The 143,412-nt window shown below is 51.7% G+C and overlaps 1 protein-coding gene across 1 annotated transcript; it reads right to left on the minus strand.

Moving 5' to 3' along the window:
• Positions 1 to 8,703: 8,703 nt before the first annotated feature.
• GLIS1 (GLIS family zinc finger 1) lies at positions 8,704 to 92,519 on the minus strand. The gene is made up of 8 exons (XM_032594304.1): positions 91,645 to 92,519; positions 30,300 to 30,461; positions 25,641 to 25,751; positions 21,771 to 21,897; positions 17,019 to 17,175; positions 11,976 to 12,154; positions 11,189 to 11,356; positions 8,704 to 8,904 (listed from the first exon to the last, which is right to left on the minus strand). Exons 1-8 carry the CDS (start codon positions 92,437 to 92,439, stop codon positions 8,747 to 8,749), a joined length of 1,857 nt encoding a protein of 618 aa, XP_032450195.1. The 5' UTR covers positions 92,440 to 92,519; the 3' UTR covers positions 8,704 to 8,746.
• Between the last annotated feature and the right edge of the window lie 50,893 nt (positions 92,520 to 143,412).

Here is a 143,412-nt window from a genome sequence, read left to right on the forward strand (position 1 = left end):
ACCTGTTGGCATCTACGCCGTGTGACATACTGAGTGCTGTGTTGTGTGGATGGGAGACTTGGGTAACTTGACCTACAGCAACTCCCTGTCATTGGGAGATAAGATACCTCAAAAAAAAGTTAGGGAAAGGCTGACCAGCTGGGTGGGGCCGTGGGAGTCCTGGGGCCCTGGCTAGGCGTCTGGAGACCTGTGAATCCAGCCTCTACCCCTCTTCCACTTGCTGAGTGGCCTGGGCAGACCCCACTCCTCCCTGCCTCTCCTGGTCCCGAGCCTGTGACTCTATGAGCTCATCCTGAGACCTTGCACACCATCCAAGTGGATTGCTGAGCACTGACTATGCTCTGGTGGTCGTAGCTGCAGAACTGAACGAAATAATGAAGGTCAGTTTGGAGGAAGTAGGATTCAGAGAGGCAGCTTGTCCTGGTAAAAAGAAGAGGGGTCTCACGGTCCAGTGGGCCTGTCTGTCAGGCGCTCTGAGCCTGGATTTCCTCTTTCTTTCTCTCTAGGTTGTTTGAAGAGAGAATGAGTTAACATAGGTAGGTGGCTGGAACACAGAGGTACTTAATAAACGGTTCTAACGAGCAAGTCTTAGAAGTTATCGAGACCGAGGCAGGCACTTTCTTGGCCAATGGGAGGGAGTAGGTGGCACGGACTGTAGAAGACGTCTTGACCTTGGAGCGACGGCTTTGCTTTTAGACAGCCCCGGCCTGTCAGTGGGCAGGGTCACATTCTATCTGTTCCTGCAATGGCATGGTTTTTCCCTCCCCAATTATCAGCCTATGCAGGGAGATGCTAAAAGCAGTGCCCATTTCTGGGCATATGTCCAAATGGCCATCAAGAGGGCTCCATGGAGGAAAGTCTATTTCAAGAGCACATTAAATGCACAGAGAGAAATTGAGAGAGAAGGCAGACATTCGCAAGCTACGAGAAGGCAGGTCGTGTTGGGGGCACTTCTGGGTGCTGGGCCCTGAAACACGTTTAGAGAAGCCTACCTGGTTGGACAGGTAGATGAATTCTTGAAGGAGCCTCAAATTCTTCTTTAGAACAAAGTGAGGGAGAATGAATTACTCACTTGCTGAATTGATAAATGAAGGCCACCTCCCTTCCCCCAATACTGTGGTTCTTCATGGTCACCAGATGCTGCCACATCTGGTTTCTTATCTCGTCCTCAGTACAGCCCTGTGTGTGACCATGGTTTTCCATTTCTCAGGTGAGGGCACGGAGGCCCAGAGAGAACATGTGACTTGCGTAAGGCTGCAGAGTCAGGATTTGAATCAAGGTTGCAGGACCTGACTAGACAGGCTGGGGTGTTCTGACCCTCGAGGCCTTTGCCCAAGATAGCATGGGATGTTGTGAGCACTGCCCTGGGAATCCTGAGATCAGATCCATTGCCAAATCGCCACATGTCCCCAGCCAAGCAGACCATCTTCCTGGGCCTCAGTTTCCCTACTTGCAACATGAAGCTTGGTTTAGAATTATGGGGAAAATACTTGGGGCGTTTGTCTTAATGGGCAGTCCTAAAATGGAAGCAACATGGTTATATTTCTCGTGCACCTACTATGTGACAGTATTGTCCCATTTAATCTGCCTCCTGAGGGAGGGCCATTGTCTCATCTTACAGAGCAGAACCACACACTCAGCGAGGGGACCTGTCTACAATTCTGAGCAATTCTGGAGACATCGGAATCCCTGCTGGCAGCACTCTGGGCCTCACCATCTTTTGAGAGCTACAAGCTTCCTGAGCCTCAGTTTCTCCATCAATAAAAATCGAGAGGCGTCTGCCTGTCACATTCCAGAACTCTCTGAGGCAGGGAACCACCTAGTAAAGCCGATCTCCATGGAGATGGCTGCACAACACCCAGCGTCTTGCTTGGCCTGGCAGACACCTGGTGCAGGACTTAGTGACTTCACCCCCTTTGCTTCCTAGCAGAAGACCTGATCCCCCCCCTGCCCTTCTTTTCTGGGTGATCAGACTCCACTCCCCCTCCAGGTGTGGCCTCAAGGTGCTCACTGTCTGGCGGTGGCATGACCGACACGGAGGAAACCTCAGGTGAGGGCGAAGTGCCAAACTTGGGTGAAAACACCAGCTCGCCTGGGCACAGCCCTGCACGGCCCACAAGGCCGTGGCTCCCGTTCCACTAGAGCTCTTGATCCCCCAGGTCGTAACTGGGAACTTGTCGCCCGATTCTGGGAACTTGTCACCACTTGGCATCCCAGTGCACTGTCGGGAGTCTAGGGACAGCAAAGTGCTGGGGCTCAGAGGTTGGCCAAGGGCAGGGTTTTGCAGTCGGGAGGACAGGAGTCCAAAGCCTGGCTGGGCAGTGTGTGAGGCTGGCCACCTCTCTGGCCGTCAGTTTTCTCATCTGTAAAATGGGGATGGTAACAAGACCCTCCCTGCAGGGCTGTGTGAGGGTTAAATGATTAGCACGGGTAGAGCACTGACATTGCCTGGCCCGTAGCAGGTGGAGCCTTTGAACCAGTCAATGCTCCCAGCCCTCCCTGGGCACCTGCTGGGGAGTCCTGCCCTCCCTCAGAGAGCGGATTCCATTGCTCAGAGGCAGGATCTGCGTGTGGAGGTGTGGAAACTCCCAGATGATTCTAATGTGTAGTCACCGGCAGTAAGAAGATGGTTCTGCTTTAGCTACTCATCCTGCAGATGGGTAAGCTAAGTTGTCTGGGGCACAGCCTTTCCTTCTCTGCGACTTAATTTCTTCTCTTGTAAATAACCACCGTCCCTCGCTGCCCCCACCCTTTGGGGCCAGTCTGACCTCTTGGGCCTCGGTTTCCCCATCTGTGAGGAGAAATGCCGGTGAGATGCTGTCCCACCTGTGGGCTGGCCACCTTCCAGACTCCAAAGACCGACAGAAGCTCACGTGCTCCAGCCTGCAGCCCTACATCAACACCGCTCTTCCCCTGCAGTCTCCAGACAAGGTTTAGTTTCCTAACGCATGGGCTCTTTGTTGGGGAAACATGAGAACAGAGGCTCCCATCATGGCTGCCCCTTCCTGCTGTCCTGAGCTGCCTGGGTGTGAGGTCTGCCAGCCCTGAACCTCTGAGAAAATATTTAGGCAGTAACCCAAGCCTTGGCCACCTGCTTTCCCTGCAAATGCGCAATTAATCACCTGGACACGCTCTGCCCTATGTCCAGTCTCAGGAACGATGCCGGCATGGCGGGCCCCACGGCTGCCTGTGTGGGCATGAGACAGCTGCTGTCTCAGCTTGGGCCTGAGAAGCCTTTGGAGGTTGTGCAGCCCAGCCCTTGACCCGGGGACAGGACTGCTTCATAGCATCCTGCCCACTCTTGCTTGCACACCCCCAGGGATGGGGAACTCGCTTCATCCCAAAGTAGTCCATTGCCTTTCAGAAATCTGAGATTTGCCCCTCAGCCCCACTCTCTGGGGTCCCAGCCTGCTTGGGGGGTCTCCCAGTACTGTCAGCACCCTCTCTTCAGGGCATTCTGCTGAGCTCTGGGGTTGTGTTCAAGGTCCCCCACCCCCACCCCGCCCCCGAGTCTCCCGTACTCTGCAGCCACCTTCAGGTGTGAGGTGAGCAGACTTCTCCCTGTCCTGGCCCTTGTTCTGCACAGACTTTCATTTGTCACTGGCAAATTAACCCAAAGAACCAACTGCGTTCCAGGCCCTGTGCTGGGCCCTGGGGACATAAGGCCTCCAACATAGGTCCTGCTGTGACAAGACAGTCCTATGGCAAAGGTGAACTTGGGCCCCAGACCGTCCTCCAGGGCGCTAGCCTGAACTTGCCTCCTGTACCCATCTAGGCTGCCAGACAAGCAAGAAAACCCCGGCCTGGCCACACTGGGGCTGGGTCAGCTTTTTTTCTGGAAGATTTCAAACATACTTGGAAGTACAGAGGATATAATACAACGAGCCACAGAAAATAGTATAATGGGCCCGTCCTCCAGCTTTAGCATTGTCAACTCGAGGCAAAGCCTGTTTCCATCCCCTCCATGCACTCTCTTCCAAATCATGCTGAAGCCTGGTTGCCCCAGTTCTTTGCTCTGCCCTAAAACCACCCACTGGACCAAATCCACCACCGTGTCCCCCGCTCCCTGGCCCTGTGGGAGCTCAGGCAGCTCCCTCCCTCCTGCAGAGACTGGGACACATCTCCTGGGTGGTAAAGCCTGGCACGTGGCTTCCTGGAGGCCTGATTCCTCACCAGCCCCTTGACAGGCCTTCTGCTCGGCCTGCTGCACCACAGGCCTGGGGCCCCTGGGAATAAATCGAGTTTTGGCTCCACAGCCGCAGGGCTGATGAGAGCGGGCCTTTCCTTCCTGGTTCACGTTCCGATTGCGTTTCCCTTCAGAGACACGATCACTGAGAAACCTATAAATCCCTGGCAGGGCTGACGGCCCAGGCGAGTATATAAATCAGGACTTGTAAAAGCCTAATGATTCCCCCCGGACGGTGGAGAAGGGAGTGCGCCAAAACTCCTCAGGCTGCTCCCCTGGACCCCAGTCAGCAGGGGAGGGTGGGCCGGGTGCTGGTGCCACAGACCTGGTCTGGAATCCCAGTTCTGCCCTCACTCTCTTGGTGGCCTCAGTTCTTTCCTCCGCAAAATGGGCTTAATCGCACGTACCTTGTGGAGTGTCATGATGATGTCATGTAGGTTCTCTCGGAGCCTTAAAGCACGGGATGCTGTCATTTTTCAGGCCGGCTGACAGGAGGTGGTGGACACAGTGTAGGCTGGGGACCAGGGAGCTTGGGTTGTCCCCTGTGGGTCACTGACCTGCTCTGTAACTTTGGTTGTGTCACACTCTCGGGGCTTGTCTTCTCGCTTGGAAAACAAGGGGTTGGACGGGGTGGGGAGTTCAAAAATGATTGTTGTGGCCCTAATCTGCACGAGGTTCTGTGCAGATGGGCCCTGGTTCCCTTGCTCCCGGCTCTCACGCTCCACTGATGTATTCAACAAACAAGTACGGAGCACCTACTATGTGCTGCGGGGGCTGGGCAGTCAGCGGTGAGGAGGGCAGAGCAGGATCCACCTCCCGGGGCCCATGGTCCAGGGGGAGCTCCCTCTGCCCGCTCCCTTCACAGCAGCAGGCGGAGGGCGTCCTGAGGGATAAAGCGGGCATAGCAACCCCAACTCCCCCCTTGCTTGGTGTCCCATTCTCCATGTCCCCTGGGTTTCTCCATCCGTGGAGAGGGGGCGGTGCCGGTGGCCTCAGTGGGCTTCTTAGTTCTGATGGTCTGGGTCATGGGGGACCCCAACGGCCAGCAGCAACAGAGACTGTGGAGGCAGAGGGAGTCCAGGCAGATCCAGGAATGGGGAATCCCTGTGCCCAGCATCAAGGGACCCTGGGCCTGGTCATGAAGGGCAGAAGGGGAGGTCTTGAGACCCACTCTCCCCAGAGACCCCTGGCAGGTGGCTGAGGAGGGGGTCAAGTGACCACAGACCCCTGCCCCAAAGGCCTGTCTCACCAGCACTCTTCCCCTTTTTGGCCTCCCCTCCTTGTAACCACTAGGGCTCTGTGTTGCCTTAGGCCCCAGACAATGAGGCAAGAGTCAGTGAGGAGGGGGACAAGGCAAAGAGAATAGGGGCACAGAAGACAGACCTGCAGTTTAAAGAGGGAAAGGGAAAGACAGAAGAAAAAAGAGACACAGGGAGTGAACTCGGAGGGGCAGAGGAAGGGGGGAAGGAGAGAACTGGGAGGGGGACAAAAGGGCACAGCAGAGATGGGGAGACAGAGGGAGGGCTGGAGGGGCAGAGAGCTGCTAGGGGACCAGGGGTAGCAGTGAGGGGGAAGCAGAGAGGAACAGGGAGGAATGGAAGACAGAGGTACAGGGAATAGAAGATAGAGGGACAGGGGGACAGAAGACAGAGGGACAGGGGACGCAAGACAGGACAGGGGGAGATGGAAGACAGAGGGCCTCTGATGGAGATGGGGACAGGGCAGGTGGGGGGCAGGCCAATAATAGCCTGGACTGGACGGAGGGCAGGGCTGCAGGGGCCGCCTGGAGTGGCCGGGCTGGAAGGGCAGTGTGGTCCCCTGGCAGGGCTGGGCACCGTGCCGGTACCCTGGGTCCCCCTTTAGGGGCTCTCGGGCAGACTTAGCTCCACTGCCCTACAGACCCTGCAGGGCCCAAAGCCTTGGCCCATCCCCCGGGGCCTCTCCAGGTAAGAAGTGCCACCTGACCCAACGCCCCCTGTGTGAGGGTTGGCAGTAATCACCCCGCCCTGTGACGGCACCGCACTCCTGGCTGCAGTCCCTGGCACTCGGGCAGAGCTCAGGAGGGGCCTCGGTGCTCAGTGCTTTCTAAACAAGGGACGAAGCAAGCATGGCTGGGAAGGGAGCTCGGATCCAGTCTCTCGGCGGGTCCTGCCCCAGGGGCCCACCGGCTGCTGTGCCCACTCGACCAGGATGCAGACCTGCAGGCATCTGGGAGGAAGGCCTCCTGGCGCCAAGAGGAGGAGCGGAGGCTCAGAGGAGACCCCAGCGGGGGGAGGGAACAGTCACATTTACAGCTCAGGGGCACGATAAAAGCTGCTATTACTGAATCCCTACTGTGTGCCGAGCCTTTGTCTCCAGCTCACTTGTCTGTCTTTTTCTCTTTTGTTTGTCTTTGCCTTTGTCCCCCTTTCTCCCTCTCTCTGTCTCTCAGAAACTAAATGGGATCCAACTGCTGGCTCCCTGTGTGTTCTCCTGCTCACGGCTCAGCCCTTTCATTATTAATAGAAATATGTCCTCATTGTACAGCTTAATTCTGCTTATCTGGAGTGGATTAAGTGCTTACAATGACATGCAGTATTGATTCCTGAGCATCCCTGTTAAAGGAATTTTGCCACGACCTAATTAGTTCCATAAAACCAGTGGAGGATGGGACGAGGGGGCCAGGGGAGCCTGGGAGTCGGGAGTCCTGGGTCCTCATCCCTGATGACATTAGGGATGCTGTGTGACACGAGATCAGAATCTCCCCACTGCGGACCTGGACTTGGCCTGCTCTGGGAGCCAGAGGTGGGAGCCAGGTGCCCAGAGTCCTCCAGGGTAGGAAGTGCGGTGGGTGAGAGCATGTGCTCCGGAGCCCGATCCCCAGGTGTGAATCCCTGCTCTCCCACCCGCTGGCTGTGCGGCACGGACACGTTACTTCCCTTCACGGTCCCTCAGTCTCTGCATCTGTAAAGTGGGGTAACCGTCAGGCCCTGGCAGGAAACAGATGGCCCTCTGAGTGGGGCGGTTGAGGAGGGTTTAAGGAGAGGACTCCGTACAACGGTGGGGGCTGGTGGCAGGCAAATGAGGGACAGTGCGGGGTCTGACTTTCCTAAGAGTGGGAGCAGCTCCAGCCCCAGCCCATGCCTGAAGAGGGAGGACAGGGGGCCGCTGCTGTGACCTGCAGTGTGGAGAGGGCCACCTGACTGGAGCCGGGACCTTGAGTGAGAATGGGGCCTGCCCAGGGACTCTTGCTCTCTGCCCGCACCCCAAGCTGGGCTCCTCATAGGCTGGAGCCAGCTGGGAGCCAGAGGGAAGGGCTGTAGACACGGAGTAGCACTGGCGGCCTCCCTCGGTCGCGGGGAGAGAGCAGGCACGCACACAGGGTGCAGTCTTGGTTCTGTCACCACTTGACTGGGTGGCTTCTCTGTACCCCAGTTTCCCACTATGTAAAGAGGGATTGGCTAGATCTTTCCATCTGGTTTGCCTACCTAACCCAGCCACACGGAACACAGAGGTGTTCCTTTGACCTGGCTCTGAATCCTGACTGCTCGCCCGCAGCTAAAGGGGGCTAGGAAGATCCTCGTGGAGCTGCTGGAGGAGGAGGGCCCGGCACGCAGTAGGCATGCAGTACACGTGACTTCCCTTGTTTCATTTCACTTCGGCGGCGACGGGGCAGAAATTTTCCTGGAGGACTTTTCTTTTACCAGGTGACCTTCAGGGGGACACGGTGAGATGCAGGACAGCGTCCAGGCCACCTGCACAGGCCTGGATGATGGGGAGGGAGACGGGCAGGGGGTGAGCCCTGGTGCCCTCAGAAGTGGTTTCCTCTCCCCCCTCCCAGACCTCTCGGTGCGGGGTGGATCTCTGTGTACCTGGGATGCTGTCTGCAGCCTGGCCCAACCGCGGGCCAGAATTTAAGTGCGTTCTTCTGCCAGCTGAGAAGTCAGTGCAGAGAACAAAGGTCTAGTCAGGTGATCCGGGCTCCAATTTTAGCCCTAGCCTTGGTCGGCTCACCTGCCTTGCGGCGCGGTCCTGGGACTAGCACATGGTGGGGGCCGCATGAGGTGGGCGCCCATCCCCGCTGACGGAATCCAGGGCCTGGGCTGGTTTCCGAGCCTCGCACACTGGCTCTGTTACACACCCCTCCGCCCCGCCGCTGGTCTCGGCCTCTACTCTGCTGGCTCACAGGCAAAACTAGGCCCCCATGACTCGTTTCCAGTTTTTAATGTTTTTCTTGTAAAACCCAAAATATAAAACTGGAAGGGGAATGGAAAACAAGTTCTGTACATTTATATACACGAGGTCTGTGATTTCAAAACCATTGGGGAGGAAAAAAAGGAAGGCACAGTCAAGGGAATGTCGGGGGCCACGGATCCTGACGGGTACCTCTGAGCACCCAGCTCGGGCTCAGGTGATTGTCCCTGGCCAGCGCAGGGCAGCCGCCGCAGACCCAGCACCCTGAGTTTGTGGGGAGCCTTGGCCTGGCGGCTCAGGCTGGGTGCACAGAGGGTGGGGACAGATGGCGAGTGGGCAAGGTAGTGTCTGCGATGGAGGGAGGACAGGTGCAGGCTGGGCCTTCCTTCAGGTGTCTGCGTAGATGGACGGGATGTGACTCAGGCAGTGGTCAAAGGCCCCATTGGGGAAGAAGCCGCAGTCCTCGGGGCCACTGGACACAATGTCTTCAGATGGCTGTGGTGGCAGTGCTGTGGGGCATGGGGCTTCGGCCAGGGCCTCGTAGCCTGTGGGTGTGGGAGGGAACAGGGTCCGGGCTGGAGGATGCAAGGGCTATGCTTTGTCATCTTCTCCCAGCCCCCTGACCCCACCTTCCTGTCCAGGGTCCCTTCACATGGTATCCCTTCAGTGGGGCCTGCTCGGAGCCTCTGCTCTTCCGGACAGGGGAGCTGCTGGGTGGGAGGAGGTGCTCCAGGCCTTGCACTGCCAAGGGACCCGGGGAAGCTGGACAGACAGCCGGCTGGCTTGGAGCAGTCCGTCACCCAGCGCTGGACTGTAGGGCCGAATGTGGGGGAGGGTGGGATGGGCTATCACAGCTCTTGTCCTCGGGGGCTGGGCCCCTCCTGGCAGAGCAGCACAGCCCAACCCCACCCTTTCAGGTTCCTTCACCCCACCAGACACGAGAAGCCCAAAGAAGGGACCAGCACTGACTGGGCTCTTACCAAGGTTTCACTGAAGTCTTATCTCCCTTCAGTCACAACAATCCTGCGAGGTAGGAGTCATTATTCTATATTATAACCGAAAAGATGGGCTGAGAGAGGCCAAGACACTTGCCTGAGGTCATATTGCCAGTAAGTGGGGGAACTGGGATTTGAACCCAGATCCATTTGGCCCTGAGACACCTGGTTCTTCCATTGGACATGCTCCGCTGCTCAGAGGCCCTTACCCTGGAGGGGCCTGGAGAGGTTGTCTTATCCAGTCCCTGCCCTAAGAGCTCTGTCCCTGAGTTGCTGTCACAAATCCGCGTAGCCCATGACAGGCAGGCCTCAGTCTTCCCATCTGTGCAGTGGGATCACGACGAACTACTACCCCGAGGCCCCACAGCCCCACCCTATCAGTCTGGATCAATCCAGCTTGTCTATTCTCAGCTTGGCAGAGGACATACAGGCAGATGCACGGGGCCTGGGACGGGCACTGAACGCCGGGCTGCCACCCAGATAGCAGGGGAGACGGGAGGCCGGAAGAATCCACCACCCTGGTGTGGGGGCATGGAAGCTGCCTCTTGCCCATCAGAGTTACCTATTTCTGCTGCTAAACCCCAAGAAAGCTCGCCGCAGGCTGGATGGAGCAGGGGGAGGATGAGGTGGTGAGCCAGCAGTGCCGGGAACAGCAGCCAGGGCCTCATCGCACACCAACCCACGCATGTGCACACGCAGAACACGCCCCACCCACCCGCACGCACCCTGTGATCGGCACACATCTGCCTATGGTGCATGTATGTGACCCGCGTCCACCTACAGACACACCTACACCACGGTTGAACACAGTCTGTGCACACAGGGGTCATGGGATGGATAACACACAATGTGTCCACACAGACGGGACCACAAACACGTGACAAAAGAAGACGTACGTGGACGTGAGAACCTGTGTGTGAACAGGAACACATGGGCCCTCACGCAGATGGACCCACAGGTTTCTGCATGCTTGTCTGTGGCCTCATTACTGTCCCTATGTCCTTAATCCTCGATCCCCGGCTGCACACACCCAGAGCTGCCCAAGGGGCCTCTGGCACAGGGTCTCAGGCTCCCCTTTGTCTGGGGCCCCCAGCCTGCCCAGAACTTATAACTTCCAGCTGGACCCAGGCCTGGAGGCTAACTCGGGGTGGAGCTGGGCTTGGGGAACTCAGGGAGGGTCTGCCCCCCCCCCCCCCAATCCGATGCCCCTGCTCTGATCAGCACTGGCCCCGCTGGTCTGAGCCTGATTCCACCCTGGGCTGTGCACAGCCCTCCCTCTCACTGGGTTTCTCCACCCCAGCCAGGGGCATTACTTGGGCAAGGCCCAGGGCCCTGTAGGGGACACAGATGCAGCACAAGGAACAAGCACAACCTCTAGGTCCTGTCTTTCCCGGTAGGGTGGCCTCTCTGGCCTCATTTTCTTTATTTGTTAAAGAGAGATCAGTATTTGTCTCTTTCCCTGCTGTCTCCCTAGGGTCCACAACTGTGTACATACTCTGTGCTCACTAAATATTTAAAGGGAAACCTCAACTAGCCTGCAAGCGTCCAGTTTGAGTCTTCTGTCTTCAGAAACCTGCCAGAGTCCAGACACGTATCACACACCTGCTGTGCGACAGTGTGGAAGAAACACGGACGTCGGAGGTAGACAGGGTGCAAATCCCAACTCTGTGGGGTCCTGGGACCTGTGTGAGCCTTTATTTCCCTTTCTGTAAAATGGAGAGGACTCTGCCCCTCTGGGCTGTCCCAAGGCTTCAGGACAATGTGCACAAGTACCCAGCACAGGGCTGGGCCTTGGTAGGTGGCCAGGGAAGAGAGGCGTGCAAGTGGGGCTCACCTGTGGCAGGTAAAGGTGCGCTGAGGCTGTGGTAGCCATTAGGCCGCAGGGGGTTGAAGCCGTGGGCTTCCCCGGCCAGACTGTCCCCGCTGGCTGCTGGCTCGGCCGTCCGGTAGCAGTCACCATAGGGGAAGCAACTTTGGATGGAGTGGAAGCTGCCCTGGTACCCTGCAAAGGGAGGCGGCAGGGGATGCGTTAACAAAGGAAAACCGCCCAGGGCAGAGAGGGCACCATCCCGCTGCACTGTCCAGCCTCCCGCATTGTCCTGTCCAGGCACGGTGGGTGCAAAGCAGAGAAGAGGGCCCCAGGGTGGAGAAGGTGCCAGGGGTCCTGGGCCCCTTTCCCAGCTCTGTCTGGCACCGGAGGGGGTAGGGCGAGGCGGCCTCACGTGGCTGTGCTGGACTTTGTGGCTGACATAGTGCTCTGAGGGAGGGGACTGTTGGCCCTCCATCCCCACCTCCTGAGATGCCCGCTCACTCACCTCCTCCAAGCAGCAGGCTGTACCCACCCCCCTGCCAGTGTAGATGCTGTTCCCTCCGCTGGGAGAGCCCTGCGATGCCTTGTCAATGGGACAAACGCTTCCTCACCCCTCAGGTGGAATTTCCTCCAGGAAGTGCCCCGGACGAGGTATGTCGGGTCACCTGACTCCTGGTTTCTCTCACGGTGGCCCTCAGTGCCCTCCGTCATTCCGAGTCCCCGCCTCCCTGCCCTAGGTCAGTGCCTTGTTCCTCCTGGACACTGGAGGAGTCAGTGGAGGTATATGGAGAGGCCCTCAGCCAGAGCTTACCTTGCGGACTGGGCAGAGGCGGGGGTGGAGGGCTCTGGAAAGGCGGGTAGGGTGGCTTGCTGGGGAGTGTGGGGAAGGGCTGGCCCCCCGGAGAATGGCTCTGGGAGGATGGTGGCAACGGTGGTGGCCCAAGCCCCTTCAGTGGGCTGACCATAGGTGAGAGGAGGCCGGGTCCCAACCTGGAGAGAACAGAGATGGCCATCAGCAGGAGAGGCTCTGGGGGCAGTGTGTGGGGTGGGGAGTGGGGGCCAGAGGCATGGCTGCTGCTGCTTGCTTCCCTCTAGCAACGCTGAGCTCACTACCTGCTCCGCTCTGACTTAAGACAGTGCAGTTAGAAGAGGAAGCTTTTACTTCTGAGTATGTTCAAACTGGAATTAAATGTTAAAGTCCTCTGAGCTTCAGAATCCAAAGGAATCAGTAAAGAACTTCTATCTGGCATTTAGGACTAGAAATCAGCAAGGAACACTGGTTATAAACATGGGCCTTGGAGTCGACAAAACTGTTTTCTACCCATCTGCTCTCACTGGCCACGTGACTTTGGGCAAGTTGCTTAATGTCTCTTAAAGCCTTGGTTTCCTCACAGTGTGGCGGTGTCTCCCCCTGGTGCACTTACTATTATCACCCAGGGCTAACCACCAGCCTCCCCCACCAGATCCTGACACTCTCCCTCGGTGCTTGCCGCTCCGGCCGCCTCTGCAGGACAAGCCCAGGAGCAGGTGCACTGAAAGCTCTCGTGCTTCCTTAGCAGGAGAACATTCCATGGCACTTCCAGTCCCCACTTATTGAGCGTCTGTCTCGCCTCAGGCCCCATGAGAGAAGTTCTTGTGTCCACCTCACAGATCAAAAAACCAAGGTTCAGAGAGGCTGCTCACCAACTCCCGGCCGCACAGCACTGACCTCACAGGTTATGACAAGGGTAAAACTAAATAAATCAAAATAGACAAAGCACCCAAGATGACATCAGAGGTATTCTCAGCGACTCCACGAATCGTCATCGTTATTCTAAAGATGTGGGAAAGAAAACAAGAAGATAGGTCTGATGTCCAAGTTGGGCTTTATTCCCCTGCACAGTGTGCCTTCAGGGGCCTTCTGTCTCCATCCCTGGACATCTCCCCTCCACTTGCATACATCCTGTGATGGGGGGCTCACCACCTCCATTCATACAGAGCCTGAGGTGGTACAGGCCCAAGTCTGGGCTCTCTGGAAGCTCATGTTCTGAAATGCGGCTGTAGTAGTGTAGAGCTGTTCAGTTACCTTGAACCCAGCTGAGCCCATGTGGGTCATCTAACTGGACTGCATATCACTGTGAACTAGGTTCCTTCCTCACGCTGCCACCTAAGCCTCTGGAGTCTGTTCACAGGAACCAACTTCGCCCTGAGGTCGGATGGACTTAGGGGCTCTTGGGACCAGGCTGAAGGCTCCTAGCCTACAAAGCACTTATGTGCATTGCAGAAAGGGTGGGGGGTAGCTCAAAGAGTCCATCTTCTTGTTGGCATTTGGGATTTTGGACCATCCACATTAAAATATAGTATAAATTCAATGTCACAGCTGTAGGTGACCTTTTCAGGCCAGGAATATTACCCTTGCCTACCCTCTAAAACATGATGGGTTAAAGGGACAGATCAGTGCCTTTCTCTGAAACAGAGAAAGATTTGGGGAGAGGCCAGTGGGCTCCACGTCTGTAACTCTGCTGGGTCCCCATCTGCTCCCTCCAGCCTGGGCATCCTACCGTTTCTGCTCCTTGGCTGCACTGCCATCATTCATATGTCTGGAACCCCACCACTGTGAGCGTGCTGAAGACAGAGGGAGGGCCTTAGGCCTGGGTCCCTAGTCCCCAGCCCAACATCTAACACACTCTAGGTACCCCTCAACATCAAGTTAATGAACTGAATCCTCATCGAAGCTCCATAAATTCTCATTATCGTCATCATTAACATTTTTAGGCCTCTCTCACAGGGCCGTCAAGCGGGACAGGGTCTACCACTGCAGTCTGTAAACTGTAGAGGGCTGTGCACGAGCTGTGTGTCCTCACAACAAGTTCTCTGGCTGAGGCCAGAGAGGCTGGGCCGTGGCGTGGCCAGGGGGGTGGGTCCTCCTTCAAGCCCTCTTCATGGGGTCCACTGGCCTTACGCCCACCCCATCCTGGCACCCATACACAGCTCTTCCCTGACTTCCTGATCGTCCCCTCCCCTGGGAGCTCGTGGGGAGGGCCAGGTCTCTGCCTCTGAGGCACTCTGTGCTTAGCACTGGGCCTGACACACAGCAAACAGCTGATAAATACTAACAAATGGGTTTCTTAATCACTCGGCTACAAAACCCAGAGATTAACAGCATTGCAGAATTAAGGAGAACCAGATCTGAAGGGGGAAAAAAACCACGCATTCTCAAAGTTTGTTTTTCCTGTCTCAAACCTGCCATAAATTCACATTTGCCACCTTCACAGCCAGTGAAATTAAACAGAACACAACTCTCCACGGCAGACGTGAAGGCTGAGGTTACGCTGCTCTACCTGAACTCTTTAAAAGGAAAAAAAGATCATCTGGAGCTCCTCTTCTGAGTCATGCAAATGATTCCTAAATCAAATATTTTTGCTTCAATTGGAACCTATAAAAATTAATATAAAACCTCACTGGCTTGGCAGACTGAGGGCTTCATACCTCGTATGGGGCTGGGGAAAAAAAAAAAAAACTGCCCTATTCGGCGTCTACTCTGAGCCAGGGTAAATAAATTTGGTCATGAAGTCAGGCCCTCTTAGCATATTTTTGAGTGAATCAGATAATTCTGTCAAGCTATTTAAACGTCCCAGCAAACCGCCGGGGAGCCGCGAGTGGCCTTCCCTGTTGACTTTGGCAGGAAGGGGAGGCTGAAGGCCTTTTCCCCGCCTTGCCTCTCTTCTCAGGGGCTGAAAAAAGAAACCCATTCAAGCCGGGCCCGGGCCTGGGCCTGGTGTCGGGCTTGAGGGCCCTCCTCTCCTGAAGCCCAGCCCAAGGAGCCGAGGCGCCTGGCTGTTGGGATGACCCGAGCCCTCGCTCCCACTCCCGTAGGCAAGGGCAGGCGGATGGCGGGCCCGGCTGTCCTGGTCTTGTCATCACTCTGCCTCTCGCTGCAGGAATTCTTGACCGGCACTTATGCAGGCGGCAGGCGGGTGATGAATGAGGCGGAGCAGAGAGCACGGGCCTGAGCAGGGAAAGGCCTCTGTGGTTTATTTTTCTTTGGTTGGAGATGTTTTGGGGCCGGCTGGTGGGTGAGCAGGTGGCCTGAGCTGGTGGGTGGGGAGGTGGGTAGTGTCCGTGGAACCTGTCCCAGATGACACATACAATGCCAGGCATGTGTATTTCAGGCATGGCTGATCCTCACCACCTTCTTAGAGGAGGGTATTTTAATACCTATTTTACAGAGGAAGAAACTGAGGCTCAGGGAGGCCTGGTTCTCTGGGCCCCCCTTTGAGCCCCATCAGGCAGCCTCGTCGTGCCTCTCCCCCCACTCACAGTCTTCCCACTTTCCCTGCTCCGTGAACAGCACTTCTGCCTCCCCAGGGGCTCATCTCTGGTGGCTCCTCCCTCCTCCTCTCCCCGCCCAGCCCTGCTTATGCTCTGTCACTAATGCCTCCTGGTGTTCCTCCTCCCCACCCACCAGCCCTGGCCCAGGCTGCCATCCACCCACATTTGATGCCTGCCCTGGCAACCAGCCCCACACTGCAGGCTGCACTCTCCTCCCCGGACTGACCACATCCCTGCTCGGCACCCTTCGGATACACTCCTGCCGCAGACCTCGTGATCTGGCCCTAGCGACCTCCCTCCTGAGCCTGTCACCCCACACGAAGGTTCATGTTTCCCAGAACACGCCAAGCTCTCACCATGTCTACACTCTCGCTGCTAGTCCCTCCCAATCTCTCCACTCGGTCAACTCCTACTTAACCTCGGAGGCCCGGCTTAGCATCACCTCCAGGAAGCCTTCCCTGACATCGTCCAGCTCACTGGGTTCTCCTCTGGGCTTCCACAGCCCCTTCTGCTTCTTCCCTCAGAGCACTTGTCCCGCGTGGTCAATCCCTGCGGCTCTATCTCCCCTCCTCGTGGTGATGAGTTCCTCCAGGACTGGGCTCATCGGCGGCTCCAGCACCGGGCCCAGGGCCTGCCCACACCAAGGACGCAGGAACCGGACACCGAATGAATGGGTAAGTGAGTAGCAGAAGGAGCCCAGTTCGGAGCCCTGGGCCACAAACTTGGTGATGAAGCCGGGCTGGTCCCAGGCACAGGCAGGCCAATGCCAAGGCTAAGGCTGTGGCCTTAGGGAGGAAGGGCAGAGGAGGAGGCAGGTACTGAGGTCAGGCCTTGGGGGCCAAGTCTGATCAAGTCCTGCTAGCGATAAGTGAAAGTGGCAGGCAAGGCAGGAGGTGGGGCTATGTGACCTCCCTCTGACCATCTGCAAGGAAAACAGATTCTGGCAGCATTAGGGACCAGCAATTAGCACATTTACCATTTCCAGCCGATTAAGCGGCCACAATGGGAACCACATTGAATACAGAAAAGGCTACTCCTCTCTGCAGTGATCCTACAGCAAGGGCCCCGGGACAGCCCGGCAGGCTGAACCATGATCACGGCTGGAGCGGCCAGAAGTGGGGGTGAGGGCAGGATGAGCACCTCTGGTGTGGGCAGCGGGCAGTCTGCTCACCAAACGCATGGTCTGAGGCGAAGAGAAGCCAGGGTGAGACTCCCAAGGAGGCCTGGTACGGCAGTCCGGAATGCGGTGCGGGTGCACAGCGTCTTCCCACGGCTGCGCTCACAGGGGAGGCGCACACGAGGGGAGGCGGCACGAAGTTCAGATGCCAATACCATCTACCTGCCAGGGTCACCGTGAGGCGCCAATGAGACGGTGCCCGGCGAGCGTCTGGTACAGGGTGCGGTATACAGTATGTGCCGCATAAATGCTGGCTACTTTCATGGTCAGTAGCGACCACCTAGCACGCGGGACGCCTGCCCTCGCCCTCGTCCCGCGCAGGTGCCTGCTCGCTATGCCGGAGGAGGATTGGCTGGCTGTACATACCCATCCCTGGTGCTCTCGGCCGCGGGCAGGGGGGACAGATGGTGGTGGGAGCTGGTGGTGGCGTCCAGTGGGTGGTGCCTGGAAGGGACATCGTGCATGGGGGGCAGGATGCCTGATGCGAGCCCATTATGGGGGGTGATGGAGCCAGGATATACGCCTGCAGGAAAGCAAACAAATATCACTGGGCTTCGGCCACTCCCCAGAGGTGGCTGTGAATGACCCCGGAGCTGTGTGCCTGCTGACAGAAAGAGAAAGACACAAAAGGAAACCATCAAGGTTGTATTAACAGAAGGTTAGGGGCCCAAACGGGGAGACGATGGCTCCATGCTGCGGTTCATACCCTGGCTGAAGGGCTGCATGTGGGGCGGAGGCCTACCCTGAAAGCAGGGTAGGTGGTGGACTACCAGGGGCTGTCAGAGGCATTAGGTGGTCAGGCTGTGTGCGTGTGCACGTGTGCGCGTGTGTGTGCCCACACGTGTGTTTTGGGGGAGGAGGGTTGTATGGAGCAAGCTGCCTCAAGTCTCTGGGGCTGTTCTGAGAAAGAAGAGGTTTGCTCTGTGCAGCCCCAGAGGCAGACATGGATCCTGGAATGGAGAGAAGCTTGAGAGGCACTCAGGGCTTGGCCATGGCTTCTCACGGGCAGAGCCGCTGGAGGGTGATGGGCCGCCTTTGGAGGAAATGAACTACCCATCCCCAGAGATGTGCAAGCACAGCCTGGATGTCCACTGTGAAGGACCCCAAATAGAGGATGGCTGTGCTAGCTAGATGGCAGGCCGGCCTAGGAGACCTATGGTTGTACAACCAGAGATGGTTGCATAGGCTGTACACTGCACAAGGGTCCTGACTGAGGAGAGGAGTCGGCCATGCTCTAGCCTACGATTCTAAACCTCTAGAAGACACCTGCAGGGTGATACCACCTTTTGTCACCTCTTACTCCTAAGCGCCTTACCCTTGTTAAGAAGACAGGTGGGGGAAGAATCAAATGGGGGACATTAGGTCATAGTCAGATGTCGTTCCAGGGGCCTGACGGTCTGAGAGCAGTTACTGACGCCAGTGTTTCCCAAATGCCTTCACCAAGGAACCCCAATTAGAGGGGAGATCAGACCCCTACTCTGGGACTGGAGCCTGGGAGGGACTCAGCAAGGGTTCCATGTTTTTCTCCATTTTATCTGAAAAAAAAAATGGGGCCAATCTTATTCCCCTTTTTAAATCTGGCCACGTTTATTTACATTTTAATAGAAACTGACATCCTTTTCCTAGAAATCAACCCATCAAGTTGATGCCCTGGGAAGACTCTGCAGACCGGGGGGCCACACGCAGAGCCGTCCTGATGCGGTGTCCATGCTGATTAGTCAGAGTTCACCTGGGCCAGCTGTTACGTTTTGAATATTACTCTGGTCATCACGGGTCGAGACCCAAGGCTCCCTATCACGAGGACCATCTGAGCACAAACCACATAAAGAAGGAAGTTTCACCTTGTCAGATGGCTGCCATTCCAGGCTAGCCTGTCTCAGGCTGGCCCCTCTCACCCAGGCCTGCAATTCAGGGAGTTACGACCAGGGATTGAGGAGGCCAGGGCAGGGGCTGCAAGCTCAAATCTTCAACAGCAGCTAATCAGGCCTCCCAAGTGATACCAAAAGAAAGTCTGTTTAAAGTGAGGCCCAGGAAATGGCCTGGGGCTCCGGCTTAGGCTATGTCCTAGAAAGCCAGGTAGGGTCCTATGGTCCAGGCTTCACTGGGCTGTGAGACCCCAGTGCTCTAAATGGGCTCTTGGGGGCCTTCCTCCCTTCTGCAGTCCTTACCCCTCTGTCTCAGGGAACTCTGCCCACGGACAGCCCTGCCCATCCATCTATCCACCACCACCCTTTACCACCCATCCTCCCCCCCCCACCCCCCAGCTTTGTCAGGAAGGCACTGGAGAAGATTTTGTGGATGGAGCCTGGCTCGGTGCTTCTCACGGCTTGCTCTGCTCACCACTTTTCGGAGCACCTCCTCACCTGCCATCTTGAACCAATTTGGGGGCCTGACAGCTAGGAAGGCCTAGAATCCTGATAAATCCTGCTTTCTCTCCCTCAGCCATGCCGACCTCGTGCTTCTCACATCCTCGCTGCCCATCACGTTACCTGGGTCTGCTAAAGGAGCCTACCAGAAAAACTCCTGAGGGTTTCCTGTGAGGTGAGTTCGTCCTTCCTGATGAGAGACAGGTTTTGGGGAGTTTCCTACCATCAGACAACGAAAATTCGAGGTCATCCTTGCCAGCTCCTCCCTCGTCCTCAACTCTTCTGTTCTGGACTTCTCTGACCTAACACTCCTTGAATCTGTCCCGTTTCCCCCTGCCTTTTGCCCTGACTGTCCAGCCCCACGCAGACAGACACAGGGTGGGCCACTGAGTGTGTGAACGAGGCATGTCAAGCAGTGGACAGACAGTGGATGGCAATGAGGGAGTCATCATGAGGGGCAGCAGGAGGAGGACGCCATGGAGCCTGCTGGCCTCTCCCCCAAATGCACCATTTGAGGCTATAAATCAGCATCATCAATCATCAGCCATGAGCGCTTAACCTCTGGCCCTAACATCTGTTCCCAACTGTGCCTCAAGCATTTGCAGTGTTGCCTATGGAAGAAACTGGCACTGAAACCCAGAGGGATCCAGGACTTCTGGGTTCTCCTGGTTGGTCCCTGTCTCCCTGCTGTGTTGGAAGCAGCTTGAGGACAGGGACCGGCACAGAGCCTGGCACACAGCAGGTGCCCAGGATGGTGAGATCTAGCATCAACAGCAGGGAGGCAGCAGACTCTCTGATTAAGGGCAGGGCCTGTGGCCAGACGGCCCGGGTTCAAGCCTGGCCTCTGCCATTTACCGGCTGTGGGACGTCAGCAAAAAGTTACTTAACCTCTCGAGGCCTCAGTTTCCTCATCTGGAAAAGAAAGAGCATAGTAGCATGTACTTTATGAGGCTGACGTGAGGATTCTGTGAACATGTACTTGTACAACCCCTAGAATGGCTTCCTGGGGTGAAAAATATTCAATAAATGCTGGCTGTAAATTATTAGGAGATGGGTGAATAAATGGTTCCTCTTTTCATTCACGATAAGCAAGAATAATAATGATGACAAAAATTATCGGTCACAGTGGGTTTATATAAGTGATCGCATCACAATCACATCTGTTGTCACAGCAGGTCTGGGGAAGAAACTGAGGCTTGAGGCAAGGAGGACACCACTCGCTTGCTATTGGAGCAGGCCTGCATAGGCATATTACCCTAACGCCCCCACCATCCATGCTGCGGCCTCAGTGACTTTGTTTCTCATCTGCAGCATGGGCTCATGGGGACCGAATGAGACGATGTTTGTTTAGTAACCAGCCCATGCGGGCGCTCAAGAGGTGGCTGTTGCTGGCCTAGCCCTTCTCCCTGGGATAGGCCCTGGCCTGGTATCTGGGAGAACAGGCTTCTAGCCTGGATCTGCTGCTGACTTCTCCAGATGACCTTGGGTCAGTCCTCCTCCTGCCCAATCCTGAATCCTCCCAGGATCAAAATGATGGGGCTGCAGGACTTCTTCCCCAAGGAAGCCATTGCTCATCAGTCACAGCCCTCTTTTCTGCCGAGCCTCAGTATCCTCAACACATCCCTGTTATCCCTTGGGTCTCTTTGTCACCAGCTATTTTAGCAAATCTGACGCTGTGAGAAACAGCCACGGCAGAGGGGCCTCTAGCTGGAGGAAGGAGGGTGTGATCCCTTCTCCATAGATCCACCCTCCCGGGGTGTCCTTGCCCTTGTGGACCTATGTGAGGGTAGGGCAACCCAGAAAAAGTGTAAACACCTTCTCTCCCTGAGGCGGTTTGGTAAATGCTTCGACATAGTTTTAAATCTGTTGCTACCTCAACACTGAGGGGAAAGCATTAAAAATTAGAAAATAAGAAATGTCTAAAATGGTTAGAGTAATTCAAGAAATCCCAGAGGGTGGGAAGAGCTTTCTGCTCTGATACTGTGGTTTCTTTGTGGGATGGGGAGGGTAGAGCACGAGTCTTGTCAGCTGGAATCCGCCCGCGGGCCACATCGCAAGCCACGCAGTGAAGCGTTCCTGCCGGACCCGAGACCCGCCTCCCGGCCTGCGGCCTCCTGGGGAGGACAGACAGGCTATGTCGGCTGGACCAGTGGCTCTGAGTGTCCAGCTGGATGGCCCGGAAGGGTCCTGGGGGTTGAGGGGCTCCACCTCTAGGCCACAGAATTGAATAAGCTGGAAGTGATCTGGACCAATTTGCCCACCCTCTCCGAGCCTCGGTTTTCTCCTCTGCAGCCGGAAGCTGTGGTATGGAGTCCTGGTGGGGAGCACACGGGTCTTTAGGTTGAGGCCCAGGCCTGAACCCTGAGGTGGGGCCTGAAGAAAGCGCAGGAGCTGCCTCGGTGAAGGGCTGGGGTGAGGAGGCCGGCAGGGCGTATACGGTGGCTCAGAGGCAAGAGGGAGCACGGGATGTCCAAGGAACTATGTTTGACGTGCCAAGCAAGGCTGGTGTGGGAGGCCGCTAGGAGTGCCTCGGCCCCGTGAGGCCCCGAAGGCCAGGCTGAAAGGATCCTGGGCTTCCTCCCCTGGGCGCTGGCGCCACACGAGAGTGTGAAGGAAGGTATGTCAGAGGAGCGGGTGCCCCCCACCGGCCCCTGGGCACCCACAGAGCATCACTGTCTTCCTGCAGGGCCGGCTGGCTGTGAAAGAGCCCTCCTGGGCTGTGCACCTGGCCGCTGCCTCCCCACACGCATACCTGGGAGCAGCTCCGGGGCGCGGCCACCCTTCCTCTCGCCGGCCGCCAGCTGTGTGGACCCGTGGAGCTGCTGCAGGGCCAGACATTCGGTCAGAACGTCAGCCTCAGTATCAGGGCCTGTGTGCAGCTGAGGAACAAGCAGAGGGAGAGAGGGTGTTAGCGCGAGGCCATCTTCCCACCGGCAACCCTCGGTTTAGGGGACAGGGCAAGGATGGTGGCTCCAGAGCAAGACCCTTCACCTCACTGCACCTCAGTTTCCTCATCTGTAAAACGGAGCGAACTGTATACGCTGGGTTAGTTCAGGTCTGAGAAGCAAACACTAGGAGTGAACATGCAAGGATTTTAACAGGGGAAGTGCCTGCATGAGAGAAAACCAGGGAGCTGGGCAGTCTGGGAAAGGGAAGAGTGGGGAAGGAGTTTGGTGGAAGCTTCTAGACTAGGAGTCCTCAGGGAGCTGAAGTGTGCTGGAAGTCACGGGGTCCTGTGTCTCCCAGGCATCAGCATCTCTGCAGGGCCTGCCACACTCAGTCCTTGGTTGGGAGCAGCCTACAGGAGCCATGGCCTCACACATGTGCCCAGAAGGGTGTCAAAGTACAGCAGCTGGGGCCTCCCGCAGGTAGCCAGAGCTCCGTGTGGCCCGTTCTCGGGGCTGCCCCACAGTGAACTCATGTGGGCAGAGTAACATACAGTGGGCACCCAGGGAGTGTCTTTCCTTCTCTCCCCCTTGCCCCCATCCTCCTTTCTTCCTGGTATGAGGCATGATGGAAATAGTCCAGGGCAACCCGAGTTCAAACTCCACTCCCATCTCTTCTTCCTCCCTGTGTGACACTGGACAAATACCTTAACCTCTCTGGCTCTCCCCTGCCTGTAATAAGCAACGACAATCACCACCCCCCCCCCCCCCCCGCCCCGCAGGCTGCTAGGTGGAGTAAGGAGATGACAGGTATGGACAAGCTTGTGTGAAGGGCTGGCTGACCCCAGCTGGCCGTGTCCCACATGGTCATGTGACAGTAGGCATGCTGGATCCATATATGGACTTGAGGTCACTGGCTGAGAACAAGCCTGGGTGGGCAAATCCTTGGCCAACAACCCGTAGCCGTCTTTAAGGTAGACTCGAGCTCCATAGCCCAGAACGTCTTCGCCTTCCCAGAGAGGCCAGATGGGGACAGGGAGTGGCCAGTTGAGGCCCTTGGGACATCAGGCCATGAGGCAGGAGCTCATCTGGAAGGGAAGCGGCCCCTCTCCTAGGGAAGTCCCCAAGCCTGACTCTCAGGGCCCTGAAGATTTTGTCCAGATCCTCATTCCACCTGGGACAAAACAGACCCAGAGAAGGTGAGAGCCTTGTGCCACATCACACAGCAGCTGAGAGTCAGCCCCAAGGGTTTTTCCACCTTCCCAGGCCAGAAGGGCTAGCACCCAGGCCTGGGGAAGGCGTGCCCAGCCTCCCGATGGGCCCTCGGCTCCCTGACCCAGCAGCTGTTTTCCATGTAAATTAAGTTTCTGGCAAAAGAGGGCCAAGGCATGTTCTTGCAGACCGCAATGTCGATCGGATTAGGAGCAGCAGGAGAGGAGAATTAAGGAAGAAAAGCATTTCTAATTCTCTCTGAAACGCAGCAGGGCTGCCAAGGAGCTGTCATAATACAAGGGTCGCTTTACCCAGAAAGATACATCGTCCCCGATGGCTCCTAATGGATGCTTATGGTTGGGAAGTTTGCAGATCTGCGGCCCCAGGTCCCTGGGGCTCAGTGCGAGCCAAGCATGGGGCCTGGGAAAACCAGGGCAGGATTCTGGTCCTCGGGCACCAGTCTGCTCGGGATAGAGGCCTCCTTGGCATGGAGCCCGGGCCATTCCCTGTCCCTGCTCAGGCCCTTCAACCTGAGATCAGTAGAGAGAGCTCAGGCCCCGGGGACAGGCAGGTCTGGGGTGGGACCCTTGGCTCCGTCACTCCTGCGTTGCACAACCCTGCAGATTTGTTAACTCTCTGGGCCTCAGTTTCCACGTCTAAGATGGGGGATTAAAAACTGCCCACCCCCTAGATTCATAGAGAAGACTAAATGAGATACGGTGTGTGAAACACCAGGCTCAGCGCTGGGTTCAGGTTCAGGTTCAGGTTCAGGTTCGTCCCTCCCTCACCAGAGTGAATACAGATGTGGTGTTTTCACCAGCAAGCTCATGTGCATACTCTGACGGTGTCCCTCCTCTCCTCTTCTGCTTCCAGTGGCTCCCCATTGCCTGCAGGATGAAGACCAAAGCCTCAAGCCTGGCTGTGCCCCTGCAACGTCTTCCCAGCTGAGGCCTGCCTGTCCCAGACCCATCTCTGTACGCCCCCACCCCACAGGACTGAAGTAGTTTTCTTTCTCCAGCCTCTAGACTTTCTCTGCTTTATTTGCAGCTGTATCTCGGAAAACAGTACGTGCTCCATAAATCTTGCAGGGCAAATTAACAGGCTCTCCTTGCTCTGTTGTCCACTGTCATGCTGATGTCCCTGGATTGGCCCTGGTTTTCTCTTCACCGCCCCCCCCCCGCCCCCGTCCTCCCTTGCACTCAAGTACCCACCGCACATGGCCCTGGTGCTCTTCTGGAGATGCAGGATGAACCAAGAGGTGGGCTTTGCACCAAGTAGCTGTCCCATCCCCCTGCTGCACTGGGTCCCTCTGTGGCTCACACACTTGTTGTCCAAACAGAACTCAATGCTTTCTCCTGCAAGCCTGCTTCTTTCTTAGACCCTCTGTCCTGGTGAAGGGGGACACCACCATCCTGACCCCCAGAGTCTGTTTCTGCTACTCCTCTGCCAACCCCCTTCTCCCCCGCCCCCGCCTGCCGTCCCACTCTGCCCCAAGCCACCCCCACCACCTCTCCTGCTTCCCAGCAGTGGCCTCCCTGCCTCAGGCTTCCCAACCAGCCCCAACCAATTCTCCATATGGCCCCCAGAGCCATCTTTCAAGGTGACACGTCCCTTCTCTGCTTAAGACCCTTTGATGACACCCACTGTCCTCAGGATGGCCCAAACTCCTCGGCAGAGCTTTGGGCTGGTCACGTCTGCTCCCCGCAGGACGCCTCTCCTTGCGTAGCTGCCTGGCCTCGAGACAGGCAAGGTGCCTGCTGTTTCAAGCTTTAGTCACTCTTGGGAACGCTCTCCTTACTGTCTTGGCCTGCCCAGTGCTTAATGACAACATGCACCAACTTCTTCTCGGAGCTTTTACTTTGGGCTAAGTACTGTTCTACACCCTTACTGTAGATGTACTAGTTTAAGCCTCACGGCAACCCTCTACACAAGTCCTCTGTTGCCCCCATCTGACAGTTGAGGAATATGAAGAAGAAAGGCGCTAAGAGATGTGCCCAAGGCCACGGGCAGGCTGGCTCCAGAGCACACACAACTGCAGTCCACTGTCCCCCATGTCATTTCTTCCATGGACCCTCTTGCTCCCACCCTTCTCTGTGCCCCTGACTATTCTCTGCATCCTTCTATTGCCATCTTTATTATATTATATTGAATTATCTCTTTATGTCTATCTCTGCCTGCCAGGTCCCCATTGGAGGAGGACACCATGGTTTTCCATTTTTGTATCCTCAATGCCTACATGGGGCCCGACATCATGTATTTACTAAACGAGCCATGGCGAGTGGGCAGATGGATGACAGAGAAGCTGGTGGACGGTCTGTGGGCAGACAGATGTCTGGCTGGCTGGAGGTAAGGAAGTGAACTCTGGGGCCAGGTGGGAGGCAGATCCTGGATGATGGACAGGACCATCCTCGGTCGTGTGGGTGAATGCACGTAAGGAGTGCGGGCACCTGGCTTGATGCTGGACAGGTGTCTGGGAGGCCAGCGGGGCATCTGCAGAGGTGGGCCTGGAACGAAGACCGTCTTACCTTCTTACGCACCTGCTGCTCTTTAGCTGAATGGGCCTTCACGTGCTTTCGGAGGGAGCTGGGGTCCGTGTAGCGCTTGGAGCAGCCAGGGATCTGACAGGCGTACGGCTTCTGTAACATCAGAGGTGCAGAGGTGGGGTGAGTCGGGGCCATCTGCCAGGCCCCAAGGTCATACTGTGTGACCTGCAATTGGGAGGGGGCAGGCAGCAGGTTCACACCCTGTCCCTCCCTCTCTGTCCCCAGCCAGGAAGGATCCAACTCTGCCAGCCCTGCCCACAGCCTCGTAGTGAAGGAGGGGTTGTGTCTCCATTCTACTCTCGTGCCGGAACCTCAGATAAGTCGCCTCCCATCTCTGAGCCTCACTCTTCTCCCTTGCAAAATGGGGCCAACTGAGTTCTAAGGATTCTCCCAGCTCTGACAGCGGCTCTGAGAAGAGTACACCCTTTGAGCCCACGGCTGCAGAGAAGGTGCGAGTGGACAAGGAGTACAGTGAGGTGGCGGCCTTGGAGAGGAAGAGGAGGGGCAGGGGAAGAGAGGGGACAGCACAGGGCCAAGCTGGAGTACGGCAGGGCCCCAGGCTGGGAGTGACTAATCACACCTTGTAGTGGGTCCAGAGATGCCAGACTGCTCTCTGGACCATGAGAAAACCAGATCCTCATTCTGATGATCACGGGAAGCCGGGGGAAGGTGGATCTCAGACACAGGCCTGGGGAGGCTGGGGGTCTGTGCCTTTTGTGTACTTCCTCTTAGGGGCCCCCACTGCTCATGTAGAACCAATCCATACCCTTTACCACCTCCCCTGTTCCCCTGTTCCTGCCTGGGCCTCATGCTGCTCTCCCTGCCTCCAATCTCCCCTCCCACCACAGCCAGAGAGCCTTTCTCACAGACCTGGCCATGCTCTCACCTTTGAAAAATCCTTCCATGGCTCCCTCGTGCCCTCGGACACAGCCCATCTCCCGGTACTGAGGGCGCGCTGTGACTTGGGCCTACTGAAATTCTCACCTCTCCTCCTGCCCCTGTCCTTGTGTGCCCACCCACCCAGCCCTCCTGGAATCTTCTTTCTGTCTCTACCTCCTGATCTTCCCAAGGGCACCACTGTGCACCCAGCAATTCTGGGTTTGTTCAGTGTCCTTCTCTACCAGGTGGTGCATTTCCTCGGGGGATGATCCCTTCGGATTCATCTCAGGTCCCAGGGACTGACCAGGAAGTTGCTCCAACTGAATTCTGAGCTCTCCCTTAGGGGCTCCTGCTGAGGCTTGAAACAGTCCATCCCTAAGGCCTCCCTTTTTGCCTATACCTAGTGGTCCTGATTGCTCAGGGCCCTCCGGCCTCTAGCAACTAGCAGGGAGGGTGTCTGCAGGATGTGGTGCCTTTCACATTAAGTACCGGGGACCACTATGTCCCTGTCAGACATGCCCATGTGGAACTGCCCCCCTCCCCCACCCCAGACCTCAGGCAACTCTGTCCCTGCTGGCCTGAGGACAGGCCAGTCCAACTGCAGACCCAGGGACCTCATGGGGAGGGGCAAGCAGAAAGAGATGACCATACCTTGGTGCTGCCACGGACAGTTGCCAGGTTAAAGAAACGGAGGAGAGCAAAAAGAAAGAGACAGTGAAGTGAGAGGCTTGCCGCGCTGAAAGGAAGGTGTGGGGCAGGAGGGTGGAGGGCACACTCAAGACGTGCCCTCCCCAGCCGCGTGAGACAGACATGCTTGCACACACACACATGCGTGCACACACACGCACACACACATGCACACAACGCTATGGGCCTGCTCCCACCCCAACACATGCACGTACATACACAGAGACATTCTCTCTCGTGGGCCCTGCCCTGTCCTGCCCCAGGCCCCGTCCCCGGGGGATGCTGATACAAATCCACACGTTTTTGCCAAAAAGCAAACAAACAGAGCTCCGTGTGTGCAGGCGCGCTTGCCTGGAAAGGGCGCGAGGCCCATCTCTGTGTTTGTTTTTCCAGGGTCTGACGTGTGCAGAACATTCCTCCAGCCCCGCTCCTCCGTGAGCCCTCAGGAAACCCTGTGGCTGTCCCAAGCAGCAGCCAAGCCCCAGGCCTGGAGTCACTGCCCCAGCTCCGAAGCCTTGTTAGTAACAAGGACACTCGTGATGGTGTAGTAAGGACACAGTGCCACGGACGAAGCACAGATGAGGAAACAGAGGCTGAAGCTTTGTCCAAGATCTCGCAGTACGAGTGCGCCAGTGACACTCTGTTAGGAGGCCTCCTCTCCTCTGGGCAAAGGAGAGACCATCGCCCCCTGGGGCCGTGGCAGTCAGGACTGAAAGCCCACACTGAGTGCCTGGGGATGCGGCAGGGTTTGCTCAGCATTCAGTCAGCGAGTCAGAGGAGGGAAAGGAGGGACTCACATTTGCCGTGCAGACCGTGTGTCAAGCCTGTCTTTGCATCATTTCAGTTGATTCCCCTATGATGTAGGTGTTTGAGGAAATGGAGGCCTAGAGAGGCTAGGGGCATTTCTTCGAGCTCTGAGCCCAGGTGGAGGGCCAGAGTTAAAACCTGGCTGGCTCTCTCTAGTCTGTTCTTCCACTTTCCTGCCCGTGGGGAGAATCCTCCGGTCTCTGGCGCCAGAGGGGAGCTGGGAACATGACGGGGTCCCTTCTGGAAAACAAGGCCCAGCCTGCATGGGCCTGACCCACTGGCCTCTGGGCTGTGGGTGCAGGGCTTGGCGGCTGTACCTACAGGCTTCACCAGGACCTTTGGGGAGATGAAGGCCTGAGATAACCCCGTGGGCTCATTCTGGGCCTGACCTGACCTAGTCCTCAGAGCTCTTTTCACACACCAAGTGGGGGCCAGAGGCCTGTTGCTTTGGGGCTGGGTCCAGGAAATGCAGCAAGGAGGGAGGGAGGAAGGGAGTAAGTCAGAGTAGGTGACCCTGAGAGGCCTGGAGGGACATTGCTCAGGCTGGGGGTGGGGCATGCAGAGAGGCCTGGTGTTGTGGGTGCTGCCTTGTGGTCTCTGGGACATGTAACCAGGAGGCTTGGGCACAAACTGTGCCCCTCAGGACCTGGGTGGGGGCCATGGGCCCCAGGGGCTGGGCTTGTGAGATGGTAATGAAGGCAGGGGTTTGTTAGAATGCCTCCTCACTTGTGTCTCCAACAAAGCCTGTGATAATGCAGCCTGAGAGGGGAGGGGTGGAGAGAAGGGTCGGGTTCAGCCGGGGACAGGGCTCCTCCTTCCTACCCTGTCCCTTGTACTCCATTCCACCTCTCCAGGGTGGCGGATACACTGGCTTTTCCAGCAAGGGCCACTGGACTCTGCCATTTAGGAGCTGCGTGACAGTCTGTGACTTCACGTGAGTCTCAGTTTCCTTGCAAAATGAGGATAATGGCCCTTACCTTGTGGGTTGTTGCCAACATTAAACTCGAGGAGAGCGTACGTGATACTGATTGTGAAGAAAATGTATAGGACATTCTGCCCAGGGCCTGGCTGGGACCCAAAACACTGAGCTCCCTATGTTTTCTGCCACCCCCTTCCCCACCATCTTCTTTGGGTCTTGGCTTTCCCAGCTTATTCACAACCAAATAAAGGGTTTGGATCAGAGGGCCTCCAGCTCTGACCGCTGTTGTCTTGTGGCCTCCAACTTACCCTGGAGGGGTTAGTCGGCCTTGTGGGCCTCTGTTTCCTCATCTGTGTATCTGGTACTAGACAGGCTGGGCCGGATGGCCACTCGGGTCTCCCAGCCCCCGACCAGTAGAGCTCCCCAAACATCTGCCCAAAGAGCACAGGTACATGGACTCCGGCTGTGGAACTATCTCCTGCTGTACATGGGGGCTGGGCTCCTACCAGGCTGCACACACACCCTCACACAGGCCCTGTAAGAGGGGTGTGAGGCCCAGCTCAGGGCACTGAACCTCCTGGAGCCCTGCTTCCTCCATCTGTCAAATGGCATAGTGACTGACTGGCCTGGTCAGTATGAGATGGTGGACACGATGTTCTAGAAAGTGCTCTGTTAACCTCTGAGGTCTGTAGGCATGGGAGAAAACGGGGAGACTGACACTGATAGAGCTGCAGGTTGTCACAGTTTGGCCCAAACAAGGGAAAGGGGGTGGACATATAGGTATCTGGGGACCAGAATTAGAGTCTCAGGCCCTGCTCACTTCAACCCCTCACCCACCACGCTCAGGGGGTAAAGAACAGCTCTGGAGAGGCTCTGGACTGTCTGCACGGAGGGCGTGGGGTGGGCGGAGCGGGGAAGGCCTGCTCTGGGGCTGGCTGACAGGCCCGGGGAGAGGAAGAGGGTGGTGAGCCCACTCTCTCCGTGGGGACATGCCTGGCCATTGGTGCCTGGGCCAGTATCCACAGACTAAAGCAGTGGTTCTCAACTCGGGGAGAGTTTGCTTCCTCCTCCCCAGGATATCTGGCAATGTTGAGAGACATCTGCCACAACTGGGAGAGGGAAAATTGCTCCTGCCTGTCTAGTGGCTGGACGCCAGGGATACTGCTAACTGTCCTACAAGGATGAGACTTCCCTCTCCCTGCATGCCGTCATCCCGCCCAGAACGCCCAGCGCTCGGGACGAAGGCAGGGTTTCTGCGAGGACCCTGGGTGCTACCCTGCATCAGACGAGTGAGGGACTGTGCACGCCTCCCACACCCCTTCCCCCTCGGCCTCTGCCCTCGGGCCTACCGTGTCAAGGTGGGTGCGCTGGTGCTTGGCACGGTCGCTGGAGTTGCTGAAGGCCTTCTGGCAGCCTGGGTGCTGGCACAGGTATGGCTTCTCGCCCGTGTGGCTCCGCAGGTGAATCTTGAGGTTCTCCAGCCGTGAGAAGGCCTTGCTGCAGCCTTCGAACTGCAGGAGAGGCTGGTGAGGGGCGTTCCGCAGCCCCCGGAGGGCCCACTACTCAGCCTGGAAATGGCCCCCCGTCTCCTCTGCCCCCAGTCCTGCCCAAGGCCTCCAGGTGCCCTGTTTCAGCTCCCCGTGAAGTGATCAGGACCCAGACTATATCTGGGAAGCCCTGGTGGGTCCAGAAAAAGTACTCCCCTGACTTAGAGATGGCTCCCGGTGCTAGAAAAGAAAGCGGTCTTTCCAACTCTGGATCTGGAAGGATCCCAGTGGCATGTGGAAAGGACACACGGCTGTTGGCAACCCTGAACGGACAGACAGGACAGCAGGTGCAGACAACCCGCATTCGGAACCTAAGGCCTGGATTTGAGTGGGGCTCTGTCCCAGTGAGGCTTTGGGCAGTGCCTGTCCCTTGACCCACCCTGTCCCTTATTTCTTTGCCTACAAACTCGAGACCCTGTGGCCACCACCCAGGGCTGATATGAGGGCCTCAGGGTGGGGGGAAGATGACTGTCAAAGGGCTTTGTCCACCTGGAGTGTGGCATCGGTGCTGATTGCTGTCAGAGTAACAACCGTATGTGTAAACTCAGGGTCTTTGATTTATCATTTGGCTATTTGTCCAGTGCCCACCATGTACCAGGCCCCATGCCGGGCGGTGGGCATGCAGCGGGTACAGCACAGACCTAGCGATGCCCTTGGCCGGAGTGGGGGTGGACAGCAACAAATGCACCGCCTCCTCCCATGGCTCAGGCCGCCCCATCTCCGTCCCACAGCCTCTGTCCACCTCCCGCCTGCCACCCCAGAATCCTCTAACTGCTCACTCCTCCCCACGTGACCACCCGAGGTCTCTGAGGTAACAACAGGACCCCGCTGCTCCGCCTGAGGCCCTGGGATGCCTGAGTGGCTCAGTGAAGTGTCCGACTTCGGCTCAGGTCATGATCTCACAGTTTGTGGGTTTGAGCCCTGAGTCGGGCTCTGCGCTGACAGCTCAGAGCCTGGAGCCTGTTTCTGATTCTGTCTCTCTCTCTCTCAAAAATACATAAACGTTAAAAAAAAAAAAAAAATGTTAAGCCCTGCACCCTCCACACCTTCCTGCCCCTCCCGACTCCCACCCACACCCTCAACATGGCAGGAGCCCACCGGGCAATCTCAAGCCTGAGTTCACACAAGTTGCTCATCAAGGTACGTCCTCTTTCTCATAACCATCCATCCAATCTCCCCTCAGCCTTCAGAGTCCAGCTTGAATGCTGCCCCATGGCACATTCCCTGGTCCCCTCATGTGATCGGCCGCTCCTTCCTGCTTCTCCTCAGTGTCTGGGGGGCCCAGCCAGGCCGGTGTTCCTGTGGTGGGCACCACGGGGTGGGAAGAGGAACCGACACGCACCCGAACCTGCTCTGTCCACCCAGGCGTGATGTGAGATGTTGAACCACACCATCACTCTGAAGTGTGAGGCCTCAACACCTCAGGGACAGACGCTTCGTGTGGTGATCACAGGGCTGTGACATGGCAACGACAGGGTGCAGGCCACGACTGACGCCAAAGCCCAGGTGGCTCTGCTACGCCCACTCCCTGCAGGTGGGCAGGGGGAGGTGACCCTTGAGGAGGAAGAGGCCAGAGGAACCAGCTCCTTTGCCCAAATCATTAGTTTCATCCCCCAGCTCAGGACAGACGCGAGGACAGAGACTCGAGAGACCATGACTCTCTCTCGGGTGAGCTCCCTCCACGTCTGTCTCTCCCTTGAAGGCCTGGCCGCAACGGCAGGCCACGCTCTACTGGGTTCATCCGGGGCAGGCCGCCTGCAGCCAGGTTTCAGAGCCTGCCCCGCCCCCTTCGCCCAGATGGTGCGCCTTTTCCATGCATCAAAACCAGGAGGAAATCCTGTTTGGGGAATAAATAGGCCACAACTACTCCCTTGCTCTCCTGCAATGGCCCTGTGCCAAGTTCACCCCGAAATGAGGTGGAGGAGCCACGGCTGGAAAGCGGGCTGCCTCTTGGCACTCAGCCGGCCCCTCTGTTCCTCCTCTGGCCCATGCCAGAAGGGTGGACATCTAAGGCCGAGGGGCAGTGACTCCTAATGTGCTGTGTGCTTTTCCTGACTCTGGGGGCGTCCACCAGACCCTGGAGACCGGTGTTTCATCTTCTCCCCGCTGGCCAGCCTCCGTCTCGGCAGCGTTGCTTCGTTCAAGCTGTACCCCTCCTGGGTACCCCACCTTCCCTTCCAATTCGTTGATATTCTAATTCATACATTTTTCAAAAGCCCAGGATCTGCAAGCTTGGTGTTCATGGCCTTCCACCACAGCCCCGACGCCTCTCCTGGATGCACACCCACCGTGTGTCCTGCTATAGCTGCATGGGAGTGTGATTCTCAATGTGTCAGGAACTTTCATGCCCCTGGGCCTTTGCTTGAGCTCTTCCCTGGGCCTGGAATGCCTTTCCCTCCCTCACTCATCTTGCAGACGTCTACTAGAGGTGCTAAGCACTACCTCCTCTGAGAAACTTCCCCAACCTCCATGGCCCCTCCTTGGTCATACCCTGAGCTTAGGGGTTAGAAGATTTTTGCTGCACACTCACTTCTCACCATGCCTCTAGGCTGAGGGTTTGGGAGTTCCTTTGACGGCAGGGCTGGCATCTCATTCACGGGACAAAGGGTGGGTTAGAAACTTGAGCCAATGGGAGCACGAACAGAAATTCCCAGGCCTGGGGACGTACGTGCCCTTGTGAGTGCACCCCCTTCCCTCCAGTGTCCATCGAAGTACCCTGATACCTGTGCCCTATGTCTGTGTCACGCCCACGTACACTGGCCCAGCCCTGTCCTAACCCCACACCCGCGGAACCTCCCAGAGCTGAGTCCCAGGCTGGGGTGCGGCAAGCAGCTATCGGGGTAGAACCCCCGAGGTGGGACCAGAGGTAGTAGCAGTAGGTGGGGAGAGGTGGCTGCCCCATCAAGACTGTTCCAGGGTGAGGATGCTGCAAGTACCACGGCAGAATAACACCCCCATGAGGCCAGTACCCAGACATGCCAGGGACCTTGAGGCCATGGGGGCTCTGTCTGCAGCTGCCTAGGTCCACTCGGTCCTCCCCATTCAAGCACCGCACAGATGGCCCACAGAGGCAGAGAGAGGAGGATGGCACACTTGTGGGTTCACACCTATGTGCACCCTCTCTGTTGGGCCCAGGATTGTCACCAGGGTGCCCTCGTATCCCTCCACAGCCCTAGGGGCAAATATTCCTCTCCTCCTGCCAGGAGCTGAGGCTCAGGGGACCAGCACAGCAGTCATAGACACCGCTCTGCCGTGGGACAACCTGGGCTTGTGTCCTGGCTGCTCAACTCCCTGAGTGCTCCGGGAGGAGTCCCTCCAAGCCTTCGAGCCTCAGTTTCCTCATCTGTAAAACTAGGTGAGTCCTTCCAACTGTGGAAGGTGGCTGTGAGGGTGAAATGAAAGAGTGCCAGGTTAAGTGTTTAGCTCAGCACCAAGTCCCCACCTAGTGTTGTCACTGCTGCTCCCATTCAAGGTCACCAAGCAGGTAAGCAGCAGGTGGCATTCTGCTGGGGTGGCGTCTCCCGGGCCTGCCCCTCTGTAGAGTGGAAGGGTGTGTGTGTGTGTGTGTGTGTGTGGCATGGTGGGCTCCCACATCTCCCCATGTCCCGTTTCCACTTCTCACTCCTTCACCCCTTACCTTGCTCCCCATCCTCCTCCTCCGGCCTGGTAGCTTGGACTAACCATCCCATCACACCCTGTGCTTTCAAACCCCTTGGCTCAGGTGTAGGGGGCGGTTAGCCTGGGCTTGGGGCCTGGAGCAGCATGGGGACTGGGGAACAGGATGGGGGCTTGAGGGGCAGGTGTCCAGGGCTGTCCTGGTTCCACTTCTACAGGAGCATATGCATCCTGGACAGGTCTGTCTCCCCTTGTCTCTCTACCCTGGGGATCCAGGATCTGGAAGCCTAAAGCTGAAGCCTACCCATCTGAGTTTCCTATGAGCCCCTCCCTGCTGCCTTACAGCCAGCGGCCTCACCAGACACCCCTATGGCCCTTCCCGCTCTGTGAGTCTATTTCTACGCTGCACATTTAGGTGGGTCACCTCCACTCAAGACTCTCTAGGGCTCATCATGCCTTCTCACAGCCAGTCAATCCCCTTAGCATTGGAGGCCTTCTAGGGTCTGATGCCACACAGCCTGGGGTGAAGGGTCCAGACTTGGAAAGCACAAAGTCCAGGAAGTCAGCGCCCCCTCTGTGCCTCAGTGTCTTTCTCGGTAAAACGAAGACAGAAACCAGCTCACGGAGTTGGTTGTGGGGTGAGACGATGTGCATGTGTGCATGACACACAGGACATACTCTGTAAATGTCATCACTGTTATTGTGGTGGTGATTCTTTCTATCTTGCCCTCAGAAAAAAACACCAGCCTAGGCCAGGTTTTACCATGGCAACCCCATGTGGTGTCCTTTGGGTGCCAGCAACAGCCTCTAATGAGAGCAAGGCAGCCTTTTGGGGGTGGGAATGGCCCGATGGGGCCCCATCTACTGGCCGTGTGGGGGCTGGGAGGTCAGCATGGAGAGGTGCCCCACCACTGTTGTGTTGTGGGGGTGCAGATGCTGCTGGAATAGACACACGCGTCTTGTAGCAGAAGGGTCTTATAGCATGGGTCTTGGCTTTGTTTCTGGCTTTGAGCTTTGGTTTCCCTGAGTGGGGTGGAAGATGGATCCTAAGGCAATGCCACTGTGACCCAAGGACATAAGGATGCTTCCATGGGGTCTGTCCCCCAGGGGGTACACACAAGGGCCTTCCTGACATTCCTCCCATAACACTCCGGTCCCCTGGGGTTTGAAGGCAGACTTTGCCCTGGACAGACAGACCCCTTCCTCCCGGCTGTCAATGTTGAGGTATATAACCCTGCAGAGCAGACCTCCTGGGGCATCCCTCACCCTGTTGCAAGGGGGGCACAGGGAGAACTGTCCCTACCGTACCAGAAAGGCCAAGCCACAGTCAGAACTGCCCTCTCTCGCAGAAAGAAGGGACTCCTCAATCTTCAACCCGAGGTTAGCAGGTCGGACAGACCCCCTGACTCTGAAAGTTGTTCATGCACCCTATCCACCTGCCCCCGACCTCACTGCTGGTATCCCATCTGCACCTGCCCAGGCTTCCACCTATTCACTTCTGGAATTCACTCTCATCCTCTCATCTTTTTGCACATTGATTCATATCCTCTGCCTCATTCAGCTGCCCCTGTGTGCCCGGCGGCACGCTGGGAGCTGAGACTTCAGGGCAAAGAAGACCACAAAAGACCCGTAAGTCCAAATGAAAGACATGTATTCAGCCCCAAGGAGGGGCTAATCTCAGGGGGCTTCTAGCTGGGGAGGTCGGGGGTCACTAAAGCCTTCTTGGAGGAGCCGGGACTTGACGCCCAGGCAGGGTTTGGACAAACAGGGTGGGAAGCACAGGGAGACTGGGAGGGGTGCTGAATATTCTGGAGATTAAGGGGAGCAGGGAAGGAGAGGTGGAAGTAGAAATGGGAATTCGGGGGCTCCCTTCATTCCCACCCATGCAGTGGTGATCCATTCTAGAGCAGGTAAGTTTAGGGAGTTTTCGATCCCATTAAGACACCACAGAAACTGCCCTGTGCACTCACTGATGTGGCCCAGCAAATGGGGTGGCCCGAGGCTATTCACTGGGGGGACTCCGGTGCCACTGCCACTGGCTAGACTCCCCACTACCTGGACCTCCCACCTTCCACCTAGATGCCTGAGCCAGGAACCTGTTCCCTCCTCCCTGGTCGCTGTATCTGATCGGCCACCAGGTCAGGGAAATGCCACCTCTTAAACCATCTTTCACGTGCACCCTCTTCTCTTCTTCGCTGCCCCGCTGCCCCGGTCCACACCCCCAGCATTTCTCACCCAGGTGACTGAACTAGCCACCATCTTGCCTCCTGCCCCTCCTCTCTCAACTCATTCCCACAGGATATCTGGGATCTAGAACGAAAACTGAAGCCCACAGGTCTGTCCCAGTCCCTCCCTGCTCAAACCCTGCACGGTTCCCTAGTGCCTGGGGAGTACAAATCCTCACCACGGCATCCCAGCTGGTGTGATCTGGTCCCCGGTGACAGTTTGGTGGGGCCCACCCCCTCCAACTCCCACCTCCAAACCGGTGTGTTTCAGTATCAGAGCGGCCTGGATGCAAATCCACACTTCCCAGCTGGATGGCCTTGGGCAAGTTCACTTCATTCTGCCGGAGCCCAGATTTTTCATCCATAAGTGGGGGCATCACTTGGGCACACCTGGGCACACAGTAGGTGGGTGGTCTCCGTGAACCACAGGGTGCATGCAGCATTCTGTCTTATTTGGGGTGAATGTGAAACATACCAGCTCAAATAACCAAACACACAACACATTTATCTAGCCAGAAACAAAGGCTCACACGCCATGGGCAGCAGAGAGGGTAGCTGCTGTGGACAGGAGGTACAAAGAGAGGGGAGAAGAAACAGAAAGGACTTTTGTCTAAAAAATGCAAAGAAATGGGTGTTAGGGATTTCTTCTTTACTTTATGATGCATAAACGTAAACTATATCGTAAGACAAAACAGGTGAATTCAAAATGATGTAAGTGACTGGGAGACACCCTCTCGGACACCTACCAAGGGCCGGCTGCTGTGTATGTCTCACGGGCTGTGTCATTTAATCATGACAACATGCTCTGCTGATAAGCCTCCTTCTTAGCCCCCCTGTGCAGATGAGGAAACTGAGGCTCGGAATGATGACACCACTGGCTCAACTCACAGCTGGTAACCGGCGGAGCTGGGGTCTGATCTCGATGGCTGATGTGCCAGTCTGTCCCTATGTGTCCCTAAACACTCTGGCCATTGCCTCAGGAGTAAAGCACCAACCACGGGGTTGCACTCAGCAGCTATTACTAGGATTTCCAGCTGGGCCCACATCCTGGGTTCCAGTCCCAGGCAAAGGCCAGGCCCGGCCCAGGATGTAGAGCCGACGCTGGGAGAGGAGGACGCCCTCCAAGAGAGGAGATACCACCGCACAAAAAGGAAAAACAAGGCGGCAGAGCAGAGAAGAAAGAGCACAGAGCACAGAGTCTTGAAAGGCCCAGTTTCCACATGTGGGGCGTGTTACAAGAGAAGATTAAAATAACGGGGGAAAATACCCCGGGAACCGTGAAGCCCTAGACCATCTGGAGTTTTATAGTAACAGGCAGGGGAGAATCAGAACCTAATTGAAAAAAGTCCACTGCAATCCATTACCGCTGCGTGCAGCTCACAGAACCAAGGGCAGGAGATGAAAGACGGGGGAGCCATCCCAGGAGCCCGGGAGGCCGAGCCAAAGGGCCCTTTAAGTTCTGGCTGGGGGTGGGGGGAGGGCACTGGGTCAGTTGTCAGAATCTGCAGGCCTGGGCTCACCTCACTCAGCAATCTGCCCTCTCTGAGCCTCGCCCTCATCTGTCGAATGGCTAAGCAAGATCACTCGGGGAAGCCCCAGCACGGTGCCAGACACACCTCTGGTGCTGAGCACGACAGTTCTCTCCCTCTGGCCCCTGGGGAAGGAGGAAGAGTGCCGTTCCACATGTAGGGCAACGCGCCGCATGCCACAGACCCCAAGGTCGTGCAGACAGAGGCTTGTTCCCGGGGGCTCCACCACCGAGAGTCACCAACTTGGGCAAATCGTGTCCCATCCCTGCCCCCATTTCTCTCCTCTCTAAAACGGGGCTGCCACTAACTACTGTTGCAAGTGGCACACGGTAGGCGTCTAGTGAACGTCAAGTTTCCTCCCTGTCGCTGTTGTGGCCTGAAGAGGAGCGAGGGCCTGGTTTCTCATGCTCTGGCTAAGAATCTGGACGCAAAGGGCAAGGAGGGAGTTTTGGGGGAACAGGGCATGGGTGGGGGCAAGGGAGGAAATGCCTCCACTTTTGGCATTTGCCAGTGACTTGCTTCTAAACAAACACATTTCTGGTTTAAGGGTAAAATATATTGGGTTACAACAGTCTGGCAGGCCATTCGGGGATCAACTTCTCATTTTTGTGCAAACTTTTAACTTACTTTATAACAATGATTTGGATGTGCAGTGCCAGATTCTTCTCCAAGATGTCAAATAATTCTGTGTTTGGCCAGCTTGAAAGGCCAGCCAGCCGGGAGCTGAGGTCTACTCTTCACTCCCGCACCCCTGCAGGGGACTCTGGCCCCGAGGTTACTGTCCTATGAGGCCCTCTGGGGTTTCCATGGAAGTCTCTTCAGAGCCTGTGCTTCGCCAGTCCTCAGGGGGTCCAGGCAAGAAGGGGAGGAACAGATATGGAAGGATCCCTGGGAGGTGAGGCTGGAGGGCCAGCCTGGACTCTGTGTGCTGTGAGCCCACAAGGGTCTGGTCTAGCTTTGGGCACGCAGTGCCGTCTGAATAAATGAAGGAGTGGGCAGATGTGTGTACGAGGGAGACTATGACCCTAACAGCAGCTATCACATTTACTCTGTACCTGGGACTGGGCCAAACTCTTCCTAAATACGATCTCCTTTGTCCCATTAGGACAGTGTACCACCCCCCCCCCCCACCTCATTATACAGGCAGAAACAAAGGCCCAGAGAGTTTAGGGGTCAGATTCCCAGAGCTCATAAGGGAGGGAGCCTGGGTTTGCCTCCAGCGCCTGAGCTCTGTGCCCTGGGCCAGCCAGGACTGAGATTCGAGGCCGGGGTGGGGGTCTCTTCACAACTGCTCAGCTCTCTGCGTCTTGGTAATCATCCAGAGAGGCGGCAGGGCGGGTGGGGGTGGGGGGTGTGGCACACAAAAGGCAAAGGGAGACTGGGCCAGAGGCACCACGGCTCTCCAGGTTTCCAAGGGTCGGGATGAGGGCTGCAGACCCCTTGTCTTTCCTCACCAGGACTGCACTGGAGGCTCTTGGCTGAGAACTCTCCAGTAGAAGGTCTCTGGGCCAGAAGCAGGTTCTTATTCCCAGGCAGCAAGGGCCAAGAGGACTATGCCACCCCTCCAGGCTGGATAGGAGAAGCGAAGGGGGCTCAGAGTCTGCTTGCGTAGACAGGTGGGATCTGGGGAAGCTCCGGTGTCAAGAGGAGGCCAGACATCATTGGAGATGCGGAAAGAGGCCCTACTAGGGGCCAGGGGCCAGCAGAAGGAGACAGCACCGAATGGTTAACACACGCACACGCACCAAGCCCCCAGCCGCAGACCTGGAGACACACACACACACACACACACACACACACACACACACACATTCTGCCTGATACCTCCCCTTCCAACCAAGCTCCACATCAAAGACACAGAACCCAGGACACCAACACACAGCACCGATTTAAACACATGGCCACACAAACACGACTCACGTCACAGAGACGCAGAGGCCAGCACATACACGCTCACACGTGAACCAAGGACCGAGCTCCAGGCCCCACCACAGGCTCAAACGTACAACCCCCCCCCCCAGACCCCAGACATACTGACAGACAACCCACGCACAGCACAGCACATGCAGGAACCGGCCCATATCTCGGCACAGGACGGCCTCATGATGGTTTGTGCGCACAGGGAGAAGACACTCACCCAGAGACAACATCCAGAAAGTCTTCCAAGAGGTCAGTAGATAAAGACATGCCCTCATACCATCTTAACACCCAACCCAGCCAGTCCTGTGGACACTCCCACTCCCACACGCCTCTCTCCACGGCTCTCGGCAGCCCTCAGGGGCCCACCATATCTCCCAACTTTCCCATGGCAGCTGGATGGACTGGCTTGGCTTTGGGGAGGGCACACATGACCTTAAAGAACCCTAAGACAAGGCCAAGAACGCCCTCTGGCTGTGCTGACCTCTAGCCCAATGCTCCTTCCTCCTCCCCGTGCTCAGCCACAAGCCACACCTTCCTGCCTCCAGGCCTTTGGCAATGCAGTGTCCTCTTCACATGAGGTCCATCTACTTGCCTGTCTCGTCCTCCCTGTCTTCTAAGGCTTTGGCTCAAGGCTCACGCCTGCTCCTCTCCCCAGTCTTTCCCTAACCCTCCCTGTTTCCGCCCTTCTCTGAGCACCTGGGACTGAGTTCTGCCGGGCTGCCATCCTGGTGCCGAGGCCAGGACTGCCCGCCTCTCACTGCTCACCCTTGGTGCAGACACCACACATGCCCTGGGGCCTTGCCTGCTGCTGGGCCCGGTGTCTAGAAACTCGCCCCCCAGGAGGGGAGGCAGGCAGGCACAGGCCAGAGAGCCACATGCAGCCGACCCCATCTCCACGGCCAACCACCAAGCAGGAGTGCCTGGTCCCTTTTACTGAGGTGACACCTTTGCAGACGGCTGCAGTGTCCAACTGGAAGAGCTGCTTCGGGAGGAGGAGGGAGAGGGACCACGGTGAACAAAAGGATCCTTTCCAGCCATCAGCTCCAAACCCCACCGCCTTCCCCCAAATAAGCTCGAGCCCCGGTCTGGGCAGGATATCTCCCACCACCAGCACAGCTGGGGTTCAGGGCCGGTTCCCCTTCCTGTTGGCCCCTGTGAGGCTCAGTGTTCCCACTGCAAAATGGGGTGACGCTCCTGGCCTGAGATGCATGTGATGGACGTCAGAATGCCATGCCCTTGGTACTGAATACAGGACAGGTGCTCAGGAATGTTAGTCCCCTTTTTGGCTCCTCTCTCAAATTCCAAACAGCAACAGCAGGGATGGGTCCAGATGCAAAAACATCAGGGTCTGAAGACCCGAGGCCAACTATGTAACCTTAGACCAGTCACTTGCCTTCCCTGGGCTCACCCCAAGGCTGCCTGCCCAGGACGGGTGGGACAGTGGGCGTGAATGTGCACCAGGGTCATACAGGTGGCAGCAGCATAATTCCCAGTGTCCTAGGACTGCTTGGGGAGGAAAGAGACCCCAGACTTCCCACCCATCTCCTGAAAGAAAACCTCACATCAGGCCACCGGGAAACATTACAAATGTACAACATGCAAAGCTCCCATCTAAGGTTGTGGGTGGGTGGGAGCAAGCTGCCCAGTGTGCACCTGGGATTTAGATCGTCCGAGGATGTCCTATGAGGTTCCGGGCCCCCACCTTGAGGTGGGAGCAGCGTTCTGAACCAGGCCTGTGAGGGGCAGGAGCAGGGCTAGGTCAGACTAGGTCCCACATGGGCAGCTCTGGGGGCAGCAAGGGCCACGGAGGTCGGTGGAGGAGTCACAGAGGCCCTGCTCAATGTTAGGAGGAACCCTAGCAGGGAGGAGGGGAGTGGCCTATTCCCGATGTTCAGGAACAAAACCAGGCAACTTTGTGTTCACTGGGGCTGTTTGGACGGTACAAGATGGCTCCCAAAGCTACCGGCTCTAAACTGGGCTGGACCTGCTACCCGAGGCCCAGCGGTATAAACGGGCCAGGATGACCCGCCTCAGCACCACTACCACTCCCTCATCTAGCCACCCATCACTGATCATTTCAGGGGTGCCAAGGTGGGCTGACCCTGTGCAGGTGACGTAGGGCCACACTCTGAATGAGGCCAAGCGGGCCCATGTCACATCCTCCTGCCATGGATTCGTAATGGGTTCTTAGTAACAGTGGGTGGAAGGAGAGGTGGCAGTCTTGCACTTGTACTTGAGCTAGTGAAGGAAGGTCACTTACAATTAGGAACAAATTACCCAAGCAAAAACCCCAAATGAAACCCAACCCATGGAGGGGATGAGAGCTCAAGAAGAGACACAGCAAACCGTTTTGGTGGCCAAGTGCCTCAGTCGGCAGAACACTTCTTTTCATTGGCTCCACCAGCATCACAGCGACACCGTGAGAGGCGTTGTGGGGTTTCTCTGTAGCTGGGACTGCTGTCAGGGCCCCTCCACCCTGTCCCCAACTGCCCCACTGTGCACAGTGACATCCAGCTACAAGCCAGGCACCCAACTGGTCAGCCACAGGGGAGCCCCCTGGGCCAGGTATCCCGGGAAAGTCCCTTTCCCTGCTGGGCCTCAATTCTCATCTGTTGAATGGGTATGTGTGGAATAGCATTATGCTTCTACTCAGGTGCCTCAGGGAGGAGATAACTTAGTAGAAAGCAGGGCAGACAGGAGTGAATTTCTGGCTTTTGGGTTTCACCATCCCAGGGACCGAATGGAAAGATCTCTGGAGATAGAGATGAGTCACGCACAGTTAATATTTCAAACGATTTTTTCTGCAATAAACCTAAAAGTGCCCAACACGGCGCCTGGCACCGAGTGGGCTTTCGTAAATATCTGTTAATGAATGAAAGAACCGAGCAACAAACAACTGAGCCTCGAGCGACAAACAACTGAGCCTCGAGGGAAGTGAGGGGCAAGGAGACCCCTAATTAGTAGAGGTCAGGAGAGGTTTTGTCAGAAGAGCAAAGCTTCCTGTGTCCCTGCTCCTGAGACAGCGCTCCAGCTGCGACAGGGACAGAGGAGGGGTAGCAAGATGTGTAGACGGCTGCAGTCCCTGGAAGTGGAGAGGCTTTGGACTTTGCTCTTACGCCTCTGGGGCCAACCCCTGGGTATGCAACAGCACCCCCAGCTAGACTTGTGTGACCTGAAGCAGGGCTCTCCCCAGGCGGGGCCCAGGCCCCCTTACAGGCAGGGCTCCAGATGTTTCAGGAGGTCCCACACCCTGCACTGTGGGGGAGACAGTCTGAGCTGGCCCTGAGGCAGCCTTTCAGATGGACGGCGCACAGGCAGAGTCTGGCCAAAGATGGGGCCGGATGCTGGACAGCTCAGCAGGTGCCAGCATGACAAAGGCCCTGAGGACCCCTCGGTTCAGTGTATGCCCCCCACCCCCAAGAACTTAGATACAACTAAGAGGAAACATGGCAGTGTTCTTGAAATGCAAGCATGTAGATGCTCAGAATGGGCAGGGAGTTCAAGGAAAATGTCCACGTTACATTCCTTTCTCTCTCACTGGAGTTTTCAGACTTGATGTTTGAACCCGACGTAAATAAGTTAGCTGTGGACCCTTTCGGTGCACTGCCTTCTTTGACCTTCAGGGCACCCTGGACACAAGGTGCCATATCACCATCTTTCACAGATAAGGAGACAGGCCATCCCAGAGAGCCTGAGCTTGGGGCACCCGTGGAGTAAAGAGGCAGCATCGGGACTGAACTGAGGGGGGACTGATTTGTGGGGCAAAGCCCTTGGCCCTGCTCTTACACTGCATTCGACAAAAAGCAGAATGGTTAGGAAACACTAGGCCGTGGGAAAGAAATGGCAAAAAACATTAAGTGTCTCACCTTACCAGAAAATAGCAGTACTAGCAATAACAGCCACCATGCCGTTTTTCAGATTCCCTAAGAGCACTGATTGCCCTTAAAACCCAAATCCTCCCACTCTTCAGTCCAGCACAGGTTGGAAAACTCTGGAAGAGTCTGGGGGAGGCATCCCACCCCTCACCTGCGCCTCGAATGCCCCACGGTTCTGAAGGAGAAATGTGGCTTCTGCTGGGTCAGGCGTGCTGTCTGGCTCTCCTGGGAGCCTTCTGTCCCTCAGGCAAAGGGAAACACCCTGTGGTCACCCCACGAAAGAAGACCAAGTGAACTGAAAAAAAGTGTAACCATATGATAAAACAGAAAGGGGTCCTTAAGGAGAAACACGCTGCAAGGCACTTGGCCGAGAACCAAGGGGGGCGGCTGGAGGGGCGTTCCGGGGAGCAGGGCCCCTCCCAGAAGCCTGGCCCTGCAGAGCTGAGCCCAACTCAGGGGGACGCCTGGAACTCATTAGCATTATGTCAGGAATAATGTAAAATTAAAACATTTAGCTTTGGCTTCTAAAATTAAGGAGGACAAAAAGAGAAGGATGCCATTGTGCTGAGCCATGCAGCTATGACTTGGGCACCAATAATTTACAGAATATAAATCTCTGCCTTGCACTTGGGCCCAGCCCAAGACTGAGGACTGAGCGATGAGTCTGCAGCTCTGTCCTGGGGCAAGCCAAGTTGGGAGCCCGGGGGCGGGGGGGGGGGGGGGGGGGGGGCGGCTGGGGGCGCAGGGCCCAGGTGAGGCTTTCCCACTGCTCACTCCCCACGGCGGTGCCAGGTTCGCGCCCACCCTGCCGCTCTCCTCACTGGCCCCTCCTTACCTCCCTGGCCACTGTGCTCAAATCCATCACCTATCCTGCGGTCAGACAGATTCCTAGATCGCAAGCCTGTCCTTATCACTGCTCAAAACCCAGTGATGGCTCCCTACTGCCTTCAGGATAGGACCCAAGGCCTTCAGCCGGGTGTTTCCAGCCTCCCAGCATCTGACCCTGCAGGCCTTCCAGCTGTGGCTGGCTCCCCAAGCTCCTGTTTCCTCTCCGGGCGCCAGTTACACCGACTACTTGGGCTTCCAGAACTTCCTGTACTTTCTCAGCTTTTGCATATGCTGTTCCCTTAGCCTGGAATTCCCTCAGGCATCAGGGCTAAACTCCAATAGTGGCTCCTCTGCAAAAGCTCTGGGCTTTGAGGCAGGCCCTGGGCCAGAGACCTCTCTGGGTCCACTCTGGTCCTGGGATAAAGGCAGGATGGCTGGGCCAGACTATGTAGGAACCCAAGACTCAGTGTTAGGACTGGCCAGCCTTTGGAGGCCCTTGTGTTACAGATAGGGACATCGAGGCAGACCAGAGAGGACAGGGCTGACCAAGGCTTCCCTGGCCCCCCCGCCCTAGCTTTGGCCCCTTGGATTCTTAGGGCAGGCTCTTTCTGCTCCCACAGGCTCATTCTGGGGTATAGAGTACCCTGGAGTCACCCAGGCCTGAGTTCAAGTTGCAACTCCCCTCCAGCTCCGTGACAGCTGCAAACCATCTAACCTTTCTGAGGTTCTGCGTCTGTCGGCATTACAAGAATGGTAATGATAGCATAGGGTCACCCCCTCCTAGGGCTGTGCAGAGTCAGCATCGGATACTGCTGCAACACCGACCATCACCCCCCTGTGCAGATGGAGAAACTGAGGTCTGAGGCTACAGAGGATGGGGCATCAGTGACAGGATAGAGTCAGAAGCTCCTGCCTCTGGGAAGGCAGTCTGAGTGCAGTTCACAAAGCCTGACTTGTTTCAGTGACACAAGATAGCAGTTCATTCAGTTCTTTACTAGCCATTCATTCATTTCCTTGTTCACTCACTCACTCAGCTAAGTGCACAGAACCAGATGTCCAAAATATAATGTAGTGAAAAGAGCAAGTAACCAAACAGTAAATACAGCATGATTCCATTCTAGTAAAGAGTATAATCATCATATGTACAGAGAAAAGTCTGGAAAAATACTCTAAAATGTTAAACAAGGGGTATTTCTGAGTGGTGTAGTTAGGAGTAACTTTTCCTTTTTTTCTTTGTACTTCACTGTCTACTTTCTACTTCTTGATAGGTTACACTTTTTAAAAAATTTTTTAATGTTTATTTTTGAGAGAGAGAGAGAGAGACGGAGCATGAGCGGGGGAGGGGCAGAGAGAGAGAGAGAGAGAGAGAGAGAGAGAGAGAGAGACAGAGAATCTGAAGTAGGCTCCAGGCTCCGAGGTGTCAGCACAGAGCCCGATGCAGGGCTCGAACTCACGAACTGTGAGATCATGACCTGAGTCAAAGTCGGATGCTTAACCGACTAAGCCACCCAGGTGCTCCTTGATAGGTTATACTTTTACATTTTTTTACTTTATGTTTTATGCTACTCTGTTTTGTTGGAAGTTAAAACAGAAAATCACAGTGGTCAGTGTAATCCTTTCATAGCCAGATTGAGGTTGCTGAACCAGACTTCTCAGTTCTCCATGGGGCTTTGGAGGAGTTGTCCTGGGGAATAGGACCCGAGGATGCTCCCACCCTCAATGTGGAGCCAGAGAGATTGAGTCAGGTCTGGACCTGACATGTGCTTCTTCCATCCTCTGTGATGTGGGCAAAGGACTTTGCTTTGAACTCAGTTTCCTTCCACATTAATATATGGGGGCAACACGATGACCTCTAGAGGGGATCTGAGGATCAAGGAAGACATGGATGTGACCAACTTTCCAAACGACGGGAGAGGAAGCCCATGACAATGACAGCTGTGTACCTGCATCAGGGGACCCAAGGCCCACCCCCCTGGATGTCCTGATGGACACAGATGCCTCCTCACAGGATGATATCACTGAGCTGTTAGATACACAGTGGCCAATGATGACTGAAGAGTCTCTGGAGATGGAGTGGACAGTTTAATTAAATAATGGTGACAGACGGCCTGACTCCTAGGGCAGAGGACACACAGTTAAGTCTGAGCCACAAGCCCAGATGAGGGAGAGCAAGGTTGCAGTTCACTTTCCGGCAGCAGCCAAGAGCTCAGAGCACTGGGGAGGAGACAGTGCTCCTTCTACACCCATCTCTACAGCCTCGGCTGAGTGTCTGGGGACACGATTCTGAGCCAACTGGATGGGGTGTGGGTTTCGGGTCAGGCGGACCAAGGTTCAAGTCCCAGCTCTGCTGCTTACTGGCTTGTGTCCTTAGGCATGTAATTAGCCTCTCTGGTCCAGAACTATCTTCTGAAAAGAGTCAACAAGCCTTCCTTGTGGGTTTGTGGTAAGGGCCAAATGAGATAAGAGGTGGCAGGGCCCCACCATCTTTGGGCTTGGGACAGGGCTCCACCCAGCAATACAACATGACAATGACGGGAGTCACACTCCATGCAGCCAGTGCCTCTGCTCCCATCACTGTCTATTTAGAGTGCCCTTCTGCCCCTGCCCCGGGCAAAATCCTGCTCATCCTCCAAGCTTCAGCTCATATGCCATCTCTTCCAGGGAACCTTCTTTGATTGCCCCACTGGTACAGCTAGGCCTCTCTGGGGTTCCACAGCCCTGTCCTTCACCTCATCACAGCCCCCCAGGACTCAGGATTATAACTGTCAGCTTCTGTACCCTTTCCTCTTGCCAGCTGGGGGTGTGAGTCAGACAGGGGATGGTCCACTGACTGGTCTCACTCCAGAGCCCAGCAACGGCCTTGACACACAGCGGGGGCTCAGGGCACATTTGCTGACTGGAACAATCTGCTCAGTCGCTGTTAGTCACCCTTGTCCAGTCCCACCCTCGGGTAGGGAGAAAGGCTCTTTTAAAATCACAGAAGGTCCGAGCTGGAAGGAGTGCTAGGGGAAGTCTGCCCCCATTTTACAGATGGGGAGACTGGGGCTGGGGAAGGAGAAAAGATTGGCTCAAGGCTGTCCATTAAGTCGGTGGTGATACCAAGACAGGGAGCCAAGTCTTCAGACTGGACTCCCAGCCTAGTGCTCTCTGACCTTTGGCCTCAAGGGTATTCTCCTCCTTCACCCAGAGAAAGGACGTCAAGGTCATCTCCTCTTGCATGCTCACAGAACTAGCTCTTGACTCCTGGGCCCTGACCTCTATTCCACTTTTCACCGCCTGCTCCTGCCTTTTAATGGATGCACGGTGCTACTTATCTCTGCAATGTTCCATGTCTCAGGCCCCGACCCAGGCCAAGCCTCCGTGATACACCTAGACCCCCAGAACTTCACCAAGAGCCAGGGCTCCCGGTGGGCCCCTCCAGGCCCACTCAAGCCTGGATCCACAAGGGCCCTGCTTTAAAGTGTATCTGCTAACTGCAAACACCACAGTGGGTTTTCATCATCTTTGGAATGACTGTACATTCTGGAACACAAACTTGGCGAACTTGGCTCAGTCCAGGTCTGACAAACTCTATTTCCCTGCCTCTCCCTTCGTGCCGAGCCAAGCCTGGGCTGCCAGGGATTACCAGAGCAGAATGACGGTAATTTCTCATTAGAAATATGGTTCATAAAGTCCATTTCTATTTGACTCAAGGAGCCAGGAGCAGCCCAGAGAGGTCCAGTTTGAGAGTCTTTTTGTGAGGGGAGAGCAGGGAGGACTTTCATGTTCTTATAAATCTATGCTTATTGTGTTTTCCATGTTTTCCGCAATATGCGTATAAAACTTCTACAAATATTTGTTTTTAAAAACTCAAGGACAGAATCCTCCTGCGTCTTCGACTCCTCCCCAATGGCCTGCCTCCCTTGTTGCTTCTTTGCACTGGGGCAGTTTCTGCTAAAATGGGATGAATCTCTCCCCTCCAGTTGCCAAGCTCGACCTGGACCCTGGGTTTGCTCCCTTTACCTTCTCAACCACTCCACGTTCTATTTTGTTTTTTAAAAAGTAGCCTCCATGCCTAGCATGGGGCTCAAACTCACAGCCCTGAGATCCAGAGTCACATGCTCTACCGACCGAGTTAGCCAGGCACCTCAACAACTCTACATTTTTTAAAAAAAATTTTTTTTCAACGTTTTTTATTTATTTTGGGACAGAGAGAGACAGAGCATGAACGGGGAGGGGCAGAGAGAAAGGGAGACACAGAATCAGAAATAGGCTCCAGGCTCCGAGCCATCAGCCCAGAGCCCGACGCGGGGCTCGAACTCACGGACCGCGAGATCGTGACCTGGCTGAAGTCGGACGCTTAACCGACTGCGCCACCCAGGCGCCCCAACATTTTAAAGATGACTCTTGCTCAAAGCCACCCCAGGAGTCCAGGCTGACTAAGACCTGAATACAAGTCTGCCTGATTCCTCTTTTCCACTATACCACTTTCCCTCTCTGGACCTCAGTTTCCCCCATTTGTTAAATAAAGGGAAGAGGGTTGAAGATAATCCCACAGCCCCTTCTGGCTCTGGCATGCCACGCCTAGTGTGACTGGCTTCTTTCAGGTAAGCATAATGATTTCAAAATTTTTTTTTTAACGTTTATTTATTTTTGAGACAGAGAGAGACAGAGCATGAACGGGGGAGGGGCAGAGAGAGAGGGAGACACAGAATCGGAAGCAGGCTCCAGGCTCTGAGCCATCAGCCCAGAACCCGACGCGGGGCTCGAACTCACGGACCGTGAGATCGTGACCTGAGCTGAAGTCGGACGCTCAACCGACTGAGCCACCCAGGCGCCCCTGCATAATGATTTCAAAGTCCATCGGTGCTCTAGCGTGAATCAATACTTGATTCCCTTCTATGGCCAAGTAACATTCCATTGTATGGAGAGACCACATTTGTCCATTCATCAGTTGATGGACGGTCAGTTTGTTTACACCTTTTGTCTACCAGGAATCGCGATGCTGCGGACATTCGTGTACAAGATCTGTGTAGACATATGTTTTCATTTGTTCTGGGTATAATACCTAGGAATGGCACTACTAGATCTTAGGGTAACTCTATATTTAACTGTTTGTGGAACTGCCAGACTACTTCCAAAGTGGTTGAACCATTTTACCTTCCTCTCATCAGTGCACGTGGGCTCCAATTTCTTTACGTCCTTGCCAACTCTTGTTATTACTCATCTTTTTTTTTCATGTTTATTTATTTTGAGAGAGAGAGAGGGAGAGAGAGAGCAGAAAACAATCAGGGGAGGGGCAGAGAGACAAGAGACAGAGAATTCCCAAGCAGGCTCCGGCTGTCAGCGCAGAACCCAATGCAGGGCTCAGCCTCATGAGCCATGAGATCATGACCTGAGCCAAAATCAAGAGTCGGATGCTTAACTGACTCAGCCACCCAGGCACCCCATTACCCATCTTTTTTATTGTAGCTATCCAGTGGATGTGGACTAGTATCTCATTATGGTTCTGATTTGCATTAACCTGATGGCTAATGGTAACGATGTTGAACATCTTTTCATGCGCTTTTGGCTATGGGTGTATCTTCTTTGGAGAAATGTCTCTTCAAATCCTTTGCCCACTTTTACAACGGATTATTTATCTTTTTCACGATTGCATCGTAAGAGCTCTTAATATATTCCGGGTACAAGTCCCTTATCAGAAAAGTGATTGCAAAAGTAAAGCCATTTTCAAGCTAAAGCAACAACAGCTAACACTGACTGAGTGCTTACTAGGTGCTGGGCCCCGTTGTCAGTGCTTTACATGTAATGAGTATTGTTGTTGTGTTATCATCAGCCTTATATTACAGATGAGTATACAGAGTCATAAAGCAGTACCCTGCTCAGGTCGCCCATCTAGGAAGTGGCAAAGTGGAAGCTTTGGGCATTAAGGGAAGGGCATGGTGCCCCTGGGGCTGATATGGGGCAGAGTGGCAAGAGAACCCTCAGAGTAGACCCGATGCTCCTGACAAGAGCCAGGAGATTTTCTGTCTCTTTTGCCACCTTCGGGAGAGCTGGGTTCGATTTTATTCGGGAAGGATTCAGTTTCCTTATAAGCCATACAGGCTCAAACTGGGTGGAAAACCTCTCCCAGGAGGTTTCAGACTCCTGTCCAGGAATCAAATCACTGCAAAAATCACAAATGATGAGGTTTTGAGCCATCAGTGCTAGAGGGAACCTCGCCCGTTAACACATTAGCAAGCGAGCATCCGTGGCCTTTCTCTGTAGTCTGGGCAGGAAGGAGGCAGGCGGTAATGCTGGAGGAGCAGCAAACCTGATGGGAGAGTCTTGCCCCAGGGGTTGGAGGATTAGGTGTGACTGTGTGTAGGGTGCACACAGACTCACACAGTGCCATGTTCCAACTGCCCTACTGCCATCTGGGTTCTGGACACCTACGCAGGTTGGCAATCAGACAAGCTTTATGCCGGAAGATAGTTAATGAAACGTTCTTGTTATGAAGTAGGAACAGTGGAAGTTCAGGAACAACCTAGATCCAACAACGCGAGCAAAGCGGAGTAAACTGTACCACCATCCGCGTGATGGACTATAATACTGCCATGAAAAATGATGGCTATGATGTGCCACGGAATCACGGAAGCTCCTTAGCCACAATGCTAAATTTATCAACACTGATTCTATTTATTTATTTATTTATTTATTTATTTATTTATTTATTTGTTTATTTCTGAGACAGAGAGAGACAGAGCATGATTGGGGGAGGGGCAGAGAGAGAGGGAGACACTGAATCAGAAGCAGGCTCCAGGCTCTGAACTGTCAGCACAGAGCCCGACTCGGGGCTCGAACTCACAAACCGTGAGATCGTGACCTGAGCCGAAGTCGGTCGCTCAACTGGCTGAGCCACCCAGGTGCCCCTCAACGCTGATTCTTAATAATCCTCCTACCGGCACAGAGCGGTGAATACTTCATCTGACATGAGGGCTGGGCTGGGACTTGGATTTTTCTCACTCTAAAATCCCAGCAATGAATTTGAAGCCACCCGCTTGTTGAGCTCGTGCTGTGTGCCAGATGCTGCGCTAAGCACTATGTCACACATGGACGGGAGCAGACCCAAAGGCAACTGCATCCCGTGCTGGTCCAGAGTGGTCCGCTCTCTCTTTTTGGTTCTGCAAAATTTCCAGCATATGATTATGTCACGTTCATACAAAGAAATTCAGAACCCCGGCCTCTTGGGGTTGCAGCAAAGCCTGGGAGGTCATGAATGAGGTGGCGTTCCGGGAACTATGGCAGCCCACCTACACTCAGCATCTGAGCCCAGGAGGGAGGTCTCTCACAGACGATGGGAGACGTCCAGGCCTCAGGCTGCTTCCTCCCTCCCATCCCGTGTCCTCATCTGTCCAGTGGGGCAACCATATCTGGCCTATTGCCTCCATGCGTGCTGGGAGGGTGCCAGGTCAAACAGTCGCTCTACAGGCACCTGGGCAGAGCCTTGGAGACCAACGGAAGCCTCATGAAGTGGCTGCCTTCCTTCTCAGGGACCCTCTGCGCACTTCAGAAACTACCACTGGCAACACTGGCCCTCCCAGGGCCTCTCCCAGGACCTCTGCGGTAGCCTGCTCCATCTCTCCCTCCGCTGCCCACGGAATCACGTCTCTGCTTGTTGGCCTGACATTCAGAGTCACCGCGTCATGGCCCAAGTGCCACTTCCTTCTACTCTCCCTCACCTCACACTCACTCTCACACCCACCTGCTTTCCCTGGATGCACTGCATGACCTCCGCCTCCTGGCCCCTTGGCCTTGAACGTCCTTGGATGCCGGTGCTCTCTTGAGCACCCTAAGCTCCGCTCATCTCCAAGAAATCTTCCCAGATGCCCCCTCTAATACCTCACATGGTCCTTGACTCGAGGAGGAAGGAGTGGGGGCTACAGGCTCCTGGGTTCAAATTGCAGCTGGGCTGAGCTGGCAGACTCATCTCCCCCAGCCAGTGCGAGCTCTACTCCGGCGCCTCTATACCTAACACACACACACACACACACACACACACACACACACACACACACGATGCACATCCAGCATCCCATCACACGCCTAAACACACACACACAAAACCAACATCAACATACATTCCCATACCCGATACATACGTACGCGCAGGAAACAGATTCTCAAACATACTCCTCCAAACACACGCGTGCCTTGACTGCGCACATGCACACCCAACATATGATCAACACCCAATGCAACACTATACACTCAACACATACACACACACAGCACATGCAACACACACCCAAACACTCAACCACACTCGCAAACTACTCTCCCCCAATATAAGCACATGCAAGACCATACCACACCTCCCAAACACAAACTGAAGCTTCTACTCACCCGCAGGCACACAGATGTACGTCTGTTGGAGGAGCGTGCTTGGGAGGGTGTCATGTGAGTATATGCTGGTGAGGGGGTGTTCACTAGGGGCCGGATGTGTGTGTTTACTAGGTGCTGGGTGTGGTATTAGGGATGTCTGGGTATGCTCTGGGTGTTGATGTGTAGGGACAGATGGGGTGTGCAATGGTATATGTCTGTCTCAGCCATATATTTCCCCGACCACATCCCCAGTATATACATACTTAACTGCATAACACCCCCATCCCACAGCAAACGCTACACCCCCCCACCACAATCCCAAATGTATAATCTGAAATCATATACCTCCAATCTTACTGCAAACAACACCCCCACACCCACACAGATCTAATCATACAAACATGTGTACCCCCTCTCTCCTAATCCCTGCAATGCTTAACACACACCCGGGTATAGCCAACCACACACATACACACTTTCACAGACCACCTCCCCAGGCCCCAAGAAGGAGTCTCCCCCCAGACTCTCCCCTACTGGCTCCCCAGGCCTCACCACACACCCCAACCTTAAACCTCTACGGGTGGAGACTGTGTCCCCATGGGAGTGGGACAGGCAGGTCCCTGTGAGCCTGTGTACAAACTGCATGCTTGGGCCAGTTCTGCACGGCGGGGCCCAGGTGGCTCGCAGACTGGCAGCCCCCACTGGGCCTTCATCCACAGGTCCCCTGGCTACATTCCTGCCTGCTCCAGAGGTTTATTCTTCCCTTGTTCATTGATGATTAAAATACTTTCAAGCCAACCACAAAGATTGTTGTCTTTGTCTTTCTTTCTTTCTCTCTCTCTTTTTTTTTTTTAATATAAAAACCAACAGATGCATTTGGGGACCCTCTGATTTTCCTCCAGGGTGATTTACATGACCACAACCAGTTCTTGGAGAAGAAAAGCAAACATTCCCGTGGCCTAATAGAAACATTCCCTCCCTGCCTCCCTCCTCTCCTCTGCAGGCTTGGCTCATTTCCAGGGATGGCTCCCCACTTGGAGGCTGAGGGCCCAGAGGAGGATCCGGCCACACCAAGGCCACAGCCCCTTGTGGGACTATCTCTACGAGCCTTTTCCTATTTTTAGTCTTATCATCGACCCTGGAGGGAGGAGTTGGGCAGGCAGAGACGAACCACCTCAGTGACAGAAAAGAAGGAAGCTGCCATTTATTTAATTGGACCTTTTAAACAAATAATACCCCCTGGAGGGTAAGTACTACTGTTATTTCTATCTCACACACAAAAAAACTGAGCTTAGAGGCAATAAGTAACTTGTTCAAGTCCTCAACTAGTGGCAGGGCTCAGACAAAGCAATACAGAGCCGTTATTTGAGAAGATTCCATAGGCTGAGGAAGAAGACCACCAACCTTCTCTGCCTTTCTACGATACTTCACCTTACCTAGCTGGCCCGCAGGGGCCGGTCAGGCAGCTGTAGTCAGCCCCACCCTTGGGAGCCTTGGTGAACACAGGTTGTGCTTCAGATCCCGAGGACACCGAGAAAGCACAGCCAGGGCTGGAAGGACTTGTGGGGTCACCTCACCCAACCCTCCCCCAGGATAGGAAACTACTCCATGGCCTCCTTGCCAGGGACCATTCCCTTGGCGTACACACCTGCTGAGATAGTGCCCCCCACCCGAGGTAGCCTTTTCCTATCCATCTACCACCTTTCCATCCAACCATGACTCATGCATCTACACGCTCACCCATCCATTACCCATCCAATGTTAAGTGCCTACAAGATGCTGGTACCCTTGTCACAGCTGCTGGTGACATAGTGGTGAACAAGACACTACATGGCCTCTGCCCTTCGTAGCTCACATGCTAGTGGGGTGACACAGATAACAACCAAGAAAGCGAACCAATAAGATAATGTCAGACCATGTGAGTGCAGTGGGCAAAAGCACTTGGCCCTGTGACGTGATGGGAGTGCTGTGGTAGGGAAGAGACGGTCAGGGAAAGCCTCTCTGAAGAGGTGGCATTTGAGACAAGACCTCAAGGATGAGAAGGTGCAAGGCACACTGAGCTCTCGGGACAAAGAATCCCAGGTAGGGGGAAGAGCCAATGCAAAGTCTCTGAGGCAGGAAAGGAAGCAGGGCAAGGAGGCCAGCATGGCTGGAGCAGACTGGGCAAGGGGAAAGATAGCCAAAGGTGTCTAGAGAGGTGAGTGAGCCTGTTTTGCTGGGTCTGGTCAATGATCTGGGAGACAGGGCCCACTAAGACAGTGTAGTGTCAGCCTTGACAGCCTCCCTGGGTGTTCCTAAACAGTAAAGAGGACACTAGACCTCTCCAAAGTCTGGCTCCAGGATCCCCTACCAGGGCCACTTCTCGGTGCAGAGAATGCCATCCTGAACCCATGAGACCTCAAGACTCCACCCCGCATTCTCTAACCCACACCCCACCTTATTGCAGCCCCTTCCATTACATGCCCTGTGAGACTTTCACACTTGAAATCCCATCTGATGGGGTGCCTGGGTGGCTCGGTTGATTAAGCGTCCCACTTTGGCTCAGGTCATTATCTCATGGCTCATGAACTGGAGTCCCGTATCGGGCTCTGTGCTATCAGCTCGGAGCCTGCTTGGGACTCTCTCTCTCTCTCTCTCTCTCTCTCTCTCTTTCTCTGTCCCTCCCCTGCATGTACTCTCTCTCAAAAATAAACATTAAAAAAAAAAAAAGGAAATCCCATCTGAGCATTCCAAAGTCAAGGAAGGGAGGACAAGCATGACAATGTCCTTTAAACAGATGACTAAACTGAGGCACAAAGACCTAGGACAATCATCTGAGGTCACCTGGTGAGTGGGACTTGAACCCTAGCCCTTTCTTTGGGGTGTCCAGAGGACCCCATCAATCCCACCACAGCCCTATGAGGTAATGTTTGGGCAACTGAGGTAGTGACAGGCAGTAGGGGCCAAGCCCTTTACATACGTTAGCTTATAAAATTAGAGAACCAAAGCTCAGAGAGGTGAAGCGACCTGCGCAAGGTCACAGAGCAAATCTGAGGAGGGGCCAGGACTTGACTGAAGTCTGGCACCAAAGGACTTATCAAGCAGCTTGTTCAGGCAAATTTCCTCTTCTGATGCCGATTTGGACTCAGGTTTGAGCCTGTGGGCAACAGGGTCACCGGGAGAAGAGTGTGGGGTTAGATGGTGAGGGATCACCTCAGGGAGGCAGTGACACAGGCCCCACCAATTCTGACCTGTCATCGGGCCTCACTGGCCACTTCTGAGAAACTGAGGGACACTAAGAACCTAAGAACCACTGCCTCGGGGGTTCAGGAGGGCTTCCCACCCTGACATTCCTTCTGGTCCTGCTGAAGCCACCAATGAAGGACACTGTGTCATCCTCTCAGGTTCCATCAGGGCCTATGAGGCTTGAAGGGAACATTCTCTGAGGTGTAGAATGGATAAGACCTCATAAGAAGGGCAGAAGACCTGGGGATCTGAGAAGGACTGGCAGCTCCCAGGGCCCTGAAGCTCTCTCTCTGGGCAGACATGTGTGCTGCCCACTGGGTGGCTTCTCTAGGCTCAGCAACCCACAGAGCTGGCATGTTCCAGAAAGTTCCACAGGGACTCTCAGGTCTAAAGCCTGGCCACCCCTCCTCTCCATTCAGGTGACTCCATTCCCTTCCCTACAAAGCAGTGTGTTGGGACAACAGAGGCTCCTGGGCCACCCTGATTCCTTAATTCCTCTACCCCAGACCTTGTCTGTGGCTTTGAAGGCTGTTGAAAGAGACAGGGCATGGCTCCCCTGGCCGTGTGCAGGTTTACTGCAAGCACGTGTGTGCGTGTAGGCTGCAGGACTGTGGCCCCAGGGACGAGCTTCAGGAGAGGTTTAAGGAACAAAACCCCTCAGCTCCTCAACACCAGGCACATCGGGGAGCAGCACTTAGTCAAAATGAGGCGAAGAATTCACTCCCGGCTCTGGGAGGAGAATGCTAAGCTACAGACCGTGTTCACCCAGCACTCACAGCCAGCCACCCTCAGAGCCAGCAGCCTGGGGCTCAGCAAGCTTTGTGCACAGCACACCCACCCACTTCCCCAAACCCCAGGGTGATCCCGCAGGCCAGGGCTGGGACCAGAAACAAATTGTATCCGTTTGGCCACGCCTGCGTCCTCAGATCAGCTTCAGTGGTGGGCATCACCATCATCCGTTTTACAGATGAAGAAACTGAAGCACAGAGCATTCGGTTAACTTGCCCAGAGAAAGTAGTTGCTGTTGGGATTTGACTCAAGCAGCCTGGCTCGGGAGAAAGGTCTAGGAGGCCGGGTCTTCAGCACTCGGTGATGCACTAGATGTAAGGAAGTGAGGAAGAGTTTAGAAAGCCTCTTGGGGTCCTGGAGGAAAGGGATGGGGGGGGGGCACCAGTGGGTTTCCAGAGGCAGAGGCACCACACCCTGTGGCGGAGGCCAGCCTGGGAAGAGCAGACCCCATCAGGTGTGCCTTGAGATAGACAAAGTGCATACAGATAGCATGGGTGCGTGGCACCGACGAGCAGCTACCATGAAATATCTTGTCACTCCAATTACATTTCTGAATGTCTCTCCCAATTCACTTCCTGTAAAATCAGACAGACTAGGTAAATATGTATCTTTTTCAAATGAAGCACGTTATAGTACCTAAACGGTTTTTATCAAGTTCTTTCCAGTCTCTTGCAAATTTCTGATTTCTAAATAATCTCTTATCTGTTCCATATGCCCCTCTGAAGTCATTGTTAACAGAACAGAAGAAAACACGTAAAGAATCTGCCTTTCCGCATGAGCTTATGCTTGACTCCAGTTACTGCCAATCAAATGTCTTTAGGAGAGCCCCAATCAAAGCAGGATGGAGCCACTAATTAGACTGGGAACAGGGCTCTAGATGATGAGGGATGAGGCCCTGCAGTGGGCAATGCTTGTCAGGCAGAAGGGCACACGGTCAAAAGCACACATGTGTAAACAATGTGCTGGGAGCCTGGGCTCAGGAAATGGAACAGCACATGGGTGGGGCCGCGGGGCAGGGGGACACATTCAAAGGGTCCAATGTAGAGAAGGTAGCTTAATGACCCCGGAGGCAGGCTGAGTGTCATACCGTGCGCCATCCCCTGGGGTTAAGTCACTGCTCTGACACTATCAAAGTGATCTTTTGAAAGCTGATGGTATCACTCCTCTGGATCTCCAAGATCGTGTCCCAGCTCCTCTGTGTGACCCAGCCCTGCGAGACCTTTCTAGTCCCCATCTGCTGCTCTTCACCCCAGGCCCTATACTCTGGCCCCAGCAGACTCCCAGTCAGTCCTAGAACATGACCGTCCTTAGCTCACACTGTCCCTCCTTCTCTTCCTGGCAAACTCCCACCCCTTGGGCCAATCTGCACGTCTACTCCCTTTGTTCCAGGTGCCTGGCTTCCACCCACCAAGACTCAGGGCAAGGTTGACAAGAGTGTTCCATTCGTGTTGTGGTGCTCAGCACCAACCCAGAGCCGGGCCCAGAGGAACTCTTGGCAAAGGCCGAATGAGTGAGCAAACGAATGCCCATCTTCCCCTGGGATGAGCCAATTAACTTGCACAGTTCAGGACTCTGCAGGCCTAGGACTCTGTAGGACTCTAGGCCACCTAGAATTTGTCACAGAGCCAACAAGGCCTGTAGGTAAACGGAGCACAATCCTGGACTCGTCTGTGCTGTCCCAGAAACCAAAAAGCTGAGAGGCACAAAGCCCAACCTGGTTAAGTGTGTGCCACAGCTGAGAGAAGACTCAGACGCACAGTTAGAAGAGCCTAGAAAACGTTCTAGTCTTGAACCCGGGGGCTTCGTAGAAATGGTAACCCATAATGCAGTAGGCTTTGCTGGCCTCTGCCATTTGTATAAACCCTGTCTTTTCAGACCTTGGCTTCTCTAGGGGCAGAGACTAAATCTTTTTTGGCTGTGCCCATCCCTCTCAGAGCCCAACTTGGCACAGAATGGACAGGCACTGGGGCTGCTGACTGGAGAGAGGACCTCGGGGCCCCAAAGACCACAAAGTCACAACCCTGCCTCGTCACGCGTTCAATCCCAGAACTGGCCCAGAACTTGGGACTCTCTGAGACAGATGGACTCTGGGTCCCTGCCCTCACCAAGGCCTTCTCCCTTGACTGCTTGTCAATCCCTCAGCCCTGGCGATTGTCTTTCTGAAGATCCCTCCATCTGCTCTGCCCTTGCCCTGATCCTGCCATGCCACTTCAGGTTGGGATGATGACTGGCAGGCTCTGACTCTTATCTGGCTGCCAGGCCTGCCCCTCCCGTCCATTCTCTCACTGTGTGGCTCTCCTTGTCCTCAGGGTCAAGCCCAACTGCCTTAATGAGGCATAGGGTCCTGGTCCTGAGGCCCCTGTGAGTCTCTCCCTTTGCTAAACCTCCACCGGCAAGCCCAGCTCCAGCCCATCTCAGCCCCTGCAGCAGCCACCCCGACAGGTTCGTGACTTTAGGACTCCAGGCCCTGCTGCCCGAAGGACCGCAGGCGGTATATTACACTCTGCTCTCCACTCCCACGTCTGCCTCTGCTCCTGCCCCATCCGGCTTCAGGCAGCCAGGCAGAGTACCAGAGAAGAGGCCAGCCCCATGCCAGAAGTGTGGTTCTTTCAAGAGCCCGAACGTGCATGCCATCACTGAGCATCTCCTATGTGCTAGAACTGTGATGGGCTCCCTATTGCCCTTGCTCATCTGTTTGATTCCCACAAGGCAGAGCTATCTACTTAACTCTTCCCAAGTCCCACTCTGCCACCCTTGTCAAGTTATAGATGAAGGAGTTCAGCTCAGAGAGGCTAAACCACTTGCCCAAGGTCACACAGCAAGTAGTAGAGAGCCAGGATTGAAACCAGGTCCCCCTTTCTAATAATCTCCTAGGGTCACTTTAACAAGCAGCTAGGCCACAGGGGCTCTAGGCTTGCAGGTAAGCTGAGCAGCAAAACAGTTAAGAATATACTGCATTTATAAATGGTGTGCAACTTTACAAGCCTCCAGCTATAATTTCATCATAGCACAGACCCTGGAAAGTCTGCATAATCCTGGAAGGCGCTGGATTTCAGCTGAAAGACGACTGTGACTGCTAATTGGATCGTCAGCCTACGCTGTAAATCAGACCAGAGTGTGGGCACCTAAATGCAATCTTTTTTCAAACAAGTACTGTATGTCTTTACATTATTGTTGGCCAACCAGGGCCTTAAATAGTTTCTGTGTGACCAAGTTCATAAATCTGCCCTCGCTCCATGGCTGGCAAATGCTGCAGGAGAGGCGATCGCACTCCCAAGGTAAACAGTTGGCTGGCAGCTGCCTCCCAGCCAGTCAAGAACAGAGCAAAGGGCCTGGGGTGGGGGCTGGGCTCATACACGGGAAGCCTCAGAACATGCTGGGCTTGGCAGGGGCTGATGGGCCCAGCAGCCCATGGAGCAGTCATCCTAAGGAGTGGAACCAAAGGAACTTAGGCCCCTGTGAGCCAGAGTGTTCTGGTCAGGTGGAACATGTCGGCCAATAGCAGGCCAAAGGCCAGCTAGGGAAACTGGAGGGAACTCACCCTGACCATGAACCTACAGCATGCACATCTCTCCACACTCCTGGGTGGCCGGCCTCACTATCCCCATTTCAAAGCTAGAGAGACAGAGGCTCCCAGAGGTTATGTTAATTGTCCACAGAGCCAGCAACTGTAGAAGCCACAGCATGGGTCCAGGGCTGACTAGTTCTAGAGCCCTTTTCCATGTCACACAGGAACAGAGTATGTGGCACTTGGAGGGCAAACGGGTTACAGATACTTGCCAAACCAGAAGATCTATCCGCTAGGAATGACAAGTGCCAGGGTGATTATGAGGGCAACATGACGGATCGAAGGTAAGACGATGCTGGAACACCATGCGGGGGGAGGGAGGGAGCTTCCCAGAGATGAACAAGCAGAGGCTCATGAAGACGCTGTAGATGTGGGTGGGGTCCCTGCATGATGCAGTAGAGAAGAGCCATTGTCCATTCCTGGAAGCAGCGTCGGCTGAACACCGGTGCACCAGGCCCTTGCCAGGTGACAAAGAGCCAAGCAGAATCCGTGACTTTAAGCATTGCCACTCAAGGAGCTAAGACGCAAGCAGAAAACAGGGCACCAAGAATTCCACTGGCCACAGAGATGAGACAGACAAGGAACCTGGCAACATCTGAGAAGTGCAACTCTCCCGGTGAAATACTCGGAGCCACACCTCTGCGGTGACTCACGATGTACTGAAACACACTGCTGCACCCACAGCTCACCCCTCTGCTCCTAAGGGATGAGCCAGCACCCCAGACCACGAGCTGAGCTGACTCAAGATCACCCAGCAGAAACCTGTCGGAGCCACAACGCCACCATTCCTCCTGAGTCCAAGCTGCGCTGCGTAACTTCCCACCACACCACACTGCCTCTCAACCAACAGGTGGGGGGCCCACCCCGCTCCCTTAGACCCTAGGACACCCACAGGTACTCTCACTTCCTTCTCCTCCAACAACAACACAATGATAATAACAGTGATGCAAATGAACCTTAACCACTTAAAACATCAACTTCCTCCTTTGTAAAATGGAGGTGATGACAGAACCAGATCTGCCGGAGGATTAAATGAAATAATGCATGTAAAGCACTCAGCACCGTAAAATATCAACAACATATGGTGGTTATACTTCAAATAACATTTTTACGGTGCTTTGCCATATATGATTTCCTATGATTCCTACAACGACTTGTGGGGCAGCTCTTCCTTCTCCTTCTTCGTATCGGTGAACATTTTACAGATGAGGAAACTGAGGTTTTGCTTCTGGGCAAAGAACCAGATTATGCATAAAAGAGTTTTTGTTGAGTTGTTTGTATCCTAGAAGGTAAAAAGACTCTCAGAGGCTCGGGGAGACACAAAAGCAAGAAGCCATGAGCTCAGACTAGACAGCTAAGGGGCGGAGCTGTCCCGTTAACATCAGGACGGCAGCAGGGTTGGGGACCTTTGACTCCTAGACTGAGCTTGGGGTCTGGCTGGAGTTTGGAGTGACCTGATTCTGAGTGCTCCCTGGCTTCTGGCAAATGCAAACATTAATCTTCCAGAGAGGAAAGCAGGTCAACTCACGCCTCAAGCGTGCCCAGAGACAAAGACCAACTACATGACCTCACACTCAAAATTACCCAGCAACTAGGGGACAAGCACAGAGAGAACTTGAGGAGACAAAGAAGCACAAAATTAGATGCTCCCTCCAAAGATTTCACAGTTTAAAACTATCAGACTGTGCATATAAACTGCTATGGGTGAAATGTTGAAAGAAATAAAGGCTGGAATCACAAAATATGAGCAAGTAATAAGACGGAGTCAAAAACAACCAATGAGATTTGGGAAGGATCAGGTAGAATTTTTAGAAATTAAAAATATAATTGTTGACATAAATGTTTAAAAACTGAAATGGGTGAAACAGCAGATCAGACACAGCTGAACTGGAAGAGCTGAAGAAATCTCAGGAATTCAGACCAAGGAGATGTGCAGCTTGGAAAATAAGAGGTGTGGAGGCCAGAAGAAGAAGGCATGGATACCTTTAATCAAAGCCTCAAAGGCAAAGAGGAAAGAATGGAAAAGAAGCAGTATTTCAAGAGACAATGGCTGAGAATTTCCCAGAGCTGGGGGAAAAAATTAAAACAAGGTCACACCTACTCATAGAGTAGTGAAAATGCAGAGCACCAAAGTACAAGATCATAAAAGCAATAGAGAAAAAATATAGATAAGCCCACGAAAGAATGACGATTCTATCAACAGGCTTCTCTACGACAGAATGGGAACCAGAGGCAATGGAATCATGTATTCAAAATGCTGACAGGAAGTAACTGTCAATCCAGAACGGGGCACGTCAAAAACTATCTTTCAAAACAATGGTGAAAGAAAAGACATTTTCGGATAAACAAATGAGAGGGGAAGAGAGACTTACTCAAGGAACCTCTAAAGGATGAAACTTCAGGAAGAAGTAAAAGGATTGCAGAAGGAGGGTCTAAAATGTTCAAGAATTAATAATCATGGGCAAATAAATGTGTAAACAGGTAAATATGGAGGTGGAGCTAAACAAACATTGTCTTACAAAATAATAACATTCTCTAATTTGTGGCATTGAAACCAGGACAGAAAGAGAATGCTGTATGACAACTGGATATAAACTTGGATGGAGTAATTAGAGGTAGTGTTCTGAGGTCCTTCTGTTACTGGGGAAGGGATTAAGGTATTCACTTTAGGCTCCCTTAGGTGAAGAATGCATGATGGAAATTCTAAGGTAATCACTAAAACAAAAGAATTAGAGTATATAACTTCCAAACCAGCAGAGGGAGAAAGGTAATAAAGAGTAAAAAAAAAAAAAAAAAAAAAAAAAAAAAAAAAGCAAACAAACCCTCTTAATTGATCAAAAAAGCAAAACAAAACAAACAACAAAAATTAAGCCCAAAACGAACAAAAAAAGTTAGCATAGAAAAAGCAGAGGTAGAAGCAAAATGTAAGATACCAGCAACATATCTACATACATTAGTAATCACAATAATTGAGAGCAGACAAAGCTCTAATTAAAAGAGAATACGTCCAAATGAACTGAAGAAGCAAACCACAGCTTCCACTATTTGCTAATTACAATAAACATACTTAAAGCATAAGCACATGAGAAAGTTAAGTTTGAGGACTGAAAAACCTAGATCATGCAAATGCTATCCAAAACAAAGCTGTAATGGCCATATTAATATTAGATAAAGTAGAACTTAAAAAATTATTAGGAGTAGAGTTATCTAAATGATAAAAGTTTTAAACTTCTAGGAACCTAATTTTGTTGCAAATATTGATTGAAATGCGGAGCCTACCAACTTGGTGGGAGATTGCAACACCTTTCTCTCAATTATTAATAGGTCTCACAAAGAAAAAATTAGCAAGGCTATCAAAATGTTGATCTATTGAGTGAAAATAAAACGTGCACATTCTTCTCAAGTACATATGGAACACTTATAAAAAACTGCATCATAAGTCATAATGGTTGATATTTTATAAAGAAATATTCTCCAACTACGCTGAAATCAAATTAGAAGTCAATAACAAAAAGGGAAAATATTCCCCTATGTTTGGAAAATTAAGGCTCACTGGGTAAATCAAAGCATCATAATGGATATGAAAAATACTTATTCAGAGCTCAACAATAATACCAACATTACATATAAAATTCTGAGATGCAGTAAAAGTAGTATTAAAAGAAATTTATTTTGCAAATGATTATATTAGAAAAAGAGAAAGTCTGAAAAATTAACGTGCTAGGCGACCCATTTGAGAAATTAGAAAAAGGGCAGCAAAATAAACTATAAAAAAACATGAAAGGAAAAAGATAAATACAAAAGCAGAAATTAATAAAGTAGAAAACAAAGACACAATAGAAAGAATCAACAAAGCCAGGAATTAGCTCTTGGAAAGACTAACAACAGAGACAAACCTCTGGTGAAATGAATCAAGAAAAAAAAAAGAGCAGGCACAAAAAAAAGAATAATGTTAGGAATAAAAAGGGAGACATAACTACTGATCCAGCAAAGACCATAAAATAAAAGAGAACACTATGACCAATTTTATGCCAATAAATTTGAAAACATACACAAAATAGGCAAATTCCGGAGGTGGGGGGACTGACTTCAGAAGAAATAGAAAGCCTTACTAGTTCTATGCTAATTGAGGTGACTGGAACAGTAGTTTAAAATCTTCCCACAAAGATAACTCCAGACTCAAGACAGTTTTACAGGCAAGTTTTGCCAAATATTTGAAGAACGTATCATTACAATCCTATACAAACTTTTCAAGGAATAGGAAAAAAGAGGAACACTCCCCAACTCATTCTATGAAGCCAAAAAAAAAAAAATGATACCAAAATGAGAAAAGTATGCAAAAATAGAACTACAGGCAAGTGTCACTCATGAATAAAGATGTAAAATCCTGAATTTAGTAATAGAAAAAAAAAGTACACCATAATCAAGTAGGGTGGATCCTAAGAATTGTAAGACTGATTTAACAGAAAAATGATTTAACAGAAAAATCTAGAAATTTTACTCATCATATTTACAAATTGAAGTAAACTATACATATATACATATGAGAACCTCAATGGATTCAGAAAGGCCATCTGATAAAATTCAATGCTCATATTTTCTAAAATTCTTGTCAAATTAGAAATAAAAATGAGTGCCTTGAATAAGACAAGGATGTCCTCCTTCTTTCCTTTTTCAACATCACACTGAAAGTCCTAGCTAATGAAGTAAGACAAGAAAAGAAAATAAAAAGAAGAGATCAGAAATGAAGAAATAAAATCTTTTTTGTCAGGTGACACGACAATGTAGAAAATCCAAAAGAACCAACAAAAAACTATTGGAACTAATAAGTAACTATTGCAAGGTTACAGGGATACAAGGTTAACATGCAAAAGTCAATCACTTTCTTATGTGCCAGTGATGAACAGATGGAACTAACACTGAAAACACAATAATATTTACATCACCACACACATACACCCTGAAAATGAAATACTTACATATAAACCTAACAAGTACAAGATCTATAAGAAAAACTACACAGTTTGTGTGTGTGTGTGTGTGTGTGTGTGTGTGTGTGTGTGTGAGAGAGAGAGAGAGAGAGAGAGAGAGAGAGAGAGAGAGAGAGAGAGAGAGAGAGAGAGAGAGAGAGATGAAAGAAATAAAAGAATTAAATAAATGGAGAGATATTCCATGTTTATGTGTAAGAAGATTCAACACTGTCAGGGAGCCAGTTCTTCCCAACTTAAACTACAGATTCAACAAAATCCCAATTTAAATCCAGCTTTATGAATACTGACACTGATATGAAAGTTTATACAGAGAGGCAAAATCTACAGAAGAGCAAAAATAATACAGAAGGAGAAGAACAAAGTTGGAAGACTGACACTACTTGACTTCAAGACTTACTATATCAATACAGTAATCAAGACTGTGACACTGGTGAAAGAACAGACAAATAGATCAATGGAAAAGAATAAAGTGCCCAGAAATAGACTCCCATAAATAAAATGAACTGATCTTTGACAAAGGAAAAAGGGTAATACAATGGTTAAAAGGTAGTCTTTTCAAAAAATAGTGCTAGAGCAACCAGACATCCACAAAACCAAAAAATCTAGACACACACCTCACACTCTTCACCCAAATTAACTATAAACAGATAACAGACCTAAGTATAAAATGAAAAACTATACAATTCCTAGAATACAATATACGAGAAAATCTTGACGACTTTGGGTTGGATACAACACCAAAGGCATGATCCATGAAAGAAATGATTAACAAATTGGACTTCATTAAAATTAAAAATTCCTGCTTTGCAAAAGACACTGTCAAGAAAACAAGAAGACAATCCAAAGACTAAGAAATATTTGCAAAAGACATATCTGATAAAGGACAATTATCCAAAATATACAAAGAACTCTTAAAACTAAACAATAAGAAAACAACCAACCTGGTTAAAAAATGGGGAAAAGGTCTGAACCTTTTCCTGAACAGACAGCTCACCAAAGAAGATATATAGATGGCATAGAAGCAAATGAGAAGATGTTCCACATCATATACCATTAGGGAATTGCAAATTAAGACAATAAGGAAATACCACTACACTACCACTACCACCACTACTACTACCATTCTATTAGAATGGCTAAAATCCCAAACACTGACAACACCAAATGCTGGAGAGAATGTGGAGCAACAGGAACTCTCATTCATTGTTGATGGGAACACAAAATGGTATAGCCACTCAGGGAGAGAGTTTGGCAGTTTGTTATAAAACTAAACATACACTTACCATATAATCTAGAAACTGCACTCCTTGATATTTACCCAAAAGAGTTGAAAACGTAGGTCCACCCAAAAACCTGCACTGTATGTTTACAGAAACTTCATTCATAATTGCCAAAACTTGGAAGTAACCAAAACGTCTTTCAGTAGATAAATAAATTATGGCATATATCCAGACAGTGGAATATTATTCCTGAGTTCTAAAAAGAAATGAGTTATCAAACCATGAAAAGACATACAGGAACCTTAAAATATATATTGCTACATGAAAGAAGCCAATCTGAAAAAGGCTACATCTTATGATTTCAACTGTATGACATTCTGCAAAAAGGGAAAATTATGGAAATTACTAGTTGCCTGGAGTTAAGGGATAGGGAGAAATAAATATAGCACAGAGAATTTTTAGGGCAGTGAAACCATTCTGTATGATATAATGGTGGATACATGTCATTATACCTTTGCCAAACTCACATATGTACAACACCAAGAGTAAACCCTAATGTAAACTATGAACTTTGAATGATAATAATGTGTCAGTGTAGGTTCACTGATTGTAACAAACGCACATTTGAGTCCAGGATGTTGATAGTCAGGGGGCTGGGGAAGGAAGGGGATACATGGAAACTCTCTGTACTTTCTGCTCAATTTTTCTGTGAACCTAAAACTTCTCTAAAAAAATAAAATCTATTTAAAAAAAAGAAATGCATTTCATCTTGTAGAAGGTATCTGCAGAAATCCTACAGAAAGCATTATACCAATAATGTTAGACGCATTTAAAATCAGCAGTAAAACAAGGAGGTCCACTATCATTGTTTCTTTTCCAAGAGATAAAAGAGAAAGTATAAAGACGGAAAAGGAATAAATAAAATTATCATTACTCACATATATTAAAATCTATATAGACATACCAAAAGAATCTACATCAAAAATTAACAGAAATAACAGAAGAACTTGTTAAGATGGCTGGGTGTAAGATCAATATACAAAACAGCAATTACATTCCTAGTCACCAGGAAAAAAAGGTAATTTATAAAGAGATCTAATTAACATTAGCAACAAAGAACAAAAGAAACCCATGAATAAATATTTAAAAGAAGCATAGGTAAAACATGTATGGAAAACGTATAAAACCTTGCAGAAAATCATTAACAAAGACCATGTTCACAGACAGGAATAATTAATATCATAAAGAGATCCATTTCCCCAAATTGATCTATAGAGTAAACGGAATGCCAATCAAAATCACAAGATTTTTTTCATGGAAATTAAAATTTTTTTATCTTAAATGTTAAATTTAAATGTTAAATTTTTATTTTAAATGTTTATTTTTGAGAGAAAGAGACATACACACACACAGACAAAGCACAGGCAGGGGAGGGGCAGAGACAGAGGGAGACAGAGAATCTGAAGCAGGCTCCAGGCTCTGAGCTGTCGATGCAGGGCTCGAGCTCACAAACCATGAGGTCATGACCTGAGCTGAAGCTGGATGTTTAACCGAGCCACCCAGCACCCCTTTCGTGGAAATTTTAAATTTGATTCTAAAATAAAAATGGAAGGGCTAGGGTTAAAGTCCCAACAACAGTAGAGGAACATTAAAAGAGACTGGAGTGGGAGTGGGGGGAGGATGGACTTTTCCATTAGATTAGCAAAGACTTACAAAAACGATATTAATTAAGTTAGTATGATATTGGTACAAGGATAGAAAAGTTGACTGATAGAACAAAAGTGCCTAGAAACAGACTCAAATGTAAGAAACTGATATATGACAGATGGCACTGCAGATCACTGGAGAAAGGATGGGCAATTCAACAAATGGTTATCCACATGGAAAAATATTAAATTGAGTCCCTACCTCACACCATACACCCTAACTACTTCCACTGGATTAAAACCTTAAATGAGTGTTAAACTTTAAAACTTGAAAAACTTGAAAATAAATCCTCTCATTATGATACAAGATGATTTACTGGCAACATCTAGGTAGAGAAGGATTTATTGTAACAGACACAAAAGATAAAAGCAATGAAAAGAAAGACTAATAAATTCAACTCATTAAAATTAAGACTTTCTGCTTAAGAAAAACACCGTCAAAAAGGAGACATTACAAGTCCTAAGCTGGCAGAAAGTGTCAACAATTCCTATAAACTAATAAAGAAAAAAGCAAACAGCCAATAGAAAAATGGGGAAGGACACTAAAGGCATTTCATAGAAGAGAAAACGTGAATGGCCCACAAACTATGAAAAGGTACTAGTAATCATTAGTAATCAGCTAAATGAAAATTAAGAATACCACCCGATACCATTTCACACCCACCAGACTGACAAAGTGGTGCAGTGTTTTTGAGGGTGTGGAACAACAGAACTTCTATACACAGGTTTCCCCTGCTATGCAAAAATAGAGCATTCCTGTGAAGACTTCTGTAAGCCCAAATGGCATAAAGTGAAGAAGCAATTACCATGAATAGAAAAATATTTTGAGGGTTTCCAGACTCAAAAAATAAACTCTCTTAGGTTTTTCTGGTACCTTAGGACACCTTCCGCTGACAGATGCACAAAATAAACGGAGATAAAACACAGATGCTCACAGACACAGTTCAAAGCCATGCGCTGGGATGCTGAGATGCTGAGTGTGGTCCCAGGGAAGGAGCGTGGCCATGCCATGTGGGCTGCTTGGGGCGCATGCTGCCCATATAATGGCTTGCTGCAAAACAAACCCTGAATGCTATTTTAGCTTTTTTATTTTTATTTTTTTATCTTTTCAATATATGAAATTTATTGTCAAATTGGTTTCCATACAACACCCAGTGCTCATCCCAGAAGGTGCCCTCCTCAATACCCATCACCCACCCTTCCCTCCCTCCCACCCCCCATCAACCCTCAGTTTGTTCTCAGTTTTTAAGAGTCTCTTATGCTTTGGCTCTCTCCCACTCTAACCTTTTTTTTTTTTTTTTCCTTCCCCTCCCCCATGGGTTTCTGTTAAGTTTCTCAGGATCCACATAAGAGTGAAACCATATGGTATCTGTCTTTCTCTGTATGGCTTATTTCACTTAGCATTACACTCTCCAGTTCCATCCACGTTGCTACAAAGGGCCGTATTTCATTCTTTCTCATTGCCACGTAGTACTCCTTTGTGTATGTAAACCACAATTTCTTTATCCATTCATCAGTTGATGGACATTTAGGCTCTTTCCATCATTTGGCTATTGTTGAGAGTGCTGCTATAAACATTGGGGTACAAGTGCCCCTATGCATCAGTACCCCTGTATCCCTTGGGTAAATTCCTAGCAGTGCTATTGCTGGGTCATAGGGTAGGTCTATTTTTAATTTTTTGAGGAACCTCCACACTGTTTTCCAGAGCGGCTGCACCAATTTGCATTCCCACCAACAGTGCAAGAGGGTTCCCGTTTCTCCACATCCTCTCCAGCATCTATAGTCTCCTGATTTGTTCATTTTGGCCACTCTGACTGGCGTGAGGTGATTATTTTAGCTTTTTAAAAAAATAAAAGTGAAAATCGTCTTCCGATTTCTTCTGGTTAGCGAAAACGGGTACTAACATAAAGTCTTTTGTAAAAGTAGAGTGGCATAACGTGAACTTCTGAAAAGCAGTGGGGCCTGGTATTGCCAGTGGAAGTGTGAATTGATAGAAGCACTGTTGAAAACAACCGGGCACTATCTCCCATTCCCTGACCCAGCAATTCCATTTCTAGGCACACATTCTAGTGAAACTCTTCCACTGGCCTAGAAAGACACATAAAGACACACGTTCACAGCAGCACTGTGAACTGGCAGGAAACCGACACAACCAAAATGTCCACCAACAGGAAAATTATTAAAGTTTGGATTATTCACACAATGTAATATTACACAGTAGTGAAAATGAATGACAGCCACATACCATAACAAGGATAAAATCCTAAAAACATAATATTCTGTGGAACAATCGCAAAGACCACATACGGTATGATCCTATTTTTATAAAGTTTTAAACCAAGCAAAACTAAACAATGCACTGTTTATGGATAAATATGTGTGATGAAACTACGTACAGAAAAGCAGAGAATGCTAAGCAGAAAAAGAACAGGGGTTCCAGAAACTCATGGATGTTCATTTTGCTACGCTTTATTAGGTACACATATTTGCATGTATTCTTTTGACTGTATCAAATAGGATGTAATTTTTTAAAATGTAAACATGAGTAAGGGCTCTGGGGCTAATCAGCGCTTGTTTAAAGCCTGGTGCTTCTACCTCCTAGCGTGTGTCCTTGCCAATTCTCTTCGCTTTCCTAAGCTTCCGTTTCTTCATCTGTAAACCAGGGATAGTGACGCCTCCCTCCTGGAGTGTTGGGAGCCAATCCTAACTCAGCACAGTATCTGGCATGTATGAAGCAATAAGCGTTTGCTATTTTTATGGCCAGGTATCCCCCGCTTTCCGAAAGTCTGCATTATGACCCTTGGCATTTATCAAAGACCTGCATTTTGGCTTCGCAAAAGTTTTCACTATTTTCCAGTAGTGGGGGAAACCTGTATGGCTCGTGATAACGATAAACATAGTGTCGGGGCAGGGACCCGGGCCACCCCCACCTCCCACTCCAACGTTCCTTCTATGCTGCCCTTTCTGCCTGGTGTCCCTAGGCCGCTGGGGGTTGCAGCAGGGCGAGTTTTTAGGCCTTGTCAGAGGAGCAGCTGCAGTGGGCAGCACAGTGGCCAACAGCCCCCATGCAGTCACGGGCCGTTTACATTCCTGGAGGATTAAAATCCTCAGCCGGCACTGCAGCGGCGGCCTCGAGGCCCTGGTGATTAATAACCTGGCTCTAGTGCTAAGAGCTCTCAGAGGATGGCTGGCAGGGAACAGGCGGGATGGCCCGGGCACCTCTTGGATGCACATGAGCTCTGGGGACAGAAATGAGCCTCTTCCAGGCCCTGGGTGGCACTATCGCCTGGAGCTGGGGCAAGGGAGGGAGGCTGGCAGTTCAGGTCCTCTTGACTCGGGCATGCGGGTTCCACGCCTAGCGGGTTCCATGTCTCTTCTTGCTGTGCAGACCCCAGGCAAACTGCTTCATCAGTCGGCCTTCAGTTTCCCATTTGTAAAACAGCACCTGGCTCAAGTGCATCAGAGGCTTAGAACAATGTCTAGCACAGTAAGGACTCCATCGCTTTTAGCTATTATTATTATTTTTAGTTATTTTTTAATGTTTATTTATTTTTGAGAGAGACACAGAGCATGAGCAGGGGAAAGGCAGAGAGAGAGGGAGACAGAATCTGAAGCAGGCTGCAGGCTCTGAGCTGTCAGCACAGAGCCCTATACGGGGCTCGAACTCACAAACTACAAGATCATGACATGAGCCAAAGTTGTACTCTTAACTGACTGAGCCACACAGGTACCCCTATTATTATATTATTATTATTATTATTATTATTATTATTAATTATTCTCAGGGCTCAGAGCAAGGGCTGGTACAGAAGTTTCAGGGAATGTCTGCTGACTGAAATCGCCAAGCGGCAGGCCAGCCTCTGCACCCACACTTTGGGATGAGAACCTCACCCTTTCCCTCCACTGGGGAAGGTCCTGCCCGTTAGAAAGTCATTCCTGGTACTGAGCTGAACTTGCTTCCTGACAGTATCCTCCTCTGAGCCTTGAGAATGGGGGAAGGGCAGTGGGGAGGAGAAGACTCCCCACTCCCCACTGGTAGCCACTCTCCAGGTCCCGAATCCAGCCTGCTCTTCTCAGGGGTCCTCCCCTGGCCACTCTGGCCAGGAAGAATACAGATACACAAGACAGGTGCAGGCACCCACCCCTTATACAGTCACATAGTCACAAACCAACTCACTCACAGGAACATACACGACACCTGGCCCCTGGAGACACATTCAACCATACAAACGTGCCCACAGATACTAACATGCAGTCACACGTGCACATGCGCACACGTGCACGCGCACACACACACACACACACACACACACACACACACCAGGTACATGTAGTTAGAGACATGGTGATAAGCACCCAGAGACAGCAAGCACAAATGCAGGCCCTCAGAGGCATGTGGAAACTTCAGAAGCCAGACGGCCAGGGTCAGAACTACCTCAGGGCAGGAGGGCTCCATGCTTCCCTAGAGATGGACTTGACTGACCCTGAACTCATCCCTTGGGGGCAGCTCAGGCTAATGCCAGAGACCACAGGTCTCCCTCTGGCCACTCTCAGCAAGCCTGGCATGGGAGGGGCTTTTTTTTTTTTAGGAATGGCAGAAACAGCCTCTGCTCCACTCCATGCCACGCAAGCTGTTGGACAAATTACACGACAATGACAATTAGAGCAGCAATTGTTGCAGGCCAGTCAGCCCGTGCACACAGACCTTGCAGCCCGCCTCCCCCCACCCCACGCCCCCCTCCAGACAGCAGGACTCGTTGATCCGGGACAGGGCCTCACCCACCTCCAGACCATTTGCACTTCTGACCTCCACTTCTGCGGTCCTGCTCTGAGCTCCATCGAGGTCACTCTCTGTAAGGCCCCGGTCAAGCACAGTTCTGAGCCTCAGTTTCCCCAAGTGTTACTGAGCCTTTGGTCGGCTTCCCCTGCAACTTCTCCACTTAGCCTGTCTTTCTCGTAGGCCCCACTCACCTCTGTATCCCCAGCATTTCACACATTGCTGGGCATATTCTAAGGATCACTAAAAGACTGTTGAAGGAATGAATGAACCCCCTCTCCACCCTGCAAGACAGGCACATTACCATATATGGCAGACCCTGCCTCCCATCCTTGTACACAAATCTTCCTCTCAGGGTCTGCTTCTGGGACAGCCACCTAAGCACCATTTTACAGAGGAAGAAACGGAAGCTTCAGAAAGGTAAAGAAAATTTCCCCATGCCACATAGCATAGCCAGCCCTTGAGGTTTAGTTCTGGGGAGGCAGCTCCCCAGACCTTATCTGACTGGGGTGGCTGCTGGTCCCCAATAAAGAAAGCAGCTGCACTTTGCCCTCGTGTCCGAGCCACACTCGTGGTTCCAGCTGTACCATCGACGAGGGCCACTGTGATCCTCACCTAGCTCTGGGGTCTAGACACGAATATAGTTAAAAGGAGAAGAACTGAGTGCAGCCAGGGATTGACCTCAGGCCCGCAGGAGGGGGGATGCCCACCTGACCCAAAGCTCGGGCTCCTTTGAAGGGCCTCTCTAGACACACAGTGCAATTACTCCAGGCGCAATGCAGGCGGCCCTGTCTGGCCCTGACATCTCATAAGGGTTCCTCACTGGACACCCTGGCCCGGCACCGAGGGTTCTTGGGCCAACTTGGAAAACTGCTCGCAAGCACAGTGTTCTCCAGCAGCCTATATAAATCTGGAGAAAAGGGTTTATTAAACCCTGAGAAACCGCAACCAAAGACACTACGTTCTTGGAGAAGCCTCCAAAATCAAGTCATTACCTATTAATTAACAAGACTGGGGCAGAGAGTTTGGTTAGTGGCCTGGCATGACCGTCTGCATGTTGGCTCTCGTGAGACACAAGAAGCGTATACACGTGTATGTTCACACACACCTCATGCCCCTCCTGCTCCAACCTACTCTCGGGTCTCTGCAGCCCTGTAGGCAAAGCCTGGGCTCCTCCATCTGACACACGAGGTCCTCTGATATGGCCCTACTCACCTCTCCCCCATTCCATGTTCTGAGTCACTTGCAGCTCTCATCTCCATGCTGTTCCCTCTCCTTGGGACACCCTTCCCATCCTTTTGCATCTGGATAATTCTTACCTAGCTCTCTTCCAGAAGCCTCTTCCCCCCGGATTAAATCTTCTCCTCTCGGTTCCCATTTATTTTCCTCCAGGGGAATTCATCACAGTGTCTAGTAACTTGGGCCCTCGTCTGTCCCTCCTCTAACCATGAGCATCTCCAGGGCAGGACTCCATGCTGTGTGGAAAATACTCAGCACAAAGCAGGCGCAGAGCAGGCACATGGCGGTGAATGGACACACACAGAAGCTGCTCTGAGCCGGCCCATGCACCTGCCCAAGGCACTGGGGACGGCGCAGGAGCTGATGCACAGAGGACTCCCCTTATCCCAGCAGAATGAAGAGGTACCCCGGCCCACTGCTATCTCTTCCTGGAGAACAGGCCAGCCCAGTCAGTAGGGGGTGGATGAGAATCCGAGAGGGCCCAGGTGAGTGAACAACCCAAAGCATTCCGTACTATGTGATCCAGCCGATTCACTAGGCAAGACAACCCACACCGCCACACTGCCCTCGCTGTCCCCTGTGACTCCACCAAGCTCTCTCAGTGGGAACAGCCCACTTTTCTCTGCCTCTTCATTTTGGATGGCCACTGTTCCTTCCCAACCTTCCGGACGCCCACCCCCTTTCCTCCCTGGCTCCTAGAGAAGTGGTCCCTGGGCACCTCCCCCTCCATACTCAGCAAAGTCCCTCTTTCCCAGTTCAGGCTCGCTCCCTGGACCAGGGCCTCATCTTAGTGACTCCCTGCGTTGGTCTTGGGTCCCCAATCCTCCCTCCTCTGCTCACCTCAAACACGCCCCATCTCCCCACCACATTTTGGGTGCCGGCTGCAGACTTGCACATCTGAGTGGGAGTCTGAGTGTAGCCCCAGACTGCAGGGACAAACTTAGCTCTGGCGCTGCGTGACCATGGGTAAGTTACCTAACCTCTCTGTGCCTCAGTCTTCTCATCCACAACAGAGAGGTAATAACATGTCTCTCCCAGTTCAAGATGACACATGTAAAATGCTCAAGCATTGTTACCACGGCTACCTTTCCTTCCAACTAGCTCACCCACGGGCCTCCTGTCTGTCCTGGTTTCTCGGATCTCCATCTCCCTCCCTGCCCAGCTCAGATGCCTCTCACTGTCTTCCCAAGCTTCTCGGCTACTGCCCAGCATCACCCCACTCTTGGGACAAATCCACAGATGAGCTTTGCCTGCGTGGACTCGGCTCCTCTGTCCGAGCCACCCAGCCCAGTGCGCAGTTTCCCTCCAACGCCCCTCTCTGCCTCTCCAAAACTCCCCTGCTCTCCTCCAGCCTGTCTCATCCAACTTCCAGCAACTCCAAGATTCTCTCTCGGAACCAAGTTCATCACTTGGCTCTTCAACCGACCACCCTGCTCTACCCTACCACCTAAACGCCTTACCTCTCTCCCCCTGGCCTTGGCCTCCCCCATCCTGTAAAGGCCGATAGGCTCACTCCAGCCCCTCCCATATCACTGACCAGGTCGGCCCCCAGGCTGATGACACCCATCTTCTTGCACATCCCAACCCCAGGGACTCTCCGGCTGGCACTTCCCTACTCAGCATGGACCCAACCGGCTCACACCCTCCTCTCTTGTGCTGCTAAGGCTGTACCAGCATCCTCTTGATGATCCCAGGCCAGTGTGAAGCACCAATCCCTCGTTTAACAGCTTCATCCCCTTCTGCCCACCGTCTCTCCTGGGTATCTCTCAGAGCCAATCATTTCTGTAGCTGACAGATGTGCTGGTTTGACTGGCAGCCCAGTTTCCCCCACACTGAAGAGTCCCTCAGTGTGGGAGGTGAAGGTGTGAACAGGGAGGGCCCTTATGCCTTCCACAAAGGAGGAAGCGATATTCCGTCGGCCTGAGGGAGACTAGAGAAAGGCCAGGCCACTGGGATGTCCTGCTACAACTTTGGCCCTGCAGCGAGAGCACAGAGGTCTCTTAGAGAATCAGGTGGAGGCTCCCTGCTTGCAGGCCTTGCTCCTCTTTCCTTAGATAGATGGTCTGTGCTCACAAGGGCCTGCCGATAAATTCTAGGGGGTGGGGGGGCGAGGGGGGACACAGGGCTCATTACGGCCAGAGCAGCCGCCTCTCTCCACTCTGCCACAGCTCTGACCAAGGTGTCACCATCTCATGTCCTGGCCCACGCTAGCGCCACCTCCTGGGATGCCCTCTCTCACCTCCTCCACGATGCTATTCTGATTCTGCCTTCCCCTAGGCCCAGGCTGATAGCTACTCCTTTTCCTAGCCCCCCAAACCCCCTGAGCTCCCTCAGAGCACACAGCACACAATGTTACCCCCTTTTTAAGATCCATAGAGTCCCCTTAGGCTATGAGCTCCTCGAGGAAGGGACCGAGTATGCCCCAAGTAGTAAAGCGTGACATCTGCAGAGAAAGGCCACTTGCCAAAAAATTCAGGTGCCGCTGGATGATCAGGGCCAAGTTACTTAACTTCTCTGAGCCTCAGTTTCTTCATCCGTAAAAGGGGGATGGACAGACTAAAAGCAGGACATAGACTAGAGAACACAAGTAAAGTACCTTCACTGCCAGTATTTACTTGCCCGGCTTTTCTCAAAGAATGTTAGCAAAGTTATTGGTGAAAATAAGGTCTACTGTTTTGTTCAGTGACTCTGCATTATCAACAATCAATTCAACAGCCTTCCTCCAGCCATTTAATCCAGGTGACTCTCACCATTGCCTCAAAAGGATCTGAGAGCGCAAAGAACTGGTCCCAATACACAAGCTGGCTGGTTTGTTTCCTTTCCCAGCCAGCCAGAATTCTGCAATTCAACAAGTTGCCTTCTTTGCCTTGGCTTCTAGGAAGCTCCAAGAAAACACACAATAACTAAACGAACTTAGGTTTTTCATGTATTTACAGCCTTTTCTCTCACTGTCAGTTTAACTATATATAGATCTTTTATTGTAAATGTCCATGAATCCTTAATGGAAGCCAAGAACTCGATGATAAAGAAAAAAAGATGGACTAGAATAGAAGGGAAGAGACTAGAACATCACAACAGGATTTCTGGTGTTTCCTCTATCTATTCCTCTTTCCAGAGGATGCAGCTGAAGCCCAAGGAAGGAAGGGGAAAGGCGAGGCATGGATCGTACTTCAAGCGTTTCCAGCCTCCGCAGGGCTTGGCTTTTGGGTTGACTTATCCATTGGGCACGCAGGCACAGTGGCGAGAGTCCACAAAATTTTCAGGGCCTCGTGAAAATGTTTTAATTTAAAATAGGAAGAAAAAAAAGGAACTTCTAGGTCAAAGAAAATGTTTTAATACATAATATGAATATGTGTCTTTATGCCAATGCCATCATAAAATGTAGTTTTTAGTGTTTTTATGGAGGGAGAAGCTGAAGCCAGAAGTGCTGGGGTTGGCAAATGCCCTGGTGAGGCCCTGTTCACTTTACCACCTCACCAGGGAATACAGGAAGCTCCTACTTCTCACTTGCCCAACTTCCTGGGGGCCCAGGCCTAATCCATGCTTCTCTGTCTGACAGGATCCAATGGGAGCGTTTTTACGAATATTCCAGAGGGAAGTGGGGCCTTGCCAGGTGAATCTAATTTATACCCTTCGGTAACCACCTCAGACAGCTCTTGAAAAGCTGTGGGAGGGGGATCTCCTGGCTGATTTCACCAACCACTTGTCAGGACAAACCTTCCTGGGTTCACAATGTGGAGACAATTAAAGGCTGGCGCTTTGAAGGCACGAGCCGAGAACTTCCTGACAGAGGTGTTGACTGCAGGCGGCAGACCCTCTGTTCCTCAGGTCTCAGGACCACACCTCGTCTTCCCCCAGCTCTTGGGCTGGGCTCACTGTGCGGGCAGCAGCAGCAGCAGCAGCAGCAGCAGCAGCAGCAGCAGCAGCAGGGTTGGGCTGAGAGACACCATATAATCCCTGGGCACAACAGCTGACAGAACTCAAAGGACAGGTGTGGCAGGGGAATACCTTGCCTTGGGCATGACTGCGGACCCACTGTGTGACCCTGGGCCTGGATGCGGACCCACTGTGTGACCCTAGGCCTGGCTGCAGACCCACTGTGTGACCCTGGGCCTGGCTGCGGACCCACTGTGTGACCCTGGGCCTGGCTGCGGACCCACTGTGTGACCCTGGGCCTGGCTGCGGACCCACTGTGTGACCCTAGGCCTGGCTGCAGACCCACTGTGTGACCCTGGGACTGGCTGTTAACCTGCTGTAGGACTCTGGCCAAGGCTGCTGACCTGCTGTGTGATTCTGGGCAAGACTGTGGCCCCGTGTGTGACCCTCTGCTGACCACCCTGCTTGTTCAGGCCCCTGCGTCCTTCCTGTGAAGATGGGGCAATGTTCTCAAAGACACGAAGTCATTATGAGGATGATATGGAGCAAAGAACCCTAAGCAATTGCACCCAGATAAGGCAGGATTATCATTCCCACTGAACAGAGGTGGCAACTGGGGCCAGAACCAGCAAACAGCTTACCCAGCCAAGGTCATGGTAAATTAGGGGTCAGGCAAGGCCTTGGACCTGGAACCTGGATTCCAGGAGCCTTGAGGGCAGGGTCTAGATCTCTCCAAGGAGTGGTTCCACCTGCAGGCTTACCTGGATTCAAGTCTCGACCCTGACTCTTCCTGGCTGTAAGACCTCCCCATGTTCTCTTCTGTCCCGGTGTATGCAGTCATGAGCTGCAGAGCCCCTCCATCCTGACCTGGTTCCTGCACCCCTTCTCGGGTCTGGAGCTCCAGGCAGCTGTCCCCCAACCTCTTCCTTCCTCTGACGCCTGCAAGGCCACCCTGAGCTGTGAGGCCAGCTATCTTTTTGCACATAGAAGCCAGGACAGTGGGACATGAAGAGTCCTTGGACTCATGGTGCTGATTCTTGATCCAGCACCCCCTCCCTGCCATCCAGTGCAGGTTAACTGGAAGGATCAGCTCCAGATCCATGAAAAGCCCAGATTCCATGTGATTGCTTTTGAGGAGTCCCAGTAACGAATTAAGATTTCTTGTTAGGGGTTCCCTGGGGTGAGCTCAATGAAAACAAGGAATAATCAGCTCATGCTTGATTACAGAAAACTGTGTGGACGCAGAGAGTAAGCTGGAGCAGTGGGAGGCCAGGGGCTGATACCCCAGCACTTAACTTCTCTGAGCTACAGTCTGCTTATCCATAGAATGGGGCACTAAAGCCAACATCAAAAGTTTACTGAGAAAACATGAACCTGGTATCTGGAGGAGAGCACATTCCTAACAAATACCATTTTCCTTCCTTCCTCGCACTTTCAAGTAGCTGCTTTTGGGTAGTTTAATCGTTTCCCTTGTTGCATTCTTGGCTGTAATGCATTTTTGTCATCAATTAATACAAAATTGTTCTCCTCCAGCTCTGGGGCCCACGGTCATAACGGCAGAACCTGTGGAGACCGAGTTAGTGGGCAGCTGCTGCACGTGGGGGCAGAGGCCGAGTGGGCAGAGGTGGGGCTGGGCAAGAGTATTTGGGGCATAGGGAACAGCCAAGTGAAAAGCCTGAGGAAGGAATGAACTTGGCATGTTGGAGGAATAGTCAGGAGCCGGGAGGCTGGAGCAGAGCAAAGCGTGGAAGGAACTGAGACCAGAGGGCTCACTGGGGGCCCCCACACTTGCCCTTTCTTTGTACTCCCTCTCCTTCCTCCCCCCGGGATGATAAAGATGGATATCTGAACATCTGAGTCCAAAGGATCTTTAGAAGTCCTGGAGTCTTAGCCTCCCATTTTGTAGATGGGAACACTGAGGGCCCAAAGGGGTCTCGTGACTTTCCCAGTTTGAGCTCTGAACTCGTGGGCCGTGCTCCACCTCTACTGACCAAATCAGGGTCCTGAGTCCTAAGAGCTTTGAACTAAGCAAAGACCTCATCACCCAGGTGAAGAAAGTGAGGTCCCAAGGCCAGGTGGCTCTGTGTGCTTGAAGAAAGTAAAGCGTGGGGGCAGGCAGAGGAAGAGCATGCCTGCGGGCTTCTGCAGGGAAGCCAGGCTTCCTTGGGGCCTGACACCCCCAGTGATCAATCATCATGCTTTCCCAGTGCACGTAAAAAGGTGTGAGCTTTGACACCTACTGCCAGCTAGAGTCTCCCTGGAGCCTGCTGGGCAGTGCTTCACAAACCAGACCCTGTCGGGAGGGGAAGGTGATGCTGGCAGGCATGAGCTGCACAAGCCGCAAGTCATCTCCCGCTGTGTGACCTCTAGCGGGTCATCAGGTCCCCATCCGTCAGAGGGTGCTTCAGGGATTGCGGGCAGCATCCGATGAGACGCCCTGGTGCAAACGCAACACAAGCCTGTGTTCTTTCAGGATACAGGAGGGAAAGACGGTACAGACGGAGACAGTGCACAAAAGCCCTCAACACGGGGGCCTGGTGCGTAGTAGGTTCTCAACAGTTAGTGGTTCTGTGGCATGGGACGGGCACCGGGCTGGAGGGGAGGGAGCTGAACTCTCCTTCCTTTGCCCTGTGACCTTCAATGAGCCAAATACTCTCTAAAGGCCTGTGTCCACATAAGCAAACAGCAAAAGTACAAACAGGCCTTGGGACTCACAGCCTCAGTGAACCACCTCCTCTTCCCCTGGATGCCTGGGGAGAAGGAATGGGAGCAGGGAGCAGGGTTTGGAAGGGGAGGAGGACCTCCAGGAAATATCTGAGAATGGCAGACTCATTTTTCTCCCTGGAGCCAAGCCCTCTTGACTTCCAATTGCTATTGTGACCATTGGCAACTAAACCTGGTCAGAAATGACCCCACAGGCCAAAAGGACTCCTGAAACGTGGGTTCAGAAGATTCTGGGAAGCACGGACTTACGGTTAAATTGGGGTACAGAGGCAATTGTGGGCAGTGGGAAGATCACAGAGCAGGGAGCCAGGGATATGAGGTGGAGTCCCAGATGGGACATCTGGCCAGGTAGCAGAAGCTCTGGATTTCAGTGACCTCACTGTAAAACGGATTCTGCCACTGCCCTGTGCATTCCCAGGGTCCTGCACGGGAACAACCCACCAAAACTCTGCCTCCCAGGGCCCTGGGAAGGTGCAATTGTTACCTTCAGCTCAAAACCCTATGCGTTTCAGCTCTGATAAAACAAAGAGGCTAGTGGATGGTTCATCGAACATTCACTGGGTGCCGGGCCCAGCAGAGACTTCCCAGTCTTGCCCACAGGAATGCACAGGCCTGCAGAAACCTCCAGTCCCACTGTCCCATCTGTAAGAAATGCACAGTCCAGTATCCTGTGCATGTCTGCCCTCTCAGGCTCATGTGACAGACTCGTCCAGGGGGTCGGGGGCACGTGGAGGGCAGGCGTGGGCTGTGCCCCTTCAGGAGGTCACCTCCTAGCTATTTGGAAATCGCCACGTACAAAGCCACAGAGTCCCAGTGATGGGCTCCCATTTTATCACTACCCACGTCAGAAGAACGATCGTGAGGAGGCAGTGCTGCACCATTCGGTGCTGTAATCACTTACAGACCACGGAGGCCCCGGTCCTGGCAGTGGAGGAAGATTTATTGTGGAGATGGACGGAAAACAAAGAACAGTTGTGCAAACTTTACAGAGCCACATTATGGGAAATGCCTTTCCCATTTCCCACTGGTGAATGTGCTGGACGCTGCTTCCAAAGGGAGTTGAGCTCGGTTACCCAACCTTACGGACACAGTGCCCCTGCATGGCTTGCTGCGCTGAGCCGGCCTGGCCCGCAGTGCCCAGGCCCTGGCTGACAGCCAAGCTCTGCTGGCTGGGGGTCACAGTTGACCTGGGCTGCGCGGGTGGACCTGGGAAAGAAGGCTCTCTCCTGCCTCCGTGTCCTCATCTGCCTGCTGTCACTCCCCCTCCGAGGACTGTGTACCCACCGCATGCCCAGCGTTCTTCTCCATGTTAACACTCATTGCGTTGCTCTCCTGCTCAGAACCTTTCCACCACTCCCTCCACGTCCCTCGGGGCACAGGCCAAACTCCCGATACTGAACTTGGACGCCCTTTATGGTCCAATTCCAACCACCATTTCTGCTCCCAGCACCGTGCAGGTAACACACCCCAAGCACAAGGAGACACCTATGTTCCCCCCGAGGGCCGAGACTGTCACATCTCAGGTAACACACCCCAAGCACAAGGAGACACCTATGTTCCCCCCGAGGGCCGAGGCTGTCACATCTCAAAACTTTTGCATGTGTTGTTCCCTTTCCCTGAAAAGCCTTTCCTCGCACACACCCTTCAAAAGCTCCTACATACCCTTCAAAGCCCAGTTCTCATGACATCCTGGGGGGAAGCCTTCTCCCTCTTCTGCTAATTCCTTCACCATTCCTTACTGACGCTGCACCCCACGCTTCTAGCATCATACCTGCCACGGTATGGGTGTCAATAAAGCTGGTGAAGGATTGGCAGGGGTGAGCAAAAAGACAACACAGACAGCACAAGGCTCTCTCCTGAGGGAGGGGCACAGGTAAGGAGTCTTGAGTATCCCGGGTCTTAGAGTGTCCTCGGTGACTGAGGCCACAGAGTGGTGAGACCATGACCCGTCTCACAGATGAGGGCAGGATCCTGAGGTCCATCACTGTGGCAGTCCAAGTGAGGCACGGGAAGTCAGCTCAGCTAACCCATCTGCCATCCAGTGGAGACAGCGCCTATTAAGGCTCAATCATGAAGTTTACCATTTCCAGGATGTTCCTCTCAGAAAACATGGTCTGGACACTTTCTTAGAGTCACTGTTGATTTTATCTGACTTTCTCATTCTAATAAGACAATCATTTCAATGCCATTTACATTAAATTAAAAAGCTTTTTTCCCCCCTTTTATTATTTTAAATTCAATTCAGAAGGTTGTTTTTTTTTATCCTTAATTTTTTTCATATTCCATAAAGCAGTGCTGAGTTCACAAAACTTGGCCAGCGTTCCCATACCCTCAAGTTTGGTGCTCCTAGGATGCGAGCGAGACCTTGGGTTTGATGACTCAAAAAAAAAAAAGAACAAGGGCTCCTGTTTTCAAGTGCCAAGTATTTGCCAGGCATGAGGTAAGTGCTCCACATGCATGATCTCATTTAATCTCACAACTGTCTCCCCTGTACACACACACAGGAAACTGAGGCTCCCAGAGGCCACGTGGCTTGTTTGAGGTCCCAGGGCTGGTTAGGCCTCCACTTGGCTCATGGATTCCTGACTCAGAATTTAAATAAGGCAGAAGGGGGTGGGCAGGGATAGGGATGAGGTAGGGGAGGGGGTGGGGAACTGGATGGGGCCGTGGAGGTGGAAGTGAGGAGGGTGGGCTGTGGTGCAGGGAGGGAGGAGGCCCTGGAGAGCTGCAGGCTAGGAACTGCATTTGGGGAGCCTGCGGCTAACCAGCACCGCGCCTGATGGAAGGCTTATCTGGGAGGAACACGCCTATGAGGGTGCCTGTGTCCTCTGAGGCCTGAGAGTCGAGAACTCAGCTGGCTCCCTCCTGAAGGGCGCTCTGCGGTTTGTAGATCACGGCCCCTCTGGCTCTCACAGACACTCTTCTGGGGCGAGCATCACAGCCCTCATTTTACAGACACAGAAGCAGAGACTGGGGAGCGAAATGACTTGCCCGAAGTTACACAGCTAGTGCGCAGGAGAGCTGGAATGAGCCCCCACACCTGCCTCCAGTTCTTCTCCCTTCCCCCAGGCAAGTCATTTCCATCGGGGGGCCTCAGTTTCTCCTCCTGTACAGGGCTCTGACCCAATCACAAGGCCAGAGCTTCTAGGAAGCCTCTCCTTAGGAAGTCCCGAGTTTGATTTTTACAAACTAGAGGAGAAAGGGAGGCAGCCCAGTTTGAGCCAAGTTCTGTGGAGCTGGAGCGTTGGGTTCAAGAGGGTAAAAGGCACTAGTGTAAACTGGGCTCCCACTGAACACAGAGTGCTAGACATTATCCCATTTCACAGCTCAAGAAGCTGAGGCTCAGCACAGCGAGGTGACCTGTCCAAGGTCACACAGCCAGTCGGCGACCAAGCTGGGACTTACACCAGCCCTTTCTGTTCCTATGGGGATGTTCACGACTGCATAGCTACTATCCGTTTCAGACTCTCCCTTTTCTCTTTTCCTAATACAACCTGCCCACAACAGTCTGAACTATCTGCTGTGCATCTACTATGTGCCAGGCACTGCCGAAGCACCTCACATACGGCATCTCATGGGAGCCTCCCAGCTGTCCTGCTCCCTCCACTTCACAGGTAAGAACGCAAAGCCTTACAGAAGCTGGGTTACTCACACACGGTCACAGGCTGTCAGGTAGCAAAGCCACGCGTCAAGTTCAGACTTTCTTGCAGAAAAACTTTAAGCACCAGACTAGAGGGTGGACGTGCCCATCTTTAGGGCCCTGCCCATCTTGTGACTTCACTGGAAACTGCTCTGGAGGACAGTGTCCAGGCTGCTTCATGCACAGAGCTGGTCAGAGCCTCTGCACCAGAGGGCAGGCTTAGCTCCTCTGCCTCAAGGCTGAGCCAGACATCAGAGGGCACACGGTCCCCAAGACACTTGGCCATACCAGGAAATCTTGCTCTACGTGGGGCAACATGTGTGGGGAGAGCAGGAGGCATGGAAAGGGGGGAAGCAGAGGAGGGGACATTGGACTGGGTTCTGAAGGATGGTTAGGAGTTTGCTGGGCTGGGAAAGGTATTCTAGACAGAGAGACCAGCAAAAGCCAAGGCCCAGAGGAGTGAAAGGAGCTGGAGTGTGCCAAGACTCTCTAGGAGTTCGGTTGCAGAGGAAACCTCAGGGCAGGGAGAAATAAAGCAGGCATCCCACGGCTACCATTAACTTGCTGGGTGACAATGGGCCACTCTGCACCTTCTCTGGGCTTCGGGTTTCCCACCTGATAATAAGTAGACACGAGAACTACTATGATCCCAGGAGGCACCCCAGTCGCGGTCATTGAAAAGGGCACATCTGCATGCCAACTTAAAAGCTTCCTTTGCCTAGAAAGGTCTTTCTACCCAGACCCTTCCCACCTGGGAACAAAGTGACACTCAGACCCCATTTCTAAAGTGGGTGGACTTGTCACCTAAGCTGGTTGGGCCAGCTTGACCTCTCCGTGCTCATTTACAGCAGGATTTTCAAGGGCAGGGGTTTTAAACCATGCTCCACTTTGTAGCTTTTTAGCTCACCAGAAAGTAAGCTTGTCTTCGGGTGACTTATTTATTTATTTTAAAGAAGGTGAAATGTCTCCCCCCTCATCCCACAAGGGCCCTCTCCTCCAAGATAGAACAAAGGAGTCATCATACCAGCAGGGCAGGGGGCCTGCGACAGGCTCTCAAGGTGGTGGGGGGGGGGGGCGGGGATTCGTGTGGGAAAACAGTTAAGTGCAAAAATGCAAACGTCTATTGGTTTTCTCTGCTTAACAAAGCCTCCTCCAGACCAAAGCTGGCTTTGATTCCCTTCTGTGACCCCTGGGTCCACCAGGGCCTGGCACACAGGAGGTGCGTGCTCCTTGACAGCTTGCTGAAATGAGTTTCAAATCTGGATATTTTCTTCATATTTATAGGCAGACTGACGGTCCTCTGCCTGGGAAGCGGCTTGAGGTCACAGCTAGCATACAGTCTCTAGAGTCAGGCTGAGACCTGGGTTCAAATCTCACCCCATGATGCACTTGAGACCTAAACTTGGGCATGAACCCGACTACCCTTTCCCTATCTGTAAAATGGGGATAATGATCCAGTCCCCAGGAATTATTCCTCCACTCTGAGGAATGCCTGTGTGGAAGCCCTATATAAGCTGAAAAATTCCCAATAATGTTCCAGCCGCCTTGACTGACTTAGACAAGGTTATGCAGCCAGGCCTCAAATCCTCAGCGTCTGGCTCCCCTCCCTCCTTCATCCAGCAATAACAGCATGAGACTCAAGGGTGGCTGGTGTCCTCCCCAAGGTGCCAGAAGTCTCGTTACCACCTCATCTTTGTCTCAGGACCCCCAGCTCAGCATGAGGCTGAGCACACGGGGGCACCCATCTTTTGGGTGAGGCAAGTGTTTCTGGGAAGGACTCTTCCCTCATCTGCGGTCACTTTCCCCACGGTCTAACTTTCCCCAACTTTTGGTTACTAGCCCCTTCAGGAAACTCCCTGTCCACTGAAGCTGCCCCATTTGCTGTGGGATCCTGGGCCCCTCCCTGTCCTCTCAGGATCTGTCTTCCCTGTCTCTTCTCTGTAACGATGAAGATGGAAGGAAGACCCACCTGCGCATGCATTTTGGGCTCTAGGAAAATTCCCGAGAATGAGTTGGAGATGTTGACGTGAGTCGGGGGTGTCCGCTGGCCCAGAAACATGCCCAACCCACGGGGCCAGTCTCAGGACGTGGGGCAGGGGGGGAGCACATGCCCAGGGACCCACTCATTGTGGTTTAAGAAGCACCGACTCGCCTCTGTGTGGAAGAGGCTGAGCAAAGACAGGTGGGTGGGGGGCCGTGTGGCCCGTGGAGTGGCCCAGGCAGCTGAGCCGGGTGACAAAGAGCAAGCCATTTCCTCCGTGAACGTCAATTTCTCCTGAAAGAATGGGCATGGTGATGCGTGGCTGTACCTAGCATACCTCAGAATGTATTAGTTCTCTTCTCCCTGAGGACTTCCAATGAGGTATGATCTCACCGCCAGTCAAGATTCTCTCTGACTCCCAACTCACAGACTGGCTGGGCAGGTGGGCAAATCTGATGTGTAGCTGTGCCCGGCCACTTGGCCGACTGTGTGACCCTGGAACCTGATCTGGCCTCTCTGGGCCTCAGCGTTTTGACCAGTGGTTTTCTGAAGATGGACTAGGACATGGCTAGCCCTGGGCCTGGGTATTAGAATCTCGGCGTCTCAGCCAAGAGCACCTCCTTCCGCCTCCCTCACCTCTTCCAGCACCCTGCGTTTTGTTTGTCAGGGGTTGGGGGACTGAGGCAAAGCCAAAAGGGAGAGCCGGAAGCCCCAGGATTATGGGAAAGGAGAGAAGCTTTGGCCCAGGCTGGCCCTTCTAGGAGGTGGGCAAGGCCCTCCCAAAAGGCCCAGCCAGGTGGCTCGTGTCTGACTCCTTGGCTGGTTACGGCCAACCAATAATGCTCGGCTTTCAGTGGGCTGTATTTCCCTGGTGCCAGGTCCAGTGGTGGAGAGGGGCGTAAGGGATGGAGACCAGCGGCCAGAGCAGGTGCAGCTACCAGAGGAACCCAGGCAGGACGTGAGTCCAGCCTCCAGCCGCACACCGGGCCTGGGAAGGCAGGGACCAGAGCCTCCTCCCTATGTCCCCACCCCAGTTTCCCCTTCTAGCTCCCATCACCCGGAGCAGACACCGTCTGGCACAGAGCAGGTGCTCCACATTGCTGGCAGACACCTGACCAGGCCACCGGCATGGGTGACGGCCCTGCCCACCTCACCCACAGTGAAGGCCGCTGGAACTGGCTGACCTCAAGTCCAAGCTCCACTACTGACTGGCTCTTTTGGGTTTCTTCATCTGTAAGATAGCCACAAATGATCCTGTTGTAAGTCTCAGGGCTACAGTGTTAATCTCCTGAGATGGTCGACGTGACGGAGCGTGACGGGGGACGAGAGAACTAACGAAGCACTTCCCTGTGTCATCTCTTTAAACCCTCATGACAAAAATCCTAAAAGGGAGGTACGATTATCATTCCATTTTACCACCAAATGTACTATGGTTCAGAGAGGCTAAGTCACCTGCCTGATGTCACACAGCTGCTACGTGGCTGGCCCAGGAGGGAACTGGGTTTGTGTGACTCCAGACCTGCCTACACATACCGTCCACACTGCACTCACGGCTTCGGTTAAAGCTCTTCACAAAGGCAGGAATTGCTGTCGTTATTATTGTTATTTTATGAAACCCAAGGTTATGAAAGGTTTTCCTTTTTCACTCTGCCTCTCTTTTTCTTGATGGGGAGGAAAGCAAACTACACAGCCCGCTAATTTCTGCAGTCTCAGACAATCAGGATTCCAACTGTCTGGGAGAGCCAACCTAAGAAAGCAAGAAATTAATCTTTTCAAAGTTAACGTCTTCGAGGCGTCGCGGCAGTATTTGGGTTGGACGTATCCTCGCTATCCTAATGCAGATGAAACCCCAAATTTAATAAGGCTAAGACAACTCGGACAACATAAGAAACATAACAGGATATTGCAAAGAGATTAGGGAGCTTCCTCTGGATGGCGTGGATGGGCCGGGGAGAGGGCAGAGCTGGGGGGCGGGGGGATGGATGGCGCGGCCTACCCCGGGGGCCCCCGCCAGCCGAGGCCCGATCCCGGGGCGGACCTGAGAACCTGGGCAGAGGGCAGCCGGCTCCTCGCCGCGCCTCCGGGCCTGCCTGGTGCGTGAGCGGAGGCTCCGCGGGCTAAATGTAAACCAGCTGGCAGGGACCGGAGTGGTACAGTTGGATGGGGCGGGGAAGGCTTACCTCATGAAAGAACTGTGGAAACGGCTGCTGGAAAGATAATAAAAGGATTAACTGCTATTTTAGTGGGCCATTTACTCTTCAATCAAAGTGTCTCATCTATTTCCTGTTCTCCAGAGGATCTGGGCCCAAAATTCCTTTGTCTATTACAGCACATGGTAGCAGAGGCCTGTCATGAGAAATTAATAATTTTACAGGGAAGGGAGACTGTACTTATTTGGGTGCGGGCTGGGGCCTGCCCCTTCCCCTGGGGCACCTACTGCACCAGCATCACAGGAAGGGGGAGCGCTCCCACGGCAGGCAGGGAGATGTTCAGAGGAGGTCTCTCCCACCACTCCAGATGATGGCACCCAGCAAGGCTGGCCCGAGGACCCCAGAGAATGAGGAGTGTAACGGGACAATCCACACAAACAAAAGCATCACAATTTAGAAAGATGTGGGTTCAGATTTCACGCTAACGGTTACTAGCTGTGTAACCTCAGGCAAGTTATTTTTACTGTTGTCACTATTATTACCACGATGATTAGCAGTCTCTGTTATTATTGTTGTTGTTACTGTGTGCTCCTAACTAGCTGTGTGACATGGGGCAAATTCAGCAATCTTTCTGAACCTCAGTTTCCTCATCTGTAAAGTGGGAGTTAATAGTCTCCACCCTGTAGAACTGCTCCCGGGATTGCATGGAGTTATCACTTAGAATGGCTTCTGCACACAGTCAACACTCAGAGACTGCTTGTTGGTGTTATCATCAAAATCCTAAACCCCTCAGGAGGCAAGATAAAGTGTTCTCATAGTAGCAGGGAGAAGGCCGGCTGGACACCACTGAGCGCTTGTTTCTTCATCTGTAAAACCTTGGTTTTACAGGGTTTTTGTAAAGATTTAAATGTCAGCTTGAACGTCACCTCCTCCACGAAGCCCTTGTGGGCCTCCTGTCCTTGGGTCTATGCAAACTCCATCCAGAACCTGTCCACACCCATCTCCCACCTCTTGCTGACCACAACTGCCTGCAGGCAAAGACCTTGGAAAGTCTACGTCTGGGTCGCCGGAGACAGGCACAAGCCAGGTGTAAGCCAGTGTTCTGTGGAGTCCGTTGAACCAAATGAGATCCTGGAAGGCCCAGGAAAAAGAACCGTAGAGAAAGATCCCCAGACCGCACTGAGTAAGCTGGGCCTCTCTGACCCAATTACTAGGCCTCTGTTTCCCAGCAAATGGGCAGGGAAGGCTAGATTATCTCAAGGTCCCTGCCGTCCAGCACGGGCACTACTGGATGCTGTAATTCCACACAAGGGGCCCTGGTGGGTGGAGGCCCCGGGCCGCACCACGCCAGGGTTTGGGCCTCCGCCCCGGCCCCCACAGACAGGAGGATCCCCCACAGGAAAGAAGACATCAGGGACCGCCGTTCAACAGCTGTCAGCTCCAGGGTCTCAGAGACGGTACCCTCTGTCTTCCAGTAGCCTGCTGGTCATCTCCTTCCAGAGATGGGCGGCGGGGAGGGGGGGAGAGAGGCATGCCTTTCAGCAAGACTTGTGTTACAACACCCCAGAGGAACAGGGGCATGTCCGGGACTGGCCCGGCCCCCAGCCCTTCCCAGCATGGCTTTAGCCCCAAGGCACACGATGAAGTCAAATCCTCAGCCTGCCCAGTTCAGCCTCTCCCCACAACACTAATACGCCAACCGCAGGCTCCCTCCTAATCTGAGGCTGTCCTTTTGCAGAGGCTGTTCACTGCCTCTCCTCCTCCTCCTCTTCAAGAACCGGCCCCCTTGAGCTGAATAAGCTGGTCTAGCCGGATGCCCAGGCCACAGCTCCGCAAGCAGATGGGGCCCCAAGGGTGACCACCGGGTCCCAGGAAGGTGGAGTTTATACTGCTGGTTGCCAAAGCTTCCTGCCTCCCCCGGCCCCTGTAAATACTACCCTGGGCCTTGAGCAGGGACAGAGGGGCACTCCATCCCAGACTGAGTGCTTCATGAAGAGGGGCCCAGCATCAGTGACAGCATGCACGTGTGGGGGAACCTGACGTCGGCTATGACGCTGGCCTTGCAGACCAGACACGTTGCTTTCTCTCCTGCCTCACCAACGCCTCAGTGGCTGGAAGATGGAGCTGGGCCTTAGAAGACTGGGTGGCTCCTCCAGCCTCTCCACTCCCAGGCGGGAGCCTCTCCCGGTGGGGTAGCTGGGCCTTGGGGTTAGGCACAGCAGCTCGGCGGAGGGTATCAGGGACTAAGACTGATAGGGATTTCTACTACCATGAGAGCATAATACAGAAATGACCAGTGAGAAGGGCTGGAGGCCTCGGTGCCCACTGTTAGTGTGTGTGTGTGTGTGTGTGTGTGTGTGGGTTTCCCTGGAAACCTCAGGCTCAACCCCAGCCATGGCACTGCAGGTGCCATCCAGGGCCTTATCTGTTACCCCTCCCCTTACCTCCAAACCTGCTCCAGGGACCCAAGCTCTCAAGCCAGATGCCTGTGAGGACACAGTGCTCCTTGGAGGAAGCCAAGCCTGTGGGCCGCTCCAAGGCCCGGAGAGCCTCCCTAGGAAGGCTGCCCGACCAGTGGTGGGTGAGACACTGAGCATCTGTGTGTAATACAGAAGGTGGCCAGGCCTGCTCTGACCTCAGAGTGTGTGTTGTCACCACCTGAACAAGTGTGTTTGACCAGGTCATGTGCCCTGGGGTGGGGGAAGGGCACCCGGTGAGCAGAGGAGCCAAAGATTCCCAGTGACAGGGGCACTGATTATCTTGACCAATGACCACATCCACAGCACTGATCCTTCCCCTCCTCGACCGCAGGGGATCTCAGCCAGCCCCCAGGGAAGGAGCCCCCGGTAGGCCACTCCTAGCACGGAGGTGGGGGCTGCTCTGTTTGGCCAGGCAGGGGCACGGCCTGGTGGCCGTGGGAACTCACCATGCATTTGTTGGGCTTCTCACCCGAGTGCACTCTCATGTGGATGAGCAGCTTATAGCGGGCATTGAAGGGCTTGTAGCGGCGCACGCAGCCCGCCCAGAAGCAGGTGAAGTCCTCGCCCTTGCGCTGGTCAATGTGGCTCTTCTCGATGTGCCGTACCAGCTCCTCCTGCTGCTCGTAGGCCGCACAGCAGTCCACCCAGCGGCACGCCTGCCGTCCGGCCACCCCCCTGCCCACCAGGCCCAGCCCCAGGCCTCCGAGGCCCGAGCCGGGCGGCAACTGAGACACGGGGTAGGGGGGCGGCAGGCCTTGCTGGGGAGGCCCAAAGAGATCTGAGAACTCATCCGCAGGCTCCTGCTTCAGGAAGCCTGCTTTCCGGCAGGCTTCAAGTTGCAAGCCGCCCTCGTGGCTCTCTGTGGTTGCAGGGCCAGGCCGGGCTCGCTTGGGGGGCCCCCCCGGGTCTCCCGGCAGAGGGGGGCTCCGGAGTCCATTCACGCAGGTGACCAGAGCCGTCTGGGAAGAGCGGATGATGGAGGTGACGTCAGAGGAAGCGCAGGGGGAGGGGGAGGCCGAAGAGGTGGAGGGCAGGCCCAGGAGGCAGCAGCGTTTCAGGCCACCCTCGGGGAGGTGGGCCTCGGGCTGGGGGCCCAGGCCAGAGCTGGGTTCACTGCCCAGAAGGTAGCAGGAAGGTGCGGGGTTGGCGAGGCCTCGGCCCGGCAGGTCCAGATCTGAGTGCAAGCCAGTGGCTGGCGGGGCCCGGCAGTGAGCAGACAGGGGTGTGCGAGCTTCCGTCATGGCCCGGTAGTCAGGCAGGGACTCCTGCTTGATGTGCTGTGTGGCCGGAAGGCCACCATTCACATACGTGGCCTGGGGTCTGGGCGACCTGAAAGACAGTGACCAGAGAAGCTGTGAGAGGGTGGGCACTTCACAGGGGGGAGACCCGGGCAGGAGACAGCAGGGAACCTGGGACCAAAGGATGGAGAAGCCCAGAGCAGGAGTGAAGGTTGAGGGCTGGAGGCAGAGGGAGAGAGAAAGCAGAGGCTGGATGTGGTCAGCAGGAAAGAATATGGGGGAGAGAAAAAGGGGAGGGGCTGGAGAGAGGTTCCAGAAAGGGAGGAGGTCTGAAAAGGATGCCAGGAAAGACCACCGTTTCATCCTTTTACCTCTCCAGCCCCAGATGCCATCCCGTCCTATTGCTGAAGCTTCCCTAGGGTCTCCCCTGACCTTCTCCCTGTGACCTTCTAGTGAGTTCTGGAGGAAGGAGGCTGAGGTGGTCATTTTGAGGGACATCCAGGTCCAGTATGTTTTATTTTTAATTAAAAAAATTTTTTTTATGTTTATTTTTGATAGAGCATGAGTGGGGGAGGGGCAGAGAGAGAGGGAGACACAGAATCCAAAGCAGGCTCCAGGCTCTGAGCTGTCAACACAGAGCACGACGTGGCACTCAAACCCAAGGACCACAAGATCATGACCTGAGCCGAAGTCAGATGCTTAACCGACTGAGCCATCCAGGAACCCCAGGTCCAGTATGTTTTAAATTCTTCCTATTTGTCCCTTAGATCTTTCTTAATTTTTGTAACCTTCATTAATTTCTAGAAATGTTAATTATGTGACATTTTGCCCCAAGCAGTCTGTCTTTTCCACAGTGAGTATCAGTAAGTTGGGGGTCTGAAACACAAGTCACGATGACAGGGGGCATCCTAGGAATGACTGAGGAAAAGCCAGGTGGGGTGGTCCCAGGTTTCAAGCCCAGACACTGTGACCACATGAAACTCAACTCTGGGGTGAGGCTATGGGCAGGCAGGCTGGGAGGGCAGCTCGGGGGAGGTGGGAGACCGGGGTCTGAGACCAGGCTCGGCCACTCCCAGCTGCACAAAGCTGGGCAAGGCACTCTGGGCCCCTTTCCTCATCGCACGTTCTTCTCCCGAGCGTGACTGCGGTGTGACGCGCAGGGCCGCACGTGGTGCTGTCTTCCTTAGGCATGTGGCGCATGCGTTCGTAGAGAGGGCCTTTCCCAAACGCAGGACAAGTAAGTGCAGGTAGAGGCACCAGGGCCTCCAGCCACCAGCAAGGGGACGTAGATGAAGGGTCAGAGAAGCCCCTTGGCTGGCTGGGCAGAACAGGAAGCCTGCCTATGGGCCCACTGTCCTGACTAGGACACGCCATGTGTCCTTGGGCCTGAGCCTCAGTTTCCTCACCTGTGAAGTGAGGACTAACCCTCACTACCTCAGAGGGTGGCTACCAGGACCCAGTGGGACGGCAGGTGCCGTGACAGTCCTCTGGAAAGGGGGACAGCAGGGTGAATGGTGCCTTCATGACTGCCATATCACCGCCAGTGTTCTGGAACTCTTTGCAGACGGGCTGTGGGGTCATCACCTGTCCCTGTGCTCCAAGCTGCCCGGCAGCCCCAGCCCCTCTGTCTCTGGCTCCCTGCAGCTGCAGCAGCCCCAGCACTACTCAGGAGGAGGAGAAGGAACGAAGGGGCAGGGGAGACAGGGAGGCAGAGCCCAGAGGCCCTCAGAGAGCATGGGCTCCAACCTCATGACTCCACAGATAAGAAAGGAGCCAAGAAGGCACAGGGCTTGCCCACAGTCACGAGCAGCAAGCCAGTGATGGGGCCTGGGCCAGGAGCTGGGCTCCCCTTCTCCTGGAGGTGTGCGTTTCTTCAGTGTAGACCCAAAGCACTCCCCGGATAAAGGCTTGCGGGAAGGCCCTTCTGTTTCTCAGCTACACTTGACCAATAATTATCTGCCTCACCCAGAAAAGACCTCCCTTCCCTGCCCAGAGCTTGGCCACCAGATGGAATCAGAAGGATCCTGCACTCCAAGGTGGACAGCAGATGCACATCCCCCCCTTCCCCAAGCCTGGGGACGCTGGGCCACCACTGCCAGCAGAAAGCGCTGAGGAGCTTAAAGAGCTGATATGAAAGTTGTGACTTTGTGAAGCTTAAAAAAATTAAAGCATAGCTGTTTTCCATATGGTTGTCATCCTGGGCGTGGCAGGGGTGGGCCCCAGGTAAGCATCTGTTTGGAATAATCCCTTTAAAGACAGCATCAGGGGGTGCCTGGGTGGCTCAGTCGGTTAAGGATCCAACTCTTTCTTTTCTTTTAATGTTCATTTATTTTTGAGAGAGAGACAGAGCACAAGCAAGGGAGGGCAGAGAGAGAGGGAGATACAGAATCTGAAGCAGGCTCCAGGCTCTGAGCTCTCTGCATGGAGCCTGATACGGGGCTCGAACTCACGAACCGTGAGATCATGACCTGAGCCGAAGTCAGATGCTTAACTGACTGAGCCATCCAGGTGCCCCAAGCGTCCAACTCTTGATTTCAGCTCAGGTCATGATCTCATGGTTCATGGGACTGGGCCCCACATTGGTCTCTATGCTGACAGCACAGAGCCTGCGTGGGATTCTCTCTCTCCCCCTCTCTCTCTGCCTCTCTCCCTGCTCGCTCTCTCTCTCAAAACAAATATATAAACATTAAAAAAACCCAGCTTAGGGGCGCCTGGGTGGCTCAGTCGGTTGGGCATCCGACTTCAGCTCAGGTCATGATCTCGCGGTCCATGAGTTCGAGCCCCACGTCGGGCTCTGTGCTGACAGCTCAGAGCCTGGAGCCTGCTTCAGATTCTGTGTCTCCCTCTCTCTCTGACCCTCCCCCATTCATGCTCTGTCTCTCTCTGTCTCAAAAATAAATAAACATTAAAAAAAAAATTTAAAAAAAACCCAGCTTAGCCATCAGGCTAAATAATCAGCAGAAGAGAACAGGAGAAGCGATCAAGAGAACAGTTATAGCACCTATGAGCATCGGGTGGGGAGGGGACAGCTCAGGCTGTGGTGTCTCCTGGCTCCAAATGCTAGCTGAGACAGCCCCCTGCTTGTCCTCGTGGGTCCCTCAGTCCCTGGAAGGCCAGCAGCGATTCCTGCCCTGCTCTGCCTCTGAGCCCTGGGTTCCCCAGACATCTCCGGAAACTGTGAGCAGGGGTCCCTGGACAGAGCAAACAACTGCTGAGCAGCCCTGCATGCCAGGAACCTTCCTGAAGGCTGTCCCACGCAACCCGACCCCAGCAGAACCGATGCGTGGTATCTGCCGAATGCATAACTGAATTCTTCGGGGGAGAGACCACCATCTGTTTTATACTTCGGAAAACTGAAGCAACTTGCCCAAGCCCTCAGAGGCAGTTAGTGTTAGAGCAGGAATCTGAACCTAGATTGTCTAAATCAGAAGCCTGGGATTTTCCCACAACAATGTACTGCCAGGGGCCCCAGCTTCCTCTTATATAAAATGATGTAATTTGATGACCATTACGTTTCCTGGCAGCTTCAATGTTGTGAGTATCAAGAACTCCAACTCTGTCTGTCATCCTGGTCCCTGGAAGGGAGCTGCTGAAATTGGGAAAACTAGTGTTTCTCGGGCAGAGGTTCAAGCGGAAAGGAGGGTGTCTTTGGATCTCATGGGGTCCATGCACCCTTTGGTTCAGGGGCTACAGCCTGGGCTAGGGGCCAGTGAGGTCGCTCTGCAGGCTTTTCCCTCTGTGCTCTGTGATGCTGAGGACACGAGATGTTTCATAAACCAGGTCCCTGCCCTCGAGAAGCTTCCCTTCTCACAGGGGAGACCGAGGACCGGCTCTCATGGGAACACTTAAACTCTGCTAAGAGGCGGACAGAGTTCTGGCAAACATAAGCAATCAAGGGGGAGTTCTGAAGGCTGAGGCATGAAGGTGGGAAAGTGTGCAGCCCACGGGTCCCAAAGCCAGGAGGCCAACGTGATGGGTGGGCAGGCAGCGGCCAGATCACAGGGCGCCTTCCCACACTACTGGCGGCCTGTGCACTCTGTGTTCCTATCCTCCCCTTACAGGTAAGGCAACAAGGCCCAGAAAGAGTAGCATCCTGCCCGGGGTTACCCAGAAAGCCAGTGATGGGGCTAGACCTCAAACTGCATGTACGAATACATTCTCTTGACCACAGAAGTGGCGGGTAGTCATTTTTAGCACAGAAATGACAAAATCAAGGTATCGCTGACGTTACTTAATACTCTCACCACTTGCTGGGTGACCTCAGGCTGGTTTTGTGGCCTCTCTAACCTCAATTTCCCCACCCTCTGGCAGACGAGAATTGAGTGAGCTAATAACATGAAGAGTGCTTGGCCTAGTGTGTGGCACATAGCAAGTACTCCAGGATTGTCACTCATTAGCAGTGAGGATTAAATGAGAGATGTGCACAAGCACATTTCAGGCACTCAGAAAGCGGGAGCCATTTTTATTAGTATTAGAAAGCTGGGCCCGGGGTGCCTGGGTGGCTCAATCGGTTAAGCATCCAACTTCGGCTCAGGTCATGATCTTGTGGCCCGTGAGTTCAAGCCCCGCATCAGGCTCGGTGCTGATAGCTAAGAGCCTGGAGCCTGCTTTGGATTCTGTGTCTCCCTCTCTCTCTGTCCCTCCCCCACTCACATTCTGTCTCTTTCAAAAATAAAATAAAAACATTAAAAAATTAAGAAAGCAAAAAAAAAAAAAAAAAGAAAGCAAGCAAGCAAGCAAGCAAGCAAGCTGGGCTGGAGGCAAGAAGGCCTCCCAGAACCCAGGCAGTAGGTCAAGGAGCCAGAGAACAGGAAGGGGGCAGTATGAAGGGAGGAGAGGGGTCCCTAACATAAGGCAGTCCAATGGGAGGGAGAAGGGAGAGGATCCAACTGGATGTGGGACAGGGGCTAGAGCCCTCTGTTGCTTCAGGAAAATGAGGGGGTATGATGCTGTCACATCAGCAGAAGAAATGGCAGCCCCTCAGATCAATGTGTATGTGGGGTTCTAGGTACAGGCTCTAAATCATCAAAATGACACTCAAAATGACAAATATTTTGGATCATCTGTATCAAAATAAATAAAAGAAAAATTCCACCTGCTTTAGCTTTCCCTAAGTTAGCATAGCTTCTACCCTGAGATAGGAAGAACTTCCCTGGAGAAACCAGATGCTGCTGGGGGAGCATCAGTGAATAATCAAGCAGATAAACGCACTGGCCTGTCACCGACCAGCACGCGGCTCGAAGTCGAAAAGATGCTTGCTCCTTGTTACGTACTCAGTCGCGTCCCTCCAAAAATCCCATGCTGAAATCCTAACCCCCAGTGGGATGGTCTTTGAAGCCAGGGCCTTTGGGGAGGTAAATGAGGTTAAATGAGGTTGTAAGGGTGAGGCCCTAATCCAATATGATTAGCATCCTTAGAAGACGAAGGGCGTGCAAACAAAGGAAAGGCCATGTGAGGAAGGTGGCTGTCTGCAAGCCAAGGAGAGAAGCCTGAGGGGACACCATGACCTCAGACTTCCAGCCTCCACCACTGTGAGAAATACACTTCTGTTGTTTTAACAACCCAGGCTGTGGTGTTTTGCTAGGGCAGCCCAAGCAGACTAACACACTCCTAGAAATCAGAAGTCTCACTAACACCAATGAAGGCCACAGGGATTCTATGTGCTAAAAAAAAAAAAAACCCACACACAAAAAAAAAACAGGGCTCCGTGTGGAAGAACAAGCATCCTGCTATTTAGTAATATCTCTCACCTGAAGCTCTTACTGGACCATCAACACCACTGAGGAGCTCTCTGCTTCTTTTTTTTTTTTTTTTAACGTTTATTTATTTTTGAGACAGAGAGAGACAGAGCATGAACGGGGGAGGGTCAGAGAGAGAGGGAGACACAGAATCGGAAACAGGCTCCAGGCTCTGAGCGGTCAGCACAGAGCCCGACGCGGGGCTTGAACTCACGGACCGTGAGATCGTGACCTGAGCCGAAGTCAGCCGCTTAACCGACTGAGCCACCCAGGCGCCCCTCTGCTTCTTTTGCCAAGGCATCTCCAGCATCCTACAGTGCCTGGCGCACAGCACATACTTAATAAATGATAAAAGAATGAATTGCGAACAGGCAACTGGGCCAGGTTTTAGAATCTCTTATCTGTGAAGCAGGCCTCGGCCAGCATGCCCAGGCGGTGAGGTGCAGGCCCTGGGGCTGAGCTATGGGAACAGCGGCCTGCCGGCGGTTGACCTCTGCCTGTCAGAGGTCACAAACCAGAGGGCACAGAGGCACCTCTGGGACCCCAGGAGGCAGATTCCAGCCTAATACGCAATCTGATAGAACATCTGTCCACAAGTGGACGTCACTGGAGATGTGCAAGCACTGAATGAAGGTCACTTGGCAGGAGGGCTCTGCGAGATATGGCCTCCTGGGGCAGGAGATGGCCCCAGGCGGAGGAGCCCCTCCCTCCAGGAGTAGTCCAGGGTTTGACAGCACAATGCACACAAACCCTGAGCTGGGTTTTCCATCCCCATCCCACCATGCATCATCCTCTTCTGAAATTACTGATTCTCTGTGAAAAGCCACCTCGGCTTCCGCAATGGGGAAAGACACCCCAAGAAAACCATCTCCGTCTCTCATGAGGCAACGCGACGCAAGAGGTTCAAGGTCTAGACCAGGCAGCCACCACTGTGCTACCGGGCTCTGGCTGGTCCCCGGCCCTCCCGTGCGACAGTTCCCCTGCGTATCCCACAACCGGGCAGACCAGGTGAGGTCCTTGACCTTCAGGAAGTGTCCGCAGAAGGCAGCTGATGGGCGAGGATAGAGCACCTACCTGCTAGGGTGGGGGAAGTGCAGGAGCCTCTCGCAGGCTGGGGGGTGGCCCCGGGGTGGTGGGGTGCCCGCGGGGAGGAAAAGGCCCTGGCGGCAGGTGGGGCCGGGGCCCTCCGCAAGGTCCAGGTCCAGCAGGCTCTTCTCTGAGCCTGGGGTGCAGTGGCCGTAGCTCCCGTTCACTGTGCAAAGAAAGACAGGAAGAGGAGACAACGTGAGTGGAGACAGCATGCAGAGGGGTGCAGGGAGAGGGCAGTCTCCGGGGCACAGCGTGGGACAGAGCACACTAACTGAACCCCTGCTGCATTCAAAGCACTGGGGATCCATTTTTTAATTTCCATAATCAGCAGCAGGATCGGGAATAAAATCCCCAATACTTAGATACGGATGCCGAGCTCCAGTAGTCGAAGGACCCTGACACAAGCGCTGAGCCCTGATGACGTACCAACACCCTGCCAGGGGCAGGAAACAGTGGCAAACCAGGCAGATGAGCTCCTGCCTCCTGGAACGTAACCATCTATGACCCTCACGTTGGTCACCGAGCGCTCATGTGACAAGGTGCATGGATGTATGCTGGGGCTGCGCTGCCGGGCAGGCCGGGTGAGCAGCTCTGATGTCTGTATGTCCTGGAGCAGGTGCTCGCTCAACAGCATCTGTTCTTGTTCTCACCAAAACTCAATCTACGTTATTCCCCAAACTGTACCACGTCACAATTCTCCACGGTTCTTTGACAGCCTAACTGTCACATGCCCCGCCTTGCCCAGCTACTGGGTTTTTATGAAGACTAATTGAGGGAGAAGATATGAAAACCCTGAAAAAAAAAAAACTGTACACAGTGTAACAAAACTGTTAGGCAGTTGTTAGAAGCTACTTCCTCTCTCTGGGCCTCAGCGTTCTCTTCTACAGCACGAGGAGGGTTAATCTGGAAGCTATCTTCTCAGTCTTTCTGTCCTGTCACCTGGCAGCCATAACCCTAAGGAGGACAAGACACGGCCTTTGGGGCCTGATGGACCTCGGGGTGAGCCCCGACCGCCCCTAACCAAGTCTGTGCCTTGGACACATCCCTCCCCGAGGCTGACCCTCCGCTCCCTGGTGTAAAATGAAGACAGGCGCGCCAGCTCTCCAGAGATGGCTGTGAGGTTTTGAGAGCTGAGGTGCAAAGCCCCCAGCACAGTGCTGGCACCTAGTGGGTGAGCTCCAGGAATGGAAATTGTTCTCATTGTCAAACAGCATTCTGAAAAGCATGAAGTGTCCTACAGATGTGATAAAGCATTATTCTTTTTTATTTAATGTTTTATTTATTTTTGAGAGAAAGAGACAGAATACTGGCAGGGGTGGGACAGAGGGAGGGAGACACAGAATCCAAAGCAGGCTCCAGGCTCCGAGCTGTCGGCACAGAGCTCGATGCGGGGCTCGAACTCACGAGCCGTGAGATCGTGACCTGAGCTGAAGTCGGACGCTTAACCGGCTGAGCCACCCAGGCGCCCCTATGATAAAGCATTATTAACAGGCCCAGGTATTTGTCCAGTACGGTCAACTCTGAGCAAGACAAGCCGTTAAGATGAGCAGGGAGCTGCCCCCAGGTCCTGATTTTAGCCGCCGAGACTGAGGATGAGGAGAGGCACAGCGGAAGCAGAGGCTCAGGGAGCTTATGTCACTTGCCCGAGATCACACAGCTAGTAAGAGTCTGGGCTGGATCTCTGGATCAGGTCTGTCGCACCCAAACCCCAATTCTGAATCGCTACGTGACAAAAGGTAGCCTCTTAGACAAAAATGCAACCCCATCCTCAAGGATCCACCTCACCCAACCCTAATCCTCGCCCAACCCGAAGGGGGGCTGCAGCCTCCGTGCTAACTTGCCGAGTGCCCACAGCTCTGACAGGTTCCAGGCATCCACCTGCCGAGCACATTGCAGTTTGCAGCCCGGAAGCAATGCTCCCAGGGCTGAGGAGGGGCTCAGCTGAGCCTCTGCATTCCCAAGCACAGGCGAGCCTGCTGGAGAGGGCACGCATGAAGATTTGCTCAGAAGCGCCTGTCACCTTCCCTGGGCTCATTCCTGCTGCGAGGAACACTCACTCCCGCTGGCTCCGACTGCTGCTGGGCCAGCCGCTCACAAGCCTATTTTTTAATAACTTGGTTGTTTTTTAATTAAAAAGAAATCCCTGGTAACAAATGTGAATGGCCTGAGTTAATGAGAGCAGGCTGCCGCTCGTTTAGCCCCAGCTCTGCTTGGCGGTCTCTCCCTTTTCCAAATCGTTTCTGCATGCGATTTTATTGTCCCATTGAGGCAGACCCTGGGCCTGGGCCTCAGAAAACTGTGGATAATTTTATGACCATTAATAGCATTTGGAGCAAAGAAAGCTTAATCATCACACGGGGCTGTTTTGCCAGGGTCTTTCTCCCAGTCTTTGGGTTGGGGAGGTGGTTCTGAGCTTCCTCCAAAAACCCACCAGACCCACTGGGGGCCTCTGGGTTGCTTACCCTCCCTTCACTTAAGGAGGATGTGTGGAGCGATGGAAGGCGGGCCCCCAGAAAGGCGCCGGGGAGCCCAGTGCTTATCAAGCCCCTCCTAGGCATGAGGCACATGGTTCCCTTCAAGTGTCCATCCCTGTGTGGCGGGCTCATTTGAGCCATTTTTCAGATGAGAAAAACTGAGGTTTGGAGAGATTAAGTGCCCCTGACCAGGCTCGGGAATAAGAGGTGGGGGTCACAATTCAAACCCAGCTCTCTCAGACTTCAAAGCCTGAGTTCGGTCCTGCTGCTTCTCAGCCAACCGATGAACAACTGGGGACCCCCAAACAGGCATCCCCATCTTTGACTCCAATGAAGATCATGTTTGGGGAGTCTTGGGGGAAGTCAAAGTACAACCATTCCAATGGCTCCTGAACTTCAGTCTTTGTCATAGGATAGGACCACTCCATCTACAGACAAGCACATGAAGGCTCAGAGAGGTCTAGTGGTTTACCCAAAGTCACACAGGGAGTAAAGGGCATTGCTGAGATGCAAACCCATCACCTCCGTGGGAAAAAAACAGTTATTACCCGACAAATAATTAAGGCCCGTTGGCTTCTTCTCCACTGGATATGTAAGATGTCTTCCTACAATAAACAAAGAAGCCGGCTCTTGGAGGGAGGAAAGAAGGAGCCCCTCAGGTCACAGTTTGGCACTGTTTAGGGCTCCAAGCCCATCCAAGCCCTTGTCTTGTGTGACCCTCACAACACTCTGGATAAATGCATCAGCCTCCCTAACTCGCAGAGGGAGGGGAGCATCAGAGCTGGCAAGCGACTGTCCCAGGTCTCGTGGCAACTGCTGGCACAGTCGGGGCCCAAACCCAGGTCTCCCAAAGCCCATGCCAGACCCTTCCCTAGGCTACCTGCTTTCTCAAAGGCTGGAAATTAAACCATAGACTATAATGTGTGTCCCAGAGATGCTGTTACCACTGCCCACCACGGGTCCCAGTCAGCCAGGGGGCCTCCCACTGCCCTCCCGCCTACTGGTATCTTGCTTCTCCGTCCCCAAAGGCATCCCAAGAACCACCCCTGCTCACTCTCCATCTCCAGGGAGCAAGGGCGGAGTCTTTCCCTGCACAGGCAGGGGAATGAGAAGGGCACATTGGCCCTGCTGCCCTGAGGCAGGCTGGGGGAGGGAGGTGCCCTGGGAAGGGCTGTGCCCGCAGCCATGTCTCTCTCTGTGCCACTGGAGCCAAGAGCAGATCCTGGACCTGGTTTCCATGTAAATGAAGCTTCACTGGAGACTTGGAGGGTGAGGAAGTCCTGTGTTCGCTTTTATAAGTTAGGGAGAAATTCTAGAATGTTAGGGCTGGAACCGACTGCCCACTCATTTAATGAACAGATGAAGAAATTGAGGCTCAGAGAAGGAAAGGACCTGCCTTGGTCAGACAGCAAATCCACAGCACAGCCTGGATGGCACCCCCGGGACTAGGTAAGGGTTTGGTTTAGTTTCCTCTTTAAGTCTCTATTTTCCCATCTGTAAAATGGTGCCAACAGCTACTCACAAGGTTGTGAGGACAATCACACGAGATTATGGACACAATGCCTTTGGCATGGTGCCTAGCTCACAGCACTTGAAAAGAAATGAGGATGATAATGATAATCATTTTCTTCTCCTATTTATCCATGAGGGAGGCAAAGCCCCTGTATTCTAGCCCCAGAATGTCAGGTCTGGCTAACCCCGAGGCCAGACTCAGGACAAGTCTCCAAGGCTCAAGGGTCACCAAATGCAGGACCGGGCAGCCTGGATGAGGTCACAGCCAGCAAATCTGAAGCAAATGACTCCAGTTACACACCAGAGAGTTTTGCAAATTACCGTAATGACTTGGCTATAAAGTGGTACCACATATAAGGTGACTCCCCACAAGAATTTTAATTTATGCTCAAACCTGCCAAGTCTGCACAAGAAGAACAATGATGCATTCAGCATCTCAGGCCCAGATGCCACCTCCTTGCGGTCCCAGGAGCAGCCGGCAGCTGGGTCTAGGAAGGCCTGCACAATGACTGTTCCTCGTTCACCAACAAGCAGAGCTTTAGTGTCCACCAGGTGCCAGGCTGGCGATAGGGTACCACACTTCACAGTATAGAAAACATTTTGCAGCCATCACCTATGACCTTCACCACAACCATCAAGAGTTGGCTGGGCAGGCTCAGAGGGGGCAAGCGATTTGCCTAAGCTCACACAGCAAGTGTAGGGCTCAGACATACACTGAATCTTCTGACTCAGGTATCTAGTCTAGCAAACATTTTTACTCTAACAAATGTTTTCTAAAAAAGGGCAAAGCAGCAAATATTGTAGGTTTTGCAGGTCACAGTCTGCCACAACTACTCAACAGTGAAAAGCAGCCGCAGACAATATGTAAATGAATGAATGGGGCTTTGTTTCAATAGAATTTTATCTAGAAAAACAGCTCATTGATTCTGGGGCTGTAATCTGCCAACCCCTGAGCTCATGCAGCATTTAGAGGTAGGGTTTTTGCAGTTAGAAAGACAGAGATTCAAAATATGAAACCATCGCACCTTCTTGCATCTGTAATACGGGGAGATTTTTAGAAGGTGGAGTTGATGTGAAAACCCCTGGAAAATACTGAATGCAGGGCTGGCCCCTTGCAGGCATTCAATAAATGAAGTCCCTTTGGCCTGGATGGGGGGCCCTCACAGCCTGGGCTCATCCCTCTACTTGGGCATTACCTTGCACTCCCATAGTGCTTTGCTGCTATGCTGCACACATCCTCACCCACCCAGTGAGGACAGCCTGACACCTCCCAAACTCCTCTGGGCCCTCAGAGCTTGGGAGTAGTGCATCTCCTTCCAGGATATTCCCTGCCCTCCGAGCTCCCCTACCTCAGCTCACAGCAGTCTCTGTGAACAGCTACCATTCAAGGTGTACTTTATGCACACCCAGCACATGCCAAGTACTTGAAATATTTTATTTCTAAATCTCCACCATGTCACCACAAAATCAAGATTACACCACTCTGTACTACCACACCGATGCTTTTAAGTGCAGTTAGAACCCTGCCTCCCCCACAAGTCTATAAAAACCTTCCGGACAAGAGTTGTGGAGCCCCAGAGTTGCTAAATGTCAATGCCTCCTGAGACATGATTTTGTCCAACTTACTTCACATACAGAAAACATGAACCTAGATGAAGGACAGGCTTATCTTGGTCACACAGTAAGTAAGATATTCCCCTCATTCCTAGCACACGGCTGGACCCGCAGGAGGTGCCTGGAAACCCTGGGAAGGTGGGTGGCTGGAAGGACTGTCACTGTCACTTGTTTTTGTGACACATCCACCCAGATTGAAGCCCTGGCCCTACCCTGAATTTTCTGGTTATGTGACCCTAGATGACCTACCTCACCCTTCCGAGCCCCAGTTTCTTCATATGTAAAACAGGGATAAGAAACCCAGCTCCAGAAAAAGGCAGTGAGGAGTAAATGAGTTAATGTATTTAGAGGCACGGTGGGTGCAGCACCCTAGAAAAGGTCCCTCTGTTTTACTTTCTTGACGGGCTGAGGAGACAGAGTAATCGCCTTCCAGGGTGACCTGTGTCTCTTGGGACAGAAATGCGTGTTCCCAAGTAGCGAGCACTAATGGCCAAAGAAGGGCAACTTCAGGCTAATGGGGTCCTGAGTCTGAGCCTGGGCTCTGCAGGCTCGGTCAGGGTAGAGCAGGGCCCTGGCCCCCTCTCTGAGCCTCAGCTTTCCCCTCTGAGTAGTGGGAGTGCCAGGCCAGGGCAGGAGGAACACTAGAGATCCCACAGAGTGGGAGACAAGAGGCTCCACTTCACAGGCCCAGGAAGGGCGAGTGGTTCTCTCAGGACACACAGCAGAAGCAGGGCCCGCACTGCCACCCTGCAGGACCCCTTTGGCCTCACCAGGCTGCACCGTCCCCTCCCTCTCCTCACCAAACCCAAAGGTCTCGCAAACAGCAGGAGGTAGGGGCTTCTGAAAGAGGAGAAGCAGGAAGGCACACAGCCAGATTCGTTCTCATGTCCACAGACCAGGTGGGATGAGCTAGCCAAGGCCCACTCACCCACGCTGGAGCCACCTTGGGGCATTCACAGCCATCAGGGGGCCTGTAACCTTGTCAGGGCTTCTGGAACCGCAGAGCCTAATGCTCAAGGCCTCACACCAGGCTTATGGCTGCCCATCGTCTCTTATCCCACATCCCCCAAACTCTATAAACTCCCCCTTTAAAGCTAAGCTAGATTTATTTACGGGAACTCAGACTAGTGAAACCTGAGAAGTACTAGGCTCTTTCCATGCCAGAATTACCAATGCCATTTTCCAGAGCAAGAGTAACTGACTTGTCCAAGGTCACGCAGCTGGCAGAGGGTGGAGTCGGGAGATGCAAGCCCAGCTCTCTCGGACTTGGAAGGCAGGATTGGCCTGATGTTGTTGCCCATCATGAAGGGATTTAGAGGCAATCCAGTGATTGCTTCCCCAGTGTGTTAGTCCACTTGGGCTGCCATAACAAAACACCCCAGCCCGGCTGGCTTCAACGATAGACATTTATTTTCTCACAGTTCTGGAGACAGGAAGTCTAAGATCAAGATTCCTGCTGATTTGGTATCTGCTGAGAGCTCTCTCCCTGGCTTGTAGATGGTGGTCTTCTCGCTATGTCTTCCGTATGGCCTTTCCTCAGTGTATGCAGAAAGAAAAGAGAAAGAGAAAGAAAAGAGAGAGGGAGGAGAAGGAGAAGAGGAGAGGGCAAGAAGGAGGGAGGGAGTGAATGCACATACCCTCTGGTATCTCTTCTTTTAAGGACACTAATTGTATTGGATCAGGCCCTACCCTTATGACCTCATTTACCCTGAATTACTTCCTTAGAGGCCCCATCTCCAATTACAGTCATACTGGGGGTTAGGCTTTCAACATATGGATTGGGGAAGCACAAACATCCAGTCCATAACACATAGTATTCATTCCTTAACAGAGTCCCATATTTCCTATATCTATGGGGCTTGAGAAGGAGACTCAGTATAGATAGCATGTGGGATGCAGATTCTGGGGCCTAACTAACTAGGTTGGAATCCTGGTTTTTCCATTTACTAGCTGTGACCTTGTCTGGGTCAAACTATTTAACATCTCTGTGCCGGTTTATGAAGTTGAAATGGGTTCCTATACCACACGTAAAATGCCTATGATAGATAGTACCCCTGGCACACAGTAGACACCATGTGAGTGTTTGCCTCATTGTTTTCTCATTAACCCACTCCAGAGGGGGCTGTGGAAGCCTGAACCAATCAGCATGACGTTCTCTTGCCAGCCACAGTGCCACAGTGATTGGCACATAATGCAAGTTGGTTTAACTAGAGTCCTGGAACTTCTGTTGACAACTGGGGAAAGAGCAGCCTCTCCTCCCTTACATGCAAGTGAGGAGGCGTGAGGCCCTGACAGCTAGGGGGAGCCATCTTGTCTTCCCACGGGAAGTTGGTTGGAAGGCAAGAACAATAAACCAAGAGACACTAAATCATAGCACTGGTGGCGCTAAGAACGTTTTGTGTGAAGAGTGAAGTTCCTATACAATTTTAAGCCTATCTCAAATGGATTTTCTGTTACTTAAAACAAAAAGCATCCTTACTAATACAATATTCTTCTAGAAAATAATTCTTATCTACTGTGACAACTTTTGTTGTTGGATAGTTCATTTATACCATTTACATTTAATGTAAGTAACTTATATTTTGCTTTAAATCTACAATCTTACTACTTGTGTTTTATTTGTCCCACCTACTCTATATTCTTTTTCTCTCTTGCATTCTTTCAGATCAGGGATTTTTTTTTATCATACCAGTTTCTATCTCTATTAACTTGCTAAACACACTTTCTTTTATTATTAGTGGTTTTCTAGCAATTATAGTCTCCATCGTAGACCTATTGCATGCAGTCTAATACAGACTAGTATATTTACTATCTCCTGTAAAGTGCAAGAACCTCAGGACTCTACACACACACACACACACACACACACACACACACACTTTCTTTCTCTTGCTCTCTCGCTGAGTTATTCTTGTGTGTATTTTAATTCTACATATATTTTTAAACCTCACCAGATATTATCAATGTTTTATATAGTCTATATGTATTCAAATATTTTACCTTCTACTGATTCCATATGGGAGTCATTTTCTTTCTACATGAAGGTATTTAAAAAATTGTTAAGTCTGCTGACAAAGAATTCTCTCAACTTTTGTTTGTCTAAAAATATTCTTTTTTCCCCTTTACTTCTGAGTGATACTTTTGCTGGGTATAGAATTCTAAATTGGCGGTCACCTTCTTTCAGTACATTACAGATTCATTCCACTGTCTTCTCGAGTTCATCATTTTTGCTGAAAAGTCATCTTTAAGTCTTTCAAGATACTACATTGCCCCCCATCTCTATTTTTAAAGTTTTCTCTTCATGTTTCATTCTCAACAGTTTGACTATGACTAAGATGTGCCTAGATGTGATTTTCTTTTATTTTAAGTTTATTTATTTATTTTGAGAGAGTGAGTTGGCGGGGGGGGGGGCAAAGAGAGAGGACAGAGAGAATCCCAAGAATGCTCTGCACTCTCAGCATGGAGCTTGTGTGGGGCTCCAACTCACAAACAGTGAGATCATTACCTGAGTCAAAATCAAAAGTCAGACGCTTAACCAACTGAGCCACCCAGGCACCCCTAGATGTAAATTTCTTTGTATTTATTCTGCTTGAAGTTCATAGGGCTTCTTAAATATGTGGCTTGATGTCTTCTGTCAGTTTTGGTAAATTGCTGGCCATTATCACTGTGGATATTACTTCTGCCCATTATCTTTCCTCTACATTCCTGGGGAAACAATGTATGTTAGACCTTCTCATCATGTTCTATGAACCTCTTATGCTCTTTTCTGTATTCCATCTTTTTAAACTCAAGCTTCAGTCTAGATATTGTCTACTAATCTATTTTCCAATCCATTAATCTTCTCTTTAGCCATATCTAATCTATTAAATCCACCTTTGAGTCCTTAAGCTTATTGTATCTTTTAATTTTCCAATTCATTGATTTTTACAGCTTTCAGATATGTTGAAATTCTCCATTTCTCTATTTTCTCAAACATATTCATGACAGTTATTTTAAATGCTATGTCTGATAACCCCAAAATGTGGACTACCTGTGAATCTGTTTTTATCATGATTCTCCCCCTCTTGCTCCTGTTTCCTTGTATCCCAGATAATTTTTGACTAAATTCCCAATGTTGTGTATGAAATTTTTACAGGCCTCAGATGATGTTATCTTCCTAAGGGAGAATTTCCTTTTGTTTCTTAAAAAAAAAAAAAAAAGTTTATTTATTTTGAGAGAGAGAGAGCGGGTAGGGAGTCTGTGTGAGCCAGGGGAGGGACAGAGAGAGAAGAGAGAGAAAGAATCCTAAGCAGGCTCCACACTGTCACAGAGCCTGACATAGGGCTCAATCTCATGAATCATAAGATCATGACCTGAGCCCAAATCAAGAGTCAGACACTTAAACAGCTAAGCACCGAGGCGCCCCTCTTTTGCTTTTTATAAGTAGTTAAAAGAGAAGAAGATCGTCTTTATCCACTTTAGGCTTTAGCTGCTTTAAAGCTGGGCTTAAGTCTTTGTAAAAGTAGCTCTATGTCTTACTCATCCTTTCTCCTAGGATGCTGCCCTTCAGGGGTCCCAATTAAAAGCTTGGGAGGCCAGGGCTCCTCTTCCTTGCTTGACACTAAACTTCAGTATGTGTCTTCCTAGAACTTGAAGCTGTTGAAAGCTCTGCTTAGCTTCTCAACCTCTTAACTGCCATGCTCTGTTGATTTCTCAGCCACTTAGCCTGAGCCACTTAAGAACCAACAAATATTTTGAAAGGAAAAGCAACACACTGAATGTTAGGCTTGCATTTTGCCACTTCCTGTCTCCATGGAATCTTGGCCCTTCCAGAACTGCCTATCTTGGTAACCCTAAACTCTAATTTTTGTCTCTCCAGCAAAGTAAGGTTGTAGAAAGCTGTTCAGCTCTCTCTTAGTCCTACACTACTTGAAAATTGGCAAATACCTGAAAGGAAGAAGTGGTACAGAGTGTCAAATCCACATCAGTGTGTTTCTTTTCTCTTCAGAATGTTGGTTTCTCAAGCCCTGGAGGTCTTGGTAGTCCTCTGATGTCTTCAAACAGTTGGTTTTTATATTTTATACAAACTTACTTGGTATAGCCAAATGTAAAAAGCCCCTTCCAGCAAATAATTTTAATGACTGTCTAGTATTCCATCATATGGTTGTACATACTTTATTTAACCTAGCCTCCAGAATTGGGATTAAGACTGTTTAGAAAAGTTTAAAGCTAGAAACCATCATTTAATGAATGTCCTTATAGACCTGTCTTCATGTCTGTCCATATTTACAGCCTTAAGATAAATTCCTAGATGTGGGATGGCTGAATCAAAAGACATGCAAAATTTTAAGAATTTAGCTACCTGCAGTTCAAATTGCTCTCCAAAAGGAATATGAATATATCATTTGATACCTTCAGCAGTATAGGAAAATACCTATTTCCCTGTACCCTCGCCAGTCTGGTATTCTTGTTAAAACAAACAAATCTCTTAATTTACCAGTTCAGGGTTGTTTATAACAGAAAAGAGTAGGAGACAGCCTGTATATCTAATAATACGACAATTATTAGGTAAACTACAGTAAGGTTCTTCAGATATTTCACGTGGCCATTAAACAGATACAGTAAAATCTCACCATAATGCAATAGCGTGGCGCAAAAACTATAATTAATTAGAAGTACAGAGTTATGTTATTACATAATTTAAAAATTATACTTTTGGTGGTTTTCCAGCTAATATGTGGGAAAAAAGTTCTTAGTTATTAGATATGTTGGGAATAGCCCATTTACCACAAAATACACAGCACACAAGGAACTGAGAAAGTCTCATGTGGTTGTGAGGCGGTCAGTTCCTAAGACCAGCATGCCTTGCAAGCCCCAGAGAAATGAACAATCTCACAGCCCCATTTGTGAAGAGAAGGGATGGAGGGCAGAGGCAACGGCCAATCATGTTTTATATGAATTTGCCTCATCACGAGGCATCTGATAGGTTTTGCTGGATTTATCAAAGGCTTTAATTAGAAGGGAAAATATTTATGAGAAGTATATTCAATGGAAAGGGCAGGATTCAAAATTCCATAGACATGAAAATAACCTGGGTTGTAAAAAAAATGCAAAATTTCCTTTAATATCAAATGCAAAATATACATCAAATGCTATTAATTCCTTCACCCACTTAACACATGTACACTAAATGCCTATGTGCCAGGACCAGGCACTAGGCACCAGAAATGCAGTGTTCTAGGTACCAGTCACCAGGAATGCAGGGATGAATGAGGAAGATAAATCCCTATTCTCACAGTGTTTTCATTCTGCTAAGAGAGAAGAAGACAATTTCAAAGGCAAACACACAAATATATCCTACGATATCAGGTAGAGATAAACGTTGTGAATTAAAATAGGGGTAAGAAGCTAGAAAGTACAGAGATGGAGATGGTCAGGACAGGTGTCTCTGAGGGGTCTGCACAGAAACTTAAGAGAAGGAAAGAGCCAGGTGGAACCAGGAGGAAGAGCATTCCCACAGAGAGAGCAGCAAGTACAAAGGCCCTGAGGTAGGAGTGTTCTCCAGAGTAGGAACACAAGAAGTCCAGGGGTGGCTGTAGCCCATTGAGCAGGGGTGAAAGGGGCAGGTGATGAGCAAGCTGGACCTGACTGGCAGGGTCTTGGGAAGGTCCTGGTGAGGATCTGGGTTTTACCCTGATGCATCAGGAAGCCATCAGAGGGGGAAAGCAGGAGCAACCAGATCTCACCTATGGTGTGGGATCACATCTGAGTTTTGTGTTGAAAATAGACCTTAGAAGGAAAAGAGTAGATGATGCAGGGAGAGCGGTGGCTTCATCATAGGAATGTTTTCTAAACTCGCCATTCCTTTGGGGGGTGAGGGAACTGTCCCAATTGCTGACTGTAAGGGTGTTTGCACTCCTGACGTAACGACTATGCATTTGTCAAAACTCATGGAACTGTTCACACTCACACGTGATGTGAATTTTACCTTACACAAGTTTTAAAATAATTTCTTTTGAAAATCTCTGTATTACACATTCCAAAATATTTTCTATTATTTTAATAAAAATCTGTGCCAAAATCCATCCTTGAGTATAGACCCAAGATGGAGTTGGCTGTCCCTAACATGGCACAGACCATCTTCCAGCATACCCTTCCCTCCCAGCCCACCACAAGCACTTCCGGGGCAGGGTACGTGTGGGCACACCCAGACACCAGCCTGGGGGACCTCTGGGTACCTGTCCTCTTAATGGCTTACAGAAGAGAACAGCCCTAAAGGACATAGGCATGTTCACATGAGGTAAGGGAACTGATTCGAAAGATGCGCTGCCCAGTACGTCCTCAGGACTCAGGGCTTACTCTCCTCAAGAGGAGCCTCTGCCCTCCCCCTGCTGTCTCACAGCCTCCTAGCCTGTCCTCCTCCCCACCCCACCCCCACTCCTCCCCTCCCCCTCCCAGCTCCATCCTTGGGAAAGGCTGAAAGGCTGCACCCACATTGGTTGTAAATGACTGCTAGTGTGCTCCCCCCACTCCCCAGGAGTGACTGAGATTACAGGCTGAGTGGGGAGGGAACCCAGGGGCTGGCTGAAGAAAGCATTATGTGTATTTAGCGTATGTAAACATATTGGGGGGGGGGCGGCGGAGGGCTAATAAACTGGTCTCTCTTAAAATTCTGTTTCTACACTTTCTCATGCTGAGCCATCAAGATTCCAAAATTTAAAATGAGAAATTTCCATGCATCTGGGATTCTAAAATTCCACAGTTCTCTCCTTCTGAGATGATGCATTTTTAGAAAGCTAAGCATTTCAATTACTACGGTTCTAAGATTCTGTGATGTCACAGATGAGACACGAGGAGATTCTCTGGTTCTGGGATTGTAAAATCCCACATGTCTCTAATCAGAAGTCCTGCCACTACCTAGAGTGCCCTGAGCCCACGCACGACCCTGGCTGGTCCAAATCATCAGGGAGCAAAAGTGATGATCACCAAGAACCACTTTTTATCCAAGCCCCAAACAGCCCAAGAGTCATAGGATGACAAGAAATTCAGAGGAAATGACTGTTAAATCTATAAAAACTTCTCAAAGACAAACATATTCCATCTGTCTTTTTTTTTCAGTAAATACAGGACCATAAATGTTTATGTGAGGCATATATTTATTATTTCATGCTTGACTTAAAAAAAGAAAAAAAACTCTTTCCCTTTAAATCAGGCTAATTAACCTCTATGTTCATGCTGGCTCTTCCCCCTAACCGATGAAATATTCCCCCAAAGTGCTCAAAAGTATATGAAACAAGAAGAAAGGCATAACAATAGGGAGAAATGCTCAGCTTCAGGCAGCTGGGGGAATGTGGGGTAGGATGTGAGATGCCAGCACGTTAAAATCCCCATCCTCCCTCTCCGGTCTCCCTGGGAAGGATCAGTTGTTTTGACTGAGAAAATACCACCACCTGCAGGAAGACACCTCGACCTCCAGGAAAGGCTGCATCTTGGGATGCAGCCCAGAGCAGGCAGAGGGAACCTTTCCTCATCCCTCAGAGAGAATCAGAGTTTCAGACTCTGGAAAAGATGGTTTGTTTCGTATTAAGGCCACAAAAGGCTGGCAAAGCCTACTGAAGAAGTCATAGAAGTTGCTTTGGCTTCTGAAAAAATTCCCGACCTTGGTACCCCAGATCTGAACCCACACAGCTCCCAGGGCCTCTCCTCCAGGAAGCCTTTCTGCTCTCCTCCTCTGCCCTCGTCGAGGAACTACAGCCAGTGTTCCAGTCTGCACTGTCACCCACCAGGCCCAAGAGGCATCACTGCAACAGGGACTCTCCAGGGTGTATGTTCTACCCCAGGGAGCATGCTGAAAACCACTGGGGGAATTTCTGTTGGTCACAAGGACTGGAAGTCACTGTCATTTAGTGGGGAGGAGTCAGGGATGGGCCCCAAGGAGGGTCAGCTCTCCACTAACTTTTGTACATCTTTCCAGATACTTAAAAGAACTGTAAATGAGCAACCTCGTCCCCTATGCCTAGAACATAGCTCCATCTTACATATAAACAGCTTTTTCATGGTCTTAACATATACTGAATTTTCCAGGAATGGAACTACCATGTAAATTGAGGAAAGACTGGCTTGTGTTTTGTTTGGAACTTGCCCAGGAGTTGTTCACCATTTCAGAAAATCACGTCACCCTCGGTCACTCAGCTTGTGATGTCTGTGTGTCTGTAGCTGGCCGGTTCGGGGATGCCGCACGCAGGTGCAGGCAGCTGACGACTTCATCCCGTCTCCTGGCGCGGTTGTGCCTCAGCTTATGCAGGGAAATGCACGTTACTTAGGAGTTCCTTCCCTTTCATTTCTTTTTTATAATACAATTGAAACATTATATGGAATTTTTAAGAATTATGGTGTAGGCGGTTACATTATCTGTGAATTTCATTTTAGGAGAGTAAAGGAGGCTGGACAAGAAGGGCCCTGTTAGAAAAAGGAAGCGCTGATGTGAACCCCCGACCGCAGCCAACTCATTTTTCAGATGGGGAAAGCAAGGCCTCCTCCACAGTCGCATAGTGAGGGGAGTACCGGAGAGCCTTTTGGCCAAGTGTGTCTGATTCTACAGTGCTCAGACACACAGAGGGAGGGCCCATGTCTTGAGGTCTTTGAATCTCATGGTCCGTTTCTGGATTCAGGGACACAGAGAGAGCCCTGAACCCAGAAGGACCGTCAAGAAGGCAGGTGCATGGTTCCCAGGTGGGTCCCCAGGGAAGGGGCCTGGGGACACAAGGTGGGCTGTGCCACGATGACTCTGGGAAGCCCCCAGAGAGGCAGGCCATAGAAGGGGCTCCGGCAGGTGCAGTCCCCGGCACTGGCTGATCAGCAGCGGCTGGGGGGTTGAGACTGAGCTCACCTCCGCACCCCCTTCCTCCCCCACCCCAAACCTTCCCCACTCTCCTGCAATGTTCCCCAACTCAGCTCTCTTCTCTCCCTCAGCCCCCCATTCCCGCACTTAACCACTCTCAATCTCTGCCTCAGTTCAAACAGCCACCTCTTTCACCTGGACGACAGTCTCCCCTCTTCCCTGAATGCAATCCCTGCACCCCACAGCAGCCAGGTGATCTTTCCAAAGCACGAGAGTCTGACCAGTCCCCCCCTGCTCCTCACCCTCCAAGGCCCCCACAACCCATGAGATAGCTTCTGAATGTCTAAGCCAGGAAAACAAGACGGAGCACCTTCTGTTGGCCCCAGCCCCTCTCCTGCCGTTCCCAACATGCTCCCTGCTGCAGCTGAGGCCAGCTGCTCACAGACCTGGCCTGTTCTTTGTTCCTCTGAGTCCCTGCCATTCCCCCCACACCACACATGCCCTCTGTGCCGCCACCCGCCCCAGCCCTGGGTCCCCGTCAGAGCTCCCCGTGCACCATGCAGTGTGGCTCAGGTGGAAACTTGAAGAAGAAATGCGGAAGCGAACACATCCACGAACGAGGCCTTGGATGACTCGTGAACCCCTGCTGCCAGGAAAGGCAGATCTAGAAAGGCAAGAGAGACAAGAAGCCTTTTCTCTAAGATTCAGCCCCTGGGGGTGGGCCGGCCAGGCGCAGACTCCGCTCCAGCCATTACAGCTTTACTGACCGAAACCCACGGATTCCCCTGAGAAGTGGGGGGTGGAAACGCAGCGAACATATCCACAAACGTGTCTGAGGGTCTGGGAAGCAGCACCTAGCAGTGTTTTCATTCCAAACAGCAGCAGGCCTCTGTGAGGCGGTGGAAGTATGGGTGGACGCAGCCCTGGCCCAGCCCGGGCTCTGCTCCCAGCTGCACCGCCCGGACTTTGCAGGCTGCAAGGAAGAGGTTTCTAGGAAACGCAGCTGATGAGGGACAGCCCATTCGAGGATGCTCGTGGCTGCTGTGAGTGGCTGCTGTGATTGCAGAAAAGTCTGCCCACGAGGTCACATTTCACCTCCGTGGGGAGGCAGGCAGGTTCTCATTAAAAGTAAATGCATCAATGGTGTATTTTGGTCCAGTGGCCCTCACGTTCAGTGCTGACCCCATATCTCACACTTGGGGTCAAGAGTCCGAGGAAAGGCCCCCTGGGGCTTCCCTGAAGATTCACTGGACGTCTTGAGCAGCTCCCAGCCCCTGGGCCTGTTTCTGTTCCTATAAAATAAAGGAAGTGCACTGGAGGTGCCCCTAAATGTTCGTGTTCTTTCTAGACCCAGACAGCCATACTGAATTCCCTGTCAAAAGGCCTCACAACCCAGAGGAGGGGCTGGTCTTGGATAGGCCCCAGCCTCCCCCGCCCCAACCCAGGCCCTAGCACTTGGGGCTCCTCACTACCCTGGGGCCTGCCACCTCCCAAAGGAACCCAAGGCTTTCTCTGGAATGTGCTGAGAACAGCACCTATCCCTCCCCGACACTCCTACTCCGAGCCAGGCCTGGGTACTGGACACTGAGATGAGCCAGACTCTGGTGATGCCCTCAGGAGCCAGTCAGTGGTGAGTGACATGGACCTTTAAATACAGAAAGACATCAGGACGGATCAGTACCAGTACTGAAGTGCCCCCCATCCCCAAGGATGAGGCGGCATACCTGCGTACTCATCCTTTCTCCAGCGTCGTGGCCACTTCCTCCTGACCCTGCCTTGTGACTGGCTGCTCCCAGGAATGCTGGGAGTCCCTCCCACTCCTGAGCCCTTACTGCGTGACATAAGTTACGTCCGCACCTGGTAGGGCAGGGTACTATGCTAAGTGGGTCACATGAGCCTCTCAATAGTCTTGCTAGATAGATCAGTTAGCCCATTTTACAGGTGAGGAAACCAAGGCCCGGAAAGGTGAAATGACTTCTCCCGAGTAACACACCTAGAAACAAGCCGACCTGGGACTTGATTCTAGACTTGGAATAACCCCTTAGCAGGGTTATAGTGTTCATCCCATGCCCCACCCACAGGACAACCCACAGGCCCAGGGAGGCCATTCCCAGTGGGACCACAAACACACATCCTAAGAAGCATTACCTCAGTCATTCTGATGTTAAGATGCCAGGGCTAAAACAGGCTAAAATCTCTATTACAACAATCATCTAATCTCAGCCTCCTGTTTTACAGAAAAGAGAAACTGAGGACCACAGAGAGCAAGGGGGCTTGTCCACGTTCACACAGACAGTGGCCAAGTCAGGATCAGACCCAGTTCTCTGCAGTCCCCATGAGGCACTCACTCCATGGTGCCTCACTTCTACCTCTTAATGGCGGCTGGAGGGGGTAACACTCTCCTTAGCCTCCTGGAAGAGATAAGACATTCACAGGCACAACTTGGTTTATGAGTGCGTCTCAAGGATTCTCCCATCAGTTCTGAAGGCAGAGGTCATCGTTAACCCTACTGGAGAGATGAAGAAACTAAGTCTGGGAGGCAATGAGGACCATGCCGGTAAACTGCCTGGGGTCACGCCCAGGCTCTCTCTAGGATGCCAGGCTGCTAGGCTGCTGGCTTTGACCATACGGCACCTCACGGTAACCTGTATGGCCCCACTGGGCCTCACCGAAGCCTATGGCTATCACTGACCTGTGCTTCTGATGCCAGCTCAGTGTCATGGCATCATTTCTTCAGGCCAACCCTGACATTGCAGGGTACCATCTTAACGCAGGCATCTGGCTAGAGAAGAGTGGGGACAGAAAGGGGCAGGAGGGCCTGGGCTCAGGACGTGAGGTCCCCAAAGCCTGCCTGCTTCCTCCTCACCCTGCTTGGCTGCCAGGTTTTGCCGGGTGAGCCATGGCAGCTCACTGCCAAGCACAGGGACCCTGTCAGCGGGCCGGCCATGAATGAGTGCAGTGTTTGGGAGCAGAGTCAACAAGATGGATGTTGTTTCGTTCCGGCTCCACGCACCGTAAACATTCTGTGGCAGACGCAGCGCCAGGTGGCTCGCTGGCTCACACCCGGCAGCTGGACCAGCCTGCAAAGGCCCATTAACATGGACATAAACAAGGAGGGCTGGGGGGTGGAAGGCAGGGAGGCCTCTGGGGTCTGTCCCACTTTCAGAGACAACACAAAGGACACAAAGGAGCCGAAATCCAGGAGCGGGGCTGGAGGTGGAGGTGGCCGAGCGAGGAGGAATGAGGCCCCGCCTGGTTCTAATTCCAGCTCTGACGCTGATCCTCTGTGCAACCTTCCACAAATCTCACACTTTATCCAGGCCTCGGTTTCCTCATCTGGAGAAACAGGAAAGGGCTTCACTGTCAGGTTGCAATGAGGCCCACAGAAATTCTTTCTGAATGAGCTGACTGCACCAGCAATTGCTTAAAAACAAGGACTGTATCTGATTCATTCTGACCAAGTGGTTAACAGGATGGGCTTTAGAGGCAGACAACCTACCTGGTCTGGAATCCCCACTCTGCCACTCATCTGCCAGTGTGGTCATGGTCAGGTAACCCAAACTCTCTGAACCTCCCCCTCCCTTAACTGTAAAATGCAGACGATCATGCTTGTTGCACAGGTTTGCTGTAGGGGTCAAATGCCACAGGCACTTAGCCCAGGGCCCAGCACACAGTCAATGAAAGGTCTCATTCTGTTAATTATTTGTAGCTCCCAAATCTCCTGGAGGAGGGTCTCACGATGAAGCGGGGGTGGCCAGGTCTTCTGGGATTCTCCCCCCCTGATCTAAGATGATCTTTGGATCCTGGACCAGGCGCTCAGCCTGACAGGCGCCCGTGTGGGCCTCACAGCCTGGCCCCAGACATCAAGCCCCAGGCCCATGTGGGAGGCAGTCCAACTTGACGAACATCACTTCTCCAAGAGCCAGTTGGCCAAAAATCAACATGTCAAATGACCAATTTATCAAAAGCCAATTAGCCACAAATTACTTTGCCAAATGGCAATAATCCCAAATTACCCAAACAGTTACCCAAAACTTGTTTATTTTAACCATTTATAACGATGACAATTTGTGTTGGAGGAGACGGTTTTAGTTTTAGTAAGTTTTCATTCTGTGTTCAGAGTAGCATTTTAAAAAGTATTAAATTGGTCAAAATCAAGGATCATAGATTGATTTAGTCTTCTTATTTAGTATTTATTCAGTTTATTTCATTATCAGAAATCAAGTACCATTGTTTCATACAGGAAATCTTAAAGTTACACTGTGTAATAGGATGAAGAGTGGCCCCTGAAAAGATAAGCCCACATCAAATCTCTGGAATGTGTGAACGTGATCTTGTTTGGAAATACCGTCTTTGCGGATGTAATGAAGTTAAGGGTCTTAAGATGGGAAGATCTTCCTGGATTATCCTGGGGGCCCTAAAGCCAATGGGAAGCATCCTCATGAGAGACACACGCAGGAGAGGAGACAATGTGTCCCCAGAGGCAGAGACTAGAGCAGTGCAACTACAGGTCAAGGAACGCCAACAGCCACAAGAAGCTGGAGGAGGCGAAGATCGGATTCTATCCGTTAGCCTCCAAAGCCAGCACCTTGATGCCAGACTCTTCCCAAAGGGTAAGAGAATAAATGTCTGTTGTTTTTAAGCTACAAAGTTTACGGTAACTTGCTACAGCAGCCTCAAGAATCTAATATACATATTTCTAAATCATTATTTTATGCCATTTCCTATTTTGCCAACTCTTTTCTTTTTAAGGGATTCTTTTGCTAACGTCTCAAGAAACCTAGTGACTTGAGTTTGTTTATCTCTGGCAATTAACACACAGCTGTGACAGGGCTGCGTACATGACTTCTTAGTTTATTTATTACTTTACCCATCGTTTAGGACTTTTTATGGCTTATAAATAACTTCTTACTTTTTTCTTTAAAATTTCATATTTATGGGTCACCTAGGTGGCTCGGTCAGTTGACTGTCTGACTCCTGATTTCGGCTCAGGTCATGACTTCAGGGTCATGGAATCCAGCCCTGCATCAGGCTCTGTGCTGAGCGTGGAGCCTGCTTAAGATTCTCTCTCTCTCTCTCTCTCTCTCTCTCTCTCTCTCTCTCTCCATCCCTCCCTCTCCCCCTCTCCCCCATCTGAATGCTCTCTCAAAAAAAAAAGAATAAATAAAATAAAATTTCATATTTATGGTTGAAGATATCAAGTTTGTTATCTATTATTTTAAAAAATCAGTGAATCAAATCCAGCAATATATAAAAAAGATAATTCATCATGACCAAGTAAAGTTTATCCTCAGAATGCAAGGTTTTAGATCAATCAACATAATTCACGAAATTTAAAAAATAAAGAAAAGCCATATGATCAGCTCAACAGATGCAAAAAAAAAAAAGCAATAAAGCAATACTTATTCATGATAAAAACTCTCAGCTTACTAGGAATTGAAAAGAATTTCCTCAATACAATAAAATAAAATCAATGAGAAACTATCATTGCTTTACAGCAATGCTTTACAGCATGCTTTACAGGTGAGGAACATCATGCTTTACAGCAAACATCATGCTTTACAGCAAAAAAAAAAAAAAAAAAAAAAAAACCACACACACACAAAACTGAATGCTATTCCCTAAGATTGGGAACAAAGTAAGGATGTCCACATTCACTACTTCTCTTCAATATTTTATCAGAGGTCGTAGCTGGTGCAATTAGGCAAGGCATGAAAATAAGAAAATAAAGAGTCATAACTCTTTATTCCCAGATGACATGACTGTTTACATGGAAAGTCCTAAGTAATCTCCAAAATCAAAAACACAGAAATAATAAATTAATTTAGCAATGTCACAGGACACAAGGCCAACATATAAAAATAAATTATAATTCTATATACTAGAAAAAATGAGGCAAAAATGGAATTTAAGGAATAATACCATATATAATAACATCAAAAAACATAAAATGCTTAGGAATAAGGTTAACAAAAGTTGTATAAGACCCTTTACCCTGAAAATTACTAAATACTCCTGACAGAAAGTAAAAAAAAAGACCTGGGGCGCCTGGGTGGCGCAGTCGGTTAAGTGTCCGACTTCAGCCAGGTCACGATCTCGCGGTCCAGGAGTTCGAGCCCCGCGTCGGGCTCTGGGCTGATGGCTCAGAGCCTGGAGCCTGTTTCCGATTCTGTGTCTCCCTCTCTCTCTGCCCCTCCCCCGTTCATGCTCTGTCTCTCTCTGTCCCAAAAATAAATAAACGTTGAAAAAAAAAAAAAAAAGACCTAAATAGGGGAGCCTGGGTGGCTCAGTTGGCTAAGCGTCCGGCTTTGGCTCAGGTCATGATCTCACATTTCGTGAGTTTGAGCCCCGGGTCAGGCTCTGTGCTGACAGCTCAGAGCCTGGAGGCTGCTTTGGATTCTGTGTCTTCCTCTCTTTCTGCCCCTCTCCCGATTGCGCTTGGTCTCTCTCTCTCTCAAAAATAAATAAACATTAAAAAAAAAAGAAGACCTAAATAAATGGGGAGAGATACCATGTTCATGGATGGAGGATTCAACATGGTTAAGATGTCAATTCTATCCAAATGGACTATAAACTTAATGCCATCTTAATAAAAATTCCCACAGGCTTTTTGGCAAAATTTGTCAAGTTGATTCTAAAATACATCTGAAAATATTAAGGACCTAGAATAGCCAACAAATATTAAAAATGAAGAACAAAGTGAGAGAATTTAGACTATCTGATTTCAAGGTTTTTTATAAAACTACAGTAATCAAGACAGTGTAGTGGTGGTAGAAGAATAGGCATATAGATCAATGGAACAAATAGAAAAGTCTATAGATAAACCCACACTCCTATGAACAATTGATTGTTTACCAAGGTGCCAAGACAAACCAATGAGAAAGAAGTCTTTTCAGTAAATGCTTCTGGAACAACTAAATAACTGCATGGAAAAGACAACCTTGACTCTTATCTGACATCATACCCAAAAATCAACTCACAGTACACCATCAATCTAAACATAAAGCTAAAGCCATAAAACTTCTAGAAGAGAGCATGACTTGGGACAGGCAAAGATTTCTCAGAACACAAAAAGCAGAAAATATCTCAAAGAAAAAGTTGATACGTTGGACTGCTTCCAAGTTAAGAATCTTTGTTCTTAAAAGACACCACTGAGAAAATGAGAAGGCAAGACAGAAAATGTGAGAAAATATTCCCAACACATATATCTAACAAGACTTGTATCCAGAAGATATAAAGAACTTTTACAACTCAGTAACAGGACAGACAGCGCAAGTGAAAAATGGACAAAGGACTTGAATAGACTCTGAAAGAAGATATGCACATGCCAATATGCACACGAGAAGGTGTAAAGATGCTCCACATTTTTAGTCACCAGGGAAATTAAAACGGGGAGACAGCCAGTGCTAGCAACCTTGGCTTGTTGGAAGGTTGGACCTGCACACCTACTGCTGGACTGTCTTCTTGTTGAACAGTTCTGAACAGAAAGCAAAATGTAAGCCCAGCTTCTGGCAGCTTCAGGTCTGGATCACATACCTGGTATTAAGCTTCTTTTTTTTTTTTAATTTTTTTGAATGTTTATTTATTTTTGAGAGAGAGAGAAAAGACACAGCATGAGTGGGATAGGGGCAGAGAAAGAGGGAGACACAGAATCCAAAGCAGGCTCCAGGCTCCGAGCTATGAGCACAGAGCCCGACGCGGGGCTCAAACTCATGAGCCGTGAGATCATGACCTGAGTTGAAGTCGGACGCTCAACCGACTGAGCCACCCCAGGCGCCCCTTAAGCTTCTTTTCCTGCTTCTGAGCAGGAAGGAGTCAGAAAAACCTTCCAGAGGAGATGACTCTCGAGCTAAATCCTGAAAGATTATTTTCCAGAAAGGGCAAGAAGACCATCAGAAGTGCATGGACCACCAACTAGCCAGAGATATGCAACGGCAGGAGGCATGTGGGGGTTTTGAGTGTTCAGAACTAGGACCAAGAAGCCCAGGAGGTAAGATGAGCAGGGCTGGGGCAGGTGGGGCCTGGTGGGCCACTCCAGTAACCTTGGACTTTATCCTCTATGATGACAGAGTCATAGATTTATCACTTGGCCCAGGTCTGGACCAAATCCCAATATGCATGCCATATTATTAGCCATTCATTCTTCATTTATTTAAGTATTCATTCAACAGACGTTAACTGTGCACCTACTGTTAACATTCCTGTCTCCCTCATTCCCAGCCTCTTTCTCTGGGAAATGCAGCCCCTATAGAGTAAGCTCCTACTATACGCCAGGAGCTGGGCCTGATGCTATTTAAGCAAAATCTTATTTAATCCTCGTGTTTTCTCCATTTTGTAGATGAAGAAATGAGAAGCTCAGATCAGAAACTGATTTAAACCTAGGCCTATCTGACTCCCAAACCCCTATTCAGATCAATCCATCCATCTGTGCAGAAATTGTGCCCAAGTGCACGGCTGTAGGCCAGGGAGACAGGTGGGTGACACAGGTGGCCACAACGCTGCCTCTGAAGAGCTCACGCCTGCCTGCCCACGACTGCCTCACCTATCAGAGGTGGAGCCACCTTCCCTCACAGAGATCTAGGTGGGCCCCCAGATGCCCGGGCTGAGTGACCTTGGAGCTGTAATGAGGACACTGACCCAGTCTCCCTGGCTCTCCCCTCTAGCCACTCACAACAGTGGATGCACTATCCCTTCGCCTCCTGGTAGAACTACCAGGCCCAGAGTTGGGGACTGCTCTTGGGAATGGCATGGGGGGCAGGGCATGGTGCCAAGGTCTAGCCTCCTCTGCTCCGAGCCCACACCTCTGGTATGACCAGACCCTGGCCAAATACTGAAGCTCCCATTACTGCAGCTAGTGGGGTCACGAATCCAATCACAGGCAAGTCACATAAACAAACAACAGACAACCCATTACTTCCCTAGGAGGCAGCCTCCCCTACCTCCCCTCTGGAGCTCTTGCCAAGTCTGACCTCGATAGCCCAGTAGTCACAGGCTCTACATACTGCCACCTCACTCCGGGAAGCCCCAACTTTGCTCCAAACCTTCTTCAGGGACCCCCATTCCCCAAGTCTGATGGTCCCCCACCTGTATCAGGAAACCCTGAACTAGTTGGGGGCTAAGTTCTCTGCCTCCTTATTAGCCCCTCACTGTTACGAGCTGAATGTTCATGTCCTCCCCAAACCCACATGTTGAATATCCCCAGGGTGATGGTATATTTGGAGATGGAGTCTGGGAATTCCCAGCCTCCACCGCTGTGAGAGAGAAATGCCCGTTGTATCTTTGTTACAGCAGCCTGGACCAACTAAGATGCCTGCCTCGTCCTCAAACACACCTCAGGAGCTTTGCATTTTCTAGCCTCTCTTCTCCCAGGTCTACGCAGCAGTTTCTTATCACCACTCCAGTCTCAACACAAACGTCGCCTCATCCAGGAAGCCTTCCCTTGCTTCCTGGCAGCCTCACGGTCATGCCGTCCTGTTTGACCTTTACGGCCTTTTGTGTTCTTTAACAGCATCTTGTTTCTTTGTTCACATCTTTGATTTTCTACTCTCTGTGGGCATGGACTTGGTCTGTGTTGATCATTTCCCAGGTTAGAGAACACAGCCTGGCTCACGATAGGAATTCACAAATACCTGTCACATGCATGAATCCCAGAAGGCCCAGCTTTCAATGATGTCTCCTCAGTGAAATCTGCCTGGACACCCTTGCTCAGCTCCCTCAGAGGTGTAGACCTCGCAGTCTCTCCCCCAGGTGCCCGAGGGCATGGCTGTGGCTGATTCACTTCCACATCTGGCACCTTACACAGGGACTGGCCTGCCACAGGGGCTGAATACAATTTCACTGAATAAATAAATGAATGCAATTCAGCTTCACCACCTGTGATATATGTGGAAGGACTCTGCAAACTGTGGAGTGCCACGTGCACATGCATACGAGCATTCATACACACACCACACACACACACACACACACACACACACACACACACACACACACACTTTCCAGGGCCTGACGGTCACAGAGCCTTACCGTACATCTGCTGAACTGAATTCTGGGCAGTTTCTGCCTGTGCCCTAACTCCAGGTCCCATAATCACAGCCACGCATTGGAACTGCGCAGCCACTACCACGGTTGGCATGAGTCTTGAACAATTACCTGAGCAGCCTGGGAGGCAGAGGTTAAGAAAACCCCAGCGCTGAGCGCTCTGCAAGCCTGGGAGGGGGAGGCGCAAAGGGCCGCCTGCACATGTGAGCAGCAGATGGTCAGCCTGGCCAGTCGGAGAGTTCTATTTCAGTGACAATTCATTTTCAGTAATTATCCCTCTCTCCTTTAAAGTCACCTAAGGCAGCCCTCGTGGGCACAGCGGACCTCTTCCCTGGGCGAACTTTCAAGTTATTTGCACTTTTGGAGATGCGTGGAATTAAAAGCAGATGTGCCAAATTGAGCCTCCTACTTGCCTCTCCATCTCAGATTTTTTTTTTTCCTGCCGGCCCACTGTAATGTTTCTAAAATGGGACCCCGGCACTAGCCATGTCAAACAGCTGAGTTCAAGGTAGAGGAGGCTGCCAGCAGGGAAGACGGATGAAATTTAAAATCCCTTTCGACAGATTAACTAGAGACACTTTGAAGCCATAAATCATGCAGACAGTCTAGAAGAAGCTAATAATGGATTTCGGTTTTGTTCGTATTTATTATCTTGAAGAGATAGCAGAACGCAGGGCCGATGTGCCTGGCTGGGAAATCCACTGGGGACTTCCCAAGGCTGATTATCAACCAGAGGAGAGGTGGGACAGGAAGGGAGGAGGGACATAGGAACAAGCATTAATTATGTACCTGCCGTGTGCCAGGCACTGGGCTTGGCATGACTTGTTTTATCTAAGCCACGATGCCAACCACGTGAAGAACACGATACTGTCCCCACGTTACAGAAGAGGACTCTAAGATGCTCCAAGATAACTTGTTCCAAGCCACACAGCCTGGCCTCCCTGCCTCAAAAGCTCTGCTCTTTCTACTTAACAGGATATAGGAAAAGAGATGGCCCAAAACGACAGCACAGATCTCCAAAGAGAGAAGCAGACAGCAAGAGCATGAGCTCCGGCACCCTGAGGGGCCATCTCCCCAAGTGACCCCTGTACTTGTCCACCACCGGTCCTTTTAGCCTTCCTGTGCTCTCTACCTGGGCTGTGTTCTGCAGTCATTTCCTGAGCTCATAATCAGGCCAGGACCTGGCCTGGGTCTCTGCCCTCAAGAGAGTGTGCTCAATTACAGCATTTTTGTGTTTGCCTTATTGATCCCCAGAGGGCTTGCCTCAAATAAATATAACCCTATCCATCCCTGCATCTTCCCACGGCCACCTAGGAGATGGTCGATGCTGTTTCTACTGAATTCTCTGTTGCCCCAGCACCTGAACACCAGGATCACATCCACCAAGGGCAGGGGAATGGCCAGGGGAGGAAGCTGATATTTTAGAGCACCTCACTGACTCATTCAACACACCATTTTGATGCCCACTCTGTACCAGCACCAGTGATAGAACCACGAACTGGACATGGTGCCCACTTACAGCCTACCCAGAGCTTAAGTACCAGACACTTTATATACTAATTTAACCCTATCAACCTAGGGGAAGGGATAACTACCCCCACCTGAGGCTCAGAAGGTGCGGCAGCTCAGCCATGATCAAGTGGGATGTGCACCCAGGCCACCCGTCAGGTCCCCCTTACCCGTCAGAGCCCCACCCCACTCGCCAACGTAGTGGGTCTAAGTGCAGTCTACTATGTGCTGAGCATCAGGCAGTCAGGGGTGCAAAATGCAGGGACCAGGATGGACTTAATGACCAAAGGCTCAAATACAGGAACAGGAAACACCACCCTGAGAGGTCAGAAGGGGCAACCATCAGGGAGGACTTCCAGGGCAGAGGGCAGAGTCCTGACTCTTTCCGTCTACACTTCTCAGCCACTCCGCATCCGTGGCAGTGGGCTCCAAACTTCTGATTCACATCAGAATCACCCTGGGGGACCTGAAAAATATATCTGGGTCCTGCCCTTGATAAATCAGATCGGAACCTCAGGGGTTATGGGCTAGGAAACTGTACTTTTATGAGGGCTACAGAGGATCCTGCCACAGCCAGCCTAGTGCCAGCCCTACCTAGTGTTTGGCCACCACCAAACCTCAAGAGTAGTGAGTCTCACCTCTGGCCTGGCACGTTCAAGGCCCCTGGCTCCGAACCACCTCTCTGGTCTGATCTTCCGGGATTCTCTGCACCTACGCTCACATACCCCCAGTCATAGCCTAACAGCTATTTCCCACTCCCCTATTATGTCCTGATTCGTGCCCTTCTCTCTCCTGAAATGCCTTTCTGTCCACTTCAACGTGGCGAACTCATTCCTGCTTATGCCCTCCCAGATCTCCTCTGTGCCTCAGAGCCCCATAAACATGCACCCCCAGATCCCAGCTGCCCCCCTGAGGTTGGTGCCTCAGGTCCTCTCTCTAGTTCTCCCTCTAGCCTCACTTCCTGGCCCAGTGCCTGGCTCAGAATGGTGCTCTGGAAACAAATGAGGCATGAGGTGGTCTTGGAGAGAAGGCCTCCCCCCAAAGGTAAGAGGAGAAGGAGAAGCGTCACTGGGAGCCTTATTCCACTCTCCCCACCACGGCGCAGACATGCTGGCCCCATCCCACACCAGCAGCTTGCTTTTCCTTCTGGGCCTTTGCACTAGCTGTTTCCTCTGCCTGATGTGCGCCGCCCTAGACAGTTCATGGATGGCTGCTTCTTGTCACTCAGAGCTCGCTTCCCCAGAGAGGCCTTCCCTGCCCTCCTCACCACTCACTATTCCCTCACCTGCTTCGATCTTCTTCTTAGCACATGCCGCTACCTACATATCATCTATTTGCTGTCTGTCTGCCCCACTCGAACACAAGCTCCATGAGGACAGGGAGTTTCTCTGGCCTCAGTACGTATTTTTGTTACACCAAGTGAACTCTAGAAAAGCCTGGAGGGCCTTCTTGTTCTTTCCCGCACACACACAGCCTTGAGAAAGCCATCACAGACCGTGCAATGTGTGAGCCTTGGGCTTTCCCTCCTGAGATAAATTCATGGCTAACTGTGCATGTTCATTTATGGTGAACCTTCAGAGGAAAATCTCCCCAAATTAAAAATAATTCCATAATCTCATCTCTCAGACTGCTTAGATTTTGACACACTCCTTTTTTTTCACTACACCTACGTGTGTGAATGTGTCTGTGTTTATAGGTACCCACACATATAAATGTATATACAAATATTCAGCATCTTATTACATACTGACATTTATTTAGTATTTGTTACGCAAACCATGAGCATTTTCCCCTTGTCATGAAGGATTCTTCAAAAACTCCCTTCTGAAAGGCTGCATAGTACTCCATCATGGGATCACACCATAATTTATTTATCTATTCCCTGTTGTTAGACATTTAGGTTGTTTCCAATTTTTTACTCTTATAAATAATGCCGTGATGAGCACCCCTGGACATAAATGACTGTCTGCATCTCTGAATGCTTCCTCAGGAGAATTTCCAAAAGGAGGAACTCCTGAGTCAAAGGGACTGAACACTTTCCAGGTTCCTGGAAAATATGGTCAGATTGCCCTCCAGAAAGATCGTCCCAATTTATACTCACACCAGTGACTTCACTGCACATCGCAGCAAGGAGCGGCAGGATTTCCTTTGCGTTTGCTACTTTGCAAGACTGAAGCGATAGTTCATTTTTATTTGGAGCTGAATACCAAAGGGGGCAAATAACTGGATACACTTTTTGGCTCTCTGTATTTCTTCTTCAGTCAACTGCCGGCTCCTGTCCTTCCTCCATTGTTCTTATTGCTTTGGGGTGGCTTTCTTATGTGCTCAAGACGTCAGGCTTGCTCTCTGTAGGAAATGCTTTTCTCAACTTGTTGACTGCCTTTTATTGTTGTTTATCCATTTTTACACCGAAAAGTCTTCTAAATTTTCACACAGTCCGATGTAACAGGGCTTTGGTTGAGATCATTTCCACGGGCTTTATGTAAAGCTAGCCCTTTTCCAACCAGACATAAGATAAATATTTCCCTATAATACCTTCTAATTTTTTGTGCGGCTTCATTTTTCACACTTAGCTCCTTAATCCATCTGGAATGTATTTTGCAGGATAATGTAGGTGAGGATTTAACTTTATTTTTTTCCCCGAATAGTTAACCAATTGTCCCCATCTGTGTTCTTTTTTTTCAAGACCTTATGGCAGAGTTTCTACCATCTCCCTTAGTAGCGACCACAGTGTAATAATAATCATCACAGATATCACATGTATGTACTTACGCTTTACAAAACGTTATTCATCATTCATTCATTCATCACATTTTTGTCGAGCGCCTGCTATGCACTGGGGACTATTCTCAGTGCTAGGAATAGAGCCGGGAATAATACAGATACGTGCTCTCACGGAGCACACCTTCTAATAGGGGATGTAAAATAAGCGAGTAAATTATACAGAATGTTCGTGATAAGGAGAAAAATAAAACAGGAGGGGGATGGAAAGTATTTGAGGGGAACATGTACTTCTGCATAGGACGTTCAAGGAAGGCCTCACTGAGAAGTGTCACTTGGCTAGAACCTTGAAGCAGGTGAGGGATTGAGCCATGAGATGTTGGGGCTTGCGGGAGGACATTCCAGCAGAGGAAACAGCCAGTTCCAAGGTCCGGAGGCAGCAGGAGACCTAACATGTTCCAGGATCAGCAGCAAACCAGTGTGGTTGGAGAGGAGTAAGTAAGCCTGAAGGCACAAAGGAGGAGCTGAGACCAGAGTTACAAGAGAGGTGTGTGTGTGTGTGTGTGTGTGTGTGTATCACGTAGAGCCTCACAGGGCTTTATACAGATCTTGCTTTACTTCCACATCTGGATGGGATGATTGATTTGGATGTGTTTTAAGCAGAGGAACAACATTACTAATGTTTTCACACAGGGTTTTTGAACCCCAGCACTACTGACATTCGGGCCAAATAATTCTTCATTCTGAGGGGCTGTCTCTACATTGCAGGATGTTTAACAGCATCCTCAGCAGCGTGAGCGTGCATGTGTGTGCACGTGCACACACACAGTTGTGACAATTGTCTTCAGACGTAGCCAAATGTTGTCTACAGGACAAAATGGCCCTGGTTGAGAACCACTGCTTTAACAAGACCACTCTGGCCGCTGTGCTGAGGGGGCAAAGGCGGAGACAGAGAAACCAGCTAAGGGGCCACTACAATCAATCAGTGAGACGACGGCAGCCGCAGCCAAGGCAGTGAGAAGTGGCTGGATTGAGGATACGCTGTGAGTGCAGAGGCATCAGGATCTATTGACAGATCACCTTTGGGGAATGAAAGAAAAAGACGAGTCTGTTTTATATCCTCAAGACCTGTGAGGACAGAGCTGCTGTTTATGGAGATGAGAAACATAGGAGAAGGACCAGGTTTGGGGGAGATCATTGGGAGCTCAGTCTTAGTCTGTTTGAGACACTTTCTAAAACAAATGTTGTTGTTGTTGTCGTCGTTGTTGAGTTCAGAGAGAGAGGGAAACAGAGAATCCTAAGTAGGATCCTTGCTGTTAGCGCAGAGCCCAAGATGGGGCTCGATCTCACAAACCATGAGATCTGTGACCCGAGCCAAAATGAAGAGGAATCCAGAGTGGGACAAGAGGACGCTTAAGCCATTGAGCCACCCAGGCGCCCCCGAGAGACTTTTTTGACATGTAAATGAAGACACTGAATAGCAACTAGATTGACAAGTGTGGAGTCTGGGGGCGAGATCAGGGCCGGAGACATAACTTTGGACCAAGAGCAGATGGATGGTGTTTGAAATGCAGTGATACAGGATGAGACCACCAAGGGAGTGAGTTAAGAAACAGAAAAGAAAGCAGTCCAAGGACTAAGCCTGGGCACACCAATGTGTAGAGGTCAGAGAGCTGATGGGGGTGGCCAGAGGCGCAGAAGGAAAGCCACGTCTGAGCAGAGTCCTGATGCTGAGAGAAAGAAGTGGTTCAAGGAGCAGAGAGTGATCTACCGTGTCCAAGGCTGCTGAGAGGACAACCAAAATGAGGACTGAGAGTTATCCCCTGGATTTGGCCATGTGGAAGCCGCTAGAAACCCTGAACAGAGCTGCTTGGGGGTAGGCAGGGAGTGAAGGGGTGGTTGGAGTTCATTCATGAAGGAACGGGAGGAGAGAAACTCGAGATGCTGAGCGTAGGCAGCTCTTTCAGTTTGCTACAATGCATCCTCAGACTTCTCTTATGCTCCTCTGCCATCCTCCCGGCTGCCTCTCACTGCTGCGGGGGCCAGGTGCAGGCAGGCTTCCGGCTTCAGGCAGGGGCAGCCTGCCAGTGCCTCCTACAGAACAAGTGTGTGCGGTGCAACTCCACATGCCCAACCCTAATGTGGGAAGGGGTTAATGCTTTGGAGCACCCTTGGCCAGCAGGCATGGGCACCCATGAGTAAGTACTTCCTCCCTGACAGACAGCACTCCACTAGGCATGCGAAAGACTCTCTTGACAGGCTCTCCCCGCTGCCTTGTTTGACTCCTCCGTCTCTCATTTGGGCTCCCTGGAATCACCTCTCAAGAAAACTACCTGTACCAGAGCATGAAAATCTCTGCCTCAGGGGAAGACAGGGTAAGACAGATGGGAAGGATAAGAGAAGGGGACTGGAGATGGATATGCAGTCAGGAGAGGATTTTGCTTTTGTTTTTTTAAAGATGTCAGAAATAACAGCAGGCTTGTGTGCCAATGGCAATAATCCAGGAGGGATGCAAAAACTGATGCAGGAAAGGGGAGAAACACTGGAGCAGAGGTGTCCTTGAGTGAGTGAGAGGAGGGTCCAAAAACTGGGCCACAAAGCAACCCTCAGTAAATTTCAAAGGACTGAAATGAACAGAACGTGTTCTCTGACCACAATATAAAAGAGAATTAGAAATCTCCTAGGTTTAGAAGAAACATGCCCCTTTAGCTACAGCTCAAAGACACAATGGAAACTACCAAATATTTTGGATGATTGATAATGAAACATCTACATAGCAAGACGTGTGGGATGCTGCTAAAGCAGTGCTTCAGAAAAAAATATGACTTTTAATGTCTTTAGTGCGTTTTTTAGAAAAGAAATGTTGAGATTTCGTGAGTTAAATATCCATTTCAAGATGTTAAAAAAAAGAACAGGGGTGCCTGGTTGTCTCAGTCAGTTGAGTGGCTGACTCTTGATTTTGGTTGGCTCGGGTCATGATCCCAGGATCGTGGGATCAAGCCCCATGTCAGGCTCTGTGCTGAACACGGAGACTGCTTGGGATTCTCTCTCCCCCTCTGCCTCTCTCCTTCACTCTCTCTCTCAAATAAAAATAAAAATTAACATTAACATTAAAAAGAACAAAATAAAGCAGAAAGAAATGATAAAGATATGAGTAGAAATCATGAATATAGGAAATATATTCACACATGTGCACACACATAATAGAGATCAGTAAATTAGTCTAAAGTCGGTTCTTTGAATAGATGAGTAACATCAACAAACAACTGACAAGACAGATCACCAGAGAGAAGAAGTGGAATGAATAATATCAAGAATGAAAAATGAGACAACGCTTGATGTTACAGGCAATTTAAAAATGTTTAGAGGGGCGCCTAGGTGGCGCAGTTGGTTAAGCGTCCGACTTCAGCCAGGTCACGATCTTGTGGTCCGTGAGTTCGAGCCCCGCGTCAGGCTCTGGGCTGATGGCTCGGAGCCTGGAGCCTGTTTCCGATTCTGTGTCTCCCTCTCTCTCTGCCCCTCCCCCGTTCATGCTCTGTCTCTCTCTGTCCCAAAAATAAATAAAAACGTTGGAAAAAAATAAAAAATTAAAAATTAAAAAATTAAAAAATTAAAAAAAATAAAAATGTTTAGAGGATATTCTGAATATCTTTATGCCAACATTTTTGAAAGGTAGTCAAAATGGACAAATTCCCAGGAAAATGTAATTTACCAAAACTGATTAAAGAAGAAATAGAAAACCTGAATAGTCCTATAGGCACTAAAGTAATGGAGTAAATGGTCTAAAATCTCCCTACCATCAAAATGCCAGGTCCAGATGCCTTTTCCAGTGATTTACACCCAACATTCAAGGAAGAAACAATCCTAATCTAACTCTCACTCTTCTGGAAACTAGAAAAGGGAATAATCCACAATTCATTTGGCTAAGGAAACCCTGCTATTAAATCTCAAAAAAGACAGTATGAGGAAGGAAAATCACAAGTCAATTCCATTTGTGAACATAAATGGGAAATTTTTAAATAAAACATTAACAAATTTAATCCAGCAGTATGTAAATGGAAAAAAATATATAATGACCAGATCGGGTATATCCAAGGAATTCAAAATTGGTTTAACATTAGAAAGTCACGTAACATTATTCACCACATCAGTAGATTTAAAAACAAAAAATAATAAAAGCATCTTAATAACTGCAGAAAAAGCATTTGATGAAATTCAATATCCATTTGTGATTTAAAAAGAAAACGATTAGCCAATCTGGAAAATAAGGGAACTTTCTTTATATGATAAGGAGTATGTTACAAAAAGCCACAAGTAAATTTCAGACAGTGGTAAAATGTTGAAAGCTTTCCCTTTTGATACTGAAAGCAGACCAGGATGTTCATCTTTGTCTTTCATCCCCCGTCCTCCACTCCTATTACATTCTATACCATACTCTATATAATAATGTCAGAAGGAGGTCCTAGCCGGAATGGAAAGGCAAGAAAAAGAAATGACAAGATTTAGAATGTATGAATACAGCTGACATCCACGCCCAGGCTTCTCTGTTTCTAGCCCACACTGAGTGCTCCCACCTCTGGTTCCAACTTGAGCTTTACCTGTTTTTTTCCTTTGTTCTGATTTTGTTTCTGTTTTCCTTTATCAGTCTTTAATCCTGCCCCCTCACTCAGTCATTCAGCAAATGTTTGCTGGGCTGTCTGTGAACCCACTCATCACCCGATATTTTCTGCCTACCGCTGCTCTGGACCTATGGTGTGTTTGACTTCCCTTCCTCATAGACTGCATTCTGGAGGCTGGGACCCCTCTTGTATTGTTCTGCAGGCTGGACTGTCCTGCCCTCTGCTTCTTTAGCTCCTTGTGGGCAGGACCAGGTCTGCTTCACCTGTGCCCCTAGCCCTGCACATGCAGCAGGTCCCAGCTAGTGCTTGCTGAACGATGAATGAATAAATGGACTGTGACTGCAGCTGCAGAATTCTGTCTCCCAGGCAGGGCCTTTCTACTTTACCAACATACATCAACTTCTGCCTTTCTTCCTTAAGAGACTATTCCTGCTGCTATGCACTGAGCAGCTACCCTACACTGGCCCTACACTGGGTGGCTACTAGGGACACAAAGAGGGCACACTGAGACTAGCACCTCTCCGGAGGGCTGACAGTGGCCACATGGGATGGTGGGAACAAGAAGGTGCCTGACCCAGCCTGTAAGGTCAGGAGAGTCTCCCAGGAGGAGGAGGTACAGGTAGGTTCTTGAGGGTAAAGCACCGTGAGCATCAATGAGGAATAAGGGGGGCACTGAGACCAGAGAGGTCACTCCTATAATGTATGAAACCGTGGACCCTCCCCCCCCCAGAAAAATGCATGGACACAGTCACCAGATTGTGCACATACGTTAAAGCCCATCCTGGACCCTTAGGTTCTAAGAATCTGGACGGTCTCCTGAGGATGGCAAGATCAAACTGGTCCAGACCTAGGGAAGAAGAGTACAACTGAGTTTCACTTGCTGATCATGTTAGCCCGTGACGTGGGCCAAGATTCAAAATAATCCCTCCAAGGCTAAGGCTGACCTCCCAGCTGGAACAGACACTCTACTTCCAGTTTGCAAAGGTCCTGCAAGCCTTGGCCCATGGCACTGAGCAGAGTGTGTCCAGCACAGGCCTTGCAGTGGCTCCATCACTGTGAGGGAAATGTCACCATCTGCCTCGTGAGCACATCACAGTTACCAAAATTGCCCAGCACCTACCACGTGCCAAGCAATAATGGATAAGCATATGTCAAACAGGCAGGGGAGAGAAGGCTGTTCCTGAAACAGGACACATGTGAGTAGAGGATGTGCACCTGAAAGAGCCTGGTGTCTCAGGGGGCCTGGCTGAAGGATCCGATGCCAGGACACTGACTGAACATCCTGGCCCCTGTGGGCCAGATCCCAGAGCCTGGGTGCTCTCCCGAAGGCAGAGGGTAGCCAGAATCCAATTTGGGCTTAGAGCGATCACTCTGGTTGGGTGTGAAGAGGGATCCAACATGATGGAGGTAACTGTCATGTTCAAGGCGGGGCCTGACTTGAGAGAGACAGTGCATATGGAAGGGGTCTGGGGAGACCAGAAAAGTATCTCTAGGGAAAGGAAGTTTCCCCTCCCCCCCCCTTTTTTTCATTTTGACAGATAATAACTACAGGCCTGTTTGGTGCCGCACACCAGAAATCCAAAGGCAAGGGTGCCTGCCGACTCATTACGATTACAGCGACTATAATGGGTGACAGCTGCAGGAAGGAAAGACTGAGCAAAACAGATACTGGCTCAAAAGGACAGGCTTCCTCCAGGTCATCTCAGGCCCAGCTGGTCAGGAGTCCAGGTCCCTCCCTCAGCTGACAGATGAGGCCAAGACCCACAGGGGGTTAACCAGAGGCCACCGCAGAATCAGAGTGTAGAAATGGCCAAGCCAGTCCTGAACGTGATCCGAGCTCTCTCTTTCACCAGCCCAGCAGCTTCCCAACCTCAGCAGAGCCACCAAGGCAACAGGGAGCAACAGCAAGGCCTCAGGAGCCTGGGAGCAGGGAGTCCCGTGTCCACGTCCTAGCTGCACACCCCTGTGTGTCCCTGGCCAGCTCCTGTCACGGCCAGTCTGGGCCAGACGGCTGTCAATAAGCCCCTTTCCAACACTAAAAATTCACTTACCCAGAGGCCAAAGGAGGGATGTGGAGAAGGAGCCAACGGACATAAAACCAGCAGTGACCCTGAAGGGGCGTGGTTAGGGAGGTCACTGGAAGAAGGAAGTGGGACCTGACCGGGTGACTGGGAAACACAGGAAGCAGAACCAGTGGGAAGAGGGCCACTGGGCTCTGGGGTCTGGACTTCCTCATCCACAAATGGGGGTCAGGGGGTAGAGGGCAGAAGGAGAAAGTTGGACCAGATGCTTCCAAAGCCCTTCAGCTTCATAGTGACAGCACAAGCCTCAATATCAGGATCTGCCTCTGGTAGCCGTGCAACTTGGAACAAGTCCTTATTCATCTGTAAACTGGGTATAATAACACCACCTCATAAGGCTGTTCTAGAGATTGAACCATACCAGGAGACACAGAGCAGCCATGTGACAACGCTCACACTCTCCAGATCTACACCAAGAGAGCCTGGTAAGGCTGGGGGGTCCAGCAGCCTCCACCAGGCCCCTGCGCTCCTCCCAGCTCCTCCCAGCTGCACCAAGTCTGTGCCTGGCTGCCGGGGAAACCTCTTCGGCTTCCCCGCTTCAGTCAGAGTTTTCCTTGGCCCCCAGGGCCACTCGCCTTCCCTCTCCACTCGTCCCACAGGGTAGGAGCTCTGAGAGGGCCTGTCCATCTCCTCAGAGCTGGCAGGAGGCGCCCTATAAATCAATCAATAAATTCCAAGCAGATGCGCACAAGTTGTTTGAGTTGGAACCCTGGCCCTTCTCTGCGGTTGCCGTGAAACCAGACTCTCTCAGGTGATTCAGAATTTGACAGGGCTGGGCCTGGATCCACCAGCGGGTGACGATAATATTTTCTTTCCTGTCTTACCTCGGAGACAGGGTGGGGTTTTTTTTTCCAGCCCTCTCTCCTGGGCCGACAGCAAACCCAGGTTTACTCAGTGCATATTTATAGACCCCTGGGCTTGGGGAAGCCAGTAACCAGGACAGCCAGCACCCCTGTGGGGCTTCCCAGCGTGCGAACACCTTCTCCCACGGGACTCCATTTTCCTCACAGCCACCCATGGGGCTCTGCCTGAGGAAACCAACAGCGAAAGCTGTGGCTTTCCTGCCCGTGGTCTTGGGTTCTAACCCCAGGTCTGACACTTCCCTGAGGCTCAGTTTATACTTCCGTTTTGTTCTGTAAACAGGGATGATAACACTTAACACATCATAGTGAGGCGAGGGCTAAAGGAAAATAATACACAGGAATAGCTTACACAGAGTCCAGCACATTTTATATATTTGATAAACTGTCACTATATGATGATGAGTGCTCAGAAAGGAACACAGCTCAACACCTGTGACAAGGTCACGGCACAAAGTTCAGCGGGCTAGCTCCAGAGTCCAAGCCGTTCTCAACTTCCTCTGCAGCCGACTGGACGGACCGGTCCCTCCCTCAACACAGGGGGCACCGGGGCAGCCGGTCAAGGAGAAGAAAAGGAAAGGAAAATACGCCACAATGGGTGCCCCTGTCTGCTGGGCCCCTGCCCCACGAAGCAGGGATGGGACACCCGGAAGACAGAGTCCGTGCCCAGCACCACTCGGCCGGGTCCCAGGCAGCCAGGCTTCAGGCAGGGCAAATGCCGACTCCCCCTTCCACGGTCCCACAGACACCCTGTATGAAGAATGCCCAGAAAGAAGGAAAAATACCTGAGCACCAGTTAATGATTCAACTACTTTTTGTTGTAACCAAATAGGAATATAAATTTAGGCCGCGAGTCTTGGTTTAAAAGCAGGCCAGTGATTCCACACCTTTTTTGGCTAAAATCCTGACCTGCCCCTCCCTGGGTCTCGGTTTTTCATCGGATGGCAGGGCGTCTGCGGTCCCCGGCACTCTGCCCTTCTGCGGGGTCTGGATCGGCAGCCGCCCGCCGGCTGGGTGTGTGGAATCTAACAACCACGGCCATTTGCTGAGCGTGTACCATGCGCTGGCACCATGCTGAGCACCCAGACCACCCCACGCCTCACCCCAGCCCTGCAAGGTAGGAGCGCCATCACTGTGCCCGCCGTACAGAGGAGCGTTATCGTGCAGAAAGGTTAAATAACTGGCCCAGACTCATTAAAGATATAAAGGCAGGATTTGAAACCCAGGCAGTCTGAGCCATTCTACTGGCCCTACCCCTACCCTGTTCCCCTACACACACACACACACACACACACACACACACACACACACTTTCTCTCATGTACATGCTGAAGCAGCTGTCAGAGTCTAGGCTCAGCTGAGAGTCACAGCAGGACTATGACCTTATTATCTCTGAGCCTCAGTCTCCTCATCTGTAAAAAGGGAATAACAACACGTACCTCAGAGGGTTGTTTTAGAGAATAAACAACACCAGATGACATACAGTTTCAGAGGTCAAGCTGACACGGCCTCCCTGCCCTTATAATGGAACAGCCAAGAACAGAGAATTATGACACGATGCACACGGCACAGGTCTCAACCTGGCTCCCGAGGCCCCCGCAGCCTGGCCTCGGCCAACCTCTCCCCATGACCTGCTCTTAGGGTACAGCTATACCCAACATCTTTCAGAGCAATCTGGCTCTTCGCCACCTCTGGGCCTATGCTCTCGGAATCACTCTGCCCATAATGTCTTCCATCACCCCTTTCCTTGGCAAAGTCCTACTCATCCTTCAGGACTCAGTTCAGCAGCCGCCTCCTCCAGGAAGCCTTTTCTGACTACTATAAGCTAGGCTAGAGCCTTTTCTGGCTCTGGCTGCTCCTGGCCTCTCTCCACCCCAGCCATGCTCACTCTGGGTTACACAGCTTTACATACTCCCCTCTCCTAGACTCTGGGCTCTTCCAGGGCTAATGCTGTGTCTATTCACCTGGGGCCCCCAGCCAAGGGCCTGGCCCAGAACAGGTGTCCAGTGCACATTTGTGGCATGAATGAGTTAGTAATTCAACAGCTGGATGAGGCAGGGATGGGGAGCCAGAACACCTCCCTGAAGACCAGGCTCTGTGCTTCCCCCACTGTGAAGTCTTCTCTGTGCCCTGAAAGCATTTTGTCCATCCACCTCCCTTTACACCTCTCCTTTAGGGCACCCATACTGACTCCTTTTCTGGGATGGGCCCAGGGAACATGGAGGTGAACCCGAGGGACTCAGAAGGGACCGTAAATCACAGGCAATACAGTCCCATTAGGTTCTCCTGCCAAGCACGAGCTCTGGAAAGGGAGAGGCTGTGACAGTCCGATGGCCACCTGCTCAGCACCACGGTGTGGCCAGGCCAGGCAGGCCAGGCTGCCAAAGCTGACTCTGCAAAGAGATAAAAAAGCCTGAGAAACAAGAGTGCACAAGGGAGGGAAGGGAAAAGGGGAGAAGGAAAAAATAATAAAAAAGGGTTCTTTTGGTATTTGTTTTCAAAGCCACTGACGAAAACCAGATTTGAAGTTTTGGGGAAAAAAGGGATTTGGGCCTTTCAAATTCCACTCTCCACTAATTGACTGCAGTTTCCTTTGAAAGAGCCCCCAGCTCTTCTGAACAATCAGCAGCCCAGCTGGTCCTCCACAACCAGCAGCTTCCAGGCCTCCCGGCTCCAGAGGGTCGCCCTGGTTGTGTGAGCTCTGGATGGACAAACAGATGGATGGAAAATGGGGCACTGGGACCCGCAAAATGAACACTTGGAGCCAGACCCGGTGTGAAGTGCTTTCCATGGAAAGAGGTCGGGCCAAGGCTCAAACCCGGGTATGTCTGACCTCAGTGCTTGTCATTTTGCCATTTTTCTGCCTGCCTCTCAAGGTGCTTGTGGCTTTCAGAGGCAGTAGGGAACCACAGCAGGTTCAAGCACCAAATTCCAGGAGTGTGCTCCACCACCGTGGGCTCTGAGAGTACAAATCCTGATGGGGTTAGGTACCCACTCTCTCACACATCCTGCCCAATGTCCCTCCCTACTCTGCCAGTGACAGTGCTTCTGTTCCTGTTCTCCTCCCAACACAGTCAGAAATGCCTCCCCACCAAGCCCTGTGAATCCTCCCGCCTCTTCCCGTGCCTGACCTCAGAGCATTTGGCCAATGGCTTCTCTCTGCGGCAGCTCAGAAACAAATATCCCTTCTCCCACTTTTTACTTAGAGACACCTAACCAAAGGCCCAAGAATCCCAGCAACCCAGCTCGAGGGAAATCCAGGGGCCTCACCTGATGACAGCTCAGACCATTAGCCCTCCTCCTATAGGAGGCTTTTCTACCTCATGTCTCACACTGAGGTCCAGAGGGGCAGAGGGACCTGCCTGAAGACACACGTCAGCCCTAGAGTTAGCAGAGTCTAAACCCAGACCTGACTGTGAGTCCTGCCCCCATTTCCCTGGACCAACCCATCCGTCCAGACAAAGAGCCTTACTTGCCTTCCTGAGCATTACCCCAAAGGGATCTATGAGCAGCAAAACCAGAAAGTCCTGGAAATGTCAGCTGTCCTTCCACAAATGAAAAGGACCAGCATCCTTCAACAAAAGCTGGCCTCCTGGCTTTTGCACATGCTGGTCCCTCAGCCTGGAAAGCCCTTCCCCTTGGAGAACTCATACTCCAACAAGGTTTGCTCCAGTGTTCACCTCCTCCAGGGCATGCTCCTTGACGCCTCTGGGCTCCTGTGCTGTCCCCTCTTGTGCCCTGCTTGGCACAGTGCAGAACCACTCCGCCCACCTGCTGACTCCCACAGACGAGCTCCCCCAGAGCAGGAACAGCTTTCCTATCGCGACTTCCTGGTGCCCACAGTAGGAGCTCCAGTAGTGCCTGAGGAAGGAGGAAGGCAGGGGGAGCCAGAGGAGTCCCAGCACTCCAGGTAAAGCCCTGGGTGCAGGTCCTGACTCTGCGTGACCTTGGGGAACTCACTTCCCCCCTGGGCCTTGGGCTCCTCACCTGAAAAAACTGTGGGTGTCTTAACTCTGCCCTGTGCGGTTGTCACACAGATCAAATGAGACTGAGGATATGGAGGTACTTTGTGAATTATGTAGCTTTGAGTTGATAAGGACAGCGGAGGGGTGGTGATGATAATTGGATGCTGGGGACAGGCAACCTCGCTGGTGGAGTGAGGGTGAGATCCCTAACACGTCTTCCTGACATGTGGCCACCTCTCCTCTCGGGAAGGAAGAGCCAGTCTGCCCATCTGTGCTGGGAAAAAGTAGAGGAGTTAATGACCGCTGCGCACTTGTTCTGCGCAACTGAGAATTGCCTCGGCCAGCACCGCAGTTAATTCCCCAGCCCTGAGGAGGGGTGGGTGCGTATTACCTCTCTTTCACAAGGTAGTCACTGATGCCAAGGGTGAGGTACTTGGCCCAGGTCTCATGGTCAGGGCAGCCCCACCCCAGAGCCTGTCCTTTGCATACCGCCCTCCCTAGGCTGAGCGCAAAGCTCTCCTTCACACGGCGTCTACCCCACCCTCAGGCGCCGCCAGGCCTTGAGCCTCACAGGCTGTTCCTGGGGCCAGCTGGCCAGGGCCAAGACGCCTCAGTGGCCCAGCAGGCCTAGAGCCCCTCGGGCCAGGGCACACCCACCCTGATGAATCCCCAGGCAGCCTGCTGCCCTGCTTCTGTTCCCCATTATGAGCAAGGACCAGTGCCCGTCAAATAAATCAAGCCTATGAAGTCTGATGAGCAAAGATTGTGACGGTAGGAGCTGAAATTATAAACATCAGCTGCCTGGCAATCCGGGATCAGGGCTGCCGCCTTTCTTTGATGGGGGAACGAGTGGCAGAGCAGCTCGACTTAGATTATTCGGGACACTGCAGGCCGGAGGAGTCTGGGTCCTTTTGCACTGTCTTCCCGGCACACCGCTAGAGTTTCAAGTCGCTGCACGACACATGAGGCCTTGCTCCGTGGGGTCTTGCCAACCCCTCCGGTCCCCACCTCTGTAATACCCTGCTGGCACTGCTCATTGCGCTCCATACTCACCACGGCACTTCACATTTCCAGGCCTCTGCAAAGGTCATTCTATGTGCCGATCCATCCTGCAATATCCAGCTCAAATGCCACCTCCTCCAGGAAGCCTTCTGAGCATGCCACCAGTAAAGCATTCCTCCCACCTGCTATAGGGGTTTCTTCCAGTCTCACACAGAGCTAAGCTCCATCTTTTCTCATGTCAATCGTTCTCTCTGCCTTACCCCTGCAGCTGTAACTCCAGCTCCCCTTTCATGTCTCAGATTAGGTGTCTTCTCCTCTGGGAAACTCTGCCTGATCTGCCACCAGGCTGCCATGGATGCTGCCCCATCCCTCCCAGCTCCCTGCTCTTGCCCCCCGTACTATAATTGGCAGTTTGCGTGTTTACAAACTAGAAAGTCTCTGTTCCCAATGCCCAGCACAGGCCTGGCACCCAGTAAGTTCAATCACTCTCAAACAGCCAAGGGGCAGGGCAATCCGAGGCCCACAGACTCTGTCTTGAGTCCTCTCTATTGCATCTAAGACTGATCAGAAGACCCAGCTTCTAGTAACTGAACAAATGAAACTACCAAGGGCTGCCATGACCCAAATGCAGAGGGCTTCATATGGAAGGAATCAAGGGGACTGAGGAATAAAATCTCAGTTGGAATAGACACTTTATTATCCAGGCCATAAACCTGATTTACACTCAGGTTTCTTCTTTCCAGAAGCTCTATAAAGCTTTACCTTTGCCCCTGCAAGCCTTGAGAACAAACCTTCAGAGCAACAGGAAACTGCCCATTATGACTAGGAGAGGGGAAGGGGGCTCTCTGATGCTCCTGCCCTCTGGGCAACCCTGTGGGTCAAAGTCACCTGAAGAAGGCACAGAGGATGGGGCCTGGAGAGAACCACAGGCAGGAGGCCTAGACACCTGGGTTTAGTACAGGTTCTGCTATGTACATGGTGTGGCCTCAGTCTCCCCCTCTGGACGGTGCCATGGGGAAGGAGTTTAGGTCCCAGCCAGCATTAATGTTGGAGGCACAGCAGCTGTGGGTTCGAATCTCGCCAACTGTGACTTAGGTTATGGAAGTTCTGCCCCACTTTGTACACCTCTACCATGGGGCAACTGCCTCCCAGGGCTAGTGTGAGCACTAAGGGGGCTAATGCTGGAGAGGGGTCTAGACTAGCACTTGGCACACAGCGGAGCCTCTCCACTATGCCCCTGGGTCTTCTCCTACCCCCCTCGGCCATCAGATGCTGACAAGTGGAAATAAGACCCTTCTAAATCCATTGTCCAAAGTCATCCCTCAGACAAGCTAGGAGGTACATGTCACCCCCATTAGAGATGAGAGAAATGAGGCTTGGAGAGGGCCCTTACCTTGCCTGTAATTCAGCCAGCTGGGAGCCTGGCCCTGGACTCTCAATGCCAAGCCCAGAGTTCTTTCTTTCCCTGACAGAGGATGGTCTGGGCCAACTTGTTTTAAAAAGAAGGGGCAGTGTAGAGGGGGGCAGGGAGAATCCATACTAGGGTTAGCTCACAGATACCATAAGATCTGTCTGAAAGACACCGCTTAGGGTCAGCTGATTTGCCTCTGTTTCTTTCTGTTCACCTCAGCCCCAATCACTAGCTCCCACTGTGGTCAGAAGCATGGACCCCCTTCCCCGCAGAGCGCTGGGCCCCCTCCTTCACTCCACCAGGCCTGTGTTTGGATGCCACTGCGTCAGAGAGTCCTTCCCTGCCCAGCTATAATAGCAGCCCCACCCCGCCAGCCTCTTACCCTTTCTTTTGTTAAATCACCATATAGCATACTACTGGACACAATATCAATTTTTTTCTTTAAACAAATATTAACTGAGCACCTATTACCAGAAGCTGTTATAGACATCTGGGAAATGACAGTGAACAAAACAGACGC

The sequence above is a fragment of the Lynx canadensis genome, chromosome C1, assembly GCF_007474595.2.
Source record: "Lynx canadensis isolate LIC74 chromosome C1, mLynCan4.pri.v2, whole genome shotgun sequence".
In the NCBI taxonomy this organism is placed as follows: domain Eukaryota; kingdom Metazoa; phylum Chordata; class Mammalia; order Carnivora; family Felidae; genus Lynx; species Lynx canadensis.

Coding starts and splice junctions, on each gene's coding strand:
- GLIS1 (XM_032594304.1), bottom strand. CDS start 92,439: ATGACGGAAGCTCGCACACCCCTGTCTGCTCACTGCCGGGCCCCGCCA. Junction 30,462..91,644: donor AGAAGCCCAACAAATGCATG/GTGAGTTCCCAC, acceptor CCTCTCCTGCAG/TTCGAAGGCTGCAGCAAGGC. Junction 11,357..11,975: donor GCCTCTGCCCAGTCCGCAAG/GTAAGCTCTGGC, acceptor CTCCCTTTGCAG/GGTACCAGGGCAGCTTCCAC.